The following is a 141,269-nucleotide window of genomic DNA, read 5'->3' as shown; positions in this document are numbered from 1 at the left end:
GTTCAATTATTAGGGAACAGTGGTGTTAGTCCAGGCCTGTGCACCCTGAGCTCCCTGTGGGTCTCCAGGAGTGTTCCAGTGGTGCCACCTGCCCAGTATCCCTGTGCCCTTATCCCAGCTGTGCCCGAGGATCCCTCGTGCCCAGGCTCACAGGATAATGGACATTGTCTCTGATAAAGTCAGGGAGCAGAGCAGGCTGAGTGTTGGTTCCACCACTACAGAAAACCCCACTCTTGGGTTGCCCAGGAGCCTTCTGGTTTCCCTCAGAGGACCACCCCAGGAGCAAAACACCCAATGGCTTTCTTGGCTCCATCTGGAGAACTGAGAGGCCAGGACAGGTGGGTGAGGACCCTTCCAGAGGTGAGGCTGTCCCCATGGGTGGTGCTGTGGCCCTGGTGTCCCTCAGAAGAGGGAAAGGCCTGCACTGGGGGGATTGTTACTATGGCAACAGCTGGCCCCCAACCAAGATTTAAGGAAGTGATCTCCACCACTGGACAGCAGGGAAGGAGTTGCTGAACAGAACTTTGGGAGGGGCCAAAGGGTTAAAAGGCCAAACCTCCATTGTGTGGATGATCACATGGTGGGAAAAATCCTTTGCTCTTGACACCATAATATTTTCTCTATTCAGTCTCCTGCTGTATTTTTGATTAAGTTGTAATAAACCTTTTAGATTTTTTTGAAAGTGAGGACAATTTCTCACAAGCACAATGAACTTTTGGTACTTAGTGGTGTTTGTAGTATCATTTTAGAGTGCAGAGAATATTCTGAGTTGGAGAATTCAGGTGTAGCAAGCATAAAAACAGCCTGAGGTGATAGGTGAGTAATGTGATGAGCAATCTCACAATTAAAAGGCAAATATCATGTGTATATATATGTTAGGAGAAGTTTTATAGATTTATAGTTGTTTTTTACCCACCCCTTGTGTTGTTATCAGGGGATGATCTGGGTTTGGGACATTTGGGAGGGTGGGATTTTTACTGCAGCAACAGCTGGCCTCCAATTGAGATTTAAGGAAGTGATCACCACCACTGGACAGCAGAGAAGGAGTTGATGAACAGAACTTTGGGAGGGGCTGAAGGGTTGAAAGGCCAAACCCCCATTGTGTGGATGAGCACATGGTGGGGAAAATCCTCTGCTTTTGATGCCGTAATATTTTCTGGGGGTTGGGATGGGTGAGGGGTACAAGGGTGGCTTCCATGAGGAGCTGCTGGAATTGTCCCCATGTCTCATGGAAGGCTCCAAGGTGGACCCAGCTGGGCCCAGGAAGAAGGGAGGGGTGTGGGGAAGGCTTTTCTAAGATTTGGGTTTACTTCTCCTTGCCCTGCTCTGATTTGATTGGCAATAAATAAAACAAACTGCCCTGAACTGAGTCTGCTTTTCCCTTGATTTAACCAGTGAGGGATCTCTGCCTGCCCTGGTCTCAACCTTGAGCTTTTTGTTGTGTTTTCTCTGCCTTGTCCAGCTGGGAAGGGTGTGACAGATCTGCTTGGGCACCCACTCAGGGTCAGCCCCACCACAAGCCCAAATACCTCCCCCAAGGCCAGCTCAGGGCTGGGATCTGGGGCTAAAGGCTGCAGAAATTGGGGCAAATGTGCAGAGGGATTTTTAACTGAAGATGAAATAGCTGCAGAGATTTTTCTGCAGAGTGCTTTGTTCTGTCTACACCTGCTTAGATTTCTTTGGATCTGGGAAACACTTGGGGGAAAATTTGCCCACATTGCTTTTTTAGGCACCTTAAAGTCTATTATGGATAGAGAGACTTTCTGCAAGAGAACAGCTTTAGAGGGGAGATTTGAAAAAAAATTATTGACTGTGAGGCTGGTGAGGCCCTGGCACAGGGTGCCCAGAGAAGCTGTGGCTGCCTCTGGATCCCTGGAAGTGTCCAAGGCCAGGTTGGACAGGGCTTGGAGCACCCTGGGCTAGTGGGAGGTGTCCCTGGGTGGCAGTGGATGGTCTCTAAGGTCCCTTCCAACCCAATTAATTCCATGATTCTGTAATATCCATGTTTAAAAGCAGCAGATGCATTTATTTTGTGCCTGGGGCTCACCTCAGCTCACAGGCTCTGAGGAGCTGCTGCCTGCTCCCTCTGCCACCTACCTGATTATATCCAAGAATTAAATGTGTTTGTGCTGGGAATATTGTGTCACTCCAAACTGACACCCTTAATTGGGATCTGCCTCACAGACAACCTTGCTGTTTGATAAATGACAGCATTTCTTGTGCACACTTCTTAACTTTTTATTTTTATTCTTCTTCTTTCCCCTCCATTCCAGCCAGGAATGGGGAATTTGTTGTTCTCAGCTCTAGGTTTCTTCCCTGATGCTCCTGGTAGGGATAGCCCCTGTCTGTGGGCAAAAAAGGAATGGGATTGGGGGTTTGGGGTTATCCAAGCAAGGAAGAGGTCACAGGCCATTGGGAAGAGGAGGAAGAATCATCCAGATGCATTACTGGGTGTGCAGAGAAGTAAAATTTGCTCCTGTTCTATTCTCTTCTTGAACTTGGCTTTATCTTTGTCCTAATGTCCTCCAACCCTTTTTTCTTGATGCTCAGGAGCTGGGGGATGCCCTGGGGCATCTCCTCAGGAGATGCTGAAAGGATGAGCTGCTTCTGGGATGCTCGCCGATGCCCTTTTAGCTTTGTTCCACTGCTCACACACAGCCCCGGGGCTGGCCTGAGATGTGGGGAATTGTCCCAGGCTGGGATGAAGGGCAGGGGTGTCCCCAGGTGGGGCTGCCAGCACAAACAGCTGCCCTGAGCAGGAAGCTGCTGAGTTCCCCTTGGAGCTCCTTCCAGACCTTGGGGACCTTCCTGCTCAGGGATGGTGGCCCTTTCCCGGATATTTTTGGAGGATTTGCGTCCCAGAGCCCTGTAAAACTCCTGTAGATCAGCCCAGCCTGAAGCTGCTGTGGTGGAGAAGGAAAAAAACCACTTCTGGATTGGGATAAGGTGGTGGAGTGTCCCATGGCCATGGTCAGGCTCTGCCAGGGGAGGTGGTGAGGGCAGCACTGGTGACCCCAAGCTCTGATTTGGGGTGGTGAGGCTGGAGACTGGGAAATTTTGGGATGGGAGAGCCTAAGGAGCACAAGGAGGGCTTGTCCCAGCATGGGCTGGATGAAAAGTGCCCTGAAAAGTCCTGACTGGTGTGATGGGGATAAATCTCATTTTCTGTTTTGTCACAGTGCTGAATGCCCTGTGGGTCATCTGCAGGCTGTGGGGTGGGGAGGGCAGCTGGGGCTGAGGTTTGTGCCCTGCAGAGCTCCAGGGTGGCTGAAGGAGGAGCTGGAGGGATTTTGGGATACTCTGGATAGCTCCAGAGCTCACTGGCTCTGCAGCACCCTCCATGCTCCTGGTTCAGGTACGTGGGCAGCAGCCCAAGCTGGCCATGCCTGGGATCCCCTCAGCCCTCAGAAGTTTGGACTGGCTGGGAGCTGTTCATGAAAAGGGTTTGGAACCCACCCAAAAATTACTTCTGGAGAGCTTCCAGCCCTGAGGGATGCCACTAGAGCTTTGCTTTCCCCTTTTCCTGTGCCAACAAACCCTGCTCCAGGACTGGAACGTTGTTAAGAGGGGGGTTCTGGCAGCTTTGGGGTCTCTTGGATCTTGGGGGCTGCCTGGTGACCCCAGCTGTGGTGTCCCCATCCCATTCCCAGCACTCCCATCCCACACTGGGAAGGGAAATGCCACCATGAGGGCACTGTGTGCTCAGGGCACGTGGAAGTCCTGGCTGCAAAGTGCAGGGATTGTAGAGCCTGGAGGGGATTTTTGCTTTTCCTGCCCTGATCCCACCCCACATCAGCCTGCTCAGGGATGATTTATTGGAATTATGTCTCTATCTCTCCCTCTTACAGGGAAACCTTCAGCTGCTTCAAAGCACCTCGGCTCCTTCCCTCAGAGCTCCCTGTTCTGCTCTGCTTTGTGCCTCCTGAAAAAACTCCTCCAGATGGTTGAAATCACTGCAAATCACCTCTCTTTGGAGCAGAGGTGCTGTTGCTTCATCAAGCACCAAACTTCGGGAATTTTTCATTTTTTTTGTGCGTGTTAGCCACAAGTATTCTGCTGGGATAATGACTGGATAATTATCTAACCTCTTTTGAGTTTTGTGGTGCTAATCAACCCTGTCTTCTTTAATCTGGGCTCCAGTGTTGTGAATGGGGCATGATTTACAGGGAGGAGAGGGGGCATAAACTTGTGTTATTGAGCCAAATTTGCTTAACCTCCCTGAAATAGCCTGTGAAGGTTGTGTTGCTCCAGGCCATAGCTGATCGTCTTTGTGCTGCTGGAGATCTGAAGGGCTTTGTCTGATCTGATCTCCCTTTGATTGAGAGTTCTCTTGGTTACTGGGAGTGCAGGGAGGAGTTTCTGCCTTACAAATCATGAAATAATAAAAATCTCCAAGGGCACAAGGGAGGAGACTGAAGAGCGTGGTCAAAGGTGGGAAAAAAGAAATATTGTGGAAATTTTTTTTTTGCTTAAAATCTAACAGAAGGTAGCTGTTTTTGTGACACAATGCAGAGCTGTAGGTCTCCCTGCTGCAGGATTTTTGGAGATGTTGAAATGACCTCAGAGGATGAGTGAGCCCTCATTTTAAACCCTTGGAGGACACCTTAGGAAGCCTCTCCATAGGCTGGGAAGCTGCAAAAGCTCTTTAATGCATATTTGTTGGGAGTTTTTATCCAATCCAGGGCTGTGGGCTGGAGCAGATTCATGGATCAGTAAAAGGAGCTGGTTTTACCCTCTTGAGATGCCCTTTTTCCACCTCCATCCCCATCACCAATAACTCCCACTGTGTTCAAAGGTTGGCAGCACCTTAGGGAGCCTCTCCATAGGCTGGGAAGCTCCAAAAGCTCTTTAATTTATATTTTTGGTAGTTTTTATCCAGTCCAGGGCTCTGGGCTGGAGCAGATTTGTGGATCAGTGGAAGGAGCAGTTTTTAGGCTCTTGAGATGCCCTTTTTCCACCTCCATACCCATCACCAGTAACTCCCACTGTGTTCAAAGGTTGGCAGCACCTTAGGGAGCCTCTCCATAGGCTGGGAAGCTCCAAAAGCTCTTTAATTGATATTTTTTGGTAGTTTTTATCCAGTCCAGGGCTGTGGGCTGGAGCAGATTCATGGATCAGTAAAAGGAGCTGGTTTTACCCTCTTGAGATGCCCTTTTTCCCTCTCCATCCCCATCACCAGTAACTCCCACTGTGTTCAAAGGCTGGCAGCCCACAGTGCTCCAGGCTTTTGCTTTCTCTGCAGAACCAAAACCTTAATGGGATGTTTGTTTGGGAATTGTGGCCAGGAACACTCACCCTGGGTGGATGTTGCAAGGAGAGGGGCTGAGCCTTTAGCTCCTCATGGTTTTCACAGGGCTTGCTCAACTCTTCCCTCCCAGTTGCTATTTCTTGTTGCTGATCACGACAGAGGAAATGTGCCAGGTGAACCTTTTAGTCTTTCAGAAAGTCAGAAAATGACCTTGAATCCAGCCAGGATGGTGCTGTCAGCACCTCAGGGTGTTTTGTGTGATGGGAACACTGCCACTCAGTGATTTCAACCTTTTTAATGAGTGAGGCTGGATGCAGCCTGGTGTCCCAGCCCACACCAGATCCAGGCAGGGATGAGCTGCATATGGGCTGGAATCAACCACAAATTGGGCCAGACTTTCCTGAGCTGCAGGATGTTTCTTGGGCAAGAAGGGATAAGACTTTGGGGTTCTCTAGAGCTGTCAGATCTCACCTTGCTCGGGGTAGAATTTAAATCATTGAATTGTAGAATATTCTGAGTTGGAAGGGGCCCATAAGTGTGGCATTCACATTTTCTGGAAAAATTCCTTCGCCCAGGATTCTTCTCCTGAGAAACTGAGAAGCCTCAGAGAAAAAGGAAAGCAATAGTTATCTGATTTGCTTCTCCTGTGTTCTGCTGCTTTGGAATGTGGTTGGAGATTATTTACCACAGGTGATCGTTTCATTGGATTCTGCTGTGAATTGTTTTCACTCTTTGGCCAATCAGGGCCAAGCTGTGTCACAAGTTTTCATTATTATCTTTTTAGCCTTCTGTAAATATCCTCTCTGTATTCTTTAGTACAGTTAATATAGCATTCTTTAATATAATATAGTATCATAAAATAATAAATTAACCTTCTGAGAACATGGAGTATGATTCATCATTCCTTCCTGCCATAGGGCACCCCACAAATGCAATACACAAGGATTGTCAAAGTCAAACTCCTGGCCCAAGAATCCCATCCTGTGCCTGAGAGTGTTGTCCAAACATTTCTGGAACTCTCTCAGGCTGTGCCTGAATTGGTTCTGGTATTGGGACAGAACCAGCCTATCTCTGCTAGGACAGAATTCCCTTCTCCTTCCTCCTGCTGGGGAAAAAAAAAACAGGGATGTGACATCTGGGGAGAGCTGCTTGTGCTGAAATCACACAAAGCTGGGTCACAAACCCAGCTCAAACCCTCAGTGAGAGCTCCTTGCTAAAACTACCAGGAGCCCCTGATTGATCAGTGTGGACCAGGGTGGAATATCCCCATCCCAATGAGGGCCTCGAGCCCAGGGAGATGAGAGAAGCCATGGGGGGATTTGCATCACTCACCCAACATGAGCACAATGAACTTTTGGTCCTTAGTGCTGTTGGTAGCATCATTTTAGAGTGCAGGGGACATTGTGACTGTGAGAATTCAGGTGTAGCAAGCATGAAAACAGCCTGGCTAAGCTGGAGGGGAGCCCTGGAGCCAGAAGGTGGCTGGCAATGAACTGCTGTGGTGTTTCAGTCTCTAATCAATAAATACTTGTAACGGCAGGCAAACTCTCTCTTAAAACCCTTTGAGAGTGTCTGTTTTGTGTCTCCAGGCTGAAAACAACCATGCCAGGGCAGCAGCCTCCCTGATTTGCTCCTTCCAAATGCTGCCTTTGTTTGCTCCCCTGTTTGTGGCAGCAGTTCAGGGGGTGTCTCAGTGGGATGGGCAGAGAAGGTGATAAAGGGATGCAGTTCATGTCCCCCAGGAGCTGGGAGAGGAAGGGTCCTCAACCAGCCTGAAGTGATCTGCATGGACAAGGAGATGAGGTAGATGTGAATGCAGCTTCTCACCTCAACATTTTTATGTTTTATTAGGGAAGAACTGCTGAGTGAGGGCTTGGCATGTTTGTGGATAAAGACAAAAATATCACAAGTTCCAGGCTTAGGTTGGATGGGACTTGGAGAAACCTGGGATAGTGGGAGGTGTCCCTGCCCATAGCAGGGTCTGGATTTGGATCTGGATGAGCTTTACCATCCCTTCCAACCCAAACCATGATTCTCTGGTACCTGAAGGAGTTTTTGGCAAGGTGGATCAGTGTGTTTGGTCCAGGGAGGGGATCAAGGTCAGTTTTGGCTGCTCTGGAAAAGGCATCCTTGGACCTCTCCCTCCCAAAGCTTAGAGCTGTGTGGGGTGAGAGTAAACTTGATCATTAAAAGATCCTGCTCTGAACAGCACTGGGCATTAGCTGGTGGAATAACATCAACTCTGACCCTAATTTTGGCTGCTTATCTGGTTCCCAGCAGGCTTCAGTGCTCGGAGACAAAACCGTCTGAGGCTGGTGCTGCCTTGTGGGAAGCAAATGCTGCAAAGAGAGGAGTTGTTTCTCACTCTGGAACTAAAACACTTCCCCAGTCAAGCTGCTGCCCAGCTTATCAGGGTGTAAATACATTCTCCTGTGGGAACAGGAATTGCAGGCCAGTCTGAGCTGAATCTTGCTGCCTCTCTTCATATCAGTCTGCTGCAGTTTCTCAGACACTGGAGGTCTGCAGAGGGTTTGAAATGCATTATTTTTCTCATCTGTTTTCTTTGTGGGGGAGGCAGCAAAGACCTTGGACTTTCTACCAAGAATGTTTGGTTTCATTCAGAGCTGCTCTGTGGTGGGTGTTACACCACTGCTTTTATTCCCTTTCTCAGAAAACCCCTTGTTTTGGTGCTTCTGGTGCTGAAAGCTCAGAAATCACACCAAGGCTCCTTCCACAAACCCATCCTTGGGGATATTTCAAACTGGTTGAGCTCTTGGGGGTGTGGACCACCCCAAAAAAAGGAAGGACAGAATGTGGTGATAAAGATATTGTGCTCCTGACATGTTTTATTCTGTCCTTGGGTGTAATCTCTTGCCACATACTGGGACTTGAGGCTGGTGAAAGGGCAGGGCATGAGGGAGCTCTCCAGAGAAGGAAATGACTCTCAAGTTACTCTCTGCTTTAATTCCAGTTATTTCTATCTATTTTCTCAGGATTTCCAGCCAGGAGCCAGCCTGTCTGTGAGAGAAGCATCTCAATGGATGAGAAGGTGCCAGCACTGTTGTAGGTGGCTCTTTGAAGTCTGCACATTCTCTTCAGCCAGGAGAGGCCAAAATACAGCCTGGAAGAGAAGGACAGGGAGCAGGAGTTGTAATTTCAGCTGAATTCTGCAGAAACAGGAGCTGCAGCCTGGCAGGTGGTGGACAGCTCTGAACTGCAGCTCTCAAAGTGGCAAATAATGGTTGGGTTTGGTCATTTCGGGGTGTAAAAGTTGTTTCTGCTCACTGGGGTAAGAGGCAGCAACAGGATTAAAAGAGATTTCCTATGGTTCTGCAGCCTCAGGTGGAGAATGAGCAAAGGGGAGCATGAATGGGCTGTCTATGAAATAAATACAATATAAATATTATGGAGCCTTGCATCTCTTTGCATGTAGAAATCTTTCCTGTAGCAAGGAAATAATTTTATATTTTGGCACAGAACTGATAGTGAAGCACTGAATTCAGAGATAAGAATCACTTGTTTTTCTTCCAGCTCTCCTCTATTAAAAAGGAGTAAAACTCATCAAATCCCCCCCCCTTATTTTTTTACATGACAACCTTTGGGGTTTTCTGGTTTGTGCAGGAAGAATAATCTCCTAGGAGATGATGACCAGACTGGTGTTGAACTGGCCTAATGTTGGAAAACTTCCCTGCTAGTGAGTCAAAATTCCCAAAATTCACTGGGGTCCTTTCCTGTTCCTCTGCCTCATGGCACTAAAACATGGCAAAAACTCGTGGCCTACTTGGAATTGTTTCATGGAATGGTTTTCTTTGTAAACCTGCAGGTGATTTCAGGCTTCTTACTTTGGGTATCAAGTACTTAAAAGTTTCCCTTTCTGCTTGTAAAGACTGAAAAGGAAGCTGCAAACCTCCAGATCCCTCTGGGACAGTTTTTCCTGTCCAGAAGGGGTTGCAGAAGGCAGATCTAATCTCTCAGCTGGACTAGATGATCATTGTAGGTCCCTTTTGGCTGGAAATACTTTACCTCAGGAATGGCTTGTCCAGCTGGTTATTCTTTCTTCCCTCTCATGGAAAAGGGAGGTGTTTGGCTGGAGGAAAAACCCTCTCTGCTGTCAGAGTCTTTCCTTTGTCACTGTTCAGTGGGAGCCACTAAATCCCTGCTGCCATCAATAGTCTGTGGCATCTAATGCAAAAATATCATTATAAAGATACTGACCTGCTTCCTGAAGGCATTGAGGGCTTTATTTATGCCCTTCTCCAGGTGGTGGGAATGCTGCTGATCCAAATTAATTTGAAGAACATGTGCTGGGCTATCAGCATTAGAAGAGCTGGGTTTTGGTTAATGTGGCAGTAGGGAGGGTAACTCAGCCCCAGTGTTGGGTTGTGCTGCTGCATTGGTTTTCACGAGTTGTTGTTTTACTCATTTCAGAGTACAAAACTCTTTTAAATTGCTGTTGGTTTGAAGGGATGGGCTCCCCAACCTGACTCTGTGCTCTTGGTGAGCCCATGGAGGACACAGTGAATTCTCCTTCTCCTCAAGGACCTGCCAGGAGCTGCTGCCCCCATTTCTCCCACCCAGCCCTTTGCTGGTACCTGTGCTTGACACATCCCTTGAAATGCCTCCTCTGCCACATCCTCTCACCAAATATCCCATCCTGGACCAGGCTGCTGTGTGGAAGCTCGAGGTGTGAACCTGTAATGGTTTTATTGGGGTGCTCTGTGCATCCCTGCCCCTCACCCCCTCTGCCCCACTGCTGGGGGAGGATGGCACCTCAAGGATTGAGAAGCAGGAGGTTTTCCCTGCAGCCCAACTTGAGTTCCACGAGCACAATGAACTCTGAATCCCCTTCAGCAGTGAGGAAAACCCCGTTGGGCTTTGAAGTTGCTTGTGGAACTTGAGGGGCTTTTTATTATTATTTTTTCTTTCTTTTCTGTCCTTAGGAGTTTGCTGCCAGCAATTGTATGTGCTCAGTGAGATGAAAGTCACCATGCCCAGTGTGAAGAATCTTCACAACCACATCCCAGAATCTGATCCATTTTTGTGTTAAAAGTGGGAGTTTTAGCTAGTCTGGAAGCTCTTCCAGTTGCTCATGACTTCTCTGTGCTGTAAGTCCTCATGAACCTGCTGCTGAGTCAGTTAAAATCTGCTTTTTTTTTTTGGTTTTTTTTTGCCTGGAAAATGATCTTCATTAGGCTTGTTTTTGTTTCTGCTGCTTCCTGTGTGTCTTTGCCTGGTGTGAAGCTGCACTGCTGCCCGGTGTCCTCTTCCTCGTCATGAAGGTTTCAGGTAAATATTTATGCCTGTGGAGATGTGTGATTTAACTGGAATAATTAGTCAAGGGGCTCTGCATAGCTGGGATTGAAGGTTATTCCTCATTACATCTTGAGAAGCTGCTGATTGTCCCTGTTTTTTATCTGCTGCTTTCGTTGTGTAATTCTTTATTGCACTCTTACATGACATCATCTGGAGCTGCTGCTCTGGGCTTTGGGCTTCAGAACATGTTCAGCTGAGTCTTGGGCAAGGAGCAGAGTTTCTTACTAAATCCATTTGAGTTCTGAAAATAAATAACCACCATGCTGAATTCCTTATCACCAGCACGTTGCCTCCAGCAGAAGTGAAAATATTCACATTGAGTGGTCACTGACTGCCTGAGAGGGGCTGAGGTTGCCAGTGCCTGGAGTCACTGAGGGTTTTTAACTTTAAATTGTGCTCTTACACACACACACACAAAAAAAAAAAAAGGTTGGCAAGTGTGTTCTCTACTGGAATCAACAATCTCTTAATGCTCTGAGGCTAAACTAAGGCTGAAGTCAGCTATTCAGCTGTGGCTCCGTGCAAATCTATTGTGTTTATCTCTGCCCAAGATGTGCTCATTAGGCAGCAGGGCTCTTTGTGTAGCTGGAACATCATTTTAAGGGTAGGATTTTCCCAAGATTTTCCCCACAAAAAAAACAGAGCAGTGGAAAACCATCTTCTGCTGAATGTCCCCCTCTTCTTCAGTGGCTCCAGTGGCATGGCTGAGCCTCAGCAATGTCACTGTGCTGGACAGGAGGGGCAGCTCTGGTCTCTGTGACAGGGACAGCAGCCAGGGAATGGCTGGAGCTGGTTGAGGTTGGAAATCAAGAAAAGGTTCCTTATCCAGAGGGTGCTGGCACTGCCCCACTCCCCAGGGAATGGACACAGCCCTGAGGCTACCAGAGCTCCAGGAGAGTTTGGACAACACTCCCAGGGACAGGGTGGGATTGTTGGGGTGTCTGTGCAGGGCCAGGAGCTGGACTGGATGATCCTGTGGGTCCCTTTCAGCTCAGGATATTCCATATTCTGCCAGGATTTGCTGTGTCCTGTAAGGATGTGTTGGTCTCTGGCAGTAGGGAGACACAGCCTGGGCTCTCTGCAGGCTCCAGGCACGTGTGTGACAGCCCCTGTGTGACACAGAGACCCCAATCCTGCTGTTAGCCAGCCATGAATGGGGATGGGCTCTGACAAGCTCCATGGAGAGATCTCTGATTGCTGCAGGAGGCAAAACTGACACCCAGGTGCTGAAGGGCCAGAGCAGAGCTTGAGCTGCTGCTTGGGAGGTGGATTTCAATCCCACACTCCTTAGGAAATAACTTTTTCTTTTATACCAGAATGGACCACAATTATTTCTGGTTCAAGTTTTGCCCTGGATGGACTGGCAGTGCTCAGGAGCCTGAGGACAGACTGTGGCTGTGAGAGCAACCACGTCCATCTGCTGCTGCTCCTCTCTCCCCCAGCATCAGAAGGACCTGGAGCTGCTGGAGGTGGTCCAGAGGAGGCCATGGAGCTGCTCCATGGCTGGAGCCAGGCTGGGAGAGCTGGGGGTGCTCACCTGGAGAAGGCTCCAGGGAGAGCTCAGAGCCCCTTGCAGGGCCTGAAGGGGCTCCAGGAGAGGGACAGGAGCCAGGGAATGGCTCCCACTGCCAGAGGGCAGGGATGGATGGGAGATTGGGAATAGGAATTGTTCCCTGGGAGGGTGGGCAGGCCCTGGCACAGGGTGCCCAGAGAAGCTGTGGCTGCCCCTGGATCCCTGGCAGTGCCCAAGGCCAGGTTGGACAGGGCTTGGAGCACCCTGGGACAGTGGGAGGTGTCCCTGCCCATGGGAGGGGGTGGGATTTAAGGTCCCTTCCCAAACCATTCCATCATTCTGTGGTCTCAAGCCATGACTTTTCTCACTTTTACCCCAATTCCCTCTCTGGGCAGGGTTAGGTGGGATATTGGAATTAGGAATTGTTCCCTGTGAAGGGTGAGGAGCCCTGGCACAGGGTGCCTGGAGCAGCTGTGGCTGGAGTTGGACAGGGCTTGGAGCAGCCTGGGACAGTGGGAGGTGTCCCTGCCATGGCAGGGGGTGGCACTGGATGGGCTTTAAGGTCCTTTCCAACCCAAACCATTCCATGATTCTCTCCAAGCTGCAGTTCTGTGCTGTGGCTCCTTCCCAGGGAGGCAACAGCCAGGTGGGAGCTGCTCCCTTTTTATGTCCCTAAACACCTCCTGGAGGTGGGAGATCTTTGCAAATCAACATTTCAGGGCCTGAGCAGGGGCTGTGTTCAGGGCCAAGCCTGTGCAGTGAGCACAGTGGTGATGTCTGAGCTCTCAGCCCTGCTCTCATCTCCCTGTTCTAGCCGGGGGCAGCACGAGCTGGCTGCAGGCTCTGGCCTAATAAGATCTGCATGTTGGCATGGCTTTGGCCAGGGAGTTTCTGCCTCCAGCTCTGGCACAGCCTGCTGGAGCCTGGCTGCCTTCCCCAGCTCCTGCCACTGCCAGGAGGAAATCACCATCTGGGTGCAATCTGCAGCTGAAGGAGCCTGACCTTCCCAGCAGCTCTCGGTTGAGCACCAGCTCTGCCCTCACTGGGCTCCTTCCCTCGCTAGGGGAAAAGATTGTACAGGAGGGAGACAAAGGAGTGAGTGTTTCTGTACATTTTCATCAAGTGTAGGTGATTTTTTTCTTCTCTTTTCTTTTTTCTTTACCTTCTGGTTGGGAGCATGAGCAAGGGGCAGCAGAATGTTGCCTTTACCTTAAAGCTTCATATTTCTGGTTGTGCTCCTTGTGCAGCTGCCTCCTAAACTCTCCTTATCCCCCTTGTGCTGAAGGGACTGTTGTGCCTTTTGCTGGAATAATTTTGTGGATTTCATGGTCTTTTATTTATTTGGATGAGTTTCTCAGGTGAGGGCAACCTTAAAATATTTGATTTTTCAAGGAGGGCTTGATGTGCTCCCTTTCACCTGGGTGAGCTGATGCTGTTCAGTGGGATAATTATTTGTGCCAAAAAGAAGATGGCAGTTGCTAAACTCACCTCAAAGTCTCAAAATCTGCTCAAACTGCAGGTCACTGGCTCCTTTGGCTTCCAAATTTAATTTCTTTGATTCCTGAAAGCAAACCTGGTGCCTCAAACCAGCCTGGTTCTCCTCAGAGCAGCCTGAAATGTGTGTCCTGGAATGGGATCCCCAGAGCTGCTCTTGTGGCATTCAGCTCCAGGGGTGAGGCCAGAGAGGGCTGATGAGAACAGTGGTGGGATGAACACTTAAACCCCATCCCAAATGACCAGGACTCCAAGGCAGGAGTCACCTGGAGCTCCCAGCAGGTCGCTGCTCCCTCTGCTGTGCTTTTTTATTGCAGTGTCTCCTGCAGGTGATGGCACAATCAGGATGTGCAGCAGGAGATGGGAAGAGAACTTGGGTTTCCCTTGAGCTGCATTCAAAGAGCAAGGAGGTAAGGGTGGGATTTAAGGAGTTCATGATGCAAACAGAATAAAACAACCCAGGCTGCAGGTATGGTGGTATGGCCTAAATTTTTAATTTGGATCTCCTAAGCAATTTCTTTGCTTTTGTTTCAAGTCTTGGCTGTGTCACAGCTTGGGAATCCCAGTGCTGCTTCATGAGGATGGGATAAGGGTTTCTCTGCAATGCTTGGGTCCACCTAGTGTTACTTTCTGTGTCCAGGCTCTTGCAGCCTCCAATGTGAGGCCACCAGAAAGAAAAAAAAATAATATAAAAAAAATCAATCAGAGTCTTGGAAAAGCATCCTGCTAAAAAGCAAATACACCTGGCATCTGTCCCTGCCTTGGAGGGAACCCAAGTATCTTCTGCTGATACTTGGCTGATCCTGCTGGACCAGGCAAGCAGGTCCTGTATGATCTGGTTGTGAAGCAAAAATCCACTTCCCACTGTTTTCCAGCCACAAACCAGCCTGGCTACAAAGAGCTGCTTAATGCCAACCAGTCAGTCAATAAGAGAGGAAAATGAACTTCTGCCTGGGAGGGAGGTTGGCTTTGTGCATAAAGTTAAGAACCTGCTGGAGGGGAATGTTGGGATGAGGCTCCTCAGCAGCTGATGGGCTTGGGGAAGGGTGGAACTGCTGCTCCTTGGATCCAGCTGTCCCTGGGTGACTGTGCTTGGCTGTGACAGTGGAGAATGTCTGCAGAGATCAGGTCTGCAGAGCTGGGACAGACCAGAGAGAGCCAGACACTGCAGTATCTGATGTCCCCTCTGGTGCCTGGCATGGTGGCAGATAAGCTGATACCCTCCAGAAAATGTTACTGGTGGGGGGCTAAGATTTCTACCATGGGACAGGCACTGCTTTAATGATAATTTATCATAATTGGGTTGGTGCATTAAAAGGGAGTTAATACCAGGGTCAAGTTTTCTACCGTAAGCTCAGAGCCCATAGGATGCAGGACTGGAAGGGATCTCAAAACTCCTGGAAGAGACTTGCTGGCCCTGGGAAGTTGTCCCTGCATGCTGTCATGAATTCCATAGTCCTTCCTGGTTGTCCTCTTCAGGAGGAGCTGGCAAGGTGACCCCTGGGCACACTGGGCTCCCTCTTACCTGGGGCAGCTGCCACGTGCTCAACGTGGGCACGGAGTTAAATGTTGTACATAAACATGTACAGTTGAAACCACTCAAACATTCACTTCCTCAACAAATGCATCTTCCAAGCCAACATAAATTAAATTGGATTAAATTATTTGGATTAAAACCAAATCCCCCCACACACACTTTTTTCCTCTTTTTGGTGATGTCCTGGTTTTGGCTGGGATAGAGTTGATTTTTTTTCTTCCTCAGGAGCTGGTAAAGTGCTGTGTTTTGGATTAAGTATGAGAATAATGTTGGAGTAATAGCTTTAACCTTCAACTTTTGACTGGGTGTTTCCCACCTCAGTTCAAATGATGTCAAGGGCTTTCCTGGGTGATTTGGGATTTTTTTTTTCCCCCTGGATGTGGTTTGTTGATTTAGAGGATGGTGAAGGTTCACTCAGGATATGCTGCCTCTACACCAAGATCTGTAGCAATCAAAAGCCAAGATGTCAGTAAGACTTCTTTAAACCTTCTTCACCCCTCATTTCCAATATCCAAATTTTATGGCTGCCCCTGGATCCCTGGAAATGTCCAAGGCCAGGTTGGACAGGGCTTGAAGCAACCTGGGGTAGTGGAAGATGTCCCTGCCCATGTCAGGTGGGGTGGCACTGGATGGTCTTTAAGGACCCTTCCCACCCAAACCATTCCAAGATTCCCAAATTGCTGTAGCTGGATCAGCTGAGACCCTTCTGGAGGAAAGAAAAATCAAGAAATGGATAGAAACAAAGCAGTCCCAGTCCAACCTTTATGGTATAAGAACTGAAATGTGCCTGGTTTTTCCTACAGCAAAGGCTGCAGGTTGCTTTTTTCTGCCCCTGCTTTTCAAACTTTGTTGTTGCTGCTTGGTTTGGTCAAGAACCTCAAGCTCCCTCTCTGTGCTGTGCCCCAGGGATTTATTTTGACCCCCAGCTGGTTGGTTTTGACTCAAAATTTCTGTGCCAGGTTATTTCAGAGGAATTTTGAAGTGGCAGAGAAAACCAGTGTGGATGATGGGACCCCACGGTGTCCATGAGCACACCTGATGGGAGAAGCAAGATTTGTCAGAGCTGTGCTTTTCCCCTGCTCTGAAATTATGAACATCATCTGCCCTGCTAATGCTTCCAGCAGCCTGCACCCCTGGAAAAGTGAATACAGATTTAATTTTTCATTGAAAGGAAGAGCCTCAATGCAGGGCCTTTTGTGCTGGAACAAGGAAGGGTGGTCTTAACCTGAAGAATTAATTTTTCATTGAAGGGAAGAGCCTCAATCCAAGGGCCTGTTGTGCTGGAACAAGGGGGGAATGGTTTTAACCTGAAGAATTAAGATTTAATTTTTCATTGAAAGGAAGAGCCTCAATCCAGGGTCTGTTGTGCTGGAACAAGGGGGGAATGGTTTTAACCTGGAAAATTAAGATTTAATTTTTCATTGAAGGGAAGAGCCTCAATCCAGGGTCTGTTGTGCTGAAACAAAGGGGGAATGGTTTTAACCTGGAAAATTAAGATTTAATTTTTCATTGAAGGGAAGCGCCTCAATGCAGGGTCTGTTGTGTTGGAGCAAGGGGGGAATGGTTTTAACCTGGAAAATTAAGATTTAATTTTTCATTGAAGGGAAGAGCCTCAATCCAGGGCCTGTTGTGCTGGAACAAGGTGGGGGGTGATCTTAACCTGCAGGATATGTGTCCATATTGACATGAATTAATATTAGAAAGGATTTTTCCAATAAGAGGATGGTGAGGCCCTGGCACAGGGTGCCCAGAGAAGCTGTGGATGCCTGGAAGTGCCCAAGGCCAGGTTGGATGGGGCTTGGAACAACCCGGGCTGGTGTAAATTGTCCCTGCATGGCCAGGGCTGGAACTGGCTGAACTCTGAGGTCCCTTCCAACGCAATATATGATATAAAAATTTCTGTAGGCTGCCCGAGGAGGGTTCTGCGGGCCGGATCCGGCTTTGCGGTGTCGCTGTCCCCGCCGGGGCCGCGGGCGGGCTTTAGGACCCGGCCGCCTGTGACACCGCCTGTCCCTTCCCCTCCCAGCCGCGCTCCTCGCTCGGGACTTTCTCCAGCTTTATTTTTTTTTTATTATTATTTTATTTAATTATTTTTTTTTAATTGGCGCGCGTGCGGGGGGGGGTGGGGGGTGAAAACCCAGTTCTCTCTCTCTCTCTCTCTTTTTTTTTTTCCTTCTTCATTATTTATTTATTTTCGGCGGGGGAAAATAAATAAAGAAGTTCTGCCCCCCCCCGCCCCCGTCGGCGGCGGCGGGGAAGGCGAAGGCGCGGCGATGGTGCGGACGGGATGAGCGGCGCGGCCATGGCAGCCCGGCGGCTCTTCCACCTCCAGCCCTGCGGTGAGGGACAGGGCTCCGAGGGGGTCTGGGGGGACCGGGGGAACCCGGCTGTCCCCCTGCCACCCCCGCTTGCTACCCCGGCTTCTGCTTGTTGCACAGAACGCGGCGGGATGCGGTGGGCTTGGAGGGGGATGTGTTCTGGTTTTCCCTCTTGGGATAGGGGGGTGAAAAATCTTCCCTTTGCTTTGTTTTTTTAAGTTTTTTTTTTTAATTTATTTTTTTGTGTTGGTGACACTCCTAAAGTTGAGCTGCTTGAGCAGAGCGGGATGTTCCAGCCCCGGGGATGCGGTGGGACAGGACGACAGAGGGGAAAAGGAGCGATGGAAAGTTGGGCTCTGGCTGTTCTGGGGGTGTTTTATGCCCCGTTTTTACTTTGCCTTGTTTTGCACCCAGCATGGGGCAGAGGGCACCGGGTGCTGCTCAGCTCTGCCGAGCGGATGAGGTTGCCTGACTTCGTGTTGGTGTAAAAACCGCAATAAAAAGGAGGGGAGGAAAAAAAAAAGGCAGAAAAAGCGAAACTTTAATGCGAAGAGCTGGGACAGTTGTCCGTGCTGGGCAAGACCCCCAGCAAGGAGTTAATTTGAAATGTGGGGGGAGGAAGGGTTTAAATGAACTTGGGAGCTCTCTGCGTGATTTCGGGTGAACTTTCAGAGTTATTTTGTGCGGTGTCTCCCCGCTGCCCTGCAGAGGAAGCGCTTCCTTCACCGGCATGGCCGCGGCAGCGCTGGGTGACACCGGCTGAAGTGACAGGGACCGCTGCAGGGACTTTGTGTTGGACCAGAAGTGACTGTAGGTGGCACAGCAGCTTTGTCACCCGTGCTGTCCCCGCACCTCTGGTGAGGATCGGTGTTCGGGGTGGGTTTGTGCCTCCGGAGCTTTCCCCGCTCCGGTTTAATGGAAAAGTTTTCATTTAGAGCTGATGTTCTGCCTTAGCTCTGCTGCTTTTTCACGGCCGTGTTGGCATTTGGAGACCTGGTGGTGCCTGCAGGAATAGAAAATCATGGGAAGGTTTGGGCTGTCCTGCAGGAATAGAAAATCATGGGAAGGTTTGGGCTGTCCTGCAGGAATAGAAAATCATGGGAAGGTTTGGGCTGTCCTGCAGGAATAGAAAATCATGGAAAGGTTTGGGCTGTCCTGCAGGAATAGAAAAGCATGGGAAGGTTTGGGCTGTCCTGCAGGAATAGAAAATCATGGGAAGGTTTGGGCTGTCCTGCAGGAATAGAAAAGCATGGGAAGATTTGGGCTGTCCTGCAGGAATAGAAAATCGTGGAAAGGTTTGGGATGTCCTGCAGGAATAGAAAATCGTGGAAAGGTTTGGGATGTCCTGCAGGAATAGAAAATCATGGAAAGGTTTGGGCTGTCCTGCAGGAATAGAAAAGCATGGGAAGGTTTGGGCTGTCCTGCAGGAGTAGAAAATCATGGGAAGGTTTGGGCTGTCCTGCAGGAATAGAAAATCGTGGAAAGGTTTGGGATGTCCTGCAGGAATAGAAAATCATGGAAAGGTTTGGGCTGTCCTGCAGGAATAGAAAAGCATGGGAAGGTTTGGGCTGTCCTGCAGGAGTAGAAAATCATGGGAAGGTTTGGGCTGTCCTGCAGGAATAGAAAATCGTGGAAAGGTTTGGGCTGTCCTGCAGGAATAGAAAATCGTGGAACGGTTTGGGCTGTCCTGCAGGAATAGAAAATCATGGGAAGGTTTGGGATGTCCTGCAGGAATAGAAAATCGTGGGAAGGTTTGGGATGTCCTGCAGGAATAGAAAATCATGGAATGGTTTGGGATGTCCTGCAGGAATAGAAAATCATGGGAAGGTTTGGGTTTTGGACCTTAAAATCCATCTCATTCCACCCCTGCCATGGACAGGGACACCTTCCACTAGCCCAGGTTGCTCCAAGCCCTGTCCAACCTGGCCTTGGGCACTTCCTGGGATTCAGGAGCAGCCCCAGCTTCTCTGTGTGGATTTGCACATGGAGAACCCTCAAGGAATTTTCTCCTTTCCCCCAAGCTGTTTCAGTGTTTGCAGGATTTCTCCTGAATTGTCTCTAGGTGTGAGCACAGCCTTGTCCCTCCTCTGCCAAATTCCTGCTCCTCAAGTGCTGGCGCATGGGGTAAACCGCTTGACCCAGGATTGAGTAAATCCAGCTGTGCCTCACCTGGCTTCCTGCTCTGGGGTTTGTGGCTGCTTTTTTGGGGTTTTTTGGGAGGCTGGAACAGCGAGGCAACACTTGGAGTCCTGTCTGCACAGCAACCTCAGTGATTGCCACCCCCCCTGCGAGCCGCGCGTCGCCGCTTCCCGGCTATAATCGGGATTTGTTGGCTAATCCATCTCAGCCAGAGCCCTCCAGTTTTGAAATATCTGTGGCTTTTGTACAGTTGGTGCTCCCTAAGAATGATGGACCGCAGAGGAAGTTCCCCTCCGGCTCTCCTGTTGTTCCTTGGCAGTTTGAATGCTTCAGCTTGTTTAAATAAATGCAGATAAAAAGAAGGGTTGGGGTTTTTTTTAACTGGAGCCCTTGCTTGACCCACCCGGTGGCATAAGATATCTGTGTGTAAGCTCAGAGTGGCTTGACTTCTAGTAAAGCTGTAGTAAATCATTTGAGGCTGTAAACATTTATTAAAACAAGCTTTATTTTTGTGTTGAGTCAGTGTGAAAACAAAGATGTCTTGGGTTTCAAAGGGAAAGGATCCACAAGGGAAGTTTTCTGCGCTGGCTTAAAGGAAAGTGTCAGTGAGAAGTTGGATATTTCAGCAGAAGGGAGCTGAGGTAAGAGTTAGGGTCAGATTTTAGCTCCAGAGTTGGAATTTAATCCAGAATTATCAGACTTAGCCTGGTGCTGTTCAATTTGCCTGCTTGTTGTTTGGTTTGATCTTTCTTGCAGGAGGCAGCTGAGGTAAGAGTTAGGCTCAAGGTCAAGCTTTAGTTGAAAAGTTGGATTTTAGTCTCGAATTACCTAGCTTAGCCTCGTGCTGTTTTATTTGCCTGAATAAGACTGAAACCTCCAATTCCATCCTGGCAGAACTGCACCGATGTTCTGCATAGGTACTTTATGCTTAAGGACAGGTGTTAAATCACATTAACTGGGGAAAGCTGCTTTTTTGGGTTTTTTAAAGTAATTCTAATAGTGTGCTGTGATTGAGATGTCTCTGGGAAGCCACAGGGTTCTCAGAACCTTTGTGTTTCAGTAGGCTGGGTGGCACTTGAGCTACCTCCTCCTAATGTGAACCCACTTCAGTCCTGGTTCCTTGTGTAGGATTGCCCTGGGAGGAAACAAAGCCTGGGAAACTTTAATAACTCATCATCATCACCGTGGAGGTGTTATCTACCCTCTAAATATGCAAATCCTTGTTAAGCATCCAGCACCGGTTAAATCCAAGCTGCCTTTGCTATTCCCATCCAAACTGGGATGCAGTGTGGTAAAAAACTGGGAATGCCAAGGGAATTCCTCAAAGTTCATCCTTACTTGAGTCTGAGCAGTGCTGTGTGACTGTGCAGTTTGCAGAGCAGCTCCTTCAGCAGTTGGTGCTGGGACCTGGCGATGCTGAAAACCAAGTTTTGTTTTTTATTCCTCTTTTTTATTAGAAATACAACTTCCTAGCTCTGCTCTGGGCTCAGCTCTCCACAAAGGCTCTCTGCAGACCGCGGCTCTGAGGGCTCCTGCATCTGTCAGTGCTGGCTGTGCCATCAAAGGGCTTTGCTGTCACTCATTGCTCCATGGGTTCTTCTACTCCCTCTTTCTAAATTATCCCTGGCTCTGACTCCCAGTTAAAACCAGCAGGACTGAGGGCTTCACTCTACCTCTGCTACTGAAGGAGGTTCTGAGCTCTGAGATTGGGTAGGGATCTGATGAGATTTGGGTACAGAGCAGAGCAAGAGTAGTGTCAATCGTCAGAGATTTGCTGAGAAAGTGCAAAAACATGGGGAGGAAAACTTGAGAACCAAGGCATTGGAGTGGGTTACACTTTATGCTGGTGTTGGGTGAGGGCTTTGCTTCCCCACACATCCTTTGGGGTTCCTCAGCTTTGAAGGAGCTGTTGGAAGTGGCAGGAGAAAGGCTGGAGGGGCTGTGGCAGCTGTGCCATGGTGGGAATGGATGCCAGCAGTGCTGAATGGGGGCTGTGCTGGGGAAAACCAGGATCTGAAGCTGGTGGAGAGAAGATCTCAGCTGGTCAATGCTGAGACCTGGGCAACCTTTGTCTCAAGGTGTTCAGCTGGCCAAACAGTGGAGGTGGAGTTGTTGCTGGGTGTTACCCACTGAGAGGGGCTCAGGAGTGGAAATTAGGAGGACAGAGCAACTTGGGAGGAGGATGAGGTGACCTTCCTCCTGTCCTGGTGTTGGGGCAGGTGCTGGCACCCTGCAGTGCCCCCCTGGGATGAGCCACCCCACGGGATGAGGTGTGAGGCACCAGGTTTATTCTCCTTTTCCAGGAGCGAAACGCCTCTTCCCCCTGCTCCGAGCCTAATTGCGTCCCCAGGGCTTAACACGCGTGTGTTTGTTTTATTCAACGTGTTGGCTGTTCCCACCGGAACAGGCTGATTTTTCTAGTTTTTTTTTTTTTTTAGGGATTGGGCTCTTTTTTTTTCTTTTTTTTTTTTTTTTTTTTTTTTGCTTATTGTGCACAACAAGCTCCTGCACAAGATATTCGTTGCGGGAGGAGGTTGGGGTGGGGGGAGGAACTGTAGTAATGCCAATACTTCTTGAATATTATAAACCTGGCTTATCAGCCCGACGCAGAGCTGGAATTTGTCTCTTCCTGTGCTGCATCTCTGCTTTCTGAGAGGGGCGTTTAAATACAGCCTGGAGACGCTGCCTTGCCAGTGTGCTCTGCTGGGCTCTGACAGCAGCAGCGGGGCTGCTCCGCCGTCTTTGGGCTTTCTTTTATTACTCTTTTTTTTTTTTATTATTATTATTATTTTTGCACTAAATCCTTTGGGGAAAAAAGGAACTTCTCTGGGAGAAGGCTCTGAGACTGCATGTCCCAACAGTACACGCTGCAGGAGGCGAAGGGAGACGCGGTTTGCTTCGTACCTGGCTCTCCTCTCTTCTCCGTGCTGATGGAGCCGGCGTCCTTCTGCTACCCCCGGCTCACCTTCCTGCGCTCTCCCTACGGCCAGTTTGGGGCCAGTGCTGGCTCTTCCCAGGATTTGGCCCCGTGGCCGCAGCGTTTGGTGCAGCAGAGGTGGAGCAGGCCGGTGGATGGTGCGTGCCCAGGGTTTGGAAGGGTTGGGACGGGGCAGCAGTGCAGCCCAGGTGGGGTTTGAGGAGGGTTTGGAGATGGGAGCAGCACAGGTGGGACTTGGTGTGGTTGTGGTGATGGTGTCCTGGTCCCACAGTTTGGCATCTCCACCAAGGAGCAGCTCTGGTCCCTGCTATACCCAGGGAGAGCTGATAAACAACCTCAGCATGGAAAAAAATTAAAAATAGAAACTGATCTGAGGCAGTCTTTTGTTTCCTGAGCTTGTTCACTTGCTGAAATGGATCCGGCACTGTGTGAAACCTGAAATACCTGCTGGAGGCTCGGCGGGCTCGGTTCACCTCTGGGGTTGTGATGCTGTCAGGTATCCTCTGAACTGTTAGTGAAGGTATCAGGTGTGGGGATACAGGAAGGTTTGAAGATGCTCTCTGCAGGTTTGTCTCACTACGAGGAGTTACCTTAAAAATTCCAGCTTGGTTCAAATCTTGCTTTAATGTCGTATGGGGAGCTTGGTGAATCCTGCTGGTTTAGGGGCTGAACTCTCTAAGTGTCGATCCTAAAGAGGGGAGTCTCAGCTTCTTATAAAACTTTCTTTGGGGAAGATGTCTGGTGTTGTATTGCCCTGATTTCTCTTTAAAGGTGGAGCAAGGAGTGGGACTGGAGACCTCCAGGGGTCTCTTCCACCCTCAAACACTTTCTGAACCACGCTCTACCTCCTTAGCATCTTATTGCCAGTCTGTGATGTGCCTTACCTGGAAAAGCTCGTCAGGTGGCCTGGCAAGGGGAGGAAAAAAAAAATAAAAAATGGAGGAGACTGGCTGAGCAATCTCAGCAGAGAAAAGGCGTGGGAGGTGTTTAAAAACACGCTTTGCCTGTGGTTCTGTGCAGAGGAAAGCAGCCTGGGGCAGGGCCCGGGGATGGGGGCTTGTGGCTGCTAAAGGGATGCCCCTTCCCCAGCCAGGTGCTGCCTCCCCTTGCTGTGCTCTGGGAAGTGCTTGCTGCCTCCTGGTAAATATCATCACTGGGAATTATTTTACTGAACTCACAGGGATTGTCAGAGTTGCTGTAGTAGGGGAGTGACCCAGCCTTGCCAGCATTTGGATAATTTGCTGTTTATTTCTGTCTTATTCTTGTAGGGTTCTGCCTTTTCTGAGTTGATGTTGCTTTGGGGAGGTTTGTTGTTGTTGTTGTTGTTTTGTTCTTGTTTGTTTGTTTGGCCAGCTTAGACCATTCCTCTGAGGGTTAAGTCTCTGGGGGAGACTTGGCTTATTGTGCTGAAGATCTGGAATTGTAAGGAAAGTGAAGCAGTGTAGAATAGGCTGGAGCAGGAGGAGAGGATGTGGCATCTTCCCTCCAAAGCTTTTTAGGCACCTCACGGTCCAGTGCTGGGCACACAGGCTGGGATTTAAGTCCCCTCGGATGAGGTGAGGTCTTTCAGCTCTAATTTCTGCAACTTGCTGCTGGAGCTCAGACTTGCTGCCCTGTTTCTCATTCCACTGCATGCATGCATTAACCCTTGCACTGCTGCTGCCATGCAGCTGAGCTGGATGAAGCACCAGAGCCCGGCAGGCAGGGCAGCTGTATCTTTAAGGAATTTGCTCTATCTCCCTCTCAGCAGCAGGTTTTTTTTCTCCCCCCTCCTCCTTTTTTTTTTTTTCATCCTCTGGCTTTCCCTGTACTTCTCTCTGTAAGGTACAGCATCTTCTCACTTCAGCTCTGGCTGGCACAGAGCTTTTTTTTCTTTTTTAAGGAGGCACAGGAGCTTTCTCCATCCTGCATCCAGCAAAACTCTCCGGAGCGCTGGGTCGCTTTAACTACTCTGTTTCTGCTCTTGGAGGCAAACAGCTCTGAGAGGTGCTGGGATCCGGGTGGCTGCAGGAGGAGACATCCCAAATCCTCGTTCGGGGCAGTGGTGGCATGTGCAGAGGTGCTGCCCAGGTGTGGGTTTGGCAGAGCTGGGCTGGAGGTGTCCATCTGGGAGCTAATGGGTCGCGCTCTCACTCCACCCATCCGCCGCTCGCCAATTGGAAGTGAGGGACAAAGATGCTCTGGATGGATTCATGTTGGAGCCAGTGAAAAAGCAGGAGCCGGCTCTGCCTCGGCCACCTGAGCGAGTGGCCTTTGGGGACAAGTGCTGCTGCCTGGGGGGAGCAGCCCTGAGGGGAGCAGAGGCATCTCTGTCTCTTGGAGAAGTAGTGCAGGTAAGTTGTGGTCTTAAAACCCCTCCCAGACCGAAGCGCTGCTGTTGCTGGGTGATGCATTTGGTCAGGAAATCTGAAAAAGCAGCTCTGCCAGCTCTTGAATTATTTAATTCACTAAAGTAAGGCAGTGCTTGATGTATTTCCTATGGGCTTTGCTGTGCTTAGTGATGGTATCTATTGCCTGTGCTGGGTGTCTCTGTGTTTAAGGATGGGAGAATGCCTTTTGAATTCCATTTAAATTAACCAGAGCGCTGGCTGTCGGGGTTTGAATTTAGTTTCAAGGTATGCATGGGGAGATGAGCACTGAAGAGCTTCTCTGTTCTGGTTTTTCTCTTAATTAATGGCAAAACATCCTCCCAGCCTGTCAGTGAGCTTTACATAGAGCTGTTTCACTTGGGGGAAGTGCAGTGCTGAGTGGAGACAAAATCATGGATGTGGTGTGTCTGAAATGCTCCCAAACATCATCCCTGGTGCTGTAGCCGTGGAAGCCTTGCAGAGGAACCATAAACAACATCCTACTGAATAACATTATCTCTCAGCTTGTCAGTCTGCAGTTATTTCATCACTGGACTGGGGCATTTTAATTTTGGATTGATGATGGACTGGAAAATGGGATCTGCTGCTGCTGCCTCTCCCCCTACCTGTGTTGTTGTTGTCACTGATGTTGTTTTATGGCTCCCAAACATGGGAAACTGCATGGAGTGATTTGTGTTGTCCTGCTGAAGCTGGTGGGAATTGCAGACCCTGTTTCTGAGGCTGCAGAGTGCAGCTCTGTGGCCGTTTGGGGATCCTTTGGGCTCTTCTTGCTTTTTGTGGCAGAGGGAAATTTTTCTTTCTGAGTCTCGATGAGAAGCACAACTGAAAATGTGTTTGGTGATCAGGTGGCTGGGTTCAGTGCTCTGTTTCCAGTACAGACCTTAGGTTTGGCCTAACTTCTGGTTTTCTGTGGGTTAGATCTGTTCCATCCAGTGCCTTTTTGGGGGGTGCTGGTGGGAAGGGATGCAGGAACAACTTTGCTGTTAAAGCTTGGCTCAGCCACTGCTGCCTTTTCAGCAGCTGTTTTCATTCCTGCTGGTGATAAGATAGCAGGGGGAAAAAAACTTTCTAGAAATTCACTTTGTTCCAAAACATGACCCTGGTACCCTGGAGGAGGGAGGGATGTTCCAGAGTGAGACTGGTGGTGCTGCAGCATCTCTTCCACTCAACCCCCAAGAAAGGCTTATTCCCACCAGTTTACTCCTCCCTGCTGCTTAATTTTTGCAGTATTTACACATTTAAACCCCTGCAGGGAGCAGCTCCCACCCTCTGAATAGCCCCAAGTCAGTAAAATGTTGTCAGACTGTCTCTTAACCATTTTTGCATGGTTTACACAGTGCCACTGCAGATAAGTGGCAGGTGGTGGCCTCTGGAAGACCTGTCTGTACAAAGAAGGCATTTCAGCAGAGAAAAAGATCTCAGGCATCTTTTAAAATCCATTTTCAACCCTAACCAGGGTTTGGGGCTGTTGCAGTATCTCTTTTTCTTTTGGATTAAGAGTGATGAGGCTTCTGATAGGGCCCTGCAAGGGAAAGAGCTGCCTGAGAAGCTGTCAGTAAGAGTTAATGCTTTCTAAATTATTTAAATGTTTCAGGAAAAGTCTGCTGAAGAGCCTCAACTGGCCTGATCTTGGGCCTTTGCCAGCTTGTGGCATCTCTGGAGGTGTTTGCTGTCTCTCCTCTCCATGTAGTGCTTAAGCAAGAAATCCTTGCAAGAGTTAAATCACTTTTTAGAGGGTCCAACAAAACAAAACCTCCCCCTAGGAAAACAAAACCTCCAAAAAACTGTCAAAAAAAATTAAAAAAAACCCCAAAAAGCAAAAAGGAGGAGAATAGCTAGAATAGTCCAACAGCCAAATCCCAAATGTTGTTGATGCCTTGCTGCTGAAATCGTCCTGCTCACTTGTGAAATGCTGGCCAAGAAATCCCGTGGATGAGGAGTGGATCTCCTGCATGACTCTGGATGTGCAGGGTGCCTTCCTCTTGCAGCTCACCTCTGGGAGGCAGCCTCGGATATTAATTGTTTGGGTGGGCTAAATTGTGATGAGTCAACCTGGAGAACGTGGTGCTCCTGCTAAATCCAAACAGCTTTTTTCTTTTTTTTGGGGTTGGAGGGTGGGGAGGTCTGTGGGAGCTGTCACTGCTGCACCCAGTGACTCTTTATTAGCTGGTTTTATTGCAGTGGGCAAGCTGGAGGAAGCTGAGGAGGGGAATTGTTCAATGCAGCGAGGAAAAGGCTTTGGTTTGAAAACAGCCACGTCTGATCCCTGAGCCTGTGTGTGGGTGGGTGTTTGCCTGGCAGGGAGCAGGCAGGAGGATGCTTCCTGCTTTATCCCTTCAATATGATGCTTTATTTTTCCCAGCCAGCCACTGTGAAAATGAGTTCTGGGGTTTCATTTACCACAGTGCCCCGTGGCATAACTTAAAACCTCCCCACACCATTTCCATCCTCAGTGGAATACCCAGCTCCTTGCAAATAATCCGTGGTTTGAGCCTTGAGTGCCTGCTGAGCCTCAAAGCCATGGAGTTGTTTTCTGCCTGGGATGTCATCCCACTCTGCTGGAGGACACTGTTTAGATAAATCCATGAAGCAAAACTTTATATCCAAGTGACTCAGGATAGCCCTGGAAATGTCAGAGGACTGCTTTGTGTTCTCCAAAAATCACAGAAATGGGACATTTCCAAGGGGTGTGATATTAAGTTTAGATAATCCAGAGTTTTGAGTCCTAAAAACAAGGATCTGGGGGAATGAAACCCTTCTGGGAAGCAAAGAAATGGTGAAAATCCTTTGGGGATACTTCTGGTAAGGGGATAGGGGAATAAGCAACACATTGATGCACCCCTGTGGCAAGAGGAGCATTCAGGTTCCTTTATGTTACACATAAAGGGAGTTCTGAAGAATTATTTAACAGAAACATTCTCTCCTGTAAGGTTTTCTAGAGGATGTGTTTATACATCAGGAGGGCAAAGCCTGTGTCCCTGCAGGTCTGAGTCTCTGGGCTGGAGCACTAATTTGTCATCAGATTGGGGCTCTTTAAAAGCACCTTCCTCCTCAGTGTCTCTCTGAGCAACACTTCATCTTCCAAAAGTTTACTGGGGTGAAGAGCTTCAGAGTGGATTTAGATGTTTCTGGGGCATTGTTATCTCCTACACTGTTTTCAGGACCTCCTGAGTTGATTTCTTGTAGATATTTGCATGCAGATAATGTTTTAATCAGCCCATTTAGGTAAAAATCTGCCTTGAATATTCCTGTTTTGTTGCTCAGTGATGCCAGGCACCCTTCTGCTGCCTCTGTTAGATCTCCAGGTCTGCTGGGCTTTTTTTTCCCTTCAGGGGCTGTGGTTTTCCTCCCAGCCTCATGAGGAGGAGGAGGAGGATGAGCTGAGGAAGGTGAGGGGCAGCAGAAGCAGGCAGAGGGGAGCTGCCCTGCCTGTGGGTACCAGCTGCCCTGTGGGGCATTGTCCCACTCTTTGCTCTTCTCCTGGTGGTTTTGGGAGCTGTGTTGGGAGGGTATTTTGCTGTCTGCGATGGGTGGAACCAGGGGGAGCAGGATCCCAGCTGCTGCCTATGGAATCTGGCTGTGTCCTTGCAGAGCCCTTCCCTGCAGCCCTGGCACTGAGCTGGGCAGGGACAGGGCTCTGCTGTGCCTTGGGGAGGGAGGATTATCCCCCTCAGGCTCTGCTGGGGATGGATGTGTGGCTGCACTGCCAGAGGACAGCCAGGCTGCAAAGCTGTGCCTAAAAAGACTCTGTTAGTTGATCTTGACTCGGCCCTTCAAGAAAAAACTCCCTGGGACTCCCAGTGCAGATATTCCCCATTTGATGACTTAAAAAAGGTCTTTTTGCCCCTCTGGAATTTTGTCTTTGATGCTTTTCTTTGCCTTTATCCATGCTTTTTAGGGAAGGGTCTGTGTTTGGGCTTGCCACAGGCAGCATCAGACACCATTTACCTTTGCACTTTCCTTTCCAAGCATCCCTCACTGATCTTCCACTTGAATGACAGTGATCAGTTTGGAAACCCTGACTGCTGTGATTCTTCTTTTTTTCTTTTATTTTTTTTTTTGGTCACACTTCTCTAGGCATGGAGAAAAACAAGTCAAATCTCCAGCCCTTGTCCTCCTGTCTGTCAGTTGTGATTGCCCAGACCAGCAGCACAGGGGCATATTCCAATTTCTATGCCAGCAGGAGCTGTGCTCTCACCAGCCTTTTCCAGCTGAATTAGGTGGAGCTGTGGGAAGGAATCAGCTGCTGAAGGTGTAGATAGAAATGAGAAGTGGCAACTCCAGCCAGAATAGCTTTTTGCTTGCTGCTGTCCATTAATTCTTGCTGACTTGGGTGGTTTTAAATGATTTGCAGGGAATGTCTCCACCAAGAGCCTGTGCTGCTTGGTTCTTCTTGAAAATTCCCAGAATCTCTTGTTTTAAGAGCACAAGAGAGGCTGTGTTGGAGAAAAACTATAATATTGATGTATTTGGAGCTGATCATCTTGGCTGTGATCAGATTTGCTGCCTGACAAGCTCCTGTCCTGTTCTGCTGTGATGCAGTTGTGTTATCAAAGGAGTTGGAGGCTTCCTCATCCTCCTCCCGTTGAGCTCTTGCTGCACACTGAGATTTTTAAACTCCATTTCAGTCAATGCTCCACATAATTAAAAAATTCCTTCTCTCCTACAGGTTTTCCCTGAGGTATTATTTCCTCTGTATGTGATTTTTCTCCAAAGTCTGGCTTTCTGCTGACTTTGGGTGGAGAAGGGAAGCAGAGTCACAATTTACGTGCTTTAAATACCCAATAATCAAATGGTTATTGGGTATTTAAAGCACATAAATTGTGACTCTCCCCTTGCTCCAAATTGCAGAAACCTGAATGCAGATCCCAATCCCTTGTATAGGAATCCCTTGTCCTGGGACGTTGGGGTGGAGAGAGCAAAGAATAAGAGTTTATTAAGAGTTTAATATTGAACAGCAGGACTGGGGAGCTTTGGATGGGGGAAGCTGCATCATCTTCCACCAGCTTGAAGCCTTGGATGAGACCATGAATTTGTCCAAGCTGGAATTATCCCTGGATCAGTTTGAGGGGGTGCAACTTAACTGTAACATTCCTCATTTTGCATTCAGTGAACTCCTGGAGTCAGCTGGAAGTGGCCAAAACCTTGCTGCACAGCTCAAGTCCTGCATGTCTTCTGGGAAGTGGATTTCTTTCCAGTTACCCATCCCATTTCTGCCCAGTTATCTGACTGGGCAGTTCAGTGTGGTGCAATAATTGCTAATTCTTCCTGGGAGGAAATGGGCAAAGTCTCAAGGCTTTTGCAGCACAAACAAGTGACTTTTGTGGTGACTTCTCACTCACAGGCTGATGTGTTTTGCTTTATCAGCTCTGAGGCAGGACATTGCATGTGCTGATGAATCTGAGAAATGTCCTCAGAGATCCAGGAGAAATGATGGAAATTGAGGGTGTTGAAGAAGCTGTGGCTGCCCCATCTCTGGAAGTGTCCAAGGCCAGGTTGGATGGGGTTGGAGGAACCTGGTCTGGTGGAAAGTGTTGGAATATGGGGTTGGAACTGGATGGTCTTTAAGGACCCTTCTGGCACAAACCATTCTGTGAAATTAGGGTATTGGAGCACACCCTGAGTAAAGGATAATGAAGCTACATGATGTTTTTTGATCAGAACTTTGGGCTAACTAAATTTTCCAGATGTACAAGTTGCCCGTGTTTACAGACTACCCAAGAACTGCCAATATTAAAGGACCTGTAAATAAAAAAGGTCTTCCCCAGTACCTCTTTCAAACTGGTGTTGTCTCAAAGTAAACTCCAATTAACTATCAAGGCACTAGAATTTTTAGAGATTTAAGCCAAAAAATGCCATCCATAAATGCCAAAGGCTATGGCAGTACTTGTAGAAAGCTTTTGCAGAGCTGTGTTTCACTTCAGTATAAGGCTTGTGCTGCAGAGGGCTGTTTATTTGGAAGATGCCAGCACCAGAACATTGTAATTGAGTTACCCAAGTATCCCGAGAATGTGTTTTTATTCATAATCCTCCAGTATTGCAAGGCTCAAGGGAACTTATTGCTAACTTTAAAACAAGAGGGTCAAAATGGGTTATTAGTTGGAGATGCAGTGTGCACAGGAATTTAATAATGGAGGATGGCATGGCAGGGGTTTGTTGTTAAATGTAAAAATGATAAGAATGTAAGAAATCAGGAAATACACCCACTTCTTGTCTCGTGCTTCCCATGGCAGATAAGCTGTTCCATCCCAGCACCTTAAACAACAACAGCAACCCTGACTCTGCTGCCAGTTAAAAAATAAATGTCATATCCAGGTCTGGTGGAAGGTGTCCCTGCCCATGGCAGAGTGTGGGATGGTCTTTTAACTCCCAGCTCAAATCCTCTGTGATTCCCTGATATTCCTCTGCCTTGGTGGCTCTTGGGGTCGCTGCTGTTGCCTCAGCTCAAAGGGTAATGGCTTAGCCATGAAATCTCCAGCTGCATCCTTGAGTCTAGAAAAAGCAGCTTTGTTTTCTCTTTTGCAGCACTTCAGCTCTTCACCTCTGAATTCAGCACTCGGGAAGCTCAGAAATTTTCATTTTGAGGAAGGAAAGAAGTGGTAACACCGTGTGCCTCTCCAATTTAGTCTCATCTCACAGGCATCCCTGCAGGGAATAAGGTTGGGGTGACAGTGGGAAGTTGTTTTCTGGAGTAAATTAATGTTTAGAAAAGAAGAGCACGGCTTAAATTGTCAAAAGAGAGCTGCACCATGTGCTTTTGGGTAGACGCTGGAAGGTGGCACCTTGTTCTGCCTTTGGATAGAGAGAACAGTTGGAGAGTCTGCTTGTCCTTGGAGGTGATGGGTGAGGAGTCTGAAGAGAGGCAGGACCTCTCTGAGACCTCTCAGAGGCACAGGAATGAGTTGTTGTGCTCCATCTTTGCTCCTTGGGGTAGTGCTTTCCAGCTTTGTCTCTGGAAGCATTTGTCTTGCTGAAATTTCTTTGCTTGGATTTTTTTTTCTTTAATTGTTGGAGCCTTTGAAAGAAAACCTGAGTGAAAGAACTGACAGTGTGGGATTGGTGGATCTGAGAGTGTGTGGAGGGGGAACCCCTGAGCCCCTGCACTTTGCAGGCTGGAGGAAAATTTATCCTTCATGGAAACACTTCTGCAACTTCAGGCAAACACCGGAGCATTATCATGTTGATACCTGATGAATTTGGAGACTTGTACTCCTGCCCAGGCTTCCCTAAGCCCAGCAATTGCATCGATCACTGCGGTGTTTCATAACTGGCCCTTGCTTGAACTCATTTTAATTTCAGGAGTGGAGGTGAGGTGGGGAGAGGAAATACAAGGTTGGTGTGTGTGTGCCAGGCAGTGGCTGCTGGAGCAGAGCAGGCTCAGCTTTGCTGTCAGCTCTGCGCAACCCAAACCCAGCGCAGCAAAACCCGGCCGAGGAGCCGAGACCTTGGATGTGAAATCCTGTAAGTGCCAGGAGAGGGGAGCAGGTGGAGCTGCTGATGTGTTTGTCTTTCTGGCTGCTCCTCAGCCTGCACTTCAGCAGGAGCCAGCTGGCCTTGTCCTTAGGTAGCATCCCTCAGCATAAGGAATGCTGGTTGGGGAATATGGGGAGAAAGGGACTGGGGCGTAAGGAGGAAAGAGATTAATTGGGCTGTCCCTGAGATCTGTCTGATTTGTTCTTCTCTGTTCAAAACTTGGGGTTGTTCAAACTGGAAAAGAGGTGTCCTGTATTAGAGGACACGTTTTAAGACATTTTCTCCTAATTTATCCAGAGCTGGGACAGAAGGTTCTAGGGTAAAAACTTACTGTAACATTTTACTGCTTAAAGGGGGCCTTTAGGAAAGGTGGGGATAGACTTTTTAGCAAAGCTTCTTGGGACAAGACAAGGGGTGATGGCTTTAAACGAAAAGAGGTTTAGTTTAGACATAAGGAATAAATTTTTTGCAGGTTGCCCAGAGATTTTGTGGATACCCCATCCCAGGAAATGTTCAAGATCAGGCTGGATGGCTGAGCAGCCTGGTCTGGTTACAGATATCCCTTCCCATGGCAGGGAAGGTGGAGTAGACCTTTAGAAATCCCTCCCAACCCAAATTTTTGTATGAAAATGTCAGGTGAATGTTGAATTCTGTAGTGCATCAGAGGTGCAGATGCTGTAGCCCCCAATTTACCCTTCCCACCTCCACTTGTGCTAATCCCTGACCTTTCAGCTGCTCCCATGGCTCCCTGCCCGTGTCTGGGCTTGTATAAACACCCATCACCTTTTACCTCCTGGGCACGCCAGGCACAGGTTCCTGATGTTAATGTGCCCCTTCCGTGGGGGATGGAAGAGCTTTTCCAAAGGCGCCAACAAGGCTGTTTGGAAGTCTGAATTGGGTTGGTGCTGTGGGACAGCATTATGTTGGGAGAAGACAAATTACCAGGGCTGGGTTTTTGCCAGGACATAGTAAGATGAACGCCTGGCTTTTTTAATTTTTTTTTTCCCCAAACGTGCCATTGCATCTTTAATTACAAGGTTAAGACCTCTGTTTTATGACTCATCTGAAAAAAACAGCACCTCCACCATAATTACCCGAGCATGTTGCCGGGGGGACTGTGGTTCATTAGTGACTCAGAGGAACCAGTGGCACCTAATGAAATGGCACTGCCTGCTGTAACACCCTAGCCTTGCCCTTTTCATGCCTGGTCCAAGCAGGGACCAAACCAGTCTCCCATAAAGGTGTGATGCCAACCTTTGGGATGCTGCAGCTGGAAGGAATTTCTGAGGAAGAAACCAACCAATTCCTGATTATTAGACAGCATCGACCCGCAGAAATAGCTGTGTTCAGTTGAAGGAAGAGCAGAGGGTCTCATTTTGCCCAGTGAAGGACGAACATGTTGCTTCAGGCTCCCTCAGAAGCCATAAGAGGAGTGAGAAATGGATAAACCATCCTGCTGGGAATGTGGGTTCCTTGGGTAATCCGCCCGGCCGCCGAGGCGTATTTTGTTTGTTTCCCTGAAATACGTAAATGCAATCATTGCACAATAAGAGCCTCTTTAAAAACTTTCCTTTGATCATTAACATGCTAATCAGTCTGGATGGATCTTCTCCTTCCCTTCCAGGTGGAGGGAAACAATTGACTCGTGTAATGGGTGCCCCTTGGCCACAGTTCGGTGCCGTTTGTTCCTCCAGCCCATTGTTCTGGGATGAACTTTGGAACATTGTGTTTCTCCCTTGGACCAGACACTGGAATTGCCCTCTGGTTTATGTGCTGGCTCTTTTATTTTTTTATTTTTTTCCATGGCCATCAGGGTATCCCTTCAGGAACCTGTGGGCACTGGAAGGTCTGAGTGGTGACAAGTGACAGGGCTGGGAGGTGCTGCCGTCAGTGACAAGTGACTTTACATCCGTCATGTGCGCAAGGGCTCCCGGGGGACCAGCAGGAACTGTGAGCCCTGAAAACGTGGCACACTGTACAAGGGAATAAAGAGCCTGCAACCTGGGAGCCAGAAGTGATGGGGCAGAGAAAGGGTCTTTGGGAAACAGTGTCATACCTCAAAGGAAAAGCAGGAAGCCTAATCTGTAGAACAATAAGGCAGGCGAAACCTCTTTCCTTGTTGGCCCAAATTCATCCCAGGCTTGCGTAGGTAATGTTTGATTAGCCTAATGAGCTGGGGAGAGACACAGCAAACCTATTCCTCTTTCTGATTGCATTTTGGCTGGGAAGAAGTGTGTGAAGAGGCAGCATCAAGTCCCATGTTTCCAAGGGGCTGCTTGGGTGATTCTTGCTCAGGGCTTGAAATCAAGAGCTCTGTTATTGATGTAGAATGGGCTGTGCACCTGTCCAGGGGAGCTGCTGCCTGTGCCCATGCAGGCTGAGCTGTCACCTTCTGTCAGCCTTCAGAGCAGCCAGGCTGGGTTTGGGCACCAGGCTTTGGTCACACCTGAGAGCAGGTGCTCCTGTGCCCTGTTATCACACCAAGAGATGTTCAGTAGCTGCTTTGCCAGCAGTGAATTGCAGAACTGACTCAGTAGCAAAACCCCTGTCCCTAATAAATGCTGGGGATCCATCCCTGCTGCTGCTGTGTTGGTGGATTTGCTCTTGCTCAGCATCATTTCCCATTTGTGGCTTCCTCACCAGAGCCTGTTGGTGCAGATGGTGTTGCCTGCAGGACCTCAGCTCAGGAAGTGGGCCAAGGAAGGCTGGAGGGTTCTGGGGTTTATCTTCAAGTGCCAAACACTGTTTGGGGGATATCCTAATGATTAGGAGCAGCAGGATGGAAAGTGAATTCCCATTTTCATCAAAATTGAGTTGTTTTTTCTAAATTAAACTGGTTCTTTTTATCAGAGCATAAGGTACAACCTTGGCTTAGTTGTGGTTTGTATTTTTATAAAATCCTTTCAGATGTTTAGTTTTATTTTTGCTGACATACTTGTTCTGATTTGATAAATACCTGAGATGATCGGAGTCATCCTGATCTTTAGCCATGCTCTTTTGTGGTCCCAGCCCAGGATGTCTGACACTTTTTTCCAAGTACTGCCTGTGGCTGTAAAGGAAATTTCTGGTAAATGCTATAATATCAATAAGCAAAAAGTTATATTTACCACGCTCAGGAAAAACTGATGCCTGCAGTATTTTGGGATTGGCTTAGTGCTGCAAAGTGAAGACATTCAGCATCTTGATGATTCTCATGTTTCATTTTTTTTCTGTCTTCTCCAGAGTCTCCACCAGCAGCGATGTCAAGGAATGGATACTTCTTTGAAGAGAGTGGCAAGTATTATTTGACTTTTTTGCACAGACACCTTATTGGAGGGAGAGCTGCACTGCAGGGGTAGCTGCAAACGTGACATGGGTGATAGAGAATCCATTTAGCTGAAGTGTGATGTGAAAACAGTCTGGTGTGGTGGTTGTGTAATCCAGTACTGGGAGCAGGCTCCGTGTTTTTAAATCCTGTAGATGTTTGAGATAGGCAGTAAATAATCAACTCCACATTGTCATCAGTGACTGTTCTGGGTGGCTCCTTGTTTTTCAAGTTCTTTTGTGATGTTTTCCTGTCATACAGCCTGGCAGGTGTATCTGCTTGTCTTTTTCTGGAGTGGGGATCATGCGTGGGTGTTGGATCCCTTTGGAGACATCCTGCCAAAGAGCATCAAGCAAAACTTGGATGGCTCTGGCAGACACATCTTTTACTGCAAAGATTTTTTTTTTTCTTTGAAGCAAGATGAAATGGTGGCATTTGAAAGCTTGGATCATCTGCCTCCACTTGGATCATCTGCCTCAAAGATGACTGAGATCTTGGAGGTATTGAAGTTCCATCTTCTCTGCTGATTTTGGAGAAATAGAATCATGGAATAATTTTGGTTGGAAAAGACCTTAAAGATAATCTTGTTCCAACCCTCTGTCCTGTGTTTTCCCCCAAACCAGTATGTATTTAGGGTATTAGGGAGAGGTCTTCTGGAGAGTTCCAGCCTCTTCAGGAAGTAGTCCCTGAGGGCTTGGGGCTTCCTGCCCTTGGAAGTGCTGGAAATATTCAGGACTTCCAGATGCTGAGAAAAAAGACTAAAATTCTCTGGTTATTTAGGCCCTTAGATGCTTGTAGCTGTCACAAGGCTCATCTTTCTTGTTCCAGGAGGGGCCAAGCCTTAGGTTGACATCTGGAAGGGGAAGTTGAATGTCTGCCAGATGTCAGCTGATCCAGCGCCACTGGTGACAGTACTTCCTTTGGCACTGGCTCTCCCTTTCTCGTACAAAGAACAAATTTTGGGGAGTCAAAGCACAAAACTGGAGGCCAGTCCTCTCATCTCTAGCCAGAGGTGTTCTCTGGAGGCTGGGTTGAGTTGCAGAAGGGCAGAAAATAATGCCTGACCTCAGGGAGGTGTTCTGAGGGCATGTGGGGTGTGACGTTGGGGTAGCCCTGCTCCTTCCCTCCTCCCCACCTCGCTTGTGGGCTCTTGGGATGTGGTTGGTGCTTTCCTGAGGACTGGGAATGTGAGAGGGTGACCCAGGCTGGGACCTGGGGAGGTGACTGAGCCCCCAGCATCTGCCTGAGAGCAGTGTAAGGGCTTGGGGGGAAACACTGCTGGTTTTGGAGGCAGGACAAGCCCCTACTTCTTCCCAAACCCTTCTGTCACAGCCCAGCTGTCTGTCCTGACATCTTAGGTGCCTCTACCTGTCCCCTTCCAGGACTCAGTCTTGCCTTCCTCAAACTATCCCCACAAACAACAAAAAAAACACCCCAAAGCAGATCTCTGAATATTTTTTTGTTCTTGTGGCATCTTCTGAGAGAGGCTTCTTCTTTTGTCGACTTGGTGCCATGGCAATGGGCATTTCTGCCCTGTATTTGAGTTATTACTCATCTTCCTCCTTTGTCTTAAGGAGGCAGTATCTTGGAGCTGCCTCTGAGGGCTTTGAGAAGCTCTGTGGTGCTTTCCTGTTGTGCTTGTGTGGTTTGGGGAAGGAGGGAACGTTGCTCACAAGTTCCTCCTCGGCCCTCGTCGTGTTGTGATTGGAAATACACTGCATTTCTTGGTTATTTCACCCTCAGAGCTGCTGCCACTCTTACTCCTCATTACAAAGTGACCTTTTGGAAGAGTTCAGCTGCTGTGGAGTGATGAGTCACCTTCTGCTGCTTGACTGAGCCGAGGCCTTGGGGTGTATGGGCAGCACATCCCAGAGCGTGCTGGTGTGAGCGCTCCCGCCCCGCTGTGCTGCTCTGGTGATCTCTCTGCAGGGGTTCTGTGCCCTCAGATTCTCAAAGCCTTCACCCCAAAACGTCATCAGGGCTGGAGGAAACCACAGATAAAGATGTTACCTTTTCACAGGGTTTCAAAACAGCTTGTTTTGAAATGGAGCTATGAAATCACCGAGCTTGTGGGGATCTGCCAGGCAGGAGATGCTCTTGCCCCACCTCTGAAGCAATAAAAATCCCCAGTCCCCCTGAAGAGGGCAAAGAAAAAAAGAAACCTCTTTAATTCTGGTTTTTGGACATTTTCCTCCCTTTTCTCAGCAGGGCAGCATCTTTTGATATTCTTGCTCTGTGTAGAGTGGAGCTTTTTTGCTTATCTCCTCCTGGGATCTTGCATATACATATGGTTTTCTGTATTCTTAGTAATTAGGATGTTTTTGTTTCTGAGCATATCTGAGGCTCTCTTTGGAGCCTGGGTCTGTCTTTTGCCAGCTAACTTTTCTTTACCCTTCTTGTGTTCTCAGCACTGTTAAAATTTAAAAGTTGAAAACTCATTTTCAGTTGAAAGAACTGTAGTAAGCATGATCTTGGCTGCAGCACCAAAGCAGAGCTTTGGAAGAACCTCCTGGACGTTTACATCCATAAAAACTTCAAGTGTTTAGTAATTTGTAGCTCTTGTAATTACTGAGGAGCTGGGGAAAGCCCTGGAAGGATTTTCTAGTGAATTAATATGTGACTATTTGGGAAATTCAGAGGTTGTTATGGTCCCAACCATCTCCCAACCTAACTAGCTAAAAATCTGGAAAGTTCATCAAGGAGATCAGCTTTGAGTTCAAGTTTTCCCTTATTTTTGGAAGAACTTGAAAGCAACTTTTGTGGCTTTTAGTGCCTTGCACGAGGTAAATACTTACAATGCAGCTGGGAAAAAAATCAGGTGAGGAGTTTGTTCTGTACAGGCAATATTAAGAGAAAAAAAAGAAATTAATTTGTGCCTACTCAGTTGGACATTTCTGATTGAGGGTGGTGGCAGCAGATTTGATAACATCTGATGGCCATGGTCTGTTTTCAGCTCATGTGTACTGCCAGTTTTAACAGTTGTCCTCTGCCATCTTGCTGATGAAAATCCATATTTTTACTCAATTTTTTGAGTCTCTGGAAGAAGCCTCTTGCACAAACAAACCTGGCAGGGCCTGGTGGTAATTGGTGTCCCCTCCTTGCATGTTAAAGTCACTTAAATCTTCTCTAAGGTTGTTTTGACAAATGAGTTTTCTTTCTGGTGAATGTGAGTGAGTAATGAGATGATTGTGGAGCCCCAATCCAAACCTGGGGATAATTGGAGTCCTGATAAAATGCAGCTCAGCAATCAGGGCTCAGAATTAACTCATCAAGCCCCTCATTGTCTCTTGTGAGCATCCTGCACCCTCCTCATGGAGGTGGAGCTCTAAAAGCACTGGAATTACCTGCAAGCGATCAAATTCTGCCCAAATTGTGATGAGGTTTTTAACTGAGCCAAGAACTTTCCCTGATAAGACACAAACCCAGAAGTTTTCTGGTTCCTCTTGCAAAATCTGAGGGAAGGAATCCCAGTGCAGTGGTGGGGATATCTGAATTGTTGCATTGTTTTAAAGCTGGCTCAACAGATCCTGCAGCATAAATTAATTTTTTTTTCTGGTCTTCCAGAGCAAATCCCTCACTGCTTGGTCTCCTCTGACTTATTAATTGGTTTTGCTGGCACAATAAATCACAGTTGTGTTGAAGGGCCCCAAGGCCCCAGTCTGGCTTGGGATGTTTGGATATATTTTATCTGCTTGTTTTTGTTTTTCAGTTTGCAGTTCAGCTTGGTATGTGTTCTGGGGGAGTTTTCTTTCTTTTTTCTTCTTTTTTTATTTTTTAAAAATATATTTGACTTTATCTGTCTTGGAATTGTTTTCTTAAGAAGGAGATTAATTTAAATGTTTTTGTGAAACAAGTCCTTTCACAATGGGTTTTTTCCCATGAGATGCCCAGTTTGCCAGCAGGAGATGAACTGCTGCTACCTGTGGGAGAACACCAGGAGATGGCTCACAGGTCTCTCACACATTTTTATTTCTGGAATTATCAGGAGGCCTTTAATAAAATACTAAAAGGAGCAGGAACATCCCTGATTTCTGAGGGTTCTGCTGCAGCACTGAAACTCCACATGCTCCTGTGTTCTGTAAAAACAAAACAAAAAACCCCCACAACACTCCACTGAATTACTTGGATTATTCACAGCATTTCCTAGAAATCTGGCTGCAAAATACAATACTGGAATTAATTCAAAAGTGCCCGGGTGTTGTTTGTTTTGGGTTTTTTTTTTTTGTTTTGTTTTGGAGGGTTTTTTTTTTTTTTGCAGCAGCAACAGATCAGCTCTTGGAGCTCTGTTATGAATTATCACTGAAGTGACAGGGGAAGTTTGATGTTTTCATCTGGCCCTTCATGACAAAAGGCTGGAGTAGGGTTGGGAAGATGCAGCTGAGGTTATGGTCAGCCAATGGTGCAGGGATGTGGGAGAGCTCTGCTCTTGGTGACTCACCTGCTCTGCACTTTCTACCTCTGGTTTGGATTTCTTTTTTTTTTTTTTTTTTTTGCTTTTCCAAGAGGAGCTTGTGGTTTAATCTGTGCCCTTGAGCTCAGGTAATGGATTGACATCATCCTAGCAGGTGGGCATTGCTGCAGAAAATCTGTATTTTATAGAGAGTGCTGGAGAGCCAAAAAGCTTCACCCCACACTTCCCTGGCTCTTAAGGTACCTGTGGAAGGTCTGGCATTGGGGGACACTTCTCTAAATCCCATCTACATGAAGATCTGCCTGTGCCAACCCCAATTATTTGGCTTAAACCTAGAGTGATTTAGTTGAGACCCTAAAAACCATCTCTTCCACCCCTGCCATGGGCAGGGACACCTTCCCCTTGACCAGGGTGCTCCAAGCTCTGTCCAGACACTTCCAGGGATGAGGCAACCACAACTTCTCTGTGAATCTTAATAAAGGAGTTTTTCTAACCAAGGTATTCAAGATAAACTCTGGGTCCTCCTCTGGTTGATGAATTTTTTGCAGCAAACCCTCAGCAGTCCAACCATGAGGTCTGGGGACACCCCCAGCCCCTCAGTGGGCTCCTGGGCTGGCACAGTGTCCCTGTGGCTGCCAGGGGTAAAGAAATCTCCTGTGAGCCTTGCCAGGGACTCTCTCAGCCAGAGAAAAAGCTTAAAATCCTAGCAAGCATCCAGATTTATTTAATCATTGTGCCTCACAGTTTTAGCAGGGTGGGAGACAGCTTTGGGTGCTGCTGGCTGGCTGCAGCCTTGGAGTTGTTCTTGTCTGTGAAATGCAATAATTTGTTAGGAAGGAATAGGTTTTTTATGACTTTTATTATGCAAAACAAAGCCCAAACTTTGCAGTTTAGCCTCAGCAGGGATGTGTGAAATTTCGGTGTGCATTTACCTAAAACATGTGGTTACAGCAATGTAATTGCTCTCATTTTATTCTGGAAAAAAAAAAAGAGAAGTATTTTAGGAAGTGGGTGATTATGCTGGAATCAGCCTGTGAGATGTGCCCACAAACTTGCTTTGGTTCATGTGGGAGTAGGGTGCTGTTCAAACCCTTTTTTTCTGGAATTCTCTGGAGATGGAGAACTGATAACACTTGCACAAAGTTCTTCCAGATCTCTCCTGAATCCTCCAGTTGCTCTCGCCCTGCCTGGGTTAACTGACTGGAAGGTTACCTAACCTATGGAGGCACCAGGAATCTGTGTTTTCTGTGCAGAGTGGAAAGGTCAGCTTGGAGGTGGATGCTCCATTATTAATTGAGTTTCCTTTTGCACCCAAAGTTGGGGATTTGGGTGTTTTCCAAGTGGTGCAGTGAATTGGAGCCTTCAGGGAGCAAAGCAAACCCTCTGAGAGCTCAGGTTAATTACAGCTTCATGCCTTTCTTGAAAATCAGTGTCTGTTCCTGGCTAGAGCAAGTTAAAAATCCACAAGGAAAAAAATTAGGTGAAGATGACTTTTTTTTAACTTAATGCCACCATTATCAAGTGAGGTTTTAGGCTTAAATCTCTCTTGAGATCCTTAATACTCTGTTACAGCCAGGCACTGGGGTGCTCAAAAGAACCAGGCTGGATTTTAGGGTAATGCCCATGTCCAGCTGATGCTCCTTTACCTTTAAAAGCTATTGAATATACATTATTATCATTGATTCCTTTGACCTTCTGTACTTGACCTGTAATTCCTCTGAGAAAATGGATGCAAAAACGGTTCTCCAAAACAATTTGCTGCCTTCTGTGCCTAAAAACTCACTTGAGGAATCTGAAATGGCTTTTAAGGTGACAAGCTGATAGTGTTGGATTGCCAATCATAGCTCAGAAAGCCTCCTTTAATGTAGTTTGAGGTTCCTGGCTTTCTGGGGAGAGTTTTTTGGAGGGGTGAAGAGGAGGAGATAGATGCAATTCCATGATTTTGGAAGCCTGGGCTTGGATTTGACAGAGGGAATAGCCATTGCTGTAGATGAGAGCAGTTTTCCAGGCTTGGAGAAGAGATTGCCTTGGAAATTGAGGGTAAAAATCAGTTGCTTCCAGAAAACTGCTCTGAGTTAGTGACTTGTGCCTGCAGATGTTGGTTAAAGCTCCACAAGTGGCTTTGTCACCTGAGAGGTTGTGCAGGGGTTGTGGCTGGAATAATTCCCATCACCTGGGGTGTGAGAGGATGTTTTTAGTAATAAAGCTGCTTTTCTCCCAGGAAATTGAGTTTGATTAAGGTTTTTGGCTTTCCTGGAGAAGCCTGCAGCCCTTGGGCTGGGAGTGCTGCTCCCACTTCAGCTTTTCCAGGGAATTGATCTGACGTGGCTGAGGCTGAGCTTCCTGCTCAGCTGATTTTATTGCCCCAGGTGCAGCTGCCAGGTGCCACCAGAGCAGCAGTGGGACACTCAGTGCCACCACTGATGGCAGCAGCTGCAGTCACTGCTGCTCCCTGCAGAGCCCTGGGCGCTAAAACTCAGCTCCAAAGCTAAATAGCTGCAGGGCAGGCACCTTGTCAGAGCTGTGAGAGGGCTGAGAGCAGCAGGAGCTGGGAGATGGAGCTGAGAATGTAAGGAAAGAGAGAAGGCAGGGGATGGAGTAATGGAATCCTGGAATGGTTTGGGTTGGAAGGGACCTTAAAGATCATCCATCACCCTCTTGCCATGGGCAGGAACAGCTTCCATCAGACCAGGTTGCTCCAAGCCCCATCCAGCCTGATCTTGGGTGGATTTTGATATATCAGAACACAGCAGGTCTGGGATGAACTACAGAGGAAGGGCTGATGCTTTGGAGGGGAATCACCAGAGAAATCCTAATTATTCATTTTTTCTTCCCAGCACCTGCATAAAATTGAGTTTATTTTCTAGTTATTCTGGTTTATTTTCATGTTGCATAGTATGGGCTGAGGGAGACCCTTTAAGTAAAGGAGTCTTTAAGGTGAAAGCATCTGCTGCTCCTGGCTGCAGAGGGTGAGGAGGGGGTTTTGCTCCTGCAGCACTGAAGGATGCTGCTTGCTCTCCTTGCTCTCGTGCACTTCCCAGGTTTTTCTATTTCTTTGCCATGAGATGAGTCCTGCAGGGTGGACTGAGGGGATTATCCTGACCACAGTGTGTTCTTCATGGTGTAGGAGGGCTGCACTGGTCTGAGCCAGCTTTAACTGTATTGCAGCTCCTCCTCAGCCAAACCTCTCTTTCCTCCCTCTCTCTTTCCTCTCTTTCTCTTTCCTCTCTTTCTCTTTCCTCTCTTTCTCTTTCCTCTCTTTCTCTTGCCTCGCTTTCTCTTTCCTCTCTTTCTCTTTCCTCTCTTTCTCTTTCCTCTCTTTCTCTTTCCTCTCTCTCTCTCCTCTCTCTCTTTCCTCTCTCTCTCTTTTCTCTCTCTCTCTTTTCCCTCTCTCTCTTTTCTCTCTCTCTCTTTTCCCTCTCTTTTCCCTCTCTTTTCCCTCTCTTTTCCCTCTCTTTTCCCTCTCTTTTCCCTCTCTTTTCCCTCTCTTTTCCCTCTCTATTCCCTCTCTTTTCCCTCTCTTTTCCCTCTCTTTTCCCTCTCTTTTCCCTCTCTTTTCCCTCTCTTTTCCCTCTCTTTTCCCTCTCTTTTCCCTCTCTTTTCCCTCTCTTTTCCCTCTCTTTTCCCTCTCTTTTCCCTCTCTTTTCCCTCTCTTTTCCCTCTCTTTTCCCTCTCTTTTCCCTCTCTTTTCCCTCTCTTTTCCCTCTCTTTTCCCTCTCTTTTCCCTCTCTTTTCCCTCTCTTTTCCCTCTCTTTTCCCTCTCTTTTCCCTCTCTTTTCCCTCTCTTTTCCCTCTCTTTTCCCTCTCTTTTCCCTCTCTTTTCTTTTCCCTCTCTTTTCCCTCTCTTTTCCCTCTCTTTTCCCTCTCTTTTCTCTCTCTTCTCTCTCCATTTTTTCCTCTCCGTTCTCTCTCTCTTCTCTCTCTCTTCTCTCTCTCTTCTCTCTCTCTTCTCTCTCTCTTCTCTCTCTCTTCTCTCTCTCTTCTCTCTCTCTTCTCTCTCTCTTCTCTCTCTCTTCTCTCTCTCGTTTCTCTTCTCTCTCTCCCTTCCCCTCTCTCCCTTCCCCTCTCTCTCTTTCCCCTCTCTTTCCCCTCTCAGACCATATTTTGGGCTGGAGTGGCACTTTCTGTGCTCAGAGCTCTGACTGGCCCTTTCACAGAGCTCCTGGCACTTGAGCAAACGCTGCCTTCATCTGAAGGTGCCAACTTGCAGTGACAAAGATGGAGACAGCACCAATTTGGAGATCTTGAACTCTCCCCCAGGAAATCTGATGCCAATAAAAAGGTGTTTAACTCTGTCCTCTGTCTCTGAAGCAACTGCTCCTGACAGAGCCTGTGAAGCGTTTCTGGGACTTCCATGTGGAAACTTGGTTGGTAACTGCACAAATTCTGCAACAGCAACATCAGATCCTGCTCTGAACTTCTGCAAAACACCCATCAGACTTCCAGAGGAGCTGAACAGCTTCTGCTGTCGCTTGTGGCATCTGCTGCCCTTCAAGCAGCGGGGGTGGCACTCAGTGAGCATCAGGGAATGAGGGGGAAGCAGCTGCCAGGGCTGGAGGCAGGGCTGCAGCTCGGAGGGAAGGTGCATCTGCCACCGCAGAGCCTGTGTCACCTCGAGGTCACCCTGCATTTGACAGGCGTGAATTGCTCATGGTTTCCAGCTCCTGGCAGATGAAATAGGCTGAAGGATTCCAAACAGGAGTGGTCTGAGCCTGGAGGTGGTTCAGTGGCAGAGCAGACACCTGTCTGGGAGTGCAGTTCCTGCCCAGCCCAGGTTGGGGATTATTTGCAGGCCGAGTGTTTTGTCCCTGCCTTGCCCAAGGGACACGAGGCTCGGCTGCCTTTTGTTCTGCTCTTTCCTCCTCTAAAGAGGGAGGAACAGAGGATGCTTCCCTTGCCAGAGTCCTGGCTGACCTCTGCCCAACCCTCTGATCCTACTCCACCCTTGCCCTTCTTCCAGCTCCTGGGCTGCTTCTGTCCTGTCTCCAGCCCTCTCTGGTTTCCACCACTGCCACCCTCTTATCAAACCACTTTCAGTGGCTGGGGAGAGGAATAAATCATTTTCCCTGCTTGGCTTTTCCCTGTTTACCCATCTCATTCCTTGAGGACAGGGAGGAAAAGCTCAGCCATGTTCTCAGAGCTGGGTGCTCAAGCCATCCTTATGTGTCTCCCATCTGACCCAGTGAGTGGGAAGGCTGGAGATGAAGCTCAGAACTTCCCTGAGGCTGCAATTCTGGATGTGCTTGAGGTGGGAAAAGCCTTCCCCAGGCTGATTTTTTTCTCCTCTGCAGGTGGTTGAGGTGGAAAGAGCCTTCCCCAGGCTGATTTTTTTCCTTTGCAGGGCTGCCCAAACTCTGCTGACACTGAGGGGAATGTCAGCACTGTCGGTGCTCAGCTTTGAGGAGAGATTATGGTGTCCATCATGCATTTTGGAGGAACCAAACCCCAACTTTGGGACTTAGTTTGGGGATTGAGATGCTTGTGTGGGACTTTGTAGTACTGCTGATGGCAGCAGGCACCTTGTCTGGCTGTTGTCCATCCCTGCCACATCTGCCAGCAGAGATTCCATAGCTGGTGGTGCCCTCAGCATTCAGGTGTTTCCTGTACTTTCCTCACTTCACTTTTTTCTGTCTGGACAAGTTTCCATCATGCAGGGCTGCAAACACCCTAAGCTCTGCCAGCAGCAGAGGATGATATCCTCAGTGGGCTTTGCTGGATGGGGACAGTAGCACCCTGGATGCTTTTTGAAGCCTTCAGAACACTTCTGACAGGGCTTATTCACATTAATTCCTGTCAGGCTCTAAGGTGAAAGAGGCAGAGATCAGGAGGGGGGTTAATCTGAGGGGCTTTATCCACCAGGGTTTCCCACACCTTTGATAAGCATTTTAGAAGTCATCTGGAGGCTTGAAGCTCCTGCAGCCCCTTTGCGCCCTCTGAGCCCTCTGGGGGGATGCTGAGCTCCATCAGCTCGTGGCAGGAAATGCTGCAGCCCCTGTCCTGTGTCACTGAGTTCCTGTTTGTGGCCTCACTCCTCAGGGTTTGTGTTTTGTGGTGGAGAACTGTTGGCTCGATCCCTCAGAGGCAGCATGTGCTGCTTTCAGCTGCTGCCTCCACATTTGCTTATACGAGGCTTTAAAAAAAGCCATCAATATTTTAGTTTCCATTCAAGCCTCTGCCTTGAAGCTCCCCCTTTTCATTTCACTGTAGTGCCTAGAGCCAGCTAATGAAATATCTCCCTCCTGCTTCAAATTAGGCATAAAAGACTTGTAAGAAGATGAGGAGAAGCTGCTGAATAATCCTGGTAATGTAAAAATCGACATTCTATTATGTCCCTAATTCTCCTAATTAAACATGATACATGAGTGTGCTACAAGAGTCCTCCAGCTGCTCCCTAATGAGATGTTGCAGGGACCACTTTGCTGTTGGATGAGGCTGGGTTAAACTCTAATTAAAGCCTTGCAAAAGGCTAAGGAGTTGTGTGGTGTAATTAAGAAACTTGTCTCGCATTCTCAGTGCTGCCACCCCCAGTGACCTGCTCCTCTGCCCTCCTCTGCCCCGTGGGGAACTCTGGGTCTCTCTGTCCATATCAGGTATCACCTTGGAAACTTCTTTTATTTTTTTTTTAATTTTTTTTTTAATTTTTTTTTTAATTTTTATTATTTATTTTTTTTTTAATTTTTCCACCTGTAGTTTCAAATCGCCGCGTCACAAAGCAGTGGCGCGGCCTTGGCTCGGTCGAGGTGTTTGGTTCGGGGTGGGCTGGGGCACAACTCTTACTTTTGGTGGCGTTTTTATGCAGCATTTTCATCCTCTGGTGGCTTTTACCTGAAGGGGAGCAAGATGTTGTGGCTGAGCCTTGCTGCCCACACCGTTGACATGAGGAAAAAGCCGCTGAGGTGACCCCAGAACATGCTGGGCGCCATTCCTTGAACGCCACGGGGCCTCGCAGGGCCTCAGAGCGGCGCCTCACAAGGCCCCGGCGATGGCTGAGAGCTCCTCAGCCCTGGACTCGGACACGGATGCCACAGACACCTCCTCACTGCCAACAACAACAACCACAACGGGCCCTGAGAGCCTGCCCTCTTATGGCACCCCCATCTCGTTGTCAGGGTACCTCAAGTGCGACACGGACGATGCGAAGGAGGAGGCGGCGAGCGAGGAGCTCTTCGACGGCGTCAACTCCACCATCGTGTCCGCGGACAGCATCCGCTTCTTCGTCAACGTCAACCTCGAGGGCGCTCCCAGCGCCACTGGTGAGTGGCCCCAAAGAAACAGGGGTGGCAAAGGGGGGTTGGTCCTGCTGGTGGGATTTCACGGGACCACAACGGGTTGGGTTGGAAGGGATCTTAAATGTTATTTCTTTAAGGGTAGAAAGAGCTTCCGCTAGGCCAGGTTGCTCCAGGCCCTGTCCAACCCATCCTTGAACCTTTGCTTCAGGCACAGTGATTTAATATCCTCAGTACTGATAAATGATGAGGGAGGAAAATAGCCAAGCCCTTCACAAAAACTTCTGTCATTTTGTTTCATTTCATACACAATTTTTAACTTTTCCTTTTGCACAAAATCCCGTTGGCTTAATTTCCCATAAAATCCAGTGCTGATGCTTAGTAAATCTTTTGAAAAGTAAAGCTGGAAGAGGAAGGGAATACAGATTTAAACTGAGATCCCACATAGTGCCAAGCCAGGTCTGAGAAACAGAGGTTTTAGGAGAAGACAGAAATCAAGTCAAATACAGCTAAAGAGGTTTTTTTGTGGCTGGTAGCTGTGACAATCTTTCTTAGCTGTAGTGACCATTTTATTTTGCTAGAAAATGTTTTCCATTTTAGTAAGATAAGTAGTTCTGAATTAGATAAAACCTTCTTTAGTCCCTGGAAGTGTTCAAGGCCAGGTTGGATGGGGCTTGGAGCAACCTGGTCTGGTGGAAGGTGTCCCTGCCCACAGATGGGGGGTGGAACTGGGTTATCTTTAAGGTCCTTTCCCACCCAGTTTGTGAAATTTGGATTTTGTGGGATGTGCCTGGGAAAACACAACTCTGGGACACAGAGCAGCCTGGATTTGTCCCAGCAGCTGGAGCCTGCCTATGTGGGCTATTTTAGAGGTTAAATGCACAGGCTCTGGGTTATTCTTGGTGTCACAGTGTCAGAGAGTCCTTTAAGTTTGTTAAAAGGTATTTTTACATGCAAATCCCAATTGATCTGCAGTGAGCAGTTACTGGGAATGGCGATGCACACTAGGCACAGCCTGGACCCCTGTTTGACTATCTTGGAGTCTTGCTTTTTGACTCTGAGCAATGACTTGAACTTAGGAATAATATCCAGCAATTTCCAAGCCTACAATTTTACAAATGCCATCTTAATTGAAAGATTTAAGAGAGCTGTGCTCTGCTATGACAGTCAGGACTCAATGCCGTGGGGTGCATTGTTTGGGGATGAGGAATGCAAGTGCTGTGGATTCTTCTGCATCTGAAGAGTTCACTTTCCTTGTGTGTCCTTCTGGGCTTTTTGTGTTTTCCCTTCCATTCAAAACAGGACAAAAAAGGCTTCCTTATTTCCCTGAAGCACTGCTGTTTGTGCTGGTGCTATTAGTTGTATCCTTTTTTTTTTTTTTTTTCAGCTGAGATGATCAGAATTTTTAAGGAAAATGGATTTCTGGTGTGCTGGGGTCCTGTTTCAAATGGAAGGCTGGAGATTTTAAAAATGAGTTTCAGACAGAGCAAAAGCCCAAACTTTCAATGAGGGCATATGTGAAAAAAGAGATTTTTTTTTTTCCTTATTACAACATCAAAGTTATCCAGGTAGCCAAAATCCAACTTTTTCACTGTTATGCAAAGCATTCATCAGAGTCCAGGTGTAGGAGTCATCTGGGCTATCAGTTCCTTTACAGAGATGGTTTTACTGGAGTTTCTTCCAGGCTGGATTTTATACACATCTGTGGCTGCCCAGGGCACAGCTGATCCTCCTGGAGGGGTGGCTGAGATGAACCCCTTAAAATCCTCCAAGAAAAATACCCTGAACTTCTGAAAAAAATACCCAATTCCCAAACTGAAGTTTAATTATGCCAGAGCCAAGGTGTGTCTGGGAGTGAATTGTTCCCTGCACAGAAATTCCTTTCTGTCACTGCCACTCTTTGGAAGCTTTAGGAGGTTTGTTTTTATACTCAGGTTTTGATTTCCTAGAGCAAAGCTGGAGCTGAACCTTTGCATGGTTTGTCCAAGCTGGAAAGGAGGGGGAAATAAAAGTAGGATTTCCCCAGGCAATGCCAGAGGCCCCAAACGCCTCATTTCCTACCCCTGGGGAGCTGGTGCACCAGAATCCTACAAAATCCTCTGTTGCTCTGAAAACACAGAGGAGAACCAGCATGGAAATGGAATCTTTGCATCCTCATCTAATTTTCCTGTGTTCTCCAAGCTGGGTGAAATGTTTGAGTCAAAATGGGCTCTCTTGGCTGAATGTGGTGCCCAAACTCTCTCCTGCTGGAGAACTTTTTTAGGTTAGCTGCTGTGAGGTTGCTGCCCACCTTAATAAAGAGCTAAAAGATCCAAAATTCCCATTTAGGGAGGGGATGAGTTGGAACCCTGGGATGCAGGTGCTGGCAGGCAGTGAAGGTGGAATTACAGATGCAGTGACAGCTCTGCCTCATCCTGTTGAGCTGTTCCTCTCTGTGTGATGTGCGTGCAGCTCTCCATGAGCATAATTGGATGCTCTCCACTGCAATTCTGTTTTTAAAAGATCACTGTGTGGGATTAAGCTTTGAGCCAACAAAACACAGCACGACCAATAAAACTCCAACAAATGACCACTGACATAAAATACTGGGCTTTGTGCACAGGTGTGTGTAAAACAGGATGGCTTGAAGAAATCTGGGGTTCAAGGTATGGTCTGTCTTATTTTTAATTAATACTGGCTGCCTTTTTGCAGGGAGTACTGAGCCCAAAGCAGTGCAGATGCTTGAGCACTAAAATGCTGCTCAGTGGTGACATTTGGGTCATTTCTCCTGGGTGTTTTAGTGCTTCCTTGTGTAAACTGATGGAAGGTTTTGCTAATTCTCTTCTGCTTTTCATCCTTGTAACTTGGATTTTGGTGGTAACATTTGTTTTCAGCAAATGTTCGTAGCTCTAACAGGAAGGTGGGTGTTTATCTGAAGCTGGAGGCTTTTGGACCTGGGATCTGTATTTTTGGGGGAATATCAGGGTGGTTTTTAGGCTGAGGCTTTTTCTGAAGTCACAATAAACGTTTGCAAGTAAAATCACAGAATTGTTTGGGTGGGAAGTGACCTTTAAAGGTCATCTAGTCCAACCCCCCTGCAGTAAGCAGGAATGTTTTCCACTACACCAGTTTGCTCCAAGCCCCATCCAACCTGGCCTTGAACACTTCCAGGGATCCACAGCTTCTCTGGGCAACTGGGCCTCACCACCCTCATTGTAAAGTAATTTCTTTTTCAAGTCTAATCTAAATGTTCTCTCTATCAGTGGGAAACCATTTCCCCGTTGTCCTGGCACTCCAGGCTTTTGTCCAGGAAAGCTTTATCTGCAGCACACCTGGAATTAAATCCCTGCAAATAAATACAGCAGTTTGGTTTAGCTGGGCCTTAAGTTTATTGGACAGGTCATGCAAGTGAGTCTTGGGAATATGTGGGGGCACATCCTTGCCATCAGTCACAGTGTTCTTATCTCCTTGGCAGCTCCCTTAAATCAGCCAGGCTTATATTTTCATCATTTGAATCCTGGGTTTTTCTTTCAGTTTCAGGTTTTAAAACAATCATTTGGATCTTGTTCTTGTATTTTGGGCTTTTAAAACAGTTCTTTGGATGTTGTTTTTGTAGTTTGAGGCTCTGAAACAATTCAACCTCTCCTTACATTGCAGGAGTTTTTGCACAATATTTCCTTAAATTTAGGCACAGTTTCTCAAGGATTTGTGGAGCTGTAGCTGCTGAACTTTTCCCACTTGCAGCTGATGCTCAGACTGGAGATTTTAGAGCGTTTTGGGGAGAACAAGCCAAACTCCTACCAGCAAAGAGAAGCCAATTGGAAAGCAGGATGTGGCTCTGCCGGGGTGTGGGGGGGAAGCAGCGGAACACCAATTACGCTTCAGGAGAAATTAAAGGCCGTTCCACCCTGCTCAAACTGATCATTCCTAGATACAGAGAATCAACAGTTTCCTGTGCTCCAGAGGCGCACACGTGCACGCCCGCTGCCACAAAACACGGCATCCAAATCCTGGCCCAGCCCCTGCCCAAATGACTTTTTTTTTTCTTCAAGGGGACGAGGAGAAAAGCTGGATGCTGGCGCCAAGGATATTCCAGAGAGAGTAAGGTCCAGAGACAAGTGGTCTGGGCTTGAATGGGTATCACTCTGCACACAATAGTCACATTTCCTCACATTAATACCAAGGTCCTTTTTATGTCTCGAGGCACAATGCTGACCCACGCGTTCCATCTGATAACTCCTGTTTTAGCAGTTTGATGTCAGAGTGGGATGTTGGGCTCCTGAGGCTTCCTACCCTCTAATGGAAAGTGGATATAGCGATTGTGTGCCGGGGAGGGGACGGCCTCCCTCCGAATTTCCTGACCAGGGTGTTTTCAAAGAGCTGCTTAGGAAGCTGAGGGAGGTGTGGGGGGAGCACGGGTGCTTCTGCACGGAGGCAGCAGCCTCCCTTCTCTGTGCTTCACCTTGGTGCTTTGGAGCAGCTAAATCCCCCCTGTGGGATTTAAAGTGCATGGAAAAAAATGCACATTTTCCCCCTGCTCCAATAGAATCCGCCACAGGTGGGCTTCTTCGCTAAATATTCGGCTTTTATAGCACACGGGTGTGACAAGTGACACCTTGCCCCTAATCAGTCTTTGTGATGTCCCCTCTCTTTCCCAGTTGCCCACACAGGAGTGTGAGGGATGGTTCTTCCCCTGTTTTGCTGTTTTTGCTGCTCCAGAATCCTTTTTCCCACCTGCCTTTGACCTGGGGATCTGTGGGATGAACCCAGCAGAGTTCGGGCTCTTTTCCTCATCACCTGTTGTGGCAATGTGGGATAATGAAAGCACAGTTATTTATCTAACAATATTTGACCAAAATTATTCAAATCTGATGGTGATTAGTCCAGGCTCAGGACAGCAAAGCAAAGAATCCCTCTGAGATCCTGTTTGTGCAATCCTTCACTGCCTGTGGTGTGTTAGAGGGGTCACCACTGCTCCTGACAAACTCCTGTCACCCCATGTGGTGATGGGGTTTTATTTAAATATTTTTAAGGCAGATTTGAAAAGCAGAACAGTTTTTTTCTGAGTGGCTGAGTCTTAGATTTTATCCCTGATAAAAAACAAAGATAAAATAGATTTTTTTTTTTAAATAATAAGCCCTCAAAACTTTAAATGCTTCCACTCACACCAGGTCCTTGGTATTTTTCAGGGAAAAACATGGAAGTGCTAATACAGTATTCTGCTCTATTTTACTGTGCTTATATATATTTACTGTGAAGATGCACCAGGGAGTGTTTGTAGATCTAAAGAAATGTGCACAGCCAAAAAGCTCTTTTTCTCTAATTTCCACTCCTTTTATCGCAAAATAAAATACTCTCTTAAGATGCTGCAGGCATCCAGTGGTGGCTTTGCTCCAAGGGCTTTTGGATTTTCTCAGGTGTTAAGGGCAGCACTGGGGACCTGGATGAGGAAAAGGATGGAAAGGGATCCTGGGTGAAAGGAGATCTCTTAAGACAAAAGGTGAAATACCTTAAACTTTGGTATTTGACTTTCAGGGGTTTGTTTTCAGGCTTGAATGGCAGATGTTGTTACCTAAGCAGGGGGTGGAAGGGAAGCAAGGAGGGGATTTTGTTTCTCTGGGTTGCTCTCAGGGATATTATCAGAGCAGCTGTGATGAAACCGAGCAAATAAACTTCCAAGCATTAAATCTCATTTGTGTTGAAGTTGGATGGGGCCTGTTTGGAGAATAAAAGGAGAGGCAGAGTGTGCCACAAGGTCTGATGGTTACAATTCCTCAGTGTTGTCACAACTGAGCTCCCTGGGAGTCGCTCGTGGGGTTCCCAGTAACGCTCCGTGCCTGTGTGCACGCATCCCAGAACGTCGGGATGCGCGTGGCGCCTTGATCTGCCTGCCAGGGGATGTCGGGGATGCGTTGCTGACTTTTTGGCTTTTCCCCTGGGCAGGACCTGGAGCAGAGCCCAACAGATAAGCTCAGCCACCCCTGGCAGCTCTCCCTCAGACACACAATAATGCCCCTTGCTCGCTCGCTTGCCTAAAATAGGCTTTTGCTGCCTGCTCTGTCCGGCAAGGAGGGCCACAAAAATAGACGTGAAAATTTCACGTGGTCTCAAACTCCTCGTAGAGTTTCGTTGTGACGTTCAGGTATGAAGTCTCAAATTACTTAGATTTTCAAGTTACTGCTCTTGGCTGAGGAGATTGATGGGGAGTTTCTTGTAGGGTGAATCGAGGGTTTTCTGTATCCATGTCATTCCCATGAAGGGCTCCTTAGTGGAGGAGCAAGGGCCAACGGTGTTGATTCTTTTTACCCCCTCCTTGGCTGGAGGGAGGCAGGGATGGTGCTGTGGAGGAGGAGAAAATGAGTGGCAGGCTGGTGGTGGTTGGACTTGAGCTTTGGATGTGTCATGGGCAACCTCCTGCAGGGTTTGATCCCACATTGCCCAGCAGGAAATAAATGGATATTTATTGTGAGCAAGGCAGAAGAGCACTTAAGAAGTCTCAGTGTATATTTCCCTGCCCTTTGTCGTGTTCCAGTGGATTTGCTGCTATCCCTGAGTGATTTGGTAGCACTCCAGTGAGCATTTAAGATACCAGCCCAGAACTGGGATGGACATACCCATCCATCTCCTTGCCTGGATGAAATCTGAGCTGTGTGTTGTTGGGATGAATGATGAATGAAGGTCTGGGCTTTCCAAAGTGCCACCTCTGTACCCAGAACAGCTTTTTTGAGAAGTTTGACAGATCCTGCTCCAACAGATGTAATGAGATGTTTTTGCTTGGGTTGATAAAGCAGCACTTGGTGCTCTCAGCTGGGTAAGTGAGAGAGCTGTCAGCAAAGATTGATACACCTCAAAAATGATAAGAGGAACCAAGAGTTGCTGCTTGATAAAAGCACAACAAGAATTTCTGTTCCATTTCCATGTATCCATGAGGACAGGCTGCAGCTCTCTCTTCAGCATGTGCCTGCTATTGTTCAGGACTGTGGGTATTTTTTGTCTCTCCAGAACTATTTCTTGCAAAAGCAGATAAACCAAAACATGTTTTCTTCTCAATGAATATTTATGGGCTTCCAAATCTCCCCGCATACTTCTGCATGTGTAATTAGGCTGAAAGTTGGGTAAGTGAGCATTGGAGAACTACAGATGTGAGAGCCTGGGGAAAATGCTTGATGTTTCTGGTTTATTTGGGTGCTTGCTTTTTAATAATAAATTGCATTTTTTAGATGAAACAGCTTGTGTTTTCGAAAAGGCGCAGCAAAAGCAGGAATAATTGGGGCTGTTGCAGCAGCAGACTTGTCTGGTTAAGTGATGCTTTTAAACACATGTGCAGCATCCAAGTGAAATCTGGGAGAAGTTGGGTGATGTAATCAAAGCCTCTGAACCACCTCATTTTGTTTAGGGGGAGACGAAGTCAATCCTTTCCCTCTCTTCTGCAGCTCTGCTCCCACTTTGAGTTGGAGCCTTTGAACCCCATCGAGGGCAAAACTCAAATTTCTGTTTGATCAGCAATGATTCTGTTTAAATCAGCTTTCTGCATGCAAAAGATAATTGGTTTTTTTTCTGGAGTTCTGGAGTTCTAACGTGAGTTACACCCTCAGCTTATTTTTTGGAGAGTAGCAGGGCTTGGCTTGAAGGTGAGTGGCCAAGTCATGGGATTGCAGCAGCTCTTACAGGTTAGGATTTGGAAGCAGAGATCTGGAAAGGAAGCAAAACCCTCATCTGAATAACTGTAACTCCGTGTTACATCTCTGTAGTTTTCCACAGCTTGGCCTCTGGAAAAGTTTTGGTCTTCAGTGGGTTTTTCCATGCTGCTGCTACTGCGCTCGTTCAAATTAAAGCTGTTCATGTGCTTCATTTTGGTAGCAGCTCAGGCTTTTGGGGGGGGGGGTTTTTAGAACTTAAGGAGAAGGATGCCAGGCTGGAAGTGTTCAAGGCCAGGTTGCATGGGGCTTGGAGCAGCCTGGTCAAGTGGAAGGTGACCTTGATGGTCTTTAAGATCCCTTCCAACCCAAACTGTTCTGTGATTCTCTGCACAAAAGGTACCTGTGGGACAAATAATGCCACAGAGAGGCTGCCTTGGCTGCAAGGAGTGGGCTTTTGGCAAAGACAGCTTGATTTTGTTTTGTTTTGTAGCTGATAGCCAAAAAATTCTTTGTAGTTACTGTAAGAAAATGTTATTGTTGGCGCTTGGAAGTTTGAAGTGGGAATTTCCCGGGTTCCCCCATCCTGTGTATTCAATGACATTTACTAGTCCCTAAACAGCAGTTTTCTTTCCCAAGAGCTGTGTTGCTTTCTCCTCAGATTTATGGAGGCAGCGTGGTGAGTTGACAGGACATTAATGCGCTCATCTTGGAGTCACTGCCTGCAATCCCTTGGAAGTGCCTGGCTGTTATTGTTGACTCCTTAACGAGGACAAGGAGGGTTTCCAAACGAGGGTGACTCATGAAATCGTAGCCTCAATCTATCAAACAGCGATGCATTGGATTAAATGATTACTTCAAGGATTAGGAGTTAGATTTTTGGGGAGGTGGAGAGGGAGGGAGAGAAGGGAAGAGTAAAAATACATCAGAGTTACAAAAACCAAGCCAAAAAAAGCTGCAAGACACAATCCCCGAGTGATCAGATAATGCCAATCCAAGTGTGCTTGGTTCACGCTTCCAAAATGGGAGATGTTGTAAAAACTGAATCTCTGCTTTTCTCTAGAGATCATCCCCTGCCAAGAGAGTGATGCTTCACCTCCTCCTGAGCCTCCTGCTCAGCTCCTGCTGCCTGTCAGGTACCTCTGATAGTAACACTCTTCTGATGTGGGTTTTTTTTTTTTCCTTCTTTCCAGCTGAAAGTGAAGGTGCTGGCTGCGTGTTACTGCACACATCAAGGAAGGTAAGTAGAGGTGCTGTGTGACCAATTTGCTTTTTTCATCATCCAGAAGTACAGAAAAGGATCATGAAATACACTGAGGGGCTGCTTGTTGCTGGCCTAAGCAAAAGGCATTTAAATGCTTCTTCTCTTCAATTCCTCTCCCTTTCTTTAAACCTAAAAAGCCACGTGCTGCTGATTCTCAGAACAATTTCTCTGTAATTCTGATTGTTCCACTGCTTTTTGTCCCAGACAATTCCTTGACATGTTAATTCATCACTTTCTCTTCTGCAGCTGCCTCCACAGGGATCCAAGTGTGTCCTGGCTGCTGAGCTCCTCTGGAGCTGGAAACAGAGACACCCAGCAGACATGGCTGGGATTTGGTTCCCTCTTTATTCCAGCTGTTCAGTCATCCTTCATGAGGTTCAGCAGGAGTGAGATCCCTGGAAACCAGCAGGCTAGGAGGAGGATTAGGAGCCCACACTTAGTTTACACTTGCTCTTGAGACTGTAACTCTCTAATGATAAGGTGAAAGTGCAAAAAAAACCTCAATAGGCTTTGTTATTCCAAACCTTCAGCTGTGGAAAGGCTCAGAAAGTACTCAGGGAGGAATTGGGTTGTTTTTTAATAACTTCTCTGTGAGGGTGGGCAGGCCCTGGCACAGGGTGCCCAGAGAAGCTGTGGCTGCCCCTGGGTCCCTGGAGGTGTCCAAGGCCAGGCTGGCCAGGGCTTGGAGCAACCTGGGCTAGTGAAAGTGTCCCTGCCATGACAGGGGTGGCACTGGGTGATCTTAGAGGTCCCTTCCAACCCAACCCATTCTTTAATTCTCGGATTCTCTGGGAAGTTTCACCTTTAGGGTTGTGAGGCTGGTGGTGCATTAAGTTGTCCTGAATTCTTGCCTGAAGGAGTGGCTGTTGTCATGGGAACTTGTAGCATCACTGATCCTGGTAAATCACAGAATCATTTAGGTTGGGTAAACCCTCTAAGGTCACAAATCCAACCATTCCCCCAGCACTGCCAAGGCCACCGCTGACATGTCCCCAAGTGCCACTTCCACACAGCTTTTAAATCCCTCCTGGGATGGGGACTCCACTCCACCACAGCCTTGGGCAGCTGTGCCAGTGCCTGAGGTCTTGGATTTCAGGCTTTGTTGCAGGTTGTGACTTGAGGTTTTAGTTTGTGTAGCCTTATAAGCTTTGGGGGCTTTTTAGGGAATCCCAGAGAGCTCTTTAATTCTGCTTTGCTTTAGGACTCTAAGACAGCTCAAATCCTGAAAAGATATTTCAGAAGTGTGAATTAGTAGTGGGAGGAAATGTGTGATAGCTTTAGAAACCTTTTCCCCAAGTTAACAAAAAACCCCAAAGCAAATCGATACCCAAGAAAACACCACCCAAAACAAAGCCACCACCAAAAAAAAAAAATTAAACATTGTTTGGTATAGAATCATGGAAAGTTAAAATAGGCAATTCTATGCTCAGGAATGAAAATGTCTTTATCCCTAATTTGTCTTGTCTAGTCCCAGTGCCAAGGTTCTCAGTCATACACACTTGACTGAAAGTAACCTGAGAACTTAATCACTTAAAAGTGCAAATTCTAAGCCCAAATGCAGGATCTGCCTCTGATAAGGAATAGTTGGAAACTGCTAACTCACAAGTGTCTCTTCTATTTTGTTTTTCCTTTTCAGAGCTGTAGGATTCTTGCTGTTTCTGGCCTGTAGTTCATACTGAGCACTTTAGTGTGCTGTGCAGCCATAAATACCAGAGAGCTTTAGCAGGGCTTGAGAAAAAGACACTTTTGCCAGTTTTTCCCTCCAGGGAGGATGAGTGGAAATTTTGTGCTTCAAATGCAAAGGAAATTGAGACCTGACTCATGGAGGAGATGGCTCCAAGTGTCTGGGAAGGGGGAATCACCAGCAGAGAAGTGAGAAGCTTGGTCTGGAGAGGTTTCCCTGTAGGTTGTCCCTGTCTCTGGTGGAAGCCTGTGGTTCTGCGAGGGCAGTTTGTGTCTCAGGCAATTTGCTATATAGCAGGGCAGGAATAAAGGTTCTTCACACAGATTGAGCTATTTAATCACCATCACAGAGTGGTTCTGAGGGAATTGGCCCAAAGAACCATGGCAGCAGCCCAGGCAGAACTCTGCTCAGCAGAATGGGATTTTTTGGACACCACAGAAAATCTGCTGGTGGCTCTAAGTGAAGGTGTCTCCCTCCTGAGCAGCCAGCCAGGAGAGAGCTTGCAATTTGTGCCTTGTTGATAAGTTAGAATGTGTGATTTTGGCCTGTCTGAAGTCAGGGGAGGGTGTTTCAGTGTTTTCCCCCTTTTTTGGCACAACAGCCTCTGTTCCTGTCACGGTGCAAGGTGGAGCTTTGCAATCAAGGATGCCCAGAGCTGTTCAAATGGCTCTTGGGTAGCTGACTTGGGTTTCATCCTAAGCAGTTTCCAGCATCGAATTTCCAGCATCAAGTTTCCTGGTGTGACTTGACTATCCAGCTAAAAATATTAGTGAGGGAGCCTTCATTAATCTCCCCTGAACCCAGTGGGGGTCCTGGCTGGAACAGTGGTGCCTGAGCTGTCTCTGAGGCTTTGCTGTGCCAGTGCTTCCAGTAATTTGATTTTGGTGTGTCTCAGGGAGTGATGGATTTCTCTCCTTTCATGGTGGCTGCTTGCCTTGTGATGTTTAATGTGCATAAAGCCTCTTTAAGCTCAGAGAGTAGATTTAGATTGGGTGTTAGAGATGCTCCCTTGTGAGGGTGGTGAGGCCCTGGCACAGGGTGCCCAGAGGAGCTGTGGCTGCCCCTGGATCCCTGGAAGTGCCCAAGGCCAGGCTGGACAGGGCTTTGGAGCATCCTGGGCTAGTGGAAAGTGTTCGTGCCCATGGCAGGGGATGGAACTGGATGAGCTTTGAGTTCCCTTCCAGCCCAAACCATTCCATGACTCTACAATGCCTTCCCTAATCTTAGGAACTGATAATAATGATAAATGGATGATAAATATGAGTCTTCCCCCTATTTCCTATAAAGGACCATCAGCAGGGAAATGAAACAGCTGTGGGGCATGGAAGTTATTTTTCCAAGGCATTGCTTGAAGCCTGTGGCTCAGCTGGAGCTGAATCCTCCTGATTTGCATTGAGCTGCTGCTGCAGGATGAGGGTTGATTGAGATGAACTGGGGCCTTCCAGTGCCTGAAGGGAGCTACAAGAAAGATAGGAAGAGGTAACTGAAAATAGTCTGGAGTGACAGGACAAGGGGAAATGACTTCAGACTGAAAGAGGATAGGTTTAGACTGCATATTAGGAAAAAACTCTTTATCATGAAGATGGTGAGGCCCTGGCACAGCTTGCCCAGAGCAGCTGTGTCTGCCCCACCCTGGAAGTGTCCAAGGCCAGGCTGGATAGTGCTCTGAGCAACCTGGGATAGTGGAAGGTGTCCCTGCCCATGGCAGGGGTGAAAGTGGATAATCTTTAAGGTCCCTTCAACCCAAACCATTCTGTGATTCTGTGATCTGGGCAGATAACCCACATGAATGCCTTTGATTAATTTTTTCCTGTCCCTCCCCTTTCTCCTTCTGCTGTTCTGCTTCTGGTTGTTTCTCTCCAGAAGTTGGTGACACAAAGCCACCTTTGCTATTTTGAAAGCTCTTATTACAGGTGTAGGTTAATCTGCTCTCACTTTTGAGACAGACTCACTCCTTGCACTTCTGAGGTGGAGTTGTAGCTGTGTCACTGTCTCCTCTCCTACGAGCAGATGGCTCCAAAGCCTTGGGGGTGGGAGCTGAAACGCTTCAGAGAATCCTCCCTCTCAAGGATGCTGTGGAAAGAGTGATTGATGCAAAGTAAAACAGTGCTAATTGCAATGGATGTGTACTGACAACTTGATAGTTGCTGTGATAATTACAGTAATTAGGGAGATGTTAGCATTTTTTTGCCTGTGTCTATAAATGGAAAAGGTAAGAGAGAGTGTGCATGGAAGGAGAGGACCCATGAGGGATGGCCCTGCACCCTGGGGGAAATGTGGCACGGTCCTGGCTGTGGAGGCACCTGGGGATCAGATTTGTAAAAGCAAATCAGAGCTTGATTCTTCCTGAGCCTGAGGGGAGCTGAGGGTTTCAATGTCTCTTGACAATCTGGTTCTCAGCATCACAAATTGAGCTTGGCAGCTTTCCCATGGGAAGGAAGATCCATAGAGCAGCTCAGTTCCCATTTCCTCACTCAGGCTGTTGAAGGAGAGGGCCAGGACTGCCAGCCCTCCTTGTCCAGTGCTTGTGTGTGGATTTCCAAGGACTCTGCAATGGGAATTTGTAGTTTGATCACTCAATTAATCACTTTCCCAGCTGACAGGTACAGAAAGGAGTTGAGGATCTGGAACATATGTTGCAGACAGGTAGAAAAATTATAAAAGAAAAGCCTCATAAAATCAGGGCTGCTCTGCTAAATTAATAGCTGACCTATCACTTCTAAGTGCAGATAAGTACTTTGCAAGTTCTCATGCAAAAACATCTTGAAAATGAGAGTTTGTTAACACAACAGTCTATTTGTAGGGTAGAAGACAAGTACATCTATATAAACAATAAGCTCAGTCCCATCAGTGAAGATAATATGTAAACAATTCAAGAAAAGAAATATTTGATAGACAAGTAAAATACCTTTTACTAACCAATAGAGTAATTAGCAAGAAAGCTATTAACCAGTTAAAGTTGCCCATGAGGGCTGTAAAAACTGCATTAAATGAGTTGTGTGAATAAAGAATTAACTTTTCCTGCATGAAGAAACTGAGTCCTGACACACTGGGGCTGTCTCTTCCATCTCAAGGCCAGTAAGTCTGGGACAGCAGAAGGAACCAGTAGAGAGCTGGGATAGTTTCAGCCTCTGCTGTCTTTTACTCACTATTGCTTTAAAGCTAAATCCACAAAGGAAGAAAACTTCCATGGAAGTGGAAAGAACAGAAATTTAGCAAATGTCAGCAAAGTTGATGGGCTGGATGAGATTTCCCACCTGCCACTTCAGGCTCCCTAACTGGGAGCACTGGGGACAGATGGTTCCCAGTTTGAGGACCACTGGGTTGACTTGGCACTGAGATTCATACTGGTGATTTTTCATGCTGCTGAGCTCAGTGTCCATTTCTCCCAGATAGCTTTCCCATGTTTTTTCAAACTTCCTGAATTATTTGAATCTAAAAAAGATTTTAAATGCTACCTTAAGTATTTTTGCTTTTAGACCAACTTATTCTAGGCTAAAAAAAAAAAAATACAACCACATAAAAACTCTTTTTTTGAAAATTCTGCTTTCTGTGTCAGGGTATAAATGGTACCTGTGGGCACACTGTTAGGATAAGCCTTGAAAATGCAAACCTTCAATACATTAATGCATAAAAAGCCTTTTCTCCTGTGATCTGAATGGCCAGTAGAATCTTTGGTTGGGTGCTAACCTCAACAAAACTGCTTGTGAAGGACCCAAATTCTACTTTGCTGGTTTTGTGTACAGCTGTCTCATGCTCTTTTCTCAACACAGTACCTGAAATTAAAGAATTTTGAGGAGGAGGTGAGAGCCCAGAGAGACCTGGATGGTTTCTTGGCCAGAGCCAGCATCATCCTGGATGAAACAGCCACGTCCTTGGACGATGTTCTCCGGGAGATGCTGAAACACTTCGCCGAGGATCCTGAGAACATGGAGCCCAGCTGCAACTTCGAAAAAATCATGAACACTTTATTCACAGATTCAGGGACCCCACGGGAAGGGAACGGTAATCAGCTCTTGCTTTGCTTTGGCTGCTGGGCTGCTCTTCATTTGCCATCCTTGCCATGGTGGGGTGTGCTGGACAATCACTGTGTGGTCCCTGGGCTTGCACGTTGCATGTGACTCTGTGGGTTGATTTTTTTTTTCCATGTCATTCAGACTGAAGGGCCTCATTTCTCCAGGGTTTTTGTGTTTTGGTGGAGTCTTGCCCCTGTTTAATTAAGATCATCCATTGTGGTGCTCTCTGGGGTGTCTTGTCTGCGTGGACCCTTTTGGTTTGCTTGTCCTCGTCAGCAAAGGCTCCTTTGCCTTGTGATTCTCCACCTGAATTCACACAGGCTGAGGAATTTTGCCTGCTTTGGATGAGTAATTGAGGAGGGTTGATCCTTTTATGTCACTTCCAGCCCATTGGAGGAAATTGGAGACACTTGATTTTTTCCTCCAGAAGCTCAACTGGGGGCAGCCCTGGCCAAGGTTGTTGGCTTGGTATCACCTTAAGCTATCAACAACTGGTATCACCTTAACCTATCAACAAATAGTATCACCTTAAGCTATCAACAACTGGTATCACCTTAAGCTATCAAAAAAAGTTGTAGTGTAGTCTAAAAAAACACTGCCTTTTAGCCCAAGATGTGAAGAAGCTTAACTGAGCATTGTTTCTCTGTAGGCACCCTTGATGGTTCAGAGTCACCAGGAATGAATGCACAGTCATATCCAGCGCACCTCAAATGTAACTGTCACAGCCTGAGTGAATTTGTTTAACAGATATGTCAAGTCCTGAGCATGTAGTAAGCATGTTCATGCTTTGGTTACTTCTTGCTACCTGTCTTAGAGCTTCGCGTTTGTAATCCCTTTAAATTTAGGCTTTCTGCCAATAAAGAACAAAAAGTAAGTAGTGCTGTAAAATAGTGTGAGAGCAGTAGCTGGGAAGAGGGGGAGAGAGGGCAGGGGATTGGGAAGGTGACATCCCTCCCAGTCCTGTCTGTGTGTGTGTGGTGGATAATGCTAATCTAATAACCCAGTACTGCAGGAGGATGATGTTGGGAGGAGAAAGCAGCTGCCTTTCTAAGCTGTGAATAGTTTAAGGACGCAGTTCAAAAGCAGCAGGGCAAATGTTTCCATCTCTCTCTGTCAGCCCCCACCCCTGCATTAGTCCACTGGGCAGATAGGAATGCTTGGGATTAGTAGTCAGCTTCCATTTAGACAGAAATGTTATTTACAGCTGCAGAATAAATGAGGACAGCCTGTGATGTTTCCCTCTCTTCTCTTCCCAGTTCACCTTCTATCAGACACAATTCAAGGGGTCACAGCCACAGTCACGGGAGTGCAGTATCAGCAGTCCTGGCTCTGTATCATGTAAGTACCTGGCTTAGATGAGCAAAATCACTGACATCCAAACCTTTTCCTGCTGCTGGGAGGAGCAGAGGTTCAGAATGTGCCCTTTTGGGTTAAGATGGTGGTGCTTGTTCCATCCACCCTGTGGGATCTGTCTCTCTCTGGGCTGCTTCTCTTTGCAAACACATGCAGTAGGTGACCACAGCCCCTCCAGGGCATTCAGCTCTTGGATGTTATAGAAATCTGCTGTTAACAAGCTAAGAATGCTGAAAAAATGAGCCAGAAAATGCTAATTACTGAGAAATGCTAATAAAGGAACTTCTCAAAGGGACAAGCAAACTGGTTCATGGACTGCTTTGCCTGCCAAAGTCTGGGAGCCTGGACCAAAAGATTTCTTAGGTCCTTTGATGGAACCATCCAAACTTTGTAGCTGAAAATTGAAGTCAGACATTCCACACTATTTAGACACTGATTACTTTGTCTGACAATTAATTTGGACGCTGATTAATTGTCAACACTGTTAAACATTGGAGGAGCAGGCCCTTAAGAACTCTGTCACCTGGGATTTATGAGATGTGGTGGCTTCACCCCAGCTTGCACTTGACCAGAACTGGGGTTTGAAGTTATTGTCTCCAAGTCAGGCCTGTGGGGTGAGCCAGGCTGTCCCTTCACAGGGGACAGGCCAGAACCTGAGTCCCTGAGCCAGCCAAAGCTGTGCCTTTTTGACTCTTGCTTTATTCCTGTGCAGTCTTAAAGTCAGAGTTGTCAAGAAATATGTTAATTCCCAGAGAAATGGCTGGGATATGTGGGATAGGTGCCTAAAGGCATGCACATATTTTAGCCTTCACAGCCAGTTTGCTGGGACAACTGTCACAATACTTTTCCTTCTGCTTGCTCTTCTTCTCCTGCCCTCTGCTTAAGGCTGGGGAAAAATGGAGAGAAATAGAGGATTAAAAAAAAAAAATCAAAAAGGAGACAACACCATCAACAAACAAGGAAAAATCTCCCCTTTGTTTTGAATCTCTTATGAAAGAGAAGGATGTGATCTCCATGTGAAAAAGAAGTGATGGCATATCAGGGCTGTGTCCTGAGAGAGAGGAGAGCTGGATGATATTTTGTGCTTTTTGTGCTACTTTTTTACACCTGGCACTTACAGAGCAGGACCACAATGAACAAAACTAGTTTATAAAGTAAAATGGTGTCAACCAAGAGGACTTCTGGGCAGTTTTCTCCTCTTTGGATGCCATAGGAGGGTAACAGCAGTAAGGATATGTAGGTGCTGCTGATGAGAGGATGGAGGTTGCTCCTGTGGGGTGAGGCAGCTCTGTGGAGGGTTTTGGGGAGTGTTGCCTTAACACCAAAGGATTTTAAAGGTCAGGATGCAAATGCTGTGATTACATACATGAGAGTGAAAAGGGTGGGTTCAGCCTCTTAGGAAAGTGAGCCAAAGCTTTAAATGCATCCATGTGAGTAATCCTGGCTTCCACGACAAGAGATGATTTAAAAAATAAGCTCACAGCCTGAAGGTGTCTTGTGCAAAACTTTCCTTGTTTCTTCCTTTTGTTGCTCTGAAGAGGGAGAAGAAAGTGGTGGGAAAGCAATGATGAGTTATTAACCATAATTATCTAATTATTGCACTGTATTTCTGCTGGAGTTATTGTGCAACAGATTGTGAACCATATTTTTAGATCTTACATTTTTCTTGAAGTCAGATTGCAAAACAGCTTCCAAACCTCTGAAGTAAAAGGAATTTGTTGATGAAAAAATTTTCCATATGAGTGGGAAGAACCTTTAAGATATCTGCTATTCTTTATCCTTGCATTTGGTCTATACCCTTTGCTAAATTTTAAATTAGCACTGCTGGATTGGTGCACCTTAACCAACTTTTAATTCCTGGTGGATGAGATAAAATTGATATAATAAGATTATATTAATGAGGAGGAACAGCTCAGAGATAAGGTTTTGGTGGTGTTGCTTCTGCATAGATGATGAGGGGAAATATTAACAGCTGAAATTAGGTTGGGGTGAGAAAGGAAGGAATTTTATAGATATTCACTGAGTTGTGCAGAGCCTGGCTGCAGAAGAACATTCCTAATGAAGACAAAAATGTGTTTCCCTCTCCTTTGTGCTGGAAAGAAGGCTCTTATTTCTTATCTGATTTATCCTCTGTGAAAAGAGCAGTGAGGAAAACCTAGGGTTGAGATAATTGTTCTGCTTCTGTTGGATTTGGTGCTTTCCTGATGGTTTCAGGTCTAGGGAAGCTCCAGCAAGGTCAGACATTCTATATGGATCTGGGCTTCAGGGCAGAACAAACCCTTGAGGAATTGAAGATCTCAAGGTTTCAATGTTCCTGTGAAGTCCAGAAAAACAATGAATTCTGATTCACTGCAGGTTTTAGGGGTGGTTTTGTCAGGAATGACCAAAACCTGATCTTTCTGAGGAGGCAAGAGGAGGAGGCTGACCAGGCTACATCAACTTATGGAAAACTTGGGATTCTCCTGTTAAAATGAGAGCTGAGAGTATCAAAGCCTTTCATGCTCCAGGGTCCAGCTCTGGAAGAATGAAGGTTTCTATTTGTGTACATGGTCATTTCCTAACTAGAAAGCAAATCTTGAGAGTTACAGATGAGCTTCATCAGCCCAGGACAAGATCTCATACCTTTGCAACCATGGACACAACTCTGTTTTCCTCCTATTCCAGCATTTGCCAGAACAGGAAGACACAAACTGGCCCAGAGATCTCCTCTGCTTCCCTGGGAAGCTGCTGCTGGTTGTTTCCTTGGAGAAGCTGGGATGAGGGATTTCTGTCCCAGAGTGAGGAGTGCTGGACTGTTTTCCTCAGTTATTTAAGTGAGGAAGCTCAGCTGCTGACAGGACCTGCAGCATGGAATGACTGAAGCAGGCAGAGGTGCTGCCAGGAGGGTGCTTGGAGCTCCCCCTGAAGCACCCAGACCTGTCATGATCCCAGCACAGAGGGGTAAACTGGATGCTTTCCATGGCATAAATGGGAAAGAAGCTCCAGTGGGAGCTGCTGGTTTTGGAGTTGCAGTTTTGTGCCTCAAAAAGGCCAAGAAACCCCTCCTTGTCCCATGAAGAGGTGACTCTATCACAAGCCAAATCCTATCACACCCCACTCCTTCTTTAACTGCCTGACAAATGAAGGTGAAAATGCCTGATTATTAATTTTTTCCTCTTGGAGTGAAGGATATATGATTATAAAATGGCTTAACTGGGTGCTGGTGGATTTTTCTCCCTCGTGTCCTGCTAGGAAAAACATCATCTCAGTGGGTTATGGAATAAATGTCCCTGAGCTGATGGAACTCCCCAGGCATCCCAGCTTCCAGGTTGGATTCTCCCTGCCAGCAGATTGATATAAGTGCTGATTTCCAGAGCTGAATCCTTAGAAAAATGTGAAATCAAGCTGCTCCATAGTCTGGATGGAGTAGTTGTAGAGCCATTTCTGGCTGGATTGCTAAAGCACATGGACTGGGCATTAAAGTGATTTCCTGAAGCTCTTTTAACAGGCAGAGCAGAGGGGGAAAAAAGCCTCTCTGCAAGCAAGGAGTGGTTCAGTGGTTTGTGTGCTCTGTGTTGCTATAGAATTTCTGCCTTTGATGTAGCCTGTCATGGCAGTGACTCCTGTGGAGGAGTTTAACACAGAAAAACCCAGGTAGCCTCTCAAAAATAGGTATTGTGAGATGATATTGGATAACCAGCAAGGCTGCTGTTGAGATAATCAAAATTTGAGGAGTTAGATCCCAAATTTAATGTATTACTGTGAAAGATGTGACTCTCAACAGAACTAATGCCAGTCCATTTTTTGTGTTTAAGGATTTTTCCAGACCCAGAGGTCTGTGGGTTTCTAGAAGAGTCACATTGTCTCTGATTTAGATGTTGAATAGATTTCAAATGGAGATGCTTCACTTGCTGCCTCTTCCTCAGATTATTCTTTTAAAGGGCAAAATGGGAAATTAAAACAGTTGGACTGCTTAAAACAAATATTTTCATTTAGAGGGATGATTACAAGATTTGGAGCCTTGTAAGCAAGAGCCTCTTCTGCAGAATTTACAGCTATCATCTCTCAAGTGTTCTTTGGGCTCAGAGAACCATGTAATTTTTTAAGGGCCTCTCTACCCATTTTGAGTTTTCCCAGATTATGCTGGAGAGCCGAAGCTTTTGCAGGTGCTGTTGTAAGAAAAGAAAAGCTCAAATTCAACCTCTGCATTAGGGATTTGGGTCCTGAAGAAGAAAGATGGCTTGTTTTGATCCCTGCAGGGTCTGAACAGGGATGAGAAGTCTCCTTACAGAATCAGGAAGGTTGGAAAAGTCCAACCCTTAACACAGCACCACTGTGTTCACCTCCAAACCATGACCCCAGTGTTGAGTTTGTGAGGTCCCCAGGATGAAGGAGGAATTGAGAATCTGACTCCATGTTCTTAGAAGGCTACATTATTATATTATATTATATTATATTATATTATATTATATTATATTATATTATATTATATTATATTATATTATATTATATTATATTATATTATATTATATTATATTATATTATATTATATTATATTATATTATGTTATATTAATTCCTATACTAAAACTATACTAAAGAAAGAGAAAGGATACAGACAGAAGGCTTAACAAGATACTAATTAAAAACTCATGACTGACTCCTCAGAGTCTGATGGTGGTTGGTCATTAATTAAAACCAAATCACATGAAACCAATCAAACATGCACCTGTTGGTAAACAATCTCCAGCCACATTCCAAAGCAGCAAAAAAGGGAGAAGCAAATGAGATAATATTGTTTTTTTTTCCTCTGAGGCTTCTCATCTTCCCAGGAGAAGAAATGCAGGGAAAGGGATTTTTCAGACAATATCACAGTGATAGCCCCAGTGCCACAGCCAACATCTGGCAAGGGCTCTTTGAATGCAGAGAACCAATTAATTTTCTTTTAAAGGCCTCTCCCCCCATGCTGGGCCATCCCAGGTGGTGCTGGAGAGCTCCTACAGGTGCTGTGTGATGGAGTAGAATTCTCAATACTCACTGACCTGGAGGAAATCCTTCCCCCTGCAGAGGATGAGTCTTCCTGGAGCCCAGCAAGGTGCATTTCCCAGGCCAGAAGGACTTCCAGCCTGGAGTGGGGGTGTTGTGGCTGAGACCAGCCTGTGCCAGGCTGTGGGTGAGCTGCCTGGCCTGGCCACAGCTTCATTCCTCACTTGCAGATCCTGGTTTCTCCAAGCTGGTGCCTGGAGCTGCTCAGCAAAGGAAGATTTATTGGCAGTGGTTGAGAACAAGAAGTGTCATTGTTCTGTGTGGGGACAGGAAGAGGCTGGCTGGCTGATTACCTCTGCTGGGCACTTTTTCATACTGCAAGGGATAATTTGTTTCTGAATTAACTTCCTTTCTTGCCCTTTTAAAAGAGGGTTTCTGTTTCTCTTAGGTCTCCATAATTTGACCCTTTTTATGATTTGCTTGAGCAATGTGTTATTACTCTGATAACATCTTGGGTGTGGGGCAGACCTGGGGCACGTGGGACTCGGTGGATCTGGGATTTTGGTGGAGCACTGCCAGTTCTCACCATCCCAGTGCCACCCTCAGCACCACCAGAGGCAGAGAGGAGCACAGGGAAGCAGAATTTGTGCTATCATTTAAATGCCCTTTTTACAAGCTCAATTATTGGGGCATCAAGATAAAACTGCTGAGAACACAACCTGGCATCTCATTAAATCATAGTCCAGCATTTCCTGGGCTGACTAATACTGAGTGAAAATAGATTTTTCAGCTTTCTGGCCAAACCAAGGGAGAATCAAATGTAGCTCAAGTCAAACCAAAAAGGAACTTGGAGGCTTTGACCAAACCAGACTTGATTTAGAGTCAGCTGAAAATGTCTTGCTAGTTCTCAGTTTTTTGGGGAAATTTAGACTCCAGCTTTTTTTTTTTTTTTCTTAGTGGGAATTTGTTTAAGTGCTACTTTAAAAAAAAAAAAAAAGTTGTTTCATTTTGAAAGTGACTTTCTTCTTGGTCTGAGCTGTGCTGACTTTCACCTGCAGTCTTGCTTGGCTTGGGATTTCTCCATGTAAACCAGAGAACTTTATTTTTTTTTGTGTCTTTTACAAATATTTGCACAATTCTAGTTGGGACTGAAGTTTTGGTTTGTATTGTATTCGTATCTGGATTCTGGAATTAAAACAAAAGTGGGAGCTGTAAGTGCTACACCAGGGAATAGGATTTGAGTCAGCTAAATAATGGCTTAAATTTGAGGAAAAGCTTGAGCTGCTGAATGATGCATGGGCAGAAGTGACTTGGCCTTGCACTGAAAGTATTGAAACATCATTTTTTCCCCAAATAAATGGATGTAACAGAGGGAGAGCAGACTGAGATGAGGCTGCATTCTGCACTGTTCCTCCCCTCCATGCAGCCAGGCTCAGGTACATCCCATCTTCTCTGTGGCACCTGTTTCAATCTGGTTTTAATCAGGTTTGCCCTCACTAAATCAACTCCAGCCTGATTTGTAAAGGTGTTATTGATCTAAATTATTTGTACATTGACCTAAGTGTTGGAAATTCTCAATTTTACTGGTGTGATATTGGGATTTAGATCCCTGTGTCAGTGTCCTTAGAATTCTTTACAGAGGAGCTGGAGGAGACTCTCAGAAGTTTGAGAAACCTCAAACTCCAGCACTCTGGATTAAAACCATTTGAGATGAAAAGGGTTGATAATGACAGTGAATTTCTTGGTGTCTTGTCAATGTTAATTCCACTGTGTGAAACCTTTCGGTGCTGTGGGATCCTCTTCTTGCCCAGTCCCTCAGCTTAAGGAAACAGTGAACTCCTGACCAAGAGAAACACAAATTTTTAGTGGCTGCCATGAAAATGATCTTGTATGTGAGAGAGACCCAATAGCAAAGCTCAGTTTTGCACAGTCCAGTTTTCCCTCTGTACCCAAGAAGCTCTTGTGCTGAAGTGGGATCGTGGCACTGCTGGCAGGACTCCTATCTCTGGAAAACACAGCTCTGGAGACAATTCATGGAGCTGAAACATAACCCTCTCACTCCAGGGAGAAAGAAAACTCCAGAACATGTGGCTTGCTCTGTTATTGCACTTTATTATAGGCTTTTCCAGATTGCTTTGTACTTGAGTGGTTTCTTGCTTGGTCAGGCCCTGCCTGGTGCACATGGCAGGGAGGGAAAGGTGTCTGGGAAGTGTTGGTACAACTCTGTGAGCCACAGGTGCTGATACCTGCTGCTGCTGGCCATGGCTGGGGTGGAAATGATGGCCAAAATGCCCAGCAAACCTTCCTTTTCAAAACAGATTATTTGATGAGCTTGATGCCTCAGGTTTTAACTTCTGTATTTTTCAGATTCTGTGCTGCTTTAGTGTGTGGGTCTGGGCTTCATATGAGGGGATGGTGAGCTCTGTGCACAGAGCAGGGAGACAAAACAATTCCTGCTCCAGCTGGGCACCAAGGACAAATGATCCAAATCTCAGCCCAAGAGCACAAACACCGTGGGCTGGAGAGAGAAAAACAAGCAGGGTGGGACTGCAGGGGCTAAAGCTGGAATTGGACAATGAACTCCAATATGCAAATGGAGCAGAACTGATCAAAGTGAGAGACCCCATGCCCAGTTGTGCATTTTTGTGACCATTTTGGTTCATCTTGAGTGCAGCCCTGGCTGGGCTCTTGTGCTGCCCAAGGTGCATCCATTGAGGCCTTCTAATAAATCCCTACTTTATTCTGTAGCTCTGTCCAGCCTCTGCTCCAGGTCAGCCTTCACAAGGCATCAAGCTCAGCAGCTGAGGTGTGCAAATGCTGAGAACTGAGCTCAGAATAATGTTAATGCTTTCAGTAATCATTCACTGCTGGTGACCAGGTGGGTGAAGGTGACAGAACTGAAGGTGTTGGCCCACTTGAAGGTTCTCCAGTTGGTCCAGAGCCCAGAGTTCATGTCCCCTCTGGCTTGTTGAGCTGTAACACAAGGAGACTTGTCTGCTGTCCAGCCACAGCTGGATTGCAAGCAGGGGCTTGGCTTTGGTTGTGAAAACAAGTGTAGCTTGCACTCGATTTTCAATTACTTCAAAAGATATTTATTCCTCACCTTAGGACCTGCCTTGATCTTTTTCTCTTTCAAAGCTGATTCGAGTACAAAAAGAACAAAAGGCTGTGGTGAAGGGAAGTTAGGAAATAAATGAACCAGTGTCATCTTTCTCAAGCCCTGTGTATTGTTCTAATTAAGCTGTTTGGTTGCTCTCAGACAAGTGTCTGTATGAGACTAATTTATAGAAGCAGTCTGCTTCCAGTCTGAGATCTGGAAGTCAAACTCAGTAAGAAAATACTTGATGGTGTGATTTTTATTTTTTCAATGCAAATACTGAAGAACTTGATAGAAAATTAAACGTGGTCCAGATTAGGACATCTTCAGCCAAAGACCTTGTTAATGGAACAGCCCTTAGGGTGCATGGGGGTGAGAATACATCTTAAAAGGAAAGAAATAGATGGATTATGGAAGAAAAATTGGAGAAATAAATCCTCTTGTTGGAGGACTATGATAGGTGCTTGTTAGATGAACAAAAGGGAGGAGGCAGCTGAAATAACTTTGAACCAGGTAAAAGGAGGGGAATATATAATAATAACTCTGAGGCAGGAAAACACTTCCATACCTCTTCCGGGTGTCTGTAGGCAAACCCTGTGTGCATTTTTCACCAGTGGTTTACAGAAGGGTTGGGAAGTGGTTGGTGGCTTTAAAGGGAGCAGGAGAGCTGCATGCCAGGGTGGCATTACCCACTTGCTGCCCCTGCAGCAAACCCCAAAATTTCCCAGCAGGAAAAGTGGCAGCTGAACAGGTCCCAGCTCTGCTTAAAGAGCCTGGGGTGGAGACAGACCTGATCTTTCACAGCCTCTGGAGATGATCCCTATGTTTATTCCACACAACTTTCTTTGCTAGTCTTGGTTCTGGGAGTCTAATCCCAGCCCCTGGATCACAGCCAAGGATTTCTCTCCAAGCACTAATCCCATCTCTGTGGTTCTTGAGCAGGGAGGTCAGCCTGGTTTCTTTAACACTTGGGAGCCAGAAAGGGGAAAACAACAGCTGGGAGCAAATGGGGGAAGCCATTACAACAGAGAGGTCTGCCTGAGGCAGAAGCGGGAGTATATTGGCTTGGCATTTTGCCTCAGTGTTTCCAGAAGCACCTTGGGAGATCAGGTGAAATGAAATGTAATCTGCTTTCCAATAATGCAGGTGGTTTTTAATAAGAGGGGTTTTTGTGTGTGTGTGTGTGTGTGTGTGTGTAGAAGCTTCTGTAGCTCTGCAGGTACTCAGTGTGTTGTGCTCTCTGTCATTTGTTTTCTTGGCTGTTAAAAAGCACCTGGAGGAAAAGACAGAATGCACCTTGAAATCTTGAAAGGTATTTCCTATAAAAACATGGATGTCAAATTGTACAGAAGGGAGTAGAATTAGGCTGATAGTAACTAAAAGTTTAAGGCTTCAGATGTCTTCAACCAACACCATCGTGTGTTTCTCAAAGGTGAAATGTGTTTTTATACCTTGTGCACCAGGGGAGATCATGCCTGGTGTTGTGGGGCCCAGTGTGACAATCCCATTTTCCCCACAGTTGCACTATAAAGTCCCTTCAGCGACGCCACGTTTGCATCAGCCGCCTGGAGAGGCCTCAGAACTGGGGGGAGAACTCCTGTGAAGTCAGATTTGTCATACTGGTCCTGGCTCCTCCCAAGATGGTGAGTTTTGTTCTTCTTGCTCCATAATTTCAGGGGGTTCTCCTGAGTTTGCATTTCCTTGGGCTCCTCCAAGGGTTAAGAAGTGTCTTTAAACATTTATTGGTTTGTTTTTAAAACACAAGGGGATGTGAAAAGGCCTGAGGTCTTCTCAGCAGCTGTCAAGATGATTTATGCTGTTGGTGAGGGGTGGATTGGTGGGCTGTGTCCTTGTCTCATGGCCTGCATCCTGATGGGGAGGAGAACACTCTCTAGTCCCCATGCACACCTGGGATGCCCTTAACACTCCATGGATTCCCCTCTCCAGCTGGAGCTGCTATTTTTAGAAGTAAGAAATGCAGTTTCTTGCTAAAGCCAAGCTTCTGAAAGGCTCTTGTGAGCCTACAGCTGGTGCCCCAGGGCAAAAGGTCTGGGCTGTTTCCCAACAAACTTCCCTGATGGGGCTGACATTTACCCTGCACGTGTGGCTGCAGCAGCTGGAGGTAATGTAGCCAAGAGGAAGATGATTCTTTTTTGAGCTCTGTTACAGTGAGGGTGAGACTTTCTGGGAGCTGTGGTGCTTTTAAGGTCAGACTGTCCCTGAGGCTCTTTGGATTCAGAGCTTTTAACACCTGAAACAGCAAGGTTAAAGCTTGCTCAAGTTCTGGTTCTTTGGTGTTGACAAGAATGGCACAGTAGAACACTTTTACTGCAATCAGAATATCCTGAGTTGGAAGGGACCCACAAGGATCATCCAAGTCTGACTCTGATATCATGGGGTGCATCAAGGTTAATTGGGGATCACCATCCTGTCTTCCTAGAAAGCCCTGGCCGGACCAAGGTGGTTCTTGCAGCTGATGGCTGAGTGGTTCAAAGCTCAAGACCTTTTCACACTCCAGCTGGCTGTTTACACCTTGGGGCTGCTGGGTCTGTGCTCCTGGGAGGTGCTGGAGAGGTTGAAGACCTTTCCTGGGACAGGATATGTCCTGATTCAATTTCCTGCTCTTCAATGCTATCTATGTGACCTTGGGACCTGCTGCTCTGGCCTGTCTCCTCCCCCCTTCACCACCACCCACATTTAAATGGGAATACTGGTGTTTCCTTCTTTCCCAGGATTTCTGGCAGGTCTTTCCCAACTTGCTTTTGGCATCGACCTCCAAGCCAACAGGCTGAAAACATATTGATGTTCCTTGTGCAAAGCAGGAGGGAGAACACCTGGAGCTGTGTGCAGCTCCATGGATCTGTCCCTCATTGTTATCTGGGGCCAGCTACGTGCAAAGCCCCCGCCAGCGGCTCCGCATCCGCTGGGATCCCCAGAGTTTGCAATTCCGATGGTCAGCATCAAATTAAGGGAAGGGAGTGGAGGCCAACAGAGCTTGCACTTGCCAATGTGCTTTTTTATTTTAAATGGGTTGGTGGAGCCAGCCCCAAGTGCGCATTTCTGGTGCAGCAGTTAAAATAATTAACCTGCTGACAGCATCACGTTCAATGGAAGGGGGGCAAGTCCACAAAGTGGGCATTTGTTATGCTGGGAATCCAGATTCTTGGCCTTGCTAATATTGAGGAAGGAAAAAAAAAGAGTTTTCCTGCAAATATCTATCCTCTCTAAACTGTTCATCTCCTTAGTGAAGGAAAAATTGGAAGGGCATTGGGAATGTTGAAGCAATCCTTGCAGCATCCAGCCCGAGGATTGTTGCTGCTTAGAGGTGAAAGGTGGAGCCTCCTCTGTGCTGGCAAATCCAGGCTGTAAAAGCAAGTCCTAGGCAAAACCCTTCACTTAAATCCAAACCTCTCTCTAGAAACTTAAACTGAATGTGCCCTAGTGAGTGTTTGAAGGGACATTCCTGGTGATGGAATCCCAGAATAGTTTGGGTTGGGAGGGACGTTTAAAACAATCTCATTCCAATTTCTGCCATATTCAGGGACACCTTCCACTATCCCAGGTTGCTCCAAGTCCCATCCAGCCTGGCCTTGAACACTTCAGGGATGGGGCAGCCACAATTTTTCGGAGCAAATGGAAGATGGGGCAGCCACAATTTTTTGGAGCAAATGGAAGATGGGGCAGCCACAATTTTTTGGAGCAAATGGAAGATTGGGCAGCCACAATTTTTCAGAGCAAGTGAAGATGGGGCAGCCACAATTTTTTTGAGCAAATGGAAGATTGGGCAGCCACAGTTTTTCGGAGCAAATGGCAGAGAGGAGGATGATGTGAGTGATGGAGGAAGGACAGCATTAGCAATGACTCTGGGACCAGCTCAGTGCCACCCACGCCTGAGCTTCTGCGTCACCCACACTGAATTATTTGGTTGTGTCCATGGAGAAATTGTTCATCTGCTTGGTTGTGAATCATGAGAAGCAATTGGGATCAATCACAGATGCTCACTCTTCTTTTCACAGCAGAGTGAGGAGCTTGGAGGTTCTCCAGGGCTGGGGGAATGTTTGGGTGTCTGTGGTAGCTGCTGCCTGATGAGTGTGGAGTGTAGAAGAGGTGGGTGGGTTAAAACTTGGCATCAGAAGGAGCTTTTAATGAGCTGTGGTTCTGTGTAATTTAGTCTTGGCAAGTATCTTACCTGTCCTGGCCACAGTAGGAGCTGGTGAGCAGGTCAGGGCCTGGAGAGCTTGGCTTTGGTGTGTTTGTGCAGGGATGGGGACCTCAGCCTCCTTTACTCTTCCCTTTGCATTTAATTTCCTGCAGTAGGAAAGCAGCTTGGATTCTGTTGGAAGATGGATCCCCCACAGATCAGGCCTGTGTCTCACAGAAATATTAAATCCTGAAAATAAACACTTTTTTTCATGTCTGCAAGACTCCTGTCCCTTCCAAACATTTAGTGAAGACAGACAAGAGCTCCTTGTGTGGGTTCCCAGCTGTTTTTTCCCATCCTTTCCTCTGTGCCAGTGGTTACTTGAGCTGAGAGCTCTCAACCTCCACTTGTGCTGCCAGAATTGCCTCAGAGTGGCCAAATGAATTGAGTTTTAATGCCCAGAAAGTAGGAATCAGATGAGCACAATAATCTCAGTCTTTCAGATAAGACATCAGTACCTGCAGAAACATTCCCACCCCAGGAGCAGCAATGCTGAGGTGCTGTTAAGTAGCAAAGATTTTTGTCTTGTCTTGAAGGGAAACCAGGGATAAAGTGCACATTCAGCATGATTCAGCTTTGGATTGGTTTCTGGGAAGTTGATCAAGTGAAGATCGATCAGGGCTTCAGGACCTGTGGTGGTGCCTCCAGAGGATTCTGCTGTGGATGTGTGTTCATCTGCAACAGCTTCCGCATGTGCCCTCCTCCCTCAGGTCTCTCTGGGATCCTTGGAGCTGGGCAGGCTCCTCTTCAGAGGAATAAATTATGGGATTTACCTTTCAGAAGTGAAATTAAATGGTTTTATAACCACTTTTTCTTCTTTTTTTTTTCCCTGCTTAGAAAAGCACCAAAACGGCCACAGAAGTGGGCAGGACCTTTGCCACGATGTTTTCAGACATAACCTTCCGGCAGAAGCTTCTGGAAACCAAAACTGAGGAGGAGTTCAAGGAGGCCTTGGTGCACCAACGCCACTTGCTGACAGTGGCCAATCAGAGACCCTCAGGAAGGAAAGATGGGCACACGTCACATGGTAGCAAACAACTCAAGGTGAGGCTTGGCCAGCACCTCTGCCATGCCCTGGTGTCAAAATCCATCCATCCATCCATCATCCATCCATCCATCCATCCATCATCCATCCATCATCCAGCCATCATCCATCCATCATCCATCCATCCATCATCCATCCATCCATCCATCCATCATCATCCATCCATCATCCATCCATCATCCATCCATCCATCCATCATCCATCCATCCATCCTTCATCCCTCATCCATCCATCCATCATCCATCATCCATCCATCCATCATCCATCCATCCATCCATCCATCCATCCATCCATCCATCCATCATCCATCCATCCATCATCCATCATCCATCATCCATCCATCCATCATCCATCCATCCATCCATCCATCATCCATCCATCATCCATCCATCATCCATCCATCCATCATCCATCCATCCATCCATCCATCCATCCATCCATCCATCCATCCATCCATCCATCCATCCTTCATCCATCCATCCATCATCCATCCATCCATCCATCCATCCATCCATCCATCCATCCATCCATCCATCCATCCATCCATCCATCCATCCATCCATCCTCCATCATCCATCCATCCATCATCCATCCATCATCCATCCATCCATCCATCCATCCATCCATCATCCATCCATCCATCCATCCATCCATCCATCATCCATCCATCCATCCATCCATCCATCCATCCATCCATCCATCCATCCATCATCCATCCATCCATCCATCATCCATCCATCATCCATCCATCCATCCATCCATCCATCCATCCATCCATCCATCCATCCATCCATCCATCATCCATCCATCCATCCATCCATCCATCATCCATCCATGGAGATTTGGGGTGAGGAGGTGAACATTTGAGTCCAGTGGATGCAGCAGCATTCCCAGCCAGCTCCTTACCACCAAGGCTTCCCCAAATTTCTGCTTTGTGCACATCCACCTTCCTCAGATTTGCTATAAATCTCCAAAAAGCCACTTGAAGGTGTTGAAGGGATGCAGAGCACTTGGGGGTTGAAATGGTTGCAGGACTTTGATTCCAGATGCTTAGTGGAGGGTGGGATTAATGGATCCCTGCTCCTTGTCAGTCCAAGGTACTTAATCCTTACAATCAGAAGGCTCTGGAGGAAGCTGCTGCTTGTCTTTCCTGCAGCCAAAAAGCTTCTTGGCCATCTCTGCACGGTAATTTCACTTAAAAGTTGCCTGTCAGTATTTGGCCTGAATTCTCCCTGTTTGATCTGTAGCTCTGTAAAACATTACTTGCTTTGTACTTTAAAGTTGGAGGGAAATGCTGTAACTCAGCTTTCTTTTCTGGAATTTCCTGTGTGTTGGTCACTGCTTTGTTTTTCCGTTCAGAAATCCATTCTTTAAGCAGACAGCATACCTGAAAAACAAACTGTGCCATCCCCAGCATGCTGCTCCTGTCTCTGCATTACAAATAACCCCAAAGCTTTGGGTTGCTTATAGTGCAGGAGCTGCTTCACTTATCACTTATTTTTTCCCCCCTGGAATAGATTTAAGGGGTTTGATCTGCACATCTGGAAATGAGCAAAGCTCATGTTTTTCCTGTGGAATCCCCTTGCTTATAGGTAGTGCTTTGAACTTTGCTAGACCCCAGATCTGCTCTTAACTTTGCAGAACAAGTCCTGAAACCCTCTTTAAACCCCGGTCATGCAAGGCAGGGATATTTGGAGTAGTAATTTACCTAAAATAGGTTTAACCCTCTATACCGGGCCTTTCAAATGGGTTTTTGTTAGAGCAGTTGAAATGTCTGACTTTGTCTTTTGCTAAAAATAGCAAAAAAATGTCTCCAGAGGGTTTTCTGCTCTGTGGTTTGGTGAGGAGGGCTGGATGAGACACTGAGCTTATAGATTTTGGCCCTGAGACTGGTGATTCCTGCTGGCCTGCTTGGAAGAGCAGCCTTGGCCAGGCAGAATCCTGATTTCTCCAAGCCAGTGCTGTGGAGGGTGACACTTCTTCCTTCAGCTCTTGCTTTTGGCATTGACAGTTGTGGGCCTGGGTTTGCTGAAGTGTTTCGTTTTTATAAAACCATTTTATCCTTGAGCTCTTGGGAGATTCAGCCTCTGTATCCCCACCTCGCCCTGCCAGCACAAAGAGCTGGGAAAGGAGATTTCCTGGCAAGCCAAGGTTTGCCTGGAGAAGTAAGGTTGATTTGAGCTCTTAGACTGGATTCCTCAGCTCCTGAGAGCCATCTCCTGCTTTTCCTCCCTTGTGGAGAAGAAGCATTTAATATGAGCACGAACCCATGTGAGGCCAGGAGTGTAATTTCAACCTGTCAGCCACCCCCAGAGAAATAAACACCCTCACAGGAGCCCCTGGCCTATGACAAGTGAGCTCTCAGGAAGGTGTAAAGTCTCTGGGTGACATGAAAATCTGGCCTCTTGGATCCTGCAGTGATGGGAGAGGAAACAAGCCTTAAATTCTGGGTGTGAGTGGGATTTTTTGCAAGTGCTTGTTTTTACCTCTGCTGAAATACTGAGGGGGATGTGACAGTCACATTCCCTGCTGTGCCTACAGCACTGTCACTTTGCTTTGGCTCATCTCAGAGGATTATTTAGGCAAGGCTATGTACTCAATCATAATTAAGTCAGCCTGAAATCCTCTTGTTTACTGAGGCATCTAATTGTGATTTTGTTCATGGAGGAGCCCCTAACAGCTGTGATGTTTTTCTGGCTGTGATTTTGTGTTCTGTGTGGATTTGCTGAGGGGGCTGTGTGTGCTCAGCATCAGCAGGAGGGGGATACCAAGGATATTGTGGTTTTGCACAGACTCACATCCCTGATCTCTATAAAATACTCCTGCACTTTTGGGGAGGGCTGAGGAAGGGTCAGAGTTGTTAGAGCACATTTTTTATGTTTGGCTTTGTAGCTGCTAAGTGCTGGCTTAGCCTCTTCCTCTAACCCAAATAATGGCAAGAAGCTGGGAGAGATTTGTGGAATGCAAAGCGGAAAAATTCATGAACTTCATCTATTTGGCTAGGTTGGGGGAATAAAAGTGAAACCAAAAAAGGGCTGTAACTTTGGAGGCCAGTCTTTTATATTTTCTATTTTTTTCATCTTTTGTAACTCAGTCTTTTAGCAGCCTCCTACTGTAAGGAAGGCTGGAGAGGGCATGGAGTGACAGGAGAGGGGGGAATGGCATTAAGCTGAAAGAGGTAGATTCAGATGGGATATTAGGAAGAAATCCTTCTGTCACAGGGTGCCCAGAGAAGCTGTGGCTGCCCCAGGATCCCTGGAAGTGTCCAAGGCCAGGTTGGACACTGGGGCTTGGAGCACCCTGGGCTAGAGGAAGGTGTCCCTGCCTGTGGGCCTGGGTGGGCTTTGAGTCCCTTCCAGCCCAAACCATTCTGTGATTCTGTGATATCTGTGGTGCAGCCCAGGTTGAGTCTGAGGGTAGAGAGCAGAGAGGAAAGCTCACAGGAGGATCAGCCCAACAGCAGGAACAGCTTTTCCTGCTGGTGAGCTTCCACTGACACCCCCTACCCTCATTTCACACTCACACACACAAGAAATAAGTGCATGGAAGAAATCAGGGTGGGTCTTAAACATAACCCTGGTGCCTTGTGGGATGAGTTAGGCAGTGCTTTCCTCCTCTGCACACTCCCAGCTGCCTGGAATAGGTTTTGTTCCCCAGAGCCCCCTCCCTGTTGCCCCAGGCCAGCAGCAGCCACTGCTCCTCCTCCCCTGGAAGATGAGACACCCTGAGCATCCTTTTCCCCCATCCTTTTCCCTGTGCTCACTGCAGCATGATAAGTAAACATCCCAGTCTGAGGCCATTGTGATTCTCTGGCTGACTCATGCCTTCAGGAATCTCTTTCTGGGGGGAAAAATTAAATTGCTTTTCGAGTGCATCTGGCTTTGATGTCCAACTCTACCACCAAATATGGTTGAAATGCAGAGATTGTTCAGAAATGCTTCAAATGCAGATGTTTTGCTGGTAACACATCTGTCTCCTCATCCTGGTTGTTCAGGTTACAGTTGGAACTGTCCTAAAGTTCAAAAAGTCCTACAGGTGCATTGGCACATTGCAACAGAATTGACTTAAATAGCTGAAATCTGAGATGATACAGTCACTGATAAAGGAGCTGCTCCTCTTTTGCACCCCAAACCCAGTGATTGCTGTGCCTGGTGTATTCCTCCTAAAGGAAAATATCCCCTTCTTTATTTTGTTTGTATTTCTGATTTTCCAGGTGCTGCAAACAGGTGAGTCCCAGGAGAGAAGGCAAAGCTGTGTGTAGTCCATTAAATGAGCACTGTACCTTTATAAAGCACTCATTTTTATCACTTTCCACATAAAGCAGCCAAAGGAAGAGCTCCCTGCTGCTTTGAGATGATCTGTCAGTGTAAATTTTGTGTCTGTAATTTTTATTTCCCCCCTTACACTCCCTAGCAGAGCTTATAAGTCTTCTGTGCCTGTTTCTGCAATAAATACATGAAATGTTTTAGCTGAGGCAGCTGGGGTTGTTATCACTGCATAAAGGTGCATTTGATTTTCAGAGTGGTTTGTGTGCTCTGAGAGTAACAGGAAAAAATCTGACAGGTGCCTCATTTGTAAGTGTTGCCTACCCTGATGCTTTCCATGTGCTTTCCATAAGGAAGGAGTTGTGAGGACTGGGAGGCTGAGAGTCAATAGCAGCTGTCACATATTCCTGACAAGCTCCTCATTGCCTGTGCTGAGCAGCAGATCCTATCAGCAATCCCACTGCACCTTGCAGGCCCCCAAACCAGGAATAAAAGGGAACATGTTGGATTTTTGGAACCCTTCCCCAGTGTTTTTATTGTGTTTTAAGGGCAGAAATGATGGTTGTGTGGATTTATTCAAGCTTTTCCCTGTTGATGGAGTTTGAGGTGCAGACAACCTGAATTCCCTCACATCTCTTTGAGGTCTCCCTTTGCCATGGCAATGGCAAGGAAGAAGCACTTGCTGGGGGTCCTCTTTCAGAGGTTTCAGGTGGATTTAGGGGAATTTTTGTGCTGGCATCTAAAGGAAAAGTTGTGTGGAGGGATGGGGAAGGCGCCTCGGACCTGTTTAACCCCAGAGCACTCAATGTCTGATCCATCCCATGGATCCTCAGCTCCCTCACCTGCAAAGCAGGGATGCAGATAGGAATGGGAGGGGGAAAAGGGAAGGAAGGGAGGAAAACAGGGTGGTCTGGGGGATTTTCTCCTTTACAATGCTACGAGGATATAAATTGAATCCCGGTGAGTTTATTTTTATTATCACGACAAGATGGGATTTGAATGCCCTATTGAAAACGAGCCCTCTCGCTCCTATCAGGCTTGAATAAGGAGCTTAATCTCTTTAACAATGCATGAGCCTTTACACTGACACAGCACTTCCTTCCTTTCTTCAGCTGCACGACTTTCTCAGTATTGGCAAGGGGATTTCTGATGACATTGCACGAAGATTCCCAGTGTACGCGCTGGACTTCACCGATGGTACGTTGGCCAATGTTTATGGAAGCGCTGCCGCGAGTGGGGATTTTTTTTTTGTGATGTGATGTCCTGTTTACAGTGTGCATTCAATGTGTGCTTTGATATGTGTAACAGCTCTCCTGGCCCTTGTTTAAAAGGGTGTTTTGGCAAAAGCCTGTGAATGGGCAGCGTGGAGCACTGGAGATGAGGCTCCTGCAGCGTTTCCTTAATGAAGGTTCTGGCTGTGCGCGGATGAGGATTTTAATTTTTATTAAGCGGTGATTAAATGGATCGATTATTACCGTGTGTAGACTCACATCAACTCCTTGCAACCTAATTACTCAGCACTGGCCTGATAGGCCCTTTCTGCTGCCTCTGCAAGCTGGCTCCACACTAATTATAGTGATGCTGTGGGAGTTGAGAATGCTTAAACAAAATGTGAGCTGCGGTAACTTCAGCCCAGTGTTGTGAAAAACAGGATACGGCTCGTCCGCTGCCACCACATCACAGGAGCAGCACACAGTGTTTAAAGTGAGCCTCAGCTTGATGCAGCTCCCACAGTGGCCTTGGTGTTTTCAAGAGTTGTTTTCTCCCTTTTCACTCACAGACTTTCACTTTCTTGAAGGCTGGGCAGAATCTTCAGGGCAAAGTGAGATTACAGAGCCCCAGCCTGACATCAAAATGTGTTTCTTGGCTTGTTGGGGAGCTGGTTAATATATTCAATCTCATACCCAGAAAGTTCAAATAAAACAGAGAATTAAAGTGTAGGCAGGGAGAACCTTGGAGATTTATCAGATACATCAGGAATTTATCTCTTCCTGCTGTTAAATCCACCTTAGCTCAAATGTGTGTCCCTGCCTCCCTCAGTGCACTGGTGCTGTGAAGGCTCATGAGATGAGGTGATCTTCTTTGGATTAGGCATAAAAAAACCAAGATGCACACCCAGACCCCAATTTTCAGAGTCTTCTCTTGCAAAGCCACCTTGCACAGGCAGCTTAAGCTTCAGAGCAGCCTGGCCAAGGCTGTGGATGTGTGTCCTCACCCCCTTCCAACCAGCAGAGGAACGTGAATGAGATGTTGGCTTAGCACAGGGGTTGAGTGCTGGGTGCTTTCTCCAGGTGCTTTGGCACTGCTGGGATGAAACGTATTTTCAGGAGACTTGGTGTGATGGGAGGGCTAATGCTGATTTCTCTGGGGATGTGAGGGTGTTTTGGGGAGGATGGGGGATGTAAAATGATTTTCAGGGGAGCAGCAAGGATTTGGATAAAACAGAAACGATTTTTGGTATGTGCATCGCTGGCATCAGGTCTGGCAGGGGACTTCAGCTCCTAATCTGGACACTTCATCCCTTTGGCTTTCTAGAGCTGTCAAAGGCTCATTTTTCATTATAAAGGGATATTGAAGCACTTGAGAAGGGAACTGCTGCAGAAGTGCCTTGTGGAGACCCGTGTTTGCCTCAAGACAGAGCAGTGTCTGCTGTGCCTGTCTGAGCTCAGCGGGCACAAAACCATCAAATTTTGGTCCTGCAGCCAATTCTGGCTGTCAGCAGACTTGGAAGCCCCCTTCAGGGTCCATATTTTGGCTCTGACTGCATCCATATTGGACCCTGTGGGTGCTGCCTCAGCCCTGGGCTCTTGGCTGTGAGCTCTGCAGGCTTTGCACACATTGATGTACAGAATGGGCATAAAATTGGGATAAAATGGAACCACGGGTTAAAAAGTGTCAGTGTTTTGTTATACAGCTTCTGGAGAGTGGAAAAGAGCCCAATGAAACTCCAGAACTACTTCAGCTCAAATGGGAGGTTCTCATTTTGGGAGCAGTTGTGCCCTTTCAATAGGAAATGGGGAAAAAGGGATTTTCTAAAAAGCACTGCATGTTAGTATGGCCATTTCTTCCCAGAAATTAGGTTGAATTCTTTAAGGAACTGCTTGAAATGAAAAGCAGATGGAGCATGAAGCATCTGCCATAAACCACTGAGACTGAAGGTGATCAGGAATGTGGAATTCCTGGAGCATTTTAAAGCAGTGGTGCATCAGAACATGAGGGATTTGAACTATCCCAGTATCTGCACTCCAGACAGCCACATGTGCACCATCAAAGAGCTCTGTATTACAAAGATGCTCGGTTTTGGATGGTTGGAGTCTCTAAATCCTCAATCTCAGAAGCATCCTGGGGTTTGGGGTTAGACAGATAAACCCATCAGGGGCAGGGTGATAAATCATGAGGTTTTTTGTAGGACCAGGAAATCTTTGGCCAGTTGGAGTTTTGTGGGATTGGTCCTCTTCATACACTGCACAAATTTCCCTTAAAGGAAAAAGTCTTTCTCTCTTTTTTGTTTTTTCCCCCCTTTTTACTCCAGATTAGGAACTCATCAACTTCATTTTGTGGCAAAGTCTTGTGCATTTTACTGAATGGGTTAAAGGATCAAGGAAGAGTTTCTAAACTTTTTTTCCAGGATTTTGGTGATAAAGATGGCTTTTAATAGATGTCTTCCAGCAGGAGCATCTGAAGATGAACAACTGGGTTATGCTGAGTCTGAGAATCCTGTAGTTTTCCTTTAAACTGGAATTTACTCCATTTGGCTGTGACCTTTGTGTGTAGGATTCTATCTTAAAAAAACAGTGTGACTGAACTTCATCCTGATCCTGTCAAATTGGCTCAGAGCACTTGTGTGTCGATTTTATTACTCTTTAAGCCTCAAACTGGAGCTTCCAGAAATTTCTTTATATTGAGGCTGATGTGAGTGAAAGGGGATTCTGCCTGGACTCAGATGCAAGATTTCTGAAACTCCTGAAAGCTGCTGTCCTCATTCTTCAGTGTTATTTTCTGGGACAACACAGAGGAACAAACACAACTGCAGTGCCTGAAGTGCCCAGTGGGAAATGTGAGGTGCCTGAGATTTTTATGGTGAGGCTTTGATGCTGTGTTCTTAAACATCCATATTCCTTCACCTCCTGGGGAGGGAAAATGAAGGAAAAAGAGGAGAACTGAGGTTTATTCTCTTTCTCCCTGTTTTTTCTGAGCTTGTGTCTTTGATGCCTGGCTGTGGTGGGTGGATAGCTCTGCTGGAAGTGTGAATTTCTCCCTGTCCTTGGTCCTGCAGAGGGTCCCTAACCAGCTCCTGAGGTCTGCTGGCAGATCCTTGGGATTTGCTGTGGTGTTTTGCAGGAGGGAGATCTCCAAAGCTCCCTGCAATGTGGGCATGCTAAGAAGGAAGGCTTGAAAGTGCTGGAGAAATTGGATTTGAAAGAGAACTTTTGTTTTGCTGGCTGTCTAAGGTAGCTCAGAGCTTAAACCTTGATCTGAGCCCAGAGAAGTGTTGACCCTGGACTGGTTTTGGTGTGTGCCAAATCCTCATCAGCTTTCCTGCCTGGTTGCCTTGGCCACCTTGTGAGTCAGGATTCCATTCCTGGGGAAGGAGGGGAAATAAAGGGATTGCAGAGAGGCTTTTCCCTTTCTCCCTGTCTCTCCTGCCCTAGCTCAGATATGAGGGAGCTCCTGCATCACCCTGCAGCCCTTCATCCCTTAATACCACCTGGGTACCAAAGTTTAACATCCCAAACTTGTCATGATTGCCCAAAACATCCAACTTGGGTTGCTTTGGGGTCTCTTTGTGTCAGTGGTGGATGGGAATGTTCTAAAGATGCATAAAAGCATCATGTTTTGTGGATGGATGTTGCCTTCCAAGAGACCCAGGATTTCTTGGGAAATGGGCTGAAGGGAGTGAGATGGAAAGGGAAAAGACTGAACCTTGATCTGATTTTTCATGCCTCTCTGCTCTCAGCATATGCTTGGCTTCTGCTCCAAACTCCCTGAGTGCATTTCCTGTTCCAGTTGAGTTCTTAGTCCCCCTTGTTCTGTGATTTACTCTTCACAGGACTTCAGGGAAGATTCATCTTCACAACACTGGGCAGAGTACAGCAGCTACCACATAAATGAAAGCCCAGCTTTTGAGGGCTTTAGGAGAAGTTTGTAATTCTGAGTTTTACAGTGTTTTTAATATGATTTTTTTTTAAATTAGGGCTGCAGGTCATTGTAATTAAACTTTCTTTGCACAGGATATTTCAGAGAATGTCCATCAGTTGTGATTTTGATTTGGTAAATACACAATTAATAGACTTCAGGAACTGTAAACCCAGTTTTCAGAGCTGCTGGTCATTAACTTACTGCTGTGGAATCCCAAGCAAAGTGAGGCCAGGATTGCTGCAGTTTCCCCTGAAATTGTAACCTTGTCTCTACAAACTGTGACATTGCAGAAATCAAGGCAGGTAAAATGGAACTGTCACGTTGATGAACATAATTGCTCCCCATTCCAGTGTGTAGCTATACCTTAATTTCAGGGGAATGCTCCTGTAATAATCAGCTACTCAGATTCCACAGCTGGACCAAGAGTTGATTTTTATGCTATAAATTTCCATGGTGCAGGTGGAGTGACACATTTTTCAGTGGCTTTATGAGCCTTGTCACAGATGAAATGCCATCATAATGCACCTCACCTTCTTCTGAATGAAGCCACAGCAGTCCATGGGCTGCAGAACATCCTGAAAAGGTTTCACCAGATGTTGGCTTTAAAAAGGCAGAAGAATTGTGGTTAATGCTGGATTTCAGTGCCTGTTGCTATACAGGTGGATTTGTAGAAGGAGAGGCAATGTTTGGTCGTGACTGCAATTAAAGAGTGAGCAGTCAGCTTTGGGAAGGAGTGTGTTTAATCTGGTGTAATTATTGTCTCCATTACAAAGGGAATTTCACTGCCCACCAGAAAGATTCTTGATCCTAGAATCTTATCTAGCTGATTATGGATTAAAGAAAGTGCTGGAAGTCTTGGACCCAGCCAGGGTGAATCACAGAATCACTGAAGTTGGAAAAAACCTCCAAGATTGAGTCCAAGCTGTGCCCAATCCCCACCTTGTCCCCAGCCCAGAGCACTGAGTGCCACCTCCAGGCCTTCCTTGGACAGCTCCAGGGAGGGGCACTCACTGCCTCCCTGGACAGCCCATTCCAGTGTTTAACAACCTTTTCCATGAGGAAATTCCTCCTGATGTTCAGCTGAAGCTCTCCTGGTGCTAGCTTGAGGCCATGTCCTTATGCACAAGGACCTCCATGACCAGCAAGGGCTCCTTTGCCAGGATAGAAACTGAAAATGAAATTTTGTGATGCTCTTCAAGGTTTCTTCCTTCTGCCCTCTCATGCTATGGTTTAACCACCTGAACCTTTTAAAAAAGATATTATTTGCTTCTCTGGACCTGGTTGTCCTTTCAGAAATTATTTCAAACCTTCCAGGCATTGTTGCCCCTGACCTTTCATATTGGAAAGACTCCCTTGTCCAAACAGCAATATTTTGGAGTGACAGAATCCTTTGAACGAGGGTGTGACCGTGTCTATTCATGGAACCTCCCCTCAGCCCTGTTTGTCTTGCCAAATCCTTCCTTTTCTCTAAAGGTTTTGAGCAGTTTGGGGTGTGAGGTAGGAGCCTGCAGCTGCTGGAGTCAGGATCACAGGATGTCTTCATCTGTGAGAATTAAATTCCTTTGAGTTGCCAGGAGTGGTTTATTAATGTGACCTGTGGTTTCTGGATCTTCCCAATAAATGGAAAGGAATTTGCCTGGGAACAGCTGGTCTGATGACTCCCAAAAGGTCAAACTCATATTTGCATGCTTGAGGTGTCTCTTGTCAGGTTTTAGCCTGGAGTTTGAGGATGCTGAGCATCAGAAGTGCTCTTTGTGTCTGTTCCTCTCCTGCCTGCAAGCAGGCACCTCACAAGGTGTCCTTTATTCATGTGGCTGCCTGTTCGTGACACATCACCTTTGATTTTTGGGTTTTTACATCCTCCTTCCATCCTTATCTCTGCCCTGCAAATGGTGCAGAAAGCAGATGTTAGATAAGATCCCAAAGTCACTGAGAGATTTTTGTTCTTTTCATTCTGGTGATAAAGATTTTCAGTGTGGCACCTATAACCTCAAAAGCCAAGCCCTCCTTTATCTGATCCAACTCATTTTTTTTTGTTTTACCTCTCTCAGCAAGGCACTGATGCTGCAAAAGCTTAGATGGACATTTAGGAGCTCAGGGCAGATTCCTGTGTGGGAATTCTTGGCTCTGGAGCCTTCCAGAAAGGGGAATTGGGCAGCTCCAAGCACCTCCAGCTGTTTTAGAGGAACAGCACCATCAAGGATGGTGGAAAAGGCAGCCTGGAGGCTGAGGAGACTTTTTCCAGTGCATCCTCTCTGTTCTGTGGAAAAACTTGTGTTCTCCTGGAGCAACATCAGCTGCTGTCATCTCATCCTTTCTCCTGTGCATCCCCAGTGAGCTCATAGCAACATCAGCCTGAAAACAGGAAGGGGAAGGGAAGCTACTTCAGAGGCTCTTAAATCCATATTCTGACACTTTAATTCTCTTTCTGGCTGCTTTGTGTTTTGGCCTGGCGTGTTTTTTTCCGATGGAGATGAGAGGGGGGTGAGTGGATGGAAAAGAGAGAGGCTGTTCTTTCGGCAGGGCTTGGTAAATCAAACTTCAATGTAGCCATTCCTGGGGCTGTTTGTTTCTTGTCCTTCTGCCATTTTTTTTGGCTCAGAGTAGCATATTATTGATCAAACCTACAGCCTTGGACATCTGTCTAGGGAAAAATGAAATGCTTCATGTTTTCCTGCCCGAGACAAAAGTAGAGAAGGCAAGAGATTGTCATGAAGCTCGTTAGGGACACAGTCCAGAATGCCTGAAAAGTTGGTGTTAAAAAGGCAGGGGTGGGGGTTTATGAACCCTAAACTTACAGTTTCTGCCTTGATCATCTTCCAAGCTCTGCAGAGTCACAAAACTGAGCACAAGGCTTCTTGTATTTCCTGTTTTGATGATGTCAAAAATGTCTGGTGGCAATTTTGGTGCTACTTCTGGTCCCAGATGAACAGAAGAGTGTAGGTTGTCCAGAATCAAATATTAACAGTTTGGTTACATATTTAAAGTTTGGACTGAACTTCTGCTTCTCAAGATGAACTAACAGTAGCTGTGGCTGATGTGAGAAGGTTTTCAGTGCTTTACCAACATGATTTTTGTTTGCCCCAGGTATTATTGGGAACAACAAAGCTATAGGGAAATACATCACAACCATGATCTTTCTGTACTTTGCCTGCCTCCTTCCAGCCATTGCTTTTGGGTCCCTCAATGATGAAAATACCCGAGGAGCTATTGGTGAGTTCATCAGTTTTGTGCTTCTTAAACTTACCAGTTTAGTGCATTTGATTCCATGTATTCAAAATTTCATTATGGTCACAGAAAGTTCTGATAGTTTTTATTTACAGGGGGAAAACAAACCCAAAATCATGACTGAAGGATTTTTTTCTAATTAAGTTTATTACTTTTGTTAAAAACCAGAAAAATTGAACACTGCTTTTGGTGTTATCATCTGACTTGGACTGATACAGATGTATGCTACTGTATCTTTGAATTATGCTGACTTAATGTAATTATTTGCACATTTTTCTTGGTACAAGCTCCTGTGCTTTTGACCTGGATTTGATTATCAGCATTGAAATCCCTGGGACAGAGCTAAACATCATCCTTTATCCCAGTTGTAGAAGCAGTTGGTGCTGCAGTCACAGTTCAAACAAGCACTGGTTATGTCTTATAGGTGTTAAAATAAAATAAATACTTTTAAAATGTATACAATATAAAAGAAATACATTTAAAATGTATACAAAATAAAATAAATACATTTAAAATACATATATAAAATATAACGATGCACACAAAAAATCCCAGAGTCCACCAGTTAGCTGAACAGCTGGAAACCTAAATTACAGATATGAATAAAGGGTCACTTTTTGATTTATGAGTGTGTTACCTCTGCACTCTTTAAACATTTCTTCTCCTCATTAGTGGTTGGTTTTTCTGCCCTGTGAATGCTCCTGGATGAGGCAGGGATTGACCCAACTCCCTCCCTGTTTTTGTTTCCACCCTCCCCAATTCCAGATGTGCGGAAGACGATTTTCGGGCAGTGCATTGGAGGGCTGCTCTACGCCCTCTTCTCAGGGCAGCCCCTGGTGGTGCTGCTGACCACAGCTCCCTTGGCCCTCTACATCAATGGTGAGTCTGCAGCAGGGGATTTGAGGGATTGGGACTTTGGGTGAGAGCTTTGTAGAGCTTGAGTTGGGTTTGTTTGATAAATTGATGTTTAATGGCCGCTATCAGGGAAAGGTTCCCCCCCAGGGGGTGGTGGGGCATGGGAACAAGCTCCTCTGGGAAGTTACAAGGCACAAAGTCAAGAAATGCTTGGACGGGGCTCTAAGGTGCATCATGGGGTTGTTGGGGTGTCCTGTGTGGGGCCAAGAGTTGGGTGGATAATCCTGGGGGGTCTCTTCCAGCTCAGGATGTTCTGGGATTCAAAACCTGAATCAATTCCTCCCCTTTCCATCACCATCAGAATCAGAATATCCTAAGTTGGAAGGGACCCACAGGGATCATCAAGACCAGCTCCTGGTTTAGTTCAAATTGTTTTTCTAAAAAAATCATTTTTCAGAGAAAAAACTTAAAGAAAATAAGCATTTCTTCAGCTTCACTGAGGAAATCTGTTTAAGTAATGGTTTTCTCATGTGGCTGTGTTTAACCACCTTGACACAAAGTTTTTTGGGTTTGTTAAGTTTTGAATTTTTCTAATCAATGTTTTAAAGTATCATCAGCAGCTTTCCAGGTATTGCAAGCTGATCTCAATGAACCAGAGATCAGCCAAAGGAACAAGCTCAGTATCTGTGGGGATAATCAGAGGATGGGGCTGGAAAGAGCAGCTGTGACACCCCTTGCTCAACAGCATCCCAAAATGTCAGTGAGAGCAAATTCCAACTGCTTTGGTAGCCTCAATCCCAAGGAAAATTGCTTTGAGCAGTATGGGGGAGAACATTTTTCCAAGTGTCTCTCCCCATTTCTTGTGGTGGAAGGGGAGAACAGTTTGTGTTGATCCAGTGGAAGTGCAGGAATATGGATTTAATGGTATCTGTAATAAATGCGCTGGGGTAAAGTCTTGAAATTGGTTCTTTGTGGCCTGGAGCAGATGGGGATCACTGGGTGGCAGGGACAGGAGCTGATTGTGACACATGAATGCTTCACTTTTGCAGTCATCCAAGGAATCTGTGATGACTACAACTTGGATTTCAGTGCATTCTATGCCTGGATTGGACTCTGGAACAGCTTTTTCCTTGTGATCTACTCCCTCTTTAATGTCAGCCTCCTGATGAAGCTCTTTAAAAGGTAGCTATTTTCAAGAAGTCACATTTTGATCAGATTATTCTTCAAATGGAAAAATTACACATTCCACAAGCTCCTTAATTATGAACTTGCTGCAAAATGTATTTTGTGAGATGAGGAAAGTATCATTTTGGCTTATTGTTCCAGCTTGAAAGAAGTTCTCTGATTTACTGGGTTTTGTTTCTAACTTGGAGCCTAACTCAAATTGGTATATTTTCATGTAAATTGATGAATATGCTAATTTTTCTTTGAGCAGAGTTGAATGCAGCTCTATTAATTCCTGGGCTTTTTCCACAGGTCAACAGAAGAAATAATTGCACTTTTTATATCCATCACATTTGTGCTTGATGCCATCAAAGGCATTGTTAAAGGTAAGTCTTGCAACAGTGTTTTTCAGAGCAGATCTCTGCTTTGCTGCCTTGTCAAAGGCAAGCACAAGGCTGCAAAAATGTGTGATGTTTGCTTGTTCTGTGTTCAAAGTCTTCAGGGAAAAAAAGAAAATCAGTGTGTGTGAGATGGAAGCCACCCTTTGTCAGCAGTTTACCTGGGTGTGCAGAATTTTTAGCAGCTCTAATTTCTGTTGGTTGAGACAGAATTGGTTTCTAAATTTTCACCAAATGGAGAAACCATTATGTTATTGATGTGAGTGCTGGCAAAAAAAAAAAAAAGTCCAATTTGAATGCAGTGTTTGGAGTCCTTATTCCTTCACTCATTATTCAGACTCTGGGAGGGAGTTGAAAGATGGGTTGAGATTTCCTGGTTTTCCCTGGGATCTGAAACCCTTCTCTAATGGCAGTACAAGGATTGCAGTGCCTCCAGCACCTTCCTAAATCTCCTCTGCCCTTTCCAGCCATTTGGTTTTCCCATTTCTGGGTTAAATTCTAAATCTCCTTGGAGAGCCTTGGGGTTTAACAGATTCCTCTGTCACTTCTCTCCCTCCCCACGGGGATTGGCAGGAGGTGTTTCAGGAGGTGAATCATGGTAGAGAAATACCTTGTGAGTGGCAGCATTTCTGTTCATCCCAGTGAGGAGCTGGACAATTCCTTGATTTTTATGATTTGTTGTCCAACATCCCAAAGTTTGGGCTATCCTTTGAAATCCTTCAGGATACACCCAAGCACACTCCTTGTTTTTAAGACACTCAGGCTTGCAAGGGAATGCTTTCCAAGAGATTTGACACTGCAGAGCAATTTGAAGTGAGAAACTTTCTCGCTTGACTGGGAATCCTTAATTGCCTTGTGTGCTTTGATTGTGCAATCAGAGAGTGGTTTTTTTCTCTGTAGAACACCTGCATCTTTTAAATATCCTGCTTGGAGCTTGGTGAGGCAGAGGTTTTATGGGTTAGTTGTTGACTCTGTGAGCTTTGCTGAGTGTGGGCTCTCAGTGCCCTGTCCTAGAGGCATGGGACAGTCTCCAGGTGGTCCTCAACAGAGCATTCAGCTGCTCTGTAAAAATGAGCAAATATTCACAAAGTTTCTGTAGCCCAGAGCTGGTCTCCCATAGCAGAGGTTAAAAATGCTGGAGGCATCCATTGCTCTTGTCTGCCAGACTTTCAGAAATATGGAAGTAAATCCTTGGAGTATTGCAGTGGGAACAGGAGAAGATGCTGTAAGACATGGGGCAGTGGCCTTACTGACAGAAACCAGGTTTAGATTGGATATTAGAGAGAAAATCTTCCCTGTGTGGGTGGTGAGGCCCTGGCAGAGTGCCCAGAGAAGCTGGGGCTGCCCCTGGATCCCTGGAAGTGTCCAAGGCCAGGTTGGATGGGACTTGGAGCCCGCTGGGATAGTGGAAGCTGTCCCTGCCCATGGGATGGGGTGGAACAAGATGATCTTAAAGATCCCTTCCAACCCAACACATTCTGGGATTTTATGTGTGATTAGTGAACCAGTTGAATGTTCTTTGTACTTGTGAAGGGATGAATTTGTAGGAATGATGGTAATAAAGTCACACCAACACTCCTTTGCCAGCTCATGTTGGCTTCAGCTGCACCTGGGAGTGTTCAGGGCTCCACAGGTGGGACCAAAGCTGTTTCCTGACACAGGAGGGCACCAGTGCTGGCAGGCACAGACTTTTTATCCTTAACCCTCTTAAAGCCCATATTTATAAACATGTCACCAGTCAACTCATGGCCACAGGCTCATCTTTGTTCTTCCCTGCCTGTTTTTGAGGAGGTGATGGTTCACTGCTGCCACCTCCTCCTCCCACTCAAAATTTTGGTTGAGCAGTTCAGTAGGAAGTGAAAGCTGATATTTTCTCGGTGCTGTTTAAATGTGTCCTGTTCGTGCCTTGGCTTCCTGAGTGCCAGGGGACAATGCCACCTCTTCCCAGATGTTTTCCCAGCCTGTTCAGAGCATAGGAAAGGAGGGGAGGGGAACCAAAGCCGTGAGGGTTCACGCAGTCCCGGTGACACTTTGTTTTCACTGCCTGGCCCGGCCACCGAGGCCGTGTTTGTTTGATCTTGACATCTGCACTGAGCAGGAAATGGTTTCCTCTGAGCAGGCAGAGGAAAACAAAGCCAGCTCATGTTGTTGGAGGCTGGAGAAGGGCTTGGCTTCAGCCAGGGCACCCCTGGCTCTGCTGCTCTCTCTGGATGATGGCAGCGAGGTTCACTGAGCTCTGGTGTGAAAACAAACCAGAAATGTTCAGGAATCAAATCCTTCCCAGCAAGGTGGTATGAGATGAAGGCCTCCACTCTCTGTCTTGGCGTGTTCTTGTTGCTTGAATTAAAATACAAGAGTAAAGCAAGGTTTTTTTCCTCTATCCAGGGGGGACTGGAGCAATCCTGCCTGGGTTGGTGCATAAAAATGGAATTGCAGCCTCAGAGATGGAACATGGAGTGATGTAGTCAAGCTGAGCACCAAAGATCAGCCCCAAATATATTGCTGCAATATATCCCAGCCATAAATATGTTATTACCATATAGCCATCTGTGGGAGCTTGAGAAAATCTACAAAATCCAAAACAAAGTCACTTGTTTGTTACTCATTCCAGTCCAAATCTTAATCCAGAGGAATGCAAATATATTCTCTGTAGTTCCTGGCTTGTTTGTGCTGCTGGTTTCTCTGATGCTCAGATGTGTCCCTAGGACTCAGTAGCACTCAGGGTGAGCAGGCTTTTCTCCCTGGCCAGCTGTGAATTCCCAGGAAATGCTGCCAGAATCATTTTTGTCAGGACAAAAGCGTCCTTTGGCGTTCAGAGCCAGAAAGTGCAAATCTTCTAACCACCCATTCTGTGCCAGGCTGTGGGTTATGGCAGTGCCCTCGGGCCCAGGTTTTGGGTTTTTTTACCTATTTTCAGAGCAGGTGTGTGTGTGTGTGTCCTGCCAGGGCTGAGGCAGCTGGAGCACAGAGGGAGGAAATAAAGGAGAGCAGAGCCTCTTCCATAGCACGCGATGGGGAACCTTTCTGGACCGGGGTCAGGATGGAATTGCTCCTCACTGGGGCAACCTTTCTGGAGCTTTAAGATGATCTCCTCACTCCTGGCTGCTCTTGGTGCAGTTTGAGAGGTTACATTTTGATCTGTAAACCTTCTGTGATGTTTAAATTTATGTACAGATGTATTGAATGAGAGGCAGTCTTGTCTTTCGTGGCCTACATGCCACGCTGGCCTCATCCACTTGTGGAATGCCAAGACTCCTCTTAAAGCACCTTTAAATCCTTCCAAAGATGGTGCAAGAAAGTTCATTACTGCATTTCAAATGGCTTCTTGGTTGAACTTGGGGCATTTTACACTGAGGTGAGCTCCAAAGCAGCAGTAACACAACCTGGGCTTCAGCCAGACTCAAGATGGTTGCAAATATTGGTTGTGCTGCACAAGAACATTCAAAGTTTCTTTTCAAATATTCAGAATTAGTTTGTCTTCACTGCTTTCCCTGTGGCCACTGCAGATGGAAAAGCTGGAGTGTTTGGGGCTTTCAGAACCTGGATTATTATTTGAGGGTGAGGGAAATGTTAGGAAGTGCATTTTAGCCTAAGCTTCAGGTGGTTGTGGTTTTGCCTAGAGAGGATGGTCTTGCCCTGAAGTTCTCTATGCAAAGTTTGAAGGGGTATTTTGACCAAAATGAAGAAAGGTAATGGGACTGCAAAGCTCTGGCATGGTGGTTTCCATGCTTTTGTATTTCCCATGGGTACAGGGAAGTGTGGATGCTGCATGTTGCCATTTGAGCAGATATTGAGGGAACACTGAGGCTGCAAAGCCCAAATCCCATCTTCTGGTTTTACTTGCTCCTTCAGGCTATTCTTCCCCAAAGAGATCAAATGATCCCAAAACCATATTTATACACTTGGAGCCAGCCAGTGACATAGAAATGGGAACACAGTAAATGCTCAAGAGCAAGAGGGTCTTTACAGCTGTCCATTCCTTATATAAATGCCTTTGAGCTGATCTAAAACATTTATGGACAGTTCCAGAGGCTTTGCTGGGTATTTTGCTTGTGCAGGTTTACTTCAGGCCTGTAACTTTAATTTGCATTGTAAATTTAAATGTTCTGCCAGGTTTTGCGTATCAACACTTACCTCTAAAATCTGGACTAGCCTTGGAAGAAAAGTAATTAGTGTACACTGTGTAATCCACTTAAGGATCTGTGCAGCCTGGCTGCTCTTAGTGTTTCCAGAGAATCCTGATGGAATTTGTTTGCCAGGCTGCTGAAAGCAGGTGTCTAGATAGAAATATTTATATGTGTATGTAACAGCAGTGCTTCCAGTGTTGGGAACAAAACCACATAATTAGCACTGGAAGTCCTTACAGTGTTGCTTTATAGATTAATCTAACTTAACTGTTAAAAAAAGTGAAAAAATCAATTTGTGAAGCTAAGAGCAACAGCTCTGATTACTTTCTGCAGGCTTGAGAGGCAGAGCTGGCGAAGCATAACGTTAATACTTCGTGATCAAGCAAGAAACCCACTTTATTTTACTTGCTTTGATTGTCCTCTCCTAACGCTTGCCTGTTGGTTGTTTGTGCAGTTTTTAAGAAATATTACCACAATGACCACAAAGGAGATGGGAAATCAGGGGCTGATGCTATCCCAGGCCTTGGCATCAACACCAGCTTCTTGATGAACTCCTCAGTGAGCGAGAACCAGACTTGCACTCACGATGGGCACTACGGGCGCGAGACCGCCGTCCTCAGCCTCATGTTGATGTTGGGAACCCTCTGGCTCGGCCACACCCTCTATCAGTTCAAGAAAAGGTGAGTTGTTTAGAGCTCAGACTGCTGATTGTTTCATGTTCTCTCTGAGGGAGTCATTAACAGCTTAGAACTTAATTCACAGAATGACCAGGTTGGAAGAGACCTTCAAGATGATCCAGTCCAACCCAGCCCCAACACCTCAACCAAACCCTGGCACTGAGTGCCAAATTCAGTCTTTTTTTAAACACATCCAGGGAAGGTGACTCCACCACCTTCCTGGGCAGCCATTCCAGAACTTTATTACCCTTTCTGTAAAAAACTTTTTCCTGATACCCAACCTGTATTTCCCTTGGTGCAGCTTGAGACTGTGTCCTCTGGTTCTGTCAGTGCTGCCTGGAGAAAGAGACCAACCCCACCTGACTACAACCACCTTTTAGGAAGTTGTAAAGAGTGATAAGATCACCTCTGAGTCTCCTTTTCTCCAGGCTAAACAACCCCAGCTCCCTCAGTTGTTCCTCACAGGGTTTGTGTTCCCAGCCCCTCTCCAGCCTTGTTGCCCCCTCTAACGCACTCAAGTATCTCAATGTCCTTCCCAAACTGAGGGGCCAGAACTGGACACAGCACTCAAGGTGTGACCTCACCAATTCTGCAACCCAGGAAAATCAGGTGGAAGCCAGAGGCAGAGATGAACCTGCCTGGGCCACCAGGAAAATATTCCCAGCAGAACAAAATGTTTGTTCAGCGGACAATGTCCTTCTGTCTTTGGTTTGGCCTCACAAGTGACTTTCTAAAAAGCTTTGTGTTCCCATTTGGGATCCCTATATCTCTCTCCAAACAGGCATTGAACCATTTTGCTCAGCAAAAATTCCTGATGGTGCAGGAAGGTCTACTGGGAATGTACCTTCAGTGTGCTTCTGAGAGTCAAACATCAGCTCTGATTTGGGGTTTGCTCCTATTCCTCTTAAAACTCTTCATTTGAGATGCAGGAATCAATTAAAGTAAAGTGCAAATGAGACACAAATTGGTGCTTGAAGGCCTTTTTTTTTCTAGCTTGCATCTTATGTTCTTGTTTCTTTGTTTTTTGCTTCTGCACTCATCAACCTTCAAAGGTTTTAGGTTCCAGAAGATTGAGGGCTGAGTGAAAGACTAATCGTCACTCCAAGTATCTCTTCAGCATTGCAAGATGGGACTGAATTTTCACTTCAGCATTGCAAGATGGGACTGAATTTTCACTTCTAAAGCATTAAATGTTGTCTGGATTGAGTGATTATCCTGACAGTGGGGTGCTGATGGGAACTTTTTTCTCTTTTTCAGCCCATATTTGCACGCGAGGGTACGTGAAATTCTGTCCGACTGTGCCTTACCCATTTCAGTCCTGACCTTCTCTGTTGTGGGTTCCTTTATCTTCAATGAAATTGAAAGTGAGTTCTGTTTTTGTTCTCTGGAATACTGGGGTTTATGAAAGAGAGAAGTGAAAGCCTAGAAGGGTTTTGCTAATAAAGTTCTTCCATATAATTTCACAAATACTGTGTGTACCTCCCACCAAGAGCTCAGATTTCCTCACTATTAGATTTATGTCATTCAAAACCCTGATTGAGTCTGGGGCAAGAAAAATTATCCAGATGTGTCTTTTCAATGAGTTTGAGGCATGTGTCATAATAAGGGAGATGAACAATTTCTGGCAAAGAACAAAGGGCAGAGTAATCAGCAGGCAGGAAGGGTTGTTGCCAGTCATATCAACATGGAGTTGGTCATCCCAGTTCGTCCTCTTTGTCTCCAGTTTGTTTTCCTAATTTAGGTGAAATGGTGCAGAGCATCTGGGCAGCTCTAAGTTACACAAGGAAATCTAAAAATGAGACACCATTCATTGGCCAGATAGATCAACTTTTCCATATCAGGAAGTGATAATGGGGACAGGAATTGCATTGTCCTGCAGTGACGTGAGCGGGTGATGTGAGGAAATGTATGGAAACAAATAAGAAATGGCTTTTTTTTATTGTGATGGCCATTCCATCCAGTTGGATTGCAAAATGATGTGTGGCCATGTGTGATTTATCCCTAGCCATGGATTGCTTCCAATAGCAGCAGTTTTGATTTAGATTTTATACTAAAATGCCTTGCACAGCCTGTTGGAGATGAGGAAGTTCTGAAATGCCTCTGTGGGTTGATGAGCTGAGCATTATGGTGCTGGTTAGAAATAAGGCTTCCTCATCTAAAAACATGTTGCATCTGTGGAAAACAAGATTCCCTCTTTTGTTTTGCTCCAATATCTGTAATGCCTTGCTAGGACTAGCAGTGGTCTGTCCTATCAGGATGGCAGCCAAGTCATAAATGGATGGAGGAAAAAAATAAACCAAACCAGCCAGATGGACCCATCTTCCATGGCCTCCAGGCTCCCACATGCCAGAGCATCACACCTCCTTTCCTGCTTGCTTCCCAGTACTTCGTGGTGTGGGTAAAACATTGATGGTTTTGTAAGAAGGTGCCTCCTAACATCCTTCTCCTCTTTTCAGTGTCCAAATTTAACTACAACGCCTCTGACAGCTTGTTTGTGCTGGCCCCTGTGCAGTCCCTGTCCATTGGGTCCGTGATGAGTGCCATGGGGCTGGGATTTCTCCTCTCCATGCTCTTCTTCATCGAGCAGAACATCGTCGCGTCCCTCACCAACGCCCCAGAGAACAGGTAACACCTCTGGTGCTGCTTTGCCCTCTGTGGAGGGATGTCCCTGGGTCTGCCACCACCACTGCTAGCCCAAAGCTTGTCTGAACATCAGAAATGTATTCAGGGTGTGTTTTTAAGAATTCCTGTTGTCACAGGTGGAGGTAACTGTGCTGCTTAATTCCTCACCATCCCCAAAGCCTGGTCTTGTGGCAGTGAGCCAAAACCACAAATCCTCCATGAGCTCACCACCTCAACCTGTTTCTTCTTTACTCTCTGCCCAACACCATCATTTGTCCCCTAAAACTCTCAAGACATTTTTCAGAAGAGTTTGGGAGACAAGAGGTGGCATAGTGAATGTGAAGTGGATATTCTGTACAGTCCGAGGTCTTTGGATGCACCTCAAGATATTTTAGGGAGTGTCTGACACATGTGGACACTTGCACTGCTCTTGCAGTACAGAGAATTTTTGAAAATGAGAAGTCAATGACCTACAAAAATGCTGTAGCGCAACGTGCTGCAGCTGAGCATCAGGAGTGTTTCGAGTTGGTAAATTCCAACTGCAAAAAAGGTGGAAGTGCAATAAAACAATATGTCCAATGTCTGATAAGTCTCACTTACATGCAAACTTGAGATGTTGCACTATTAAAATATTCCCTCTGATGTTTTTGTGCCAACTGCAATCAGATGTGATGTCAAGAATGAACGGGGATGACTTTTTTCCCAGGGAAACTACCACGTCTCTGAGGATTTTTTGCTAATGTGATGCGTGGGAGGGTTCTCTCCTTGCATAATATCCATTAGCATTCTCCATGTTGTAGCTGGAGTGACACAGTATTAGGAGAGAGGAGACAAGCTCAAATTCAGCTACACTAATTTCGTTTCCTTTGACCACCTCTTATCTCTATTATATCCCTTTAAGTGTTGCATAAATCTGTATGTAAGTGGGTCATCTCTTGGCTAAGATGAATTTCTTCTACACTTTTGGTATTTTCCACTAGAGTGTCTTTAAGGAATGTAAAATACTCTTTGGAGTTTTTTAGAGTGTTTTTCAGAGCATCTGGGTACAGAGCTGAGCTGATCAGGTGTTGGGGCAGGGGTTTTTAGAGATGTTTTTAGAAAACTACAACTTGACACCATCTGTTTGTGGTGCCATCACAGACATTTTGCCCTATCCCAGGTTGCTCCAACCCCCATCCAACCTGGCCTTGGACACTTCCAGGGATGCAGGGGCAGCCACAGCTTCTCTGGGCACCCTATGCCACCCATACAGGGAAGGATTATTTCCTAATATCTCATCTAAATCTACTCTTTGTCTATTTGAGTCCGTTCTCCCTTGTCCTGGAAGGCTGCAATTAGGTCACCTCCAGGCTGAACAATCCCAATTCTCTCAGCCTTTCCTCACAGAGCAGAGGTGCTCCATCCCTCTGATAATCTTGGTGGCCTCCTCTGGATTCATTCCAACAGGTTGATGTCCTTAAAGCCTTCTGAAAAGAATGGGGAGGACAACAAACAATGACCCTGAGGTGCTGAAGGTGCCTTTGCTCAGAGAAAGCAGCACGTGAGCAGGGGCTGTGTTTCCAAGGCGTGAGCCAACGCAGGAAACGCGTTTGCAATCCCACCCTTCCTGCCAGCACCTTCCAGAGGCATTGTAGGGTACACACCTCCCTGACCCACTCACCCCATAGCCTCCTCAGTCAGTGGAGGGGCTCACTCCCAGTGGGACCAGGCTTTTGTCCCAAAACAAGCCCCACCCCAGATTTCTGTTGCCCGAACAATGGCTTTGATCTTCATGTGCTGGGTCAGCTCTACCAGCTCCATGTGCCTCATGTCCAGCAGTATCATGGGTGGCTCCAGGTCTGTGCTGAGGTGTTCAGTGGAGCTTGTTTGGGTGGCATTGACATCTAAAGGATGCTCCCTTTCCAGCTGGTGGTGCCCACAGAGAATTTAGCTGATCCCTCACATTTTGTGAGGATGTCAAGTGCTCCAGTGGCAGAAGATAAAGCCTTAGACCTTCCAGTGAGGGTTCAAAGTGTGAGAGCTGAATCCTTCCCCAGCTTTTTTTCTAAACTTTACTCATAATATCTCAGTATAATATCTCTCTTTACTCATAATATCTCATAATATCTCCTACAAGATAGGAGTATTCAGGAAAGGGACAGACCTTGGAAAAAATTATTAAAGTCGATGTGAGTTCAGTCTTGGTGCTGCTTTTCTGCACAGTCCTGGCAAAGTGGGTGTGCTCATACTCCTCAGTGAAGGCTGTCAGATTCCCCATCACTTAAAAAATAAAACAGGGGGGCTCTGCAGCATTTGATGAACTTAGGAGCAAATTTCCTTAGGTGGCTACCAGCCTTTTGGAATGTGTTGCCCAGAGAACCTGTGGCTGTCCCATCACTGGAAGTGTCCAGGGAGAGGTAGGATGGGGTTTGGAGTAACCTGGGATAGTGGAAGGTGTCTTTGCCCATGGCAGGAGGTTGGAACTGGATGATCTTTAAGGTTCCTTCCAACCCAAACCATTCTGTGATCCATTCCACGATTCTGTGACTACCAAGGAGGAGCTGAAGTTTAATGAATTCCTGTCCCATTTTCTTATCATGCAGTAGCACTTACATAATTAGGGGATTACTGCAGCATACCAAGCACGTGTTCTGCTCGTGGGGAAGGAGACAGATCAGTTTCTTGTTCTAACAAACAAGAAACTTCAGTGTCAGTACTTTGACAACAAATGCTCAGGATTTTATCCACTCCCTACGTGGGCTCTGTGAGCAAACACACGCATGGATTTTGGGTAGACTTTGCAATAAATATAGGAGAAAAACACCGATGAAATTTTCACGGGCTATTACTTCAGTGGTCTGCCTTTCTGCTCAGCCTTGTTCTGTCCAGATGACAACAACTTTGGGGAGCAAACCATCACATTTCACTCCTTTAGTGTTCACACGGTAAATCCAGAGGTGTGAAATCTCGGTGTGTGTGTGTGTGTGTGTGTGTGTGAGAACTTGAGTGTCCACCACAGGCAGCCTGTAGGGTGTAACTGCTGTCCCCAACTGCTCATTGCAGGTTGGTGAAGGGCACAGCCTATCACTGGGACCTGCTGCTGGTGGCACTGATCAACACGGGGCTCTCGGTTTTCGGCCTGCCCTGGATCCACGCGGCCTTCCCGCATTCCCCCATGCACGTCCGGGCCCTGGCCTACGTGGAGGAGAGGGTGGAGAGTGGACACATCTATGAGACGTAAGTAGAGCTCTTTGGATTCGTTTTTGTGCCTTCCCAGTCCTTTGGGAACAGTGGGTTTGGTGTGGTTGGTGTGTTGGGTGTTGTATTCCAGATAGGAAAGTGATGGAAAGATGCACCCAATGAGCCTTGATTTGGCTTCATCCCCTTCACTCAAGCACTCAAATTCATGCTCTGGCCAGTGGCAACATCCTACAGGGATCCCACCCACTCCATTGCAAATTCTCCTCTGGAAAAGTCAGCCAAGGCCATTTTCAGTTTCAGCCTTGTGGAAAGCTGAGGAGATGCTTTGGCCGGATCTCTCCAGATGCTTTCCCCAGAAAGAATCCAAAGCTGAATCACTGCCTGAAACCTGTCTGGTGGTTATTACGAAGGGGAGGAAAAATGCACCATTATTTCAGAGCTCCCATAACATCTCCCACCACATTTTGGGAAGGAGATGCTTAAATTCTCTGGGTTTTAAACAAAAACAAGTGTGAAGCCATGGCTGGGTCATGGGTTTCTATTTAAGACCAACTCTTCTGCTGCTCTGAGCTGAGCAACACATTCTTATCACAGACCTATTAAAAAAAAATTAAAAACATTTTTCTCATGAAACAATCTCTGCTCTGGAGCAGATCTGGCTTGTTTGATCTCAGTCTGTTGCAGTTGAGTGCTTTTACCACAAGAGTGGTAATTTCCACTCACATACCATTAGTTTTAATTACCCTGCCTTGGTTTCCATTTTCTGCTTTGCCACTTACCTAAAGTGAGGCTAAGTGATCATTGACTTTGGGGGATGGAGTAGGTCTGTCTTAATCTCAGTCTTGCCTTCATGCTTGTTTTGGTGCCAAATGGCCCAGCCCAGCCAGGCACAGCTGATTTTTGGGTCAGGGATGGACAAATTTCACCTTCCACATCTGGAAATTGCTGAGTTCTGCTGCTCCCTGTAACTCTTTGCAGGTCTTTTCCTGGGAGATCAGTCCCTTGGGTTTGTATTCCCATTAGGATATGTTACTATTGGTTGTTTCCACAGTTGTGTCTCTCTTGAATAAATGCTAAACCCTATTTAAAGAAAAAAATCACCTTTGAAATTTGAGTTCTGTAGAGTTTTTATCCATGCCCTTGCTCCTCATGTCCATGATCTGCTCTGGGATAACTCCACTCTGTTTCTTTGAGAAATGCAGACCTCACACTTTGAAACCCATGTGCCAAACCTCCCTCCTGTGTCTCCTGTTGTCACTTTTAATATCCAAGTGCCTCTTTTTCTGTTTTTCCACTGTCATGATTCTGTATTCTGGCTTTGCTTTGACCAAGTCAAGTCCCCTGCCTGAACTAAGGACTAATTCCTGCACTTCTCCTCTCCTCCTTCACCCAGCTGGCCCAAAAAAAAAGCACCAGAGAGGCCTTTTTGGCCACTCTGTCCAAGATACAGCTCCAGGGATTATCCTGGAAGGGCTGAGGGCTGCTCTGATCTCCCTGAGGGTGTTTCCTCATGGCACAGCTCTGCTCTGCTGGAGGCAAATTGGTGCTGGGAGCTGGATATTGGGAGTGAAAAAGGGAATGAGGGTTTCCTAGTGCTTTGAACTCCCTTTGAGACCTAAGCTTTTTGTTCTCTGCAAAGCACTGGGGCTAGAACAGGAGGCTCCAAGCAATGTAGTCATCTTTTTATTTTCCTTTCTTTTCTTTTTTTTTTCCCTCTTAGCCAGCTCTGCTGAAAAAGAAATGAAGCTCAATTAGAAAATCAACTCTGTCTCCCTTGGCAGGCTCCTTCCCTGCACTCAAATCAAAGCTCCCACAGGATGATGATATAAACAAGGATAAAGATCTGTCACACTGAAAGCAAAATTTTCTTCTCCCCTGTAGAGAAACGATTTCAGTTTCCTGTGGCAATCTGCAAACAGGCTCTTGTTGCTTACTTGGAGAAGTTCAGGAATGGCTAATCCCATGCTAGCCATATTTAGAGGATTTTGGGGAAATGAGCCTGGATTATGCTCTTTAATCTCCATTAATTACTTTATTTCTATCACAGCACAGACTTTCTGGAGCTGTTTCCTCAAGGGCCAAACCAGATTCTGAACACATGGAAATCAAGGATTCCTCTGTTGACTTAATGTGACTATGATGTTCTTATTCTGGAAATGAGGTGCTGGAATTAGCAGAAGACCAATCTAAGGCTGGGAACATCAGTTTTAAAAATACCATGTTTGGCCAATTATGAGCAATTTCAGCTATGTTCTGATAAAATATTCCAAACTAATAAGTGGCATTAGCAGGAGCTGGCAGCAATTGCAGTACATCTTGCCTGTGATCAAACACAGTGCTGTGATTGCTGCATCCCTAAGAGATGGCTGCAGAAAATTCCATGAACTTCAGAAATCTCTTACCTAAGGGCTGCCACTCAGAGCTTGTTCTTGCAGCCTTGCATCTGATGGAAATGTGATTTTGCAGCTCCTTTTGTTCCTGAGCTCTTCCACTTGCATGACTTCCCTTGCAGACTTGTGTGTGCTTGCAGGGCAGGAGCCTCCCCAGCAGGAGGAGAGATCTCTGTGTGAAATAGCAGAAATTCTTCCTCTGAGGCTGACCTGGTGCTGGAGGAACTCTTGCTGTACCTGGATGAGGTTAAATCAGTGCTTCCTTAAACTCCTGCTTCTCTGAGCCACCGTGCAGGCTCGTGGTGGTTCTGGCAGCTCTGGAGTGGCCAGACTGGAATTACTCTGGCACAGCACTTCAGTTGCACTTTAGGCTGCTTGGTTTTGTTCATCTCCAGCAATTCTGTGGTGATCCAGACCTGGAGGCAGTGGGAAAGATGCCAAACTCTGTCCATTTAGGTGATGTCCCAGTTCCACCGGAGCTGGCAAGAATGGAGCACTCTGCTCTCCCTCAGCCTCTCTAGGCACTGGCAGGGACCCCTTGGATGTAGGAGACTTGCAAGAGGATCCAAAAAAATCTGTTTGGAAGGAGAAAAGCTGTGGTTTAAACCTGTTGGAAGGTTACTTAAAGGTTAACACCTCTGTGCATCCTGTCCTGGTAATCCTGGATTGTTTGTAGGACCTGCCCCACTACTCACAGAAGAATTCCAGTGTTGTCCTCAGGATTTTGTGTGCTGTTTGTGGTACCTGTTGTTGCTCAGGTCTCATGACTGATGGTGTTAATTCTCCCTTGTTGGCCAAATCCTCAAAGCAAGCTTTGGGCTGTCACCCTTTCCCTCCCTGCCCAAATACAGGTGTGGAAGGCTCCTTCATCCCTGTTTGCTCCTTGAAGGTATAAACAGATTTGAAGTTCAACTTGATCTTACTTCTGAGCAAAACTCTCCAACTTAATATTGCAATAATTCAATCTTCTTCAGAACAGAAGCGATTATGAAGTCTCAGCAGTGCATGTGCAAAGGAGGGAAGTGTGTTCTGATAGATCTTTGGTGTTAATCCTCAGAGAAATTTGTGTATAGAGTTAATTCAGAATTTGAGGGGTCTCATCCAGGGAATGAGGTCACTAAATGACACCAAAACAACCTATGGACAAAAATTTTCCCTCTTAATAGGGGGATTTATTCACTGGCTGATCCACTGTATTGTTGGATTTATCTTCTAAAAAGAAAAAAAAAAAAGGAATCCTCTTTTTCTTGCCTTGTAAGTAGTCTTGACAGATGTGGGTTTCCTTTCCTCCTATTGTTTCTGGTGATTTTTTTCAGACTGGGAGGAGATGCTCACAGGTTTAGCTGAAGTGCACTGAAAACACAGCAGCCTCCCCTCGAGCAGGTTGTTAAAGCTGCTGCCTGCTTTCCTGTCAGTCTTCTCCTCAAAAAAAGCTCAATTTGTGGCCTGTCAGCTCTGGAAAATTTGCATTAATTAATGACATGTTTAGCATGGTAATAGGCAGTTGCCCACAGCAGGATAGAATCCCTGTGTGGTGCTCTCAGCACTCCCTTCCATGTAAACAGGGAGATCCTCAAATCCATCAGAAATGCTGACTTGCTCTCAGGAGGAGACTGCTGACTTTCTGTTTGTTTTTTTGTTTGTTGTTGTTTTTTTTTCCCTCCAAGACGTTCCTTATATCCTGGAGAAGTCAATGAGTTTTCTTTGGGAAAGAAGCCAGTTGCATGTGCCCAGGGTAAAGCAAGGGAAGGAAAGACCAGAAAGAGGATTCTTGGCTGGTTTGTTTTTTTTTCTTTTCTGCATTGTGCTAAACAGAATCAGTTTCGAGGGCAATTTAGTTCAGGATAGGATCTGTAGAGCTTTACAGAAGGGGAATTTGGCACTTTTCCAGCTGCTCTGTTTGAGCTGTGGATTAAGTGCCTGGCCTGGCTCCAGCCAGGCTCTGCCTCCTCAATGTCAGCACGGGGCCAGAAGTGCTGATTTCAGTGGTGGGGATGAGTTTCCCTTTCCCCGGTGGCACATGTGCTCCATGGAGCAACCGCTGGGATAAACAGGAATCTCGGGGTGCTCTCCCATCTCCTAAGCCCTCTTTTCCTGCTGCCAGGATTGTGAGTGTGAAGGAGACCCGGCTGACAAGTCTGATGGCCAATTTCCTGGTGGGGCTGTCGCTGCTGCTGCTCCCGTTCCCCCTGCAGTGGATCCCAAAGCCGGTGCTCTTCGGCCTCTTCCTCTACATCGCCCTCACCTCCATCGATGGCAACCAGCTCTTTGAGAGGGTGGCTCTGCTGCTCAAGGAACAGGTACCTGGAGTTGTGTTGGCCACCCAGCTGTTGGAACTCTCAGTGTGGGATTTTTTTGTGAGGTGTTTATTTTTTTAATGAGGGTTTTTTTGGGGGAGTTTTTAACCCCCCCCTGTGCTGTCGTGTATTGTATTTGGGTTTTCCCCAGACAAAGGAAGCAATGATGTATCTGACTCCATGTTCTTAGAAGGTTAATTTAACTATATTATATTAAAAATACTAAACACTACTATACTAAAGATTACAGAAAGGATACTTACAAAAGGCCAAAAATATAATAATGGATTATTTTATGATACTATATTATATTAAAAAATACTAAACTATACTATACTAAAGAATACAGAACGGATACTTACAAAAGGCTAAAAAGATAACAATTTATTATTTTATGATACTATATTATATTAAAAAATACTAAACTATGCTATACTAAAGAATACAGAAAGGATACTTACAAAAGGCTAAAAAGATAATAATGGATTATTTTATGATACTATATTATATTAAAAAATACTAAACACTACTATACTAAAGATTACAGAAAGGATACTTACAAAAGGCCAAAAATATAATAATGGATTATTTTATGATACTATATTATATTAAAAAATACTAAACTATACTATACTAAAGAATACAGAAAGGATACTTACAAAAGGCTGAAAAGATAATAATGGATTATTTTATGATACTATATTATATTAAAAATACTAAACTATACTATTCTTAAAAATACAGAAAGGATACTTACAAAAGGCTAAAAAGATAACAATTTATTATTTTATGATACTATATTATATTAAAAAATACTAAACTATGCTATACTAAAGAATACAGAAAGGATACTTACAGAAGGCTAAAAAGATAATAATGAAAACTCCTGACTCTCTCTAGAGTCCTGACACAGCTTGGCCCTGATTGGCCAAAGAGTGAAAACAACTCACAGCAGAATCCAATGAAACAATCACCTGTGGGTAAAGAATCTCCAAACACATTTCAAAAGAACAAAACACAGGAGAAGCAAATCAGAGAATTGTTGTTTTTCTTTTTCTCTGAGGCTTCTCAGCTTCCCAGGAGGAAAATCCTGGGCAAAGGGATTTTTCCAGAAAATGTGAATACCACAGTTGTCATCTGCAGAGTACATGCATTTAAAAAAATAATAATATAAAATATAATAAGCACAACATCAAGAAATTATGATCTTTGATTTCGCCAGCAAAGCTTCAGGCAGGTATTTTCTTGGTGCTGTTTTATACTTTCATTTTGTATAAAATACAGCAAGATAGGATTTTAAACTCAAAATGAAATTACTTGTGTTATTGAAACCTCTGTGATGTGGGCTGAAAACAAACCTGGAAGATGTTTTTTTAAACCTGTCTCTGTTACAGGTGCTAAAAATGTGTTGTTTGGGAGTGTAGGTGGTACCTGGAGCAATCTCCAGCTCACCTTCTCTTATATAACAAGGGTCAAGGGCTTAATAAGCCCAGTATTTGGCTCTACATCTCTGCTAATCTGTCTTGATCTCTAATATTACATCCCAGAGGTCAAAACTGTGAAATTTGGGTAAAGATTACATTTGTCATGTCATGTCAATTTTTGAACAGCTACTGATGTATGTGACTTATTACTTCTGGTTTCAGTAGGAATTATGTGTGGAATTTTCCAGGTTTTGGCATGCAAAATTAAAAAGTATTCTCAAATATGGAAAACTCCCTTTTGTGGAAACCTTTTAATGAGTCATGGCACAATCTGAAAGCCACTGAGGCTGTGCTGGTGCCAGCAGACAGTCGCTCATCCTCTTCATTGATGTATAGACAGTGAGTCAAAGCCTGTGCTCAGACATGAGCAAGGAGCTGTCAAAAGAAACCACCATATTTAGCCTATTAATGTCATTTTTCCCCCCTTATTTCTCAAAAATGGGTGGCTTATGGGAGCTGAGAAAATCCCTACAGTGTGAGCACAGCCTCTTCCCACATTTCCCTCATCTCCTGAACCCCTAAAGGGATTCAGCCAAGAGATGGGAGCACCAGGGGCAAGCCTGGAGCCTTGCAAGGCTTTAAAATAAAGAGGAGCTGGGTGTCAGGGGGAGGAGCCATGGACAGGAACAGCACCTGGATGCATCTGCTCTCCTTCCCACCTCTGGCTGTGGAGCCCTGACAATCCCAATCCTCCTCAGGGAATCTCATTACTGCACTTCCCAAGGTATTTCATGGCACTCCAGATGTTCCCAGAGGCAATCCTGGCCCTGAGGGCTGTCCTGTGTTCTCTCCAGGCTCTCAATGCCCACTCATCCTCTGGGTCTTGCTGCCAATGCTGTGGTTTCTGGAATTAACCCTACAAATCCCGTGTTCAGCTGCTGAACCTTTCCAGGACCCTGATGGTGATTCATGCATTGTACAAATCGATGACTTCCCTCAAGCCCTGGTGTCCCAAAGCTCCATTTTGGGGTCACAAGTCCAGGTCCCTGCATGTCTAACACGTGGTTCTTCTCTTCCCAGACCGCTTATCCTCCGACCCATTACATCCGCAGAGTTCCCCAGAGGAAGATCCACTACTTCACAGGCCTGCAGGTCCTGCAGCTCCTCATCCTCTGTGGCTTTGGAATGTCACCCCTGCCTTACATGAAGATGATCTTCCCCCTCATCATGATAGGGATGATCCCCATCAGGTAGGAAGCTTGGTTGTATTTTTTTCCCTCCCATGCCTTGTGTCTTCAGGCTTGGGTTGCTGGAAGTCTGAGGAGAGGAGAAACTGGAGCTGGACTTGTTTAGTCTGGAGAGGAGTGAGAGGGGACCTCACCAATCCATAGAAATATCTCCAGGATGGTGCCAGACTCTTTCCAGGGTGCCCAATGACAAGACAAGGACTAATGGCCACAAACGAAAACGCAAGAATTTCCACCACAGTGAGGAAGAATTTCTTTTTGTTGAGGGTGGGAGCAGCCCTGGAGTCTCCCTCTCTGCAGACATTCCAAACCCACCTGGACACATTCTGGTGTCACCTGCTCCAGGGGGATTGGGCTGGGTGATGCCAGAGGTCCTTTCCAATCCCAACTATTGGATGAAGTGAGTGCTTCAGGAGGGTTTTCTCCATTTTCCAGAGTAAGCAGCTCCTGGAAGTGGGTAATAACAAGGGTTTGGTTTTTTTTTTAACCCAACTGCTCAAGCCTGAGGAGAAATCAGGATTTCACTGTTGCTGGGAGTTGTGCTGAGAGTTCTGGGCTGGCAAGTGCTCTTCTTCCAGCTTCCCAGGAGGCAAAAACTCTCCTTTTTAGTGCCTGGGAGATGCCTGATCTTCCTGAGAAGCCATAGTCCAAACCTCTAGGTAGTATTTGATAATGTTCCTTATCACTTTGCAATTGGATTTTCCAGCAGAGCTGGAAACTTTTCCTAAGAGGAATCCTCATCTCTTACCCAGTGCTGTGGTGACCTCCCAGACCTCCTGCACTGCTGGATGCCCCTGACAATGATCAGTTGGGTGAAACTGGCCACATTTAAACTTAAAATATATGTTTAAAGCTGGGAGGTCCCTACAATATCCTACAGAGAGAATTGAGAGAGAATCATTAAGAAATTTAACTAATTTCTTCCTTGGGGTTCATTAGCAGCCACTGCCCATCATTCTCCAGTTAAATCATTCATGCTCTCAGTCCTGTGGATATAATGAGAGGCCATAAAAAGATCTTGGAAGGAACAGATCAAGTTTCCAGTCCACTTGGTTATTTTTAGGCCAGCATGGTACCAGTGATATCTGCTTGACTTTGAGCTTGCAGTCTCAGAGATTTTGCCTCTGATCCCAAAGTTCAGGGCTGCCAATTTGCTGCTCTGCACCACCTGTGCTGTGGTGTTTTCCTTGGCTGATAAAGATGGGTCCAGTCCTTTCTGAAACAAAAGCAAATGTTAGAGCCACCATGGCTTTCAACAGGATCATGTCAGAGCCATTTGGGCTGGATTTTAAAAGATAAACAGGCTTGGAAAACACAGAAATTATTGTTCCTCTGGTGGTAATGCCTCACCTGCCCTTCACACTGGTGGCACTTGGGGTGCCTGGATGAGTGGCTGGTAAATATTCCAACTGTGAGCAGAGCTGGATGAGTGGCTCTTGTGGGAATTGCAGCTCAGTGCAGAGCAGAAAACGTGGGGCACACTCAGCCAAATTCAGGTATTGGACATGGTATAAAAAGCTCAATTAGTGTGGAGAGAATGCAGTCAGAAAACCTGATTTTGTACTCAGAGCTAGTTACTAATATGCAAATCTATCTTCTTTTCAGTAAATCAGATGCTGTCACTTTATACCCTCTGTGTTGCTAACTCATTTCTCTTTCCAGGGCAGTTCTTTCCCAGCAGCTGGATAATCAGCCCTGCTGCCAAGGGGGAGATGCTGCTGCCTGGCACAGCGTGGAAATTTGCCCTTGGCTTTGCTTCCTCTGATTTCTTTTGCCTTCATGTAGTCTCTGTGGCCTCCAGCCAAGAAGGCAGCACCATGATCCATGAGCTCTGTAGTTAATGACTTTTTCCCAAAGATTTGGCACTCTAAATAGATGAAGCACTTGAAGAAATTTAATACATTTTCTCCAATTTTTTTTTTTTTTTTAAGAAGTGAAGGGAGAAAGAGGAGATGGGGCAGTAGCCAGGGGGCAAATTCAAGAATCAAACAAGGCATGGCTTGGTGTCCTATCCAGAACTCAGCCACGTCCCAAAGCCACATTTCCATCCATCCAACAGCTGGAGAAACATGATTTGTGTTGTCATTAGGGGGGGATCACTGGTGTGGTCTCAGACAGATACTGAGAAGCCACTGAAATCCATGACTGCAGTGGAAAAGAGCCTGTTGGAAGAAAACTTGATCTCTTTGGCTATTCCCAGTTCCTGGCCTAGATTCAGAACTTTGGGATGACGAGCTTTTGGTTGCCCACAGAAGAATCTTCTCGCCAAGTTCTCTTATCTGGGCTCTCAAGCATTTTATTCTATGATGGGTCTGTTTAAGGACATCCTGGTATTTCTCATTAATAAGTCATGTTTGGGATCTCTTGCACAGCTGTTGAAATCTGAAACTGATTTTTTGGTGCTTTATGAGTTATTTTAACAGCTGAAGAGTCACCTCCTTGTTAAACAAGGCAAAATGCCATATAAATGTGCATTGGATTTTTTTTTGTCTTTTTTTGTTGTTGTGGTTGTTGTTGAGTTGTAGTTTGTATTTTATTATATGGTATTTTATTTATAAAATAAAATATAATAGGGTACATAGGGTATTTTATTTATAAAATACCCTATAATAAAATAAAACAATACCCTATAATAATAATAAAATAATATAATACGCTTTAATAATAATATAATAAAATAATAAAATAATAATAAATACAAACTATTTTATTTACAAAATATTTAATTAGTTAAAAGTATTATTTAAAAACACTTCTTAAAATAAATTTAAATTTTTTTTAATGCGTGAAGGTAGTATGAAAGTAGTCTTCACTCTTATTTTAAAATTATGTATATAATATTATTTATTTATGTAAATATATTATTTGGTTTTTTAAAATTTATGTGTATAAGTTTATTTATTTGTGTGAATAATTTTATTTATTTACAAGATTTAGAAGAACAACTTCGCAGTGCCTTTCTAATCCAAATACATTAATTTGTGAGGATGTTCTTGCAAAAAATCAAATTTAAAAAAAATTTATAGTAATTTTTTGAATTATTTTTTTTATAGTAAACTTACTTTTTAAAGTAAGTTTATAAAAATTTTTTGAAGTAATTTGTTTTACATGTGTTTGTCCATGCATCTCCATGGACATGTGGAGTTTGTCCATCCCTGTCCGTGGAGAAGCCAGACCCCAGGTCAGGATGGTCTTGTTTGGAGTCATGGCTCTTCACCTCTGTATTTTTGTCACCCTGAGGACTTGGTGGAGACAGAGCTCTAGGAAAGTGACTTCCTCCAGTGAAGATGAGGATGAGGATGTTCTCTTTCCAGCTGGAAGGAGGGAGGAGGCTCTTGCAGAGGGAGCCTGGCGCTGCTGCTCTGTAAATAAAAGCTGTGTTTGCTTTTGTGGGGTTTTGCTGTCCCCCACTTCTCTGGGGTTTTGCTGTCCCCCTCAGTGGGTGAATCCCACAGCCAATCTCACCCAGGAGCTTTAGGACAAAGAGAAAAATGCTGCACAAACAAGGACTGACTCCTTCTCTCTGCTCTGCCCTAGGTACAACCTGCTCCCCAGGATCATCGAGGCCAAGTACCTGGATGCCATGGATGCAGAGTACTGAGTGTCCCCTGCCTGCAGAGCAGCAGAGACAGCCCCTGGGGGCCAGCCAAGGCCTGGGACCATCCCTGCAGCTTCCTTTCACCACTTTCTTCGTGCTCTGACGTTGGCAATGCACTCCTGTCACAGCTCCATGGGGCCTGTGCCAGACCAAGGGAGCCTTGGACTGAGAGGACGCTGCTCTCTGGGGCTGTCAGGCCGAGGAGCTTTATGGAAAATGCTTCTTTCCACACCCCCAAAGCACACCAACCCCAAAGATCAGCCTGGCTGCATGGCTGGAGCATCCAGAGTTGGCCTGTGTTCCCTTGTTTGAGGGTGGGGGGGGATTTTTTAATGCACCACATCCTTTTCGTCCCCAACACTAAGAACAGACCCTTGTTTTATAGAATGACAGCCCTGGCCTGGCCTTGGAAATTCCAATTCCCTGTGCACCTAGTATTCCCAAATTGGTGTTCTGGGTGGGATGGCCTCGTGCTAAACCACTGATGGCAGCAGAGATGGTGGCTGTTTTCTCACATTCATGGGTTTGGAAACAGTTGCAATGTGTACTGCTACAACCCACAGTTTTGGATGAATGTTTAATCCCAGCAGATGAGCTGGGAGCGTTCAGAGGCTGGGCTCACATGGCCCTGTGGATGAAACCCCTGCTGGGTTTGAGCTGTTTGGGCATTAGTTTGGATCTCTCTCCCGTTTCTCCTGGGTAATCAAACACAGAATTGTAGGGTTTTGCACAACTGCAGCATTTTTTGCTTGCACCCAGAGGGCAGTTGTGTGGAGGTTGCATATACATATGTACAGTAGTGCCTATGTGTACATATATACATATGGAGTTGTGTATATATTTTGCATAGATATACAAATAGGCCTGGTTCTTTCCAAATTCACAAAGTGTTTTGTGCAGTCAGTGTTACCCACCATGTCCTGACCATATACTTGTTCTCTCTGCTTCAGTGCTGCTTTTTCTCATTTGAGGTATGGTCACTTCTATTCCTTTGGAAGCTGCTCAGTTACTGGTTCTGTTCATGTGTTGCTTTCTTCAAGGTGTTTTCTTTGCTTTCTCCTTCCTGTGGCTTGAGACCTTCATCATTCTGTCTCGAGGCTCCACCATGTGAATTTTTCATTTAATTTTGATGTACAGAATGCAATGAAAAATTTCCTCTTTTCACCTAATCAATATTTGTTGGTCATTTCATTGTTTCTGTTGTGTAGCTGATTTCCAGTTCCCCCCCCCCCCGCCCCTCCCAGATGTTATATTATATTTCTGGATGAATCTTAACTTCTGCTGTCTTTTATATTTCAGTTTATTTAATTTTGCTTGTACTATGGTCAGTTTTCTTATTTGGAGTACTGTGAAACAAGCTGCCCTTTAGTTCAGTGCTTGGCACATCACAGGTCACAGCTAAAAATGTTCAGAAAATTGTGGACCTCGATGATGAACTTTCAAAAGAGTAGAAATGAGGGAAGAAGAGGAATGTAAAATCTGAATTTATCAGCACAGAGAAATGTTTCTTACCAGTTACTTGCCCAGTAAATGATGCAGAGTTTTCTCCTCCCACCCTAGCATGGTGAGGGAGACCAACCCAGCCATGAGGGAGGAAGGCTTTGGGTGCAAAGCTCCTGTGCTGATGCTAAGCTAGGCTCAAGCCACTGCAGATTTGGTGTATTTGCACTAAAGATCAGAAGGTATTTAATCTTTGTGGAGCTGCCCACAGCTCTCAAACACGTGTGCAGAACTAATTTTTGCATTTTCTTACGAAACCCTTTGTACTGAGACTCTGAAGGAGAGCAGTGAGAGTTCCTATATCCATGATTTTATATCCCTGAGGGAATTGAAGGGGAAACCCCTCAGCTTAGCAAGCAAAACAATGTCACAGACAGCAAAACACAACTTCCATGTGGCACCAAGATGATGTGAGAAGTCTCAGGGTCAGGGTGACCACCCCAGTGCATCAAGGCAGGGAATTTGGCTTTCAGCAGCCTCAGGGGCAGCTCCTGCATGTCTGACAAGAGCAGGTACAAACCCAAACGTGGTTTCTGACCATTTTCCCCAAGATTCCCTGGCTTTTGAGTCATTTCTGAGGCGGGATCACTCAGAGCTGTTGGCAAGGGCTGCGTGCAGGAGCAGGGGCAGGCAGGATTTCGGAGGTGGCACAACTCTGTCTGATCTTCAGTCAACAGCAAAAGGGCAGGTGACAGGCAGCAGCTCAGGACCTGCTGGGAGCCAGGGAGTGCAGAGGGCTGCTGAGGCTGAAATAACATGTTTTTCCCACAGATGTCAAAAGATTGAAGCAAAGCTGCAATCAGAGGTGTCGTCCTCTGGCTGAGTAAAGCTGGAACACACACGTGACCTGTGGGTGAATTCCTGCTGTCTCCACAGGAAAAAGTCACCTTGGGGGGTGGTTTAAGGGATATTTTGGGTGCTGTGGCTGGAGGAAGGACAGGATGTCCCCAAGGGAATGTGGCTTTGGTCCTCTTTGAGGCTCTGGGTGGGATTTGCCACAGTGGGGTGGACTGGCCTGCAGGTTTTACCAGGTGAAATAATTTTGAGATGCACCCTCCATCCCCCACTTAGAAGAGCCAAAAATGTCCCCGTTTAAAGCCTTTTTAAAAGATCCATTTCAGGTAGTGTCAAATGGTGCAGAGAGAATTGAAAATCCAGGCAGCAGGGAGGGTTAAATATCAACCACAACTCTTGTTTGTATCTTTTCTTTTCCTTCAGAGGTGTGACTTCGTGTTTGTGTTTTCTTTGTAGCATCAGTAGGATTCTGTTCTGCAGGGTTTTTGTTCTTACAGAAGTCAGGGGCCCAAGAATCAACTGATGGGAAATCAGCACAGCTTGAGGGGGGGGAAAAAAAAGCTGTGCTGGCTTGGACTGACTGAACATTTGAACCTATGTCTCAATATTTGGGTGGGAGATGTGAGACTCGAGGCCTCTTGTCTCAGGAGGGATTTTCATGATCCTGCAGAGGATTTTATTTTATTTATTTTTTCCATGCCTTTTCTCTTCTTGTTTGCTTCTGGTTTTGCTGACTTAAGTGCAGGCGTTTCCAGGAAGTAGCTGACTAGGGAAGGAGGGTTTATTCAGAGTTGATTGAGCACTTTAATACTTCTGTGAAGGTTTAAGACAATTAGAATGTAAAAGAAGTTTTGTTATAAGCTCTTTATATACGCACAATGCTCTGTGTAACTGTTGCCAAAGAACTGAGTCTGAAAGGTGTCAAGAGCTGTTGGGAGAGTCTGTGGGCTTCACCTGGCATTGCAAGGTAGGGAAAAGCTTCTGAAACGAGTGGATTTTGGAAGTTGCCATTTGACAGCTGCCAAAACGATCAGAAACTGGAGATAGAATAAAATTCTACTCTCAAACTTGTAGTTTTTGATCCTCGCGTTGAATGTAGGAGCTAGAAGTGAGCTTGACAATTAAAATTGGATTTGTACCTGACTGGTTTTCTTGGTCTGAGACTTTATTTTGTTGCTTTTGGAGACATGCTGTGTGGGGGATTTGATGTGTTTGTCCATGTAAATGAAGGGAAGTTGGTGAAAAGGTGGAACTTGCTGAACAAGCAGTGCAGCCCTTTTGGGATTGCTTGGGAAGCAGAGCTGACACCTGCACTGCAACAACCCCAAACTCCCTGGCACCAACATTTGAAGTTATTTAATAAATGTCAAGCTCCACTTGGATGTGCTGCAGAAGGATGGGGATGGAGTGAAGGGATTCATCTGCTTTGGCTCAGAGCTGCTGATGGTGAAGGGGTCCAGGATGAGCCCCAGCACTGTGGGACACAACATGAACTTCCTGATGATCCAGGGAACTGGGATGTTCTGGAAAGAAACAGGGGGGATGGCCACACTTCTGTACAGTTGTAGGTTCTTCCCCAAAATTCCACATCCCCAGCTGCACCCAGAGACTTCACAAACCTCTGCTGATGATCTTTGGCTGCTTTAGGAGCTGCTGCTGCACTCTGCTCTGTGGACACTCCTGGGAGGAGCTGGAAGTTCCCCCCCAGTTGGATGGATTTGGAGGTGGGAGGGCAGGGGTTGGTTTGGGCGGTTTTTGTGGAGTTCTCAGCAACCAGAAAGGGACCTGAGCTGTCACATCACTAAAGCAGCTCCTGTGTGTCCCACCAGGCAGTGGCACCATCATCACACATTCATGGTACTCCTTCCCAACCTTTTTTATTGTTTGTTGCATTCTGAATCTGCCCTTTGCTGGGTTTTTACCTGTCTAGAACATTGATGGGCAGAGCCAGGGGTGGCTCAAGCATCTCTGTTGTGTCTGTCCCCCCAAAACTCAGCTGTTTGCTGGCACCTCCTGAGCCAGCTCTCTGCTTCCCCAGCCCATTCTAGAAGCTCCCTCTGGAATTTCCACTTGGGAAATGCTGAGTGGGAATTTTTCCTGGAGAACCTGAGCCTGTGTCTGGCAGTGGCTGCTCAGTGTCTGATCAGTGATGAGGATTCATAACAGTGCAGCCCCTGCACCTCCCCATCTCTTCAAAAATCTCCTTTATGGCCCCTGTTCCAGCTGGGGTGCCCTCCTTTCATCTGCCAAGCTTCCAAAAGAGCCCAAATAGACATAATGGGCTGGGGCTGTGTTGTTTTCTGTGCTGAGGCCTGTGAATGTTGGAAGAGAATCATCTCTAATGGTTTTCCTGTCTAATTAAGGCATTGAAGGACCAATCCCTGTTCATCCCACTCGTGGCTGCAGCTCTGCTTGCAAAGAGCAAACCATCAACCTTGTGGGCAGAGCAGGGGGAGGGAGTTGTTGCAGTACAAGCTTTAGAATCACAAATTAGCACTTTCCTCTTTGGCTTTTGGGTGTTTTCCTTTCACACTTCCCTGGCTGTGTCTTTCTCTGCCTTGTACAAAACGCTGCATGAGCTGGGATCGCTTTGCTCTGCTCTGATGTCACATTAAATATTGAAGAGCCTGTCCTGGGGGAGCTGCTGCCTTCTGCTCCCCATCTGCCTCTCCTGCAGGGAGCTGCTGCTCACTTGGAGACTCTGCTCCTCATCCAGGAGACAAATTCCTGCTGCTGCAGGAGCAGTGCCCCAGAAGGGGCACACAGAAGGGGCACTCGGCCACAGAAGGGAGCAAAATGCAAAGAGTTGGGAAAAACAAAAGAAGAAAAAAGAAAAGAAAGTCTCTCCCTCCTGTTCTGAGTGATGTTGGGATTTCTTAGCACGTGGAGAGGAGCAGGAGCTCTGCAGCAGTGATGTGAGCAGGACCCTGCAGGAAATTCTCATCAAGTTCAACACGTGGGGGACTGATTTCAGTGCTGATTTTGGGAGGGCTGGGAGCAGCTTCCACCTGCCTAGACGGATCCAGGGATGGCTCAAGCACCTCTGCTGTGTCTGTTCCCCCAAAACTCAGTGCAAGCTGTTGGCTCATCTGCCCAGCAGCAGCAATTGGTGTCCTGGAATGCTTGTTTGAGGTGAGTTTCCCATGGCTGGATGGCCTGGGTGGTTCTGCAGCCCTGGGTGCCCTGAGCATCCCCAGTGCTGGGGGGGAGCTCCTGGATGGGGGTGGCAGAGGCCAGGCTGGGTCCCCTCCTGTCTGGAGCTGCTTCCCCTGGGAGCTGTGCTGGCACTTCCCTGGGGTTTAAAGCATCACGTTGCTCAAATCTGGGACCAGAGCCACTGATTTCAAACAGCACCTCCAGGGAGCAGGATTTTATGGGAGTCACATCTTCATGGAATCACAGAATGGTTTGGGTTGGAAAGGACCTTAAAGCTCATCCAGTTTCACTCCAGTGGACGCCTCCCACTAGCCCAGGTTGCTCCAAGCCCCATCCAACCTGGTCCTGGACACTTCCAGGGACCCAGGGGCAGCCACAACTGCTCTGGGAATTCCATCCCAGCCCCTGCCCACCCTCCCAGGGGACAATTCCTTCTCAATCCCCCATTCATCCCTGCCCTCTGGCAGTGGGCAGCCATTCCCTGTGTCCAGGCCCCTCACTGCAGAGCTCCCTCCCATCTCCACCACTTCTGATAATTAAAAATTAATTCTGATTCTGGGATTAAGCGGCCAAGTCTGGAAGCTGCAGGCCCTGGGAGGTGTTGGGTGTGTCCCTCTGGAGCTGGGCCATGCTCTGAGGAACCCTGCAGGTCCAAGGGGATCCCATGGGAGAAGGAATGATCCAGCTGCAGAGCACAGCTGGCACTGGGGAGTGAGGAGCTGCTGATTGACCCTGGGAGGGTTCAGCCTGTGGTGTCACACTGCTCTAATCAGTGACTGAGGGCTCTGCTATTTTTGGAGGTGTTTATCCCCTCTTTTCCCTGTCCTCTTTGTTGGTGGGAGTTTGTACCTTGTCCCCAAAAAGATTGGACTCAATGATCCTTGTGGGTCCCTTCCAAGTCAGGAAGGGACCATGATCCTATGAGATGATCCTATGAGATGTTACCCTTCCATGATCCTATGAGATGTTACCCCAGAAAGCAGAAATTCTAAAACTAAAAACTGCAACAGTTCAGCTCCTAGAAAGCCCCAAACTTTACCCAAACAAAGTACACCCTCAAATGAATGCAAACCAACCCCTTGCCCATGATCCCACCTGAGAAAGGCACATCCTAAATACATAAATATCTTAAATCCTCCCTCATTTCCCCTCCTGCTTTCCCTGGAGGGAGTGTAAATGCAGGATAAGCCCTGCTTAAGAGGAGAAACCTTCCAGGGGCAGACCCAGCTCATCCCCAGCCCTGCATCCCCTCTCCCTGCAGCACAGGCTGGATTTCCAGTGATGTGCAGCAGTGCTGGGTTTATTTCCCCCCATGATGTGTAACTGGTTAAATCCTTCTCCACTGGGAGCCCAGGAGGTTTTTCCCAGGATTCTGAGAAAGGATTTGAAGTGAGGGAGGTCCCTGTTCAGGGATTTCTGGCCCATGGATATTGCACTTGCTAAAGAGGCTCTCCCAGAGCACGTCCCTGATCTGGTGTTGATTTTCCAGTGAAGGATTTCTTTTGATAAAAGTTACTTGGAAGGGGAGGGAGGGAGAGGGAATTCCTTGGCTGTATAAGGAAGCTCTGTATTTAAAATGGAAATAAAAAGAAATCTGCTGTTTATATATTTCTACTTTTTGCCCAATCCCTGTGTTTTCTTTAATCTGGTTTCTCTCCCAGTGCTGAGGGTGTTTCTCTGGGGACTGGGGATATTTGGGTGATCCCCAGCACTTGGAGCACTTGAGCATCTCAGCTGTGACTGTAAGAGCACGTGTCTGACACAGGAGAGTCTGGGGAGACAAAAATTGGATTATTTCATCATTTGATGGAGAATAACTGCACCTTTTACCTGATTTGGTGCACTGGCAGCATCTGGAGCTGGCTCTGACTTCCTTGGCATCACCCAAAGCAGAGATGAGCCCAAATCCAGGTGAAAGTTGTCACTGGGGAGCCTGGGAATTCTCCAAGGAGTGGATTTGTTACCTGCCACAGGATCCAACATCCAGCTGCCAACTCCAACCTCCTGCAACTCAGAGAGGAGCTCACAAGGACACGAGATTGAGGTGAGGCTGGCAATGGCTGAGTGGGTCTCAGAGCAGGACATGGGACAATCCAGAGCCTGCCACTATATAAATTGTAACATTTATTTTTTTATATTATGATATCAAGATTGATATATTGATATAATATATATCAATCCCTGTATATTGATATATTGATATATTATTATACATATAATATTGATGTATTGATATTTATATATTGATATATTATTATATTATTATACATATATTACAATACTGATGTATTTACATAATAATATTTATATATTTATTGATCATATCTTATATATATTGATTACATATTATATATTTATTTATATTTATTAGTGATATATATTTATTTTTATTATTAATATTATATCAGTATTGGTGTTAATATATTATTGTTTGTTGGTGATAACTAAATAATGCATATATATATATATATTTAATGCCAATATTACAACAATTTTATTGTCCCTGGTCTCCAGCCACTGCATCTCCCCAGGATCTGTGGGATTCCTCCTCCAGCTCTGACCTTCATCAGCACGAGCTGCCCTAAAGCAATGCTGGTGACCCTCATATAAATCTATTTATTTCTAAAAATCCCAATTCCTAAATGGACAGGACCCCAGGAAAAGGGGCAGCAGTTTGGGTGGTGTTAATTTGGGTGATTTTTGATTCCCTCGGATTTTTGGGATGGGAGATGCTCCCTGCTGTGCCATGGGCACTGCTGGGATGTGCCAAGAGCAGAGAGCACTGAACCTGCCCCAGCCCAGGGCTGCTCCCTCCTGCACAGGCTGGAGAGCCCAAAACAGGAGAGGAAAATGGGTGGGAAGTGGTTGTACTCGAACAGTCTGGGGTTTCTGTGGCTGAGATGACCCCAAGGTATTAAAAGTCTTTTTCCCAGTCCCACGACCAAAGAAGAAGTGGAGATTCTGCTTTTCCGTCAGTTCTGCTTTTCAAGGTTGTTTATTTTCTCTCATCTATTCCATTCTTTCTCTGGCCTGCTGAGATCTGTCCAGCAGGTTGGGTTGTGGCACAGTCCCTGCCCTTGGGGTGGTGTTGGATTTTTATACTAAGAACTACCTGTACTTTATTTACAATAATTTTCCAATACTATCACCTTTGTTAGACAGTCTGTCTCTACTCTAAACCAGTCCAGAAGTGCCACCATCACAGCAGAAGATGGAGGACAAGAAGAAGGAGAGGAAGGACAGGACACACCCAGATTCCTCCATCTTGCCTCTTGAACCCCCATTCTAAAACCCCCAAAATTCTACTTTTCCACCCTGTGATAAATCCACTACCATTCTACTCAAACCCTTATGGCTTGTAATTGTTTCCATGGGCTAAGATCAAAGGCACAGGTGGTTGTGACTCCTTGCCAAGGTCTCTGAGCCCCCTGCCAGGGTCTGGAGTCCTCCAGGGCAGCCAGAGCAATGTCCTGGGCTCTGACACAACAGAGCCCTTTGGGGGTGTGGGGACCCTGCAGGTACCTGGGGATGGGACGTGTGTGGCACCTTCTGGATGCCACTGCATGGATTTCCTTGGGATGAGCCTCTGCAAGGTGCCAAGCGCCCCTGTCCAGAGCAGATTTTACCATGATATGGGTTTAAATGTTGGTGCAGAGCTGGGGAAGGTCAGGTGGGGACGTTTCCCTCTTTTTTTGTCCTTTGTCCTTCCTTCCCCACCAGGACACTCGTGGTGCTCTGCCAGGAGCTTTGCAGGAGGTTTGAAATGTGACATGGCCCAAAATTTCATGGATAAAGTGTCCAAGGAAGAGCCAGGCCCCAGGGATGTGATGTGTGGGTTTGCCCTGTGCCATGGAGGGCGTGGAAAAAGGGATTATTTAGGGTGGCTGCATCTTCAAACTGATGATTTTGTCAGTAATTTTCCCTCCTCGATCTCCTGCTTGGGTTTAAACTACAAAGGGAGTTGGAATATTCCTCCCTGCACTTCCCAGCCCTATCAAGAACTGAAATATCTTCCTGGAGCGACCCAGGTGTGCCAGGGTCTGTCACAGCCCCCAGATACCCACTGCAGCAAAGCTGGGGAGAAGGAACCACTTATTCCCTGTGCCCTGAATTTTGGGGGGATGCAGAACCCGGAGATGGACCAGAAGAGAAAGCAGCAGAAATGCTGCAGCCAGACAAGGGTCAGAAATCTGAATTTTTCAGTGTGTGAGCCAAAAAACCAATTAATTGTAGCTTCTTTTCTTTTTTTTTTTTTTTTTCTTCCTCTTTTTTTTTTTCCCCTTTTAAATTTTGTGTTTGTTTCTGGCCCCAAAACCTGCTGGTTTTCACCGGGAGTTTGATGCGCTGAGAACCGGTGCCATCTAGGGGACAGAGAGGAGAACAAGGACAGGGAGGAGAACACCGGGGTGGGTTCCACTCCCAAAACTGCAGAATCTGCTCCAGCCTCCGGAGAGCCCCAGCCCAATCCCCTCCATGCCCAGGGCACCGAGCCTGGAGAACCCCGGGCCCAGAATGGGAACCTGGTGGGTGCAGGGCTTGACTCGAGCTCACCCAGCCCCAAGCCCTGTGTGAAAAACAGAAATCATGGAAGGGTTTTGGTTGGAAGGACCCTAAATCCCCTCTCATCCCATGGGCAGGGACACCTCCCACTGTCCCACGCTGCTCCAAGCCCTCTCCAACCTGGAGGCATTTTTAAAATTTCTTTTTCATTTTATTAATTTGCTTTTCATTTCATTGATTTTTTTTTTCATTTTATAATTTCTTTTTGTCCAACCTGGCCTTGGACACTTCCAGGGCGTTGCCTTCAAGAAAAAACTTCTGCCCAAAGCCTGGCACCCAAAAATTTTGGCAGAAAAAGTTTTCATGGAGTGGTTTGCTCCCAGGGGGACAGAGCTCCAGGCTGGTGTCCTGCAGCAATGTCCCCTCCTCCTGCTGCTCCACAGGGACCTGTCCTGCTGTGCTCTAGGAAGGGTTTGGCCAGGAAAGGTTTGCTCTGTATGGGGATGGTCCAGAGGTGTTACAAGATCACAGAATTATTCAGGGTGGAGAAGCCCTCTGAGATCACCCAGGTCCCCCAGCACTGCCAAGGCCACCCCAAGTGCCACATCCACATGGCTTCTAAATCCCTCCAGGGATGGGGACTCCAAACTGCCCTGGGCAGCTGTGCCAATGCCTGATCACCCTTTCCATGAAGAACTTTTCCCAAATATCCAATCTGAGCCTCCCCTGGCCCAGCCTGAGGCCGTTCCCTCTGCTCCTGTCCCTGTTCCCTGGAGCACAGCCCGACCCCCCCGGCTGTGCCCTCCTGTCAGGAGCTGTGCAGAGCCACAAGGGCCCCCCTGAGCCTCCTTTGCTCCAGGGTTTTTCCCCAGGCACTGTCACTGTCATATTTGCTGAAAAATCCTTTCACCAGGGTTTTTCTCCTGAGAAGCTGAGAAGCCTCAGAAAAGAAAGGTAAAGAATAATTATCTGATTGCTTGGAATGTGCTCTGGAGGTTGTTCACCAACAGGTGCATCTTGGATTGATTCCATGAGAATTGCTTTTAATTAATGACCAATCCCAGTCCAGCTGTGTCAGAACTCTGGTCAGTCACAGGTTTTTACTATTCCTTTCCTTTCCTTTTCCTTTCCTTTTACTGTATCCTTTCTCTTTCTTTAGTATAGTTTTAGTATATCAATATAATGTAATATAATGTAATGTAATATAATATAACATTATACTATATTAATATATTATATATAATATTATATTATTTATTATATTAATGTATTATATTAATTAATATATAATTTATATTATATTAATAATAGTAATTGAAATTTATTAATTTGTTAATATTATATATAATGCATAATTATGTTATATACTATATTATCTATATTATATTATGTAATATATTATAATATACTGAATATAATATAATATAATATAATATAATATAATATAATATAATATAATATAATATAATTATTATATTCATATTTATATTTATATGATTATATCTAATATAATTTTCATCTATTATAAATTTATAATTATATAATATATATTTTATATATTATTATAATTATATGTAATTATTTTTATATAATTATTCTCATATATAATAATTATATATAATAATTATTAATAATAAACCATTAAATATTCTATATATTTTATATATTATAATTATATATTATGATTATAATATATTAAATATATATTATTATATATAGCAGCCTTCTGAGAACTTGGAGTCAATTCTCATCTCTCACCTCGTCCTGGGGACCCCCACAACAACACCACAACAATTGGTGACCACCAATTGGCACCAAAGAGGACCTCTCTCTATCTGAGCCCCCAGAATAAATCTGTTCTCTTACTGCACCAGCCTAAAGCCAGTCTCTTCCCAAACCCTTGGGAGAGCAGCAGGAGGACAAGCTGCACTTCCATCTCTTTGAATAAATCACCAGCACTAAGGATAACAAATAAAATCACCAATCAAAATCTGGCAAATGGGTGAGTACAGCCTCAAGCCAGGGCTGAGGGCTTTGTCTTGGAGACTTCACCTAAATCACTTTTTTTCACTCTTTCCTATTTCAGGTTTTTGGGTTTTTGTTTTTTTGCCCCAACTTCCCCAGCCCCTCTGGAAATCCTTTTGGCACCCACCAAGGGCAGCTTCAGGGTGGACAGGAGAGGCTGCAGCCAAAATTTTGTTATCAGGGGCTTCTCTCCCACCTCCTCATCCCAAATGAGCCCTGCAGCTCATCCCCACGTCCCCAGGGCAGTCCCAGCTCCCATCGGGGGAGCCTGGGGGCGCATCTTGCCCTGATGGAGAAAGGAGAAACCCCTGAGAGCCTTCCCAGGTAACCAAAATTTGTAAATCTCCACTAAAAGCTGCCTGTTGTCTGTGCCGGCTCCAGCAGAGGGAGTGAGGCTGCACGGAACGGGATTAAAACACTTCAGCAAATCCACCTTTTGGAGATGAATTATTGGGAATGAATTATGAACGATCCTGTGGATTGTTTTCCTGTGACATTTCCAATTGTTCCTCACCTGCTCAAACAGCAAAATGTATTGGGAGCCTTTAAAAACAACTGAAAAGTTTCATTTATTAATCTTTTTTTTCTATTTTAGGCAGGACCAATAAGGAAAGAAACCACCCCAAAATCCTCTCTCAGAGTTTTAAGTTCCAGGTCAATTTAAAGGTTAAATTTTAAAATTTTAGGTAAATTTTAAAATTACAGCTAAATCTAATGGGATTGGACCCCAAGGCAAGGGATTAATTTCTGGGAGATCCAACCGTCTCTTGGGTACCACATTCCCACCACTTTATTCACTTTATTTGTGTTTGCTGGGTGATTCTGGGGAGATGTTCCTTGATGCTCATCAGGGCTGGTTTTGGGGGAGCCTCAGAGGGAAAGCAGGAGATGCCCATGGAGAGAAGGGGATGGGGTTTGGGTCACTAAAACACCTCAGATTTTGTTATTCCTGATCACAGCACCTACAGAGAAGCTTTGGATACCCCGGGACTGCTCATCCCGAATTTCCCTGCAGGTCAAATCCACCCTTAGGGATGCTCCTTAAAAGCTGAGAGTGCCAAGGGATTCATTTTATCCATCTGGGCAGGCTCTGCCTGCTGGGAGGGAGAAATGTCAACATCTGTGCTGCAGGGAAGATGCTGGACCCGGAAACACCTCGGAATTAATGAGATTTCTCCAAATTTGCATATTAATACCTGCGCCTATTACCTCGCCATTAGACTTAATAGGGCTCAATATTAACAATTAATTGTTAATAAAACAGCCATTTGTACATGAAAATGGAATAATAGATCTGGGCACTGAAGTGCTGGGAGGATTTTGGTCACCCCTCCCCTGCTGGAGGTGCAGGAAACTTTTTATTTTGTGATTTCTGCTTCTTGTTGGTTTGTTTTTTTGGGGTTTTTTTGGCATGGATAATCTTCTTTGGGGTTGATCCCACCTTGCTCCAGCATCATCCCTGCCCCTCCAAACCAAAGGCAGAAAGCTCCAGTGAGTGCTGAGCTGAGGCACGCTGGCCATTTCCTCCCCTTAATTGCCATTAAATGTAATTAGTGCTTCCCAGCTCGCCCCAGAGGCAGTGTCTCAGCAAGGTCACCGTGGCCTGGGGCTGGAGAAATGCTGCACTGAGGGTTTCAGCCAGAAGAATAATAATTATTTTAATTATTTCTTCACATGAGAATTAGCATTTTCCCCTTCTGTCCTCCTCAAAACCAACCCAAGCAAAGAATGTGCCCTCAGGCTGCTTGGTGAGTGTCCCATGAGTGAGTTTCTGTCCCTGATTTTGCTCCTCAAGTTATGAGAGCAGCTCATTTCCCTGGAAAAAATGGGGGAAAACTCCTTTTTGGGGTTCCCAGACCTGTGGGAGGGCTGAAAGGGAGAAGCTGTAGGTGGCATCCTACAGAAATGGGGCTGGGATGAGACAGAGTGGGGTCAGTTCTGGTCCCTGCAGCTCTTGCAGGATTTTGAGGCTCTGCCAAAAGTCCTGGAAGGGCAGAGCAAAGGAAACCCAGGAAACTCCTCATGTCTAAAATCGCTTTTTCTCCTTCCTTCCTCCCTCTCTGCCAGGACATGAACTTGACCTCTGAGCATGAACCAGCTACTTCCAAAGGATGCCTCAAGCACAAAATCCTTCCCTGTCTCTCCTTAGTGTGCAGGAGCTCCTTGCTGTGGTGTTCTCCCAAAAGCAGCCTCCAGGGAAGGTGGAAAAACCCCTCTGAGCTGGAAAAAACCCTCCAGGGAAGCTGGAAAAATCTCTCCAGACTGAAAAACCCCTCCAGGGAAGCTGGAAAAACCTCTCCAGTCTCAGAAACCCCTCCAGGGAAGCTGGAAAAATCTCTCCAGGCTGAAAAAAACCCCTCCAGGCTGAAAAAAAACCCACCAGGGAAGCTGGAAAAACCCCCTCCAGTGTGTCCCCCACCCCGTATCCTCCCTCCAACCCCTCTCCCAGGGCTGGGAGCAGATCTGTGCCTCGGGCACAGATTGTTTCCCTGAAATTCTCCAGGCATCTGGCCCCAGACTGCCTGAGCTGGTCCTTAGGGGGTGTTTTTCTCCTTGGCTGGATTTGTCTGGGTTTGGAGACTGCAGAATCGGGCAGGATTCCTGCAGCAGGGAGTTCTGCAGATCCCCCTTTTCCTCCTCAGAAATTCTGGGTGTATTTGGGAAATCTGAGTGAATTCCCTTGCAGGGTTTGTGCATCAGCCCCATCCCACCCCAGCTCATCCCTGCTCTGGAGGGGCTGGGAAAAAAAACCCACCTGGCATGGAAAAAGAAAAAGGAAAAAAAAAAATAAATCCCGGAGCTCCTCCAGCACGTCCTGGCCTGGTGAGGAAGCTATTTTCACCAGCCTCCCACACACACTGCGATGCTCGAGCAGCAAAGGAGGAACCCCAGCGTTAAGCACAGCTTTAACAGCCCTGCTTTAGCTCACCGGCGATTTCCTTGCAAATGCACTTTTTTTTCTTTTTTTCTTTTTTTTTTTCTTCCCCCCCCCCCTCCGGGAACATCTGCCCCCAAAATCCCTGCAGTGCCTGGCATCACTGAGATTTCAAGGTATTTTTCTGTGCTCTGGATGTCCTGGGATGAGATTCCCACCTCGCTGCCGAGCGCTGGGCTGGGGCAGAGCTCGGGAATCGCTTCCCGAATTTGCCAACAGCTCCACAGCCACATCCTCTCCCCTCCCAGCCCATCCCGAGGGATGCAGGGTGGGCCCCGCACTGTCCATGCCCCCGGGAAGGCAGCAGAGGGGCTGAATTCCCCAGGGAATCACCCTTGGGAACAACCAGTGTAGGAGCTGGCTCTGCCCCGCATCTTCCACCCCAGGAGGAGCAAACTGGGACTGACATCCCTGGGTGGAAATATCAGAGTGACCCCAGCTCCAAAGTCCCCGTGGAACATTTGGTGGGGAGGGAAGTGGATGTGAGTCTCTCATGTTTTTTCCCGGTTTTTGGGGTTTTTTTATAGTCTCTGTTTCAGTTTTCTGGGATTAGGAAAGGCTCATCTTTAGGGATCTGCCTCTCCCTGGCTGTTTGCTGCGTGGAGCTGAAGGAACGTGGGACCCGCTACAACCCAGGAGGGCTGGAAAAATGCATGGAATGAGGGGAAAAACCCTCTCCTGTAAAATAATCCTTTAAAAAAATCACGGGGAAGGGCGCCTTTCCCCGTGCCTGCCCTCCTTGCTGGCTTCCAGGCTGCTTCTCCTGCCTCTCAGCGCTCCAAGGCATCTCCTCAACTTCCAGCCTTTCCCTCCAGATCCTCACCCGCTCCCTCCCATCGCTGCAGGATCCAGCCCGGACCCCCCCCGCCCCGCTCTTTGCTCCTCCCTGGGGCTCCGAGGGAGCCGGGGACCATCTGGGTCCCTGCCCGGCAGAGGCGAGGGGAGGGCGGTAGGAGGGACCGGCGAGGCGGGGAGGGGAGAAGGATGCTCCGGGGGTGGCTCTTTGCTTCCTCGCCCGCCCGGAGCTCGCAGGGGCTCGCCTGGAGGATGTCTCACCCCCTCGGCACAGGTAACTCCGGGAACCCCCCCCATGGCGGCAGCCGGGGGATGCTGCAAAGGGGAGGAAGGGGCCGCAATCCGGCTGGGATTGAAACAAAACTTCAAGGGGGGAAATGGGGTTTGAAACAAAACAACAACAACAATTAAAAAAAAAAAAAGAGAGGATGCAGGTTTGTGCACGATGCTCGGAGCAGCCAGGGGTGAGCCCTGCCCTGAAGTTTCCTTGTCGATGGCAGGGGTGGGATGCCGGGGGTGGGAGCGCGGCCGCGGCTCTCGGAGCCGAGCGTGGTGCTGATGCTCAGGCTCCGGGAGCGAGCTGGGATGCCTGGGCTGTGCGTGGTACCCGGGATGTGCTGCATGCCACGGATCCTCTCCCGTGGCTACCGACAGCCCCAGCGTGGCCACGGCCTGCCAGGAGCGGGGATTTGCGGATTTGCGGTCCCGGCTTTGAAGTTTGCGTGTGCCACGGGCAGGGGATGCAGCGGGCGGGGGCTGTGCCCACGCTGGTGCTGTGGCTCGTGTTGTCGCATGCACAGAGGAGGCTCTGCAAGGGATTAAATGTATGGATGCAGGGGAGAAGTGCAACAGCAGCAGGCACAGCTCGGCAGGGAAACACCATCCACGAGCCGTTCTCTCTGCTGGAATAGCACATGGATGAGCCGGGAGATGTTGCAGGGAGCCCGTGCTCCTTCCCAGGTGGAGAGCGGCTTCCTCCAAGCATCCCCCGGGAAAATGCGTGTCCTTAAGGAGACTTGGGAAGCAGCTTCCTGCCGGGCACGTGAGATGCAGCCGCAGCAAGAGCTCAGAGGGGTGGAGGGGGGTGGTGACGGTGGGCGAGAGGATGAGGGGATATTGGATTTTCTTCGCCCTGTTTGTGACGAGATGTTCTGGTTTGTCACTGGAGGTGTCACTGCTGGGGGAGCGCTGGTGGCGAGCTCGGAGCATGCTGCTGAGGGCCAGCCCCAGGAGGTTTCTGGAGCAGCACCTTCTGCTGGTGGAGAGCGCAGAGCAGCAGCGGCCGGCTCGGGAAGCGCTCCCGAATCCATTCATGACTGAGGAACCTCCCGCCCCAGCCGAGCCCGAGCTGCCGCCCTCCAACCTCACCAACAACGGCACCGACTGCGGCGAGGAGATCCTGCTCTATGGGGACACCGAGAAGGTCGTCATCGGGGCCGTGCTCTCCATCATCATCCTCACCACCATCGCCGGCAACGGGCTGGTCATCATCTCCGTGTGCATCGTCAAGAAGCTCCGGCAGCCCTCCAACTACCTGGTGGTGTCCCTGGCCGCCGCCGACCTGTCGGTGGCCTTTGCTGTCATGCCCTTTGTCACCATCACGGACCTGGTGGGGGGAGAGTGGCTCTTTGGGAAGGTGTTCTGCAACGTCTTCATCGCCATGGACGTGATGTGCTGCACCGCCTCCATCATGACCTTGTGCATCATCAGCGTGGACAGGTGAGGCAGGGGTGGGTTGGTGCCCGGGGCTCAGGTGGGCTCTGATATTTGGGGTGTTGGGAGCTGCTAGGATGGTGTTCCTGGTTGGATCGGTGCTCCTGGAGGTGTTTTTTGCAGGTGATGAGGGTTTTCTCAGTGCCTTGTTCCCTGTGGAAGAGCTGGGCTCAGGGTGTTTTCTCAAGTTGCTTCCCTAAGTTACTTCCTCAGTCTTCCCCCTTTTGGCAGCTGCTTCTCATTGTTCCTGAGGAACAGCACCTGACCTCCATGGAAGGTGTCTGGGCCATGAAACCATTCAAGAAATCAAAAAAAACCCCAGATGCACTTTGGAAATCCAGGTTCCAGGGCTTCTGCAGCCAATCCTGTGGGATTCTGTGCTGCTCCCTGGACTCATGCCTTCCCTAAGGATATCAGCAGCTCCCCACACCCCATCCCAAGATCCCAACCCCCCCGCTTTAGCTCAGTGAGAGCATTTTGTGAGGATTTTTTAGCTTCACCTCCCACACCTGGAGCTGGGAGGGGAAGGCAAAGCCTGCCTGGCAGAGTGGCCAGGCTTGGCCAAGTCAGCACCTTGGTGGCTCTAATTTTAGCAGCTGCGTCAGCGGGGCCATGGCGCTGCCGAGCCGGGGGCCGGGGCTGACGTGCGCTGCCTTCTCGGGGGTCGCTCTGGGCTGAGCTGGCTCTGCTGGGCTGGGCTGGGCTGCTTTGGGAGCTGCAGCTCAAGGAAGGGACACATCCCACAGCTGAGATGTGCCCCTTCAGCTGTGCCACCTCCCCGGTCACATCTGCAGGTGTGACAGCGGGTGACAAAGCAGAAAGGACAGAGAGGATCCTGCTGCTGCCTGACATCCCCCCCACCCCAGGCAAGCCAGCAGCGAGTCCTGCTCCAAAGCCTTCATCCCCACCAGGCACTGCTCCCCTGGGAGATGCAGATCCACAGCTCTGGGCAGCTCAGAGCTGCTGGTAGACAGAAAAAACCCTGCCAGGCCACAGGCAGGGTTCAGCTCTTCTGCTGAACTTGCTTTATTTTAATAATTTTCCTGCTGGGGAAAAAAAAAAAAGCAGGTGTGCTCAGAGCTGGCAGGAGCCTGACTCTGTGAGAGGGAAGGGATGGAATGCAGGAATTAAATAGGAATTAAATGTGTCAGTGCTTCCTCCCAGTGGGTGAGGAGCAGGGAAGTGGCTACACACTAACCAGACTGGCTTTGCTTGAAATGTTCCTTTTCCTTTTCCTTTTCCTTTTCCTTTTCCTTTTCCTTTTCCTTTTCCTTTTCCTTTTCCTTTTCCTTTTCCTTTTCCTTTTCCTTCTCCTTCTCCTTCTCCTTCTCCTTCTCCTTCTCCTTCTCCTTCTCCTTCTCCTTTTCCTCCTTTTCTCCTTTCTTTTCCTTTTGCCTCGCCTTGCCTTCTCTTTTCCTTTTCCCCTTTCCTCGCTTTTCCTTTTTTCTCTTTTTCCCTTTCCCCTTTCATTTCTCCTTGGCCAAGCACATCAACAACTCTCCCCACCCCATCCCAAGTCCCCAAAACCCCGATACATGCAATCCTTTTCCCTTTCTTTTTCCTTTCCTCCTTCTTCCCTTCCCTATTTTTCCTCTTCCCCTTCTCTTCCAATTTCCTTCCCCTCCTTTTCCAACCAACCAATCCCATCCCTTGGAGCAAGACTTTTCCAAACACACACACACAAATAGGAGAGATCTTATCCCAAAAGTCCTTGCCATGGATTCCACTCCTCCACCACATCTCCAGAGAGCAGATCCATACCCAAGGACACCATCCTGAGTTTGATGTCACTTTGTCTTTCCTGGGAAGGAGGGAGGGGAAAGCTGGGTCCCAAGAGGTTTTCAAAGAGCCTGAATTTTCTGGCCTGGGCTTGTCCCTCATGCGTTGGCACAGGAACTGCACCGTGATCAATCAGTTTGCTCCCAGAATTTCGTCCTCACCACGCCATGGGCCTGATGGGGAAGTTGAGTGGTTGCAGGGCAGTTGTCTGGAATGTATTTCCAGCTGGGAAAGGAGAAAACCAGCAAGGATTGAGCAGAGGGAAGGGACTGGGCCATCCCCCCAGCTGTGCCCACCCAGATCGGGTGGGAGGAAGGACAACCTGCAAGTGGAGGGGCCTTGTAGGGTCACTCTGTGCTGGGGCTTGAGGAGGGAATGGGAATCACTGGGGCGTCCTCTGGTGCATATTAGAGGAGGAGGGGACTCAGAGATCCCCAGGAATGGGCTGGGAATTGTGTGAACCATCCCAGGGCGGTGTCTCAAGCATCCTGTGCAGCATCACCGCTCCACATCCACCCAGCATCCCCAGGCAGTGCCTAGAGGTGGACTGAGGATCCAGGATCATGCCTGGATCTCCACTTCCCCCTGAGCCTGGGACAGGCAGGATTTTTCATTTGACTCTTGATGGAAACACCTCCAAAAGCACAATTCTCAAATTTTATGCTGATACAACCAAAAACCAAAAGCACAAGGAGAGCTGAGCTTGCAGAAAAACCTGCTCCAAAAGAGATTAAATTGTTATCTCACTGAGGCACAACCCAAACCTCCCCCAGTGATGGGGACCAGCTCTTCCTCCTGCCCTGTGAGGAAGAAGATGAAAAGCCCTGGTATTTCTCAGAAATAGAAATATTTCCTCTGTTCTGTCCTGAATCCAACTTGGTCAGCACTGTCAGGCCTGTTCCTGCCAAGGAGGAGACCCTGCTTTTATTGATGGCTGAAGTGTCCTCAATATTTTGCTTAGCTTAGATGGAAAAGCTACTTGGTTTGCCCAGGATGATGAGGACTATTAAAATGTAGGCTGCTGTTATTGATTATTAATGCTGAGGGCTTCCTAAAAGCCTCTCGATTGAAGCTGGTAGAACTAATCTTGTCTGAAGCGAGATTTGATTGATTTCCTTTGAAATCAGAAAAGAAAAATGCTGGAAACATCCATCTTCCTCTTATATTTTCCTTATGTAAAAGCCTGCCAATGTTGCAGATTTTTTAATGTCACAAACCAAAAACAAACCACCAACAACAAAAAAAAAATCCCCTCTTTTGGCTGCTCAGCTTTGATAAAACTCTCCATAAAAATGCCAAGAAGCTGACAAAAGGAGCTCCCCAAAGCCCACACATCACTTCTGGCATCCCTGGTGGAGAAAAAAACTCTCCATCCATTTCCCAGGCAGCTCTGCTGGGGTTCTCCCCTTTCCCTGGGAAGTATTTCCCACCCAAAATCAGATTTTATGCTCCAAATTGGGGTCACCCTCGGTAAAAGGATGCTACCCCAAAGTCAGTGGGATAAAAATTGCACAGCATTTTGCTGGATTGCCTCTCCCATGTCCTTCATCCAAACCTTGCCCAGACTGGGTAGATCCTGCTCTGTATCTGGGATGCTCCACCAGCTCTTACTTAGGGCACTTCAGCAGCCTCCAGCTGCCTTTTGTTTCCTCCTCTCCCTCAGCAGGATGGGGCAGGAATGGCATCAGCTTGGAAATCAGAGAAGGAGCTTATTTTGGCTGCAGAGGAGGCATGGAATTGTGGTAAAACAGTGGGGTCGAGGAAACCCTAATTCTGAGCCCTAATTCTGAGGCTCATTTGTCCCCCTGTGTGAGTGCAGATTCATCTTTTCCCAGTTCATCAGCTGCAGGATGGAGAAAGGGGCACCCCAGAGAGGTTAGGGTTGTTTTTTATTGTTTAATCCCTGGCATAATGATCCAAAAATTGAAGGGGGCCTATAGGGAAGCCACAGAGGAACTTTACATCAGGAAACGTAAAGACAGGACAAGGGCAGGGATGGATGGGAGATTGGGAAGGAATTGTTCCCTAGGAACAGGGAGGTCCTGGCACAGGGTGTCCAGAGAAGCTGTGGCTGCCCCTGGATCCCTGGAAGTGTCCAAGGCCAGGTTGGACAGGGCTTGGAGCAACCCGGGATAGTGGAAGGTGTCCCTGCCCCAGAGTTGGATGGATGGGATTTAAGGTCCCTTCCAACCCAACCCAACCCAACCCATTCCATTATCCCCACTGAGTGTAGAGCAAACACTCTGAATTGGCTCATCCATGGGGGCACATCTCCCACCCCACAGCCAAAGGGGCTGGGACCTGCAGGATCAGGGATGTGGCAGGAATTTATTGCACCTGGCATGAGTGGCTGCACCATCAGCCCTGCAAATCCACACCAAGTGCCTGCAAATCCTGGGAATTGCCTCTTGCTACCTGGTTACCCTAAACTTGATTAGCAGCACAACACACACACACACACACACACACACACACAGACAGAGAAAAACTAAAAAAATCTCAAAGGGAGATAATTCCACTCGAATTCCGCTGCCTGCCAGCGCCACCGTGCCTCCTGTAAACACTGCCCTATTTTGAGGGCTCCTTGCTCATTTCAGAATTATTACAAAGACCTGAAAATGGCCCCGTTTCCCCCAGCAGCAGTGGATGAAATGTGTCAGCTTTGCCTGCTCGTTAAACCGCGTCACCGAGTGCTTCCCTCGTAAATTCCTTGAAGTTTCAGCAAATCCCAGGCGGATCAGCTTCCAAAGAAACCTGGTAATAGCATGAGAGAGCGTGGCACACAACTCAGCATGGATTTGTTGGTGAAGTTTGTGGCTTGGATATCCAGAGGGGTGATTTTTGGGGTGTTAATTTGGGAATTGCAGGAGCAGAGCGGGGTATTCTCCCAGCTTGGCCATCAGGAGGGAATGGGTTGCCCAGGGAAGCTGTGGATGCTCCATCCCTGGAAGTGTCCAAGGCCAGATGGGATGGGGTTGGAGCCACCTGGGATAGTGGAAGGTGTCCCTGCATGTGGCAGGGGGGTGGAAATGGATAATCCTGAAGATTCCATCCAACCCAAACCATCCTGGAATTCTCCAAACATAGAGAGTTTTGGTTGGTTCTTGTGACTAAAGCCAGCTCAAAAAAAAGAATATGAGGAAAAAAAGGAAAAAGGAAAGAACAACTCAGTGAATGAATTCAAAATAATTTTATCAGGGAGGCAGGGGAGAAGACTTTAGTCTCTCAATTGATTTAGCAGTCAAGAGGGGAGGAGAAATTAGATTTTTTTTTATATTTTATTTCCGTCTTCTAATCTTGAGGGATGATCTGGAAAAGCGAAATAATCAGGGAAGAGAAAATCTCCTAACACACTAAGACTGACTGTCAGAGAAAAAATTATACAGCAGAGGTAAAATTCTCCACAGATATTTTCCATTTTTTTTGTTCGGCTTTTAGCAGAAAGTAGTCATAGAGCTGCTGCTCTCACTGCCCCTCTGGAGTGACACCTTTCATCCAAGAACAAGTTAAGAGGTGATGTGTTCCTGCCTAAAAATTCCTGGCAGCAGGAGATTGGAATCAAAAAGGCTGTAACAGAACAGAAATCCATATGAGTGGCTCGAGGTTTTTGCAGGATTGATTGGAGCTGAGTAGCAGGCAGATGTTTTCCAGGGGGAATGTCGGCTGACAGCAGCCAACTCCCCCCCTGATTTATTGCTTTACAATTCTAATTTAGCCACAGTTGACACAATTTCTTTATCACACAAACCTCTCCAACAAAAGTCAGGATAGTTCACGTTTACACCCCAGGCACCACCAGGAGCTGAGGGTGGGTGCAGCCTCCAGCTCCTTTCAGGCAAAATAACAAGGTAACTCCTAACCCCACGGGTCAGGACTGGGGAGTCTGTGGGTCACCAGGTGGTTTTGGGATCTCCTACTCCAAACTCCACTCATTTTCCTCTTGAGGGAGAGCTGGACTCCACCACTTTCTCAGCTCCTGGCTGTGCAAGCAAGCAGATGGCTCCAGCTGCTTGGGTCATTCCTGTTTGAGTTTCCAGAGGTCAACAACTGTCAGGGAGTTGTGCAGAGCCACAAGGTCCCCCCCTGAGCCTCCTTTTCTCCAGGCTGAGCCCCTTTCCCAGCTCCCTCAGCCACTCCTGCTGCTCCAGACCCTTCCCCAGCTCCATTCCCTTCCCTGGACACTCCTCATCCCCTCAATGGCTTTCTTGTCATGAGGGGCCCCAAAACTGCCCCCAAACAGCATTGTCGACTCTCCAGCTTTTCTTGCAGGGCTTATCCAGACATATCTTTAAATCTTCCCAAAGGCAAGATTATTTCTTGGTCTCCCAGGGCCATTTTAGCTGCAGGTTGTATTTCTTCAACAAATAAGAGAAGGCTGCAGTGCTTCCCACTTCCCATTAAACACTGCTAGGAGTTATTCCCTTCATCTGGAATCAGACCTGTGGCACATCACTCTGAGCATCACCCACCCCACTCCTGGGTGTCTCCTTGGGAAGGGCAACACTCTGGAGTGAGTTATGTGCCATGGCTGGAAGCTGTTGCATGTTCTCTGTGCAGAATAGGGAAATATTTCTCTGGTGGAAAAATAAAATTCTTAAGGCATTTTTTTATTCCTGAAAATGAAGCTTTTTAAAGTATTTTTATTCCCCAGGAGATCATGAAGAGTTCAGCAGTTCAATGACACCTCGTGTTGTGGACACCCCATCCCTGCAAGTGTCCAAGGCCAGGTTAGACAGGGCTTGGAGCAACCTGGGATAGTGGAAGGTGTCCCCGCTCACGGCATGGGGTTGGAAGGGGATGATCTTTAAGGTCTTTCCAACCCAAACCATGCTGTGATTCCACACATGGGATGATTGCAAGAAAATGAGGAATCAATTTTGGCGTTTAGTCAAGTTGGAATGGGATGGCGTTTAAGGTCTTTTCAATCCAAACCATTCTGTGATTCCACACATGGGATGATTGCAAGAAAATGAGGAATAAATTGAGTTTAGTTGGGTTGGAATGGGATGGCCTTTAAGGTCATTTCAACCCAAACCATTCTGTGATTCCACGCACGGGGTGATTGCAAAAAAGTGAGGAATAAATTGTGGTGTTTAGTCAAGAGATCCCATGCCTGTGGAGATTTTAATTTGCTGAATTAATTTCTTGCCCCCTCTGAGGGCCAAAATTCCCTCACAGCTGATAAGGAGTGAAAATCACCTCAGAGGGAGTGAAAACCACCTCAGAGGGAGTGAAAACCACCTCAGAGCACCCGCCCCTAACCCCTGACAATTCCTCCTCTTCCTCCCCGCAGGTACCTGGGCATCACGCGGCCTCTCACCTACCCCGTGAGGCAGAATGGGAAGCTGATGGCCAAGATGGTCTTCATCGTGTGGCTCCTGTCGGCCTCCATCACCCTCCCTCCGCTCTTCGGCTGGGCCCAGAACGTGACGGTGGAGCGGGTGTGCCTCATCAGCCAGGACTTTGGCTACACCGTCTACTCCACAGGGGTGGCCTTCTACATCCCCATGGCCGTCATGCTGGTGATGTACAGCCGCATCTACCAGGCGGCCAAGGTGAGCGCCGAGAAGCACCGCTTCATGAACTTCCCCAAGCACTACGAGGACGAGGGCGTCTACTGCCTCGAGGCCTCCGCCCGCGCCCACCACAGCTCCCGCCGCACCAAGGCCGCCGAGGAGTGCGCCACGCTCTCCAAGCTGCTCCGCCAGGACCGCAAGAACATTTCCATCTTCAAGAGGGAGCAGAAAGCCGCCAGGACCCTCGGCATCATCGTGGGGGCCTTCACGTTCTGCTGGCTGCCCTTCTTCCTGATGTCCACGGCGCGGCCGTTCATCTGCGGCATCCGCTGCAGCTGCATGCCCCTGAGGCTGGAGAGGACTCTGCTCTGGCTGGGTTACACCAACTCCCTCATCAACCCCCTCATCTACGCCTTCTTCAACAGGGATTTGAGGACTACTTTCTGGAACCTGCTGCGCTGCAGGTACAGGAACATCAACAGGAGGCTCTCGGCCGCCAGCATGCACGAGGCCCTGAAAGCCACGGAGAGGCACGAGTGCATCCTGTAGTGCCTGACCTCCTGCCTCTCCATGCCCTCGCTTCTCTGGCCTCCTAGGGGCTGGCAGGAACCGTCCAGCCCCACCAGACATTGCCACTGAGGGTGATGGTCCTTTCCCTCACCCGGGGAACAAGTGGAGGGAACTTTGGGAACAGCCCTTCCTTCTCACTCTGTCCCAGGTGGGAGCAAGACCTGGGGGGGTTCAAGGTCTACCAACGACTGTGGGCCAGTCACACCACCTTTCTGTGCCTCAGTTTACCCATCTGTTATTAAAGTTAAAAAAAAAATAAAAAAGGAAAAGAAAATAAACCCTCCCAGCCAACCAACCAAGCTAAAAAAAAACTCTAAAAACTTTATAAGACTGTGGCTCTCCACCTTCAAAAAGGGCTCTAATGTCTGTGGAGGGCACACAAAATCCTGTGTAAAGACAACATTGGCTGCACTTCTCTGTGGAATCTGACAGCAGCTCCGTTGTACACCCAAGTCCCCGTGCCATCCCAGCTTATCCGAGCCCTTTTCCCCGAGGTAATTGCATTTCACACCCTGAGCTCACGTCCAGGTTTGCACGTCAGAGCAGAAATACCAATGACCCCGTTCCCCCCACACTGTAGCACTGCAGCACTTGGAGGAGATGAATTTGGAGGGTGAAACACAAACGAACACGGAGTTTCCTTCATGGTTGGATAGGGAAGTTTGACGCCTCCTGCTCATCAGGGCAATGATCAGAGAGCAAAGCCAGATGTGTTTATTGGGTTGTACTGTAATTCATTCCCAGACAAGTGACGTGTGTTCATCATTTGTGGCTAATTGACTCCATAAAAGCACGCTTTGGTTGACAACAGAAAAAAAAACCATATAATTTCCCTGACAGCTTTACGGTATTTCGGTATGATGTCCAGCAAGCTTGAAAAAATACACTGAATGATGTTATCTTTTTCTTAAAAAAAAAAAGAAAAAAGAAAAAAAATAAGGTTTGGTTTCCTTATTTTGGCGTAGAATCTTTGGTCTCTAAAGTGTCTCTTCACTTTTTTTTTGTGGTGATGGGAGTTGCTTTCCTGCAGTTGTCTTTCCTCATGATCAGCCTTGCAGTTTCAAACTTGCAGCCCCACAAACTTTTGCCTGTTTGATCATAATATCATAAAATCCCAGCATGATTTGGGTTGGAAGGAACCTTAAAAATTCATCTTAAAAACCATGGGCAGGGACACCTTTCCCTATCCCAAGTTGCCCCAAGCCCCATCCAACCAGGCCTGGGACAATTCCAGGGTAATTGATGTCTGTTCCAGTTCTTGTTGAACATCTCTGGGTTTTTTGTCAAAGCCAGACTGCTCAGAGGCTCAGGGAAAGTTGTTTGTAGTCCTCTTTTTACTCCAGATTTGCTTTATCTGGCTTGAGTGGTGCAGTCCCACCTCTGGCACCACCAGGAACTCTGAGGCCTTCATCCCTACCCGAGCTGGCTGTTGGATGTCCTGGCTGACTGCTGGCAGGGCTTGGTTGAGCAATCAGTATTTCTCCTGTGATGTGTTTTGTGTTCTCATTTGGCCACTTCTCAGCAGCCATTTCTACCCTGTCTCATTTTAGACCTGCTTTTCCTCGGGATGCCCAGTGAGATTTCCAGTTTGGACTGGTGGGTGACAGCAGGGGAAGTGGCTCGAGCCCACTGGGAATGTCCTGAGGGACGGTGAGGTTGGACACTGCAATGTGCCCAGATGTTCTCCCAGCTCCTGTCCTCACAGATGGACTCAGAATTGCACAGAAGAGCAGGGGAGGCTGTCTGCTGTCTCCAGAGGGAGATGTTTTAAGACAGAGCAGAGATTTGAAGGAGAGCCTAATCAGGAATGATCCTAAAGGACTGAACTGCAGTCCCACACACCATGTCTGTAGGGCACGCTCTGACTGCCCATCTCAGGACCTGCTTCACAAAACCAACCCCTTTTTCTCCCAGAAAACACTCCAGGCCAGCATCTCCTCTGCCACAACATCTCAGCAGCAGCTGTCACAGCTTCTGCCCTGCCAGGGGAACATGAAGCTCCTGCAGGCTCCACTTTCCTCCCTCAGCTCCTTCCCTGCCCTTCTGACAGAGCTGTCTGCATGAAAACTGACCAGCTGCTAATTCAGGCTGTCTTGGCAGGGTGGAGAGCCCCGAGACAGCTCATTCCACATCCAGCACACAACAGGAGCTGGTTGTGCTGCTGCAGTGTATTTATTGCTGTGCCTAAGGTCATTGTTTCACTTATTTTCTGTTTAGGGGTTTTTTTAACTGCCTTAAAAAATCATAATGCTGTTTAATTCCTCTATACATCCTTATTGTGATGGCATTTTTATCACTCCTTGGAAGTATTCTGCAACAGAGCTATGAAACAGTGTTTCACTTTTTAAATGAAATCATGCAAATAGATGTTTTTTTCTGGTTTGAGGGTTCTTCCAGAATTAAAAAAGTAAAAGAAAGAATAGGATTCTGGATGATCCAAACCCCAAACTACTTCTAAGCAAAGAACCGAGCAAAATTGTGTCTCAAAAAAAAAAATCAGTGTTTGCTTTGACTGGGAATTGAACGTTTTGTTGCACTCAAGGCTTACCTGATAAATGCTTCTACAGCTTAAAATGAAAAATATGAAGGAAAAAATTTAAAAGGAAAGCTTTCTTCCCACAAACAATGTCAGAAGTTTGCATCCAAAAATATTTAATGACAATAGCTCGACTAAAACAAAACATTTTGCTCCAAAAAATAATGAGATAGGTTGCTTTTCCCAGTAGTGATTGACTCAAGCTTTGAGACATCAGCCTCAACTCTGGCTTTTTAACTCCCCAAGAATAAATTGTGTTTGGCTTAAATAAAATAATGTGCATCCAAAGACACCAGGGCCTTTTCCACACACGAG

At 46.7% G+C, this 141,269-nt stretch overlaps 2 protein-coding genes across 4 annotated transcripts; both read left to right on the top strand.

The window, feature by feature from the left end:
• Positions 1-22,337: 22,337 nt before the first annotated feature.
• Positions 22,338-116,572, top strand: SLC4A11 (solute carrier family 4 member 11). Of its 3 annotated transcripts, none has more exons than XM_036382481.2 (20): positions 22,338-22,637; positions 35,565-35,615; positions 47,167-47,310; positions 56,093-56,139; positions 61,621-61,852; positions 63,120-63,201; positions 72,797-72,920; positions 76,316-76,522; positions 81,901-81,985; positions 89,015-89,140; positions 89,921-90,034; positions 91,060-91,192; positions 91,487-91,560; positions 96,154-96,379; positions 97,634-97,740; positions 98,833-99,001; positions 102,041-102,214; positions 106,673-106,868; positions 109,370-109,539; positions 113,074-116,572. In XM_036382481.2, the coding sequence occupies exons 1-20, from the start codon at positions 22,412-22,414 to the stop codon at positions 113,135-113,137; spliced, it is 2,751 nt and encodes a 916-aa protein (XP_036238374.1). In that variant the 5' UTR covers positions 22,338-22,411; the 3' UTR covers positions 113,138-116,572. The 3 variants fall into 3 exon arrangements, with proteins under 3 accessions (XP_036238374.1, XP_036238376.1, XP_036238375.1); XM_036382483.2 differs by lacking the exon at positions 22,338-22,637 and adding an exon at positions 23,607-23,640; XM_036382482.1 differs by lacking the exon at positions 22,338-22,637 and adding an exon at positions 24,357-24,833.
• An 11,532-nt stretch (positions 116,573-128,104) lies between these two features.
• Positions 128,105-139,347, top strand: LOC118686637 (5-hydroxytryptamine receptor 7-like). The gene is made up of 3 exons (XM_036382943.2): positions 128,105-129,114; positions 130,009-130,559; positions 137,626-139,347. The coding sequence occupies exons 2-3, from the start codon at positions 130,048-130,050 to the stop codon at positions 138,395-138,397; spliced, it is 1,284 nt and encodes a 427-aa protein (XP_036238836.1). The 5' UTR covers positions 128,105-129,114; positions 130,009-130,047; the 3' UTR covers positions 138,398-139,347.
• Positions 139,348-141,269: the final 1,922 nt, after the last annotated feature.

This window comes from Molothrus ater, chromosome 4, assembly GCF_012460135.2.
Source record: "Molothrus ater isolate BHLD 08-10-18 breed brown headed cowbird chromosome 4, BPBGC_Mater_1.1, whole genome shotgun sequence".
NCBI lineage: Eukaryota > Metazoa > Chordata > Aves > Passeriformes > Icteridae > Molothrus > Molothrus ater.
Note: the sequence above shows the minus strand (reverse complement) of the source record. Positions and strands in the feature narration are given on the sequence as shown.

Coding starts and splice junctions, on each gene's coding strand:
- SLC4A11 (XM_036382481.2), top strand. CDS start 22,412: ATGTCCCAACAGTACACGCTGCAGGAGGCGAAGGGAGACGCGGTTTGC. Junction 63,202..72,796: donor CAGTCCTGGCTCTGTATCAT/GTAAGTACCTGG, acceptor TTTTCCCCACAG/TTGCACTATAAAGTCCCTTC. Junction 90,035..91,059: donor CTTGGCCCTCTACATCAATG/GTGAGTCTGCAG, acceptor TCACTTTTGCAG/TCATCCAAGGAATCTGTGAT.
- LOC118686637 (XM_036382943.2), top strand. CDS start 130,048: ATGCTGCTGAGGGCCAGCCCCAGGAGGTTTCTGGAGCAGCACCTTCTG. Junction 130,560..137,625: donor TGCATCATCAGCGTGGACAG/GTGAGGCAGGGG, acceptor TCCTCCCCGCAG/GTACCTGGGCATCACGCGGC.